A 144,179-nucleotide genomic window follows, 5' to 3' on the forward strand; every position below is an offset into this window, starting at 1 on the left:
TTAGAGATTTGATTTGTAGATACCATTCGATCTTAGCCATTCATGTACTTGATCTGTACCGTTGGATTTGGAGAGGCTCTACTATAAATAGAGGCCTCTCCCCTCATTGTAAATCACTTGAGTTTTGAGGAATAATAAGAGTTCTTGAGAGTATTCACTCAAACATTATTCTCTCTTGTGTTCTTGATATTTCGTGGCTTGTTCTTATTCCGTTCTTCGTTCATCTTTGCTTGATCTTTGAGTGGCTTTCGTGTGTGTTGGTTTTTCAAAGGGGAATTCTATTGAATCCTCAAATCGTGGGAGTTAGGCTGACTTAGGCATTTTTGAAGCAAGAAACTGCCTAAGGCCGCACGGATTGTGAGGCAAAAATCCTAAGTCCGTGACAGTTGGTATCCGAGCCAAGTTTTTCGAAAGCACTTTTAAAGGATGTCGAGAGAAGTTGGTGAGAATGAGCCAATGGAGACCCGTGGGAGGGCTAGAAAGGCTAGTCGATCGAGGGACATGTTGTCGAGCTTGGAAAATCGAGTAGTCAATCTCGAGGAGTCTGTTGGTGACATGAGGGAGACACTCGAAGTGGTCCTGACCCGTATGGAGGAACTGAGGGAAGACAGCAAGGAATTCGTGCTGGAGACTCTTAGGTCCACTTCGGACAAGTTGACGGTAAGGGACGAAGCTCTTGAGGCCCTGGTGACTGCCATGAAAGAAGAGATTGCCGAGCTTAAGGGGAGCTCACAATCTATAAAGCCGCTCTGGGAAGTGGGATGTTGGCTTCAGGACCGAAGCAACGTCATGTTGATGTTCCAAAACCCGAGAAGTTCAAGGGGGCTAGGTCCGCGAGAGAAGTGGACAACTTCCTATGGGAATTGGAGCAATATTTTCGAGCAATGGGCATTGAGGACGATGCCACTAAGGTAAACACTACTTTGATTTACTTTACTGATGTTGCTCTCTTGTGGTGGCGACGTAGGTCCACGGATGAGAAACGTGGAGGAACGGCTATTGGGACTTGGGAGGAGTTCCAAGGAGAGTTAAAGAAGCAGTTTTATCCGCAGCATGCTGAAATGGAGGCTCGTGCTAAGTTGCGCCTGCTTACGCAACAAAGCACTGTTCGAGATTATGTGCGGGAGTTTAGTGAGCTGATGCTTCAGATCTCTGATTTGAATGAGAAGGAAGCATTTTATTGGTTTGAGGATGGGCTAAAAATGTGGGCTAAGCAAGAGTTGCGTCGCCTAGGTATTACTGATTTGACTGTAGCCATGGCTGAGGCAGAAAACTTTTACGAAGTTGGTGGGAGGAAGTTTGACAATAGTGACGCTTCCAAGCCCAAGCTAAGACCCAAAGGCAATGGTGGGGGAGACAAAGAGCAAACCGAAAGGAATGGCGAAGCCCCAAGGACTAATGATGGTAGACCATGGGATAAGAAAGGGCCAATGAGATGCTATCTTTGTCAAGGTCCACACAGGTTTAGTGCTTGTCCAAAGAGGGCTGCTTTCAAAGCTATGGAAGCACGCGAAGAGGGAGATCACGACACCAAAAGTCTTAGCGCAATATTGGGTGGTGTTGAAGACAAGGCAAGTAATAGACTGATGTTTGTGGATATCATCGTGGCAGACAAGAAATTGAATGCCCTTGTTGATACTGGCGCATCCGATTTGTTCATATCTAAAGAGTTGGCAAACGAACTCGGTCTGAAAGTGGAGGAAGATGCGGGTCGACTCAAAACGGTAAACTCAGAAAGTATTCCCATAACGGGTGTGGCTAAAGGGGTGAACTCAAACTTGGCGAGTGGACAGGCAATGCAACCATTAAGGTAATCCCACTTGATGATTATGATTTTGTGGTAGGATTGAGTTTGCTTGACCGACTTAATACGGATATTCACTCTTCCGAGAATTACATGACGATCTCTGATTCGAACCATCGATATATGGTGCGAATGAAAAGAAAGGGAAACATGGAAGGCAAAACATTGTCGGCAATCCAATTTACCAAAAGAGTACGTAGAAACGATGTCTCTTATTTAGCCACCTTAAGGGACAATGTGGAGGAGAAATTCGAGGGGGAAATTCCAAAGGAAGTGAAGCAGCTGTTGCAGTCTTTTCAAGATGTAATGCCCACGGAGTTGCCCAAGACATTGTCACCAAAGAGGGAGGTGGATCACAAGATTGAGTTGTTGCCTAATACTGAGCCGCCAGCAAGGGCACCATATCGAATGTCCCTGCCTGAGTTGGAGGAATTGCGGAAGCAGTTAAGGGAACTTCTAGATGCCGAGTTCATTAAACCTTCCAAAGCCCCATTTGGTACGCCAGTGTTATTCTAAAGGAAGCATGATGGGTCCTTAAGACAAGGCAAGTAATGGACTGATGTTTGTGGATATCATTGTGGCAGACAAGAAATTGAATGCCCTTGTTGATACTGGCGCATCCGATTTGGTCATATCTAAAGAGATGGCAAAGGAACTCGGTCTGAAAGTGGAAGAAGATGCGGGTCGACTCAAAACGGTGAACTCAGAAAGTATTCCCATAACGGGTGTGGCTAAAGGGGTGGAACTCAAACTTGACGAGTGGACAGGCAATGCAACCTTTAAGGTAATCCCACTTGATGATTATGATTTTGTGGTAGGATTGAGTTTGCTTGACCGACTTAATGCGGATATTCACTCTTCCGAGAATTACATGACGATCTCTGATTTGAACCATTGATATATGGTGCGAATGAAAAGAAAGGGAAACATGGAAGGCAAAACATTGTCGGCAATCCAATTTGCCAAAGGAGTACGTAGAAACGAAGTCTCCTATTTAGCCACCTTAAGGGACAATGTGGAGGAGAAATTCGAGGGGGAAATTCCAAAGGAAGTGAAGCAGCTGTTGCAGTCTTTTCAAGATGTAATGCCCACGGAGTTGCCCAAGACATTGCCACCAAAGAGGGAGGTGGATCACAAGATTGAGTTGTTGCCTAATACTGAGCCGCCAGCAAGGGCACTATATCGAATGTCCCCACCTGAGTTGGAGGAATTGCGGAAGCAGTTAAGGGAACTTCTAGATGCCGGGTTCATTAAACCTTCAAAAGCCCCATTTGGTGCGCCAGTGTTATTCCAAAGGAAGCATGATGGGTCCTTAAGATTGTGCATTGACTATAGGGCCTTAAACAAGATCACTGTGAAGAACAGGTATCCCATTCCTCTCATTGCAGATTTGTTCGATCAACTTGGTAGCGCGAGATGGTTTACTAAGTTGGATTTGCGATCGGGGTACTACCAAGTAAGAGTAGCCGAAGGGGATGAGCCCAAGACAACCTGTGCGACTCGGTATGGGTCTTTTGAATTCTTGGTGATGCCGTTCGGGTTGACAAATGCTCCGGCAACATTTTGCACCCTAATGAATAATGTATTACAACCTTTCTTAGATCTCTTTGTGGTTGTTTATCTTGACGACATTGTGGTGTATAGTAAGACGCTTGAGGAGCACGTTGGACATCTGAGTGAGGTGTTCCAAGTCCTACGGGAAAATAAGCTGTATGTCAAAGAGGAAAAATGCTCATTTGCCCAACGAGAGGTGCCTTTTCTTGGTCATATTGTGGGAGGTGGCATGATCCGAATGGATGCAACCAAAGTCCGAGCAATTTCTGATTGGGAGCCACCAACCAAGGTAACGGAATTACGGTCCTTTCTTGGTTTAGCAAACTACTATTGACGTTTCATTGAAGGCTACTCCAAGATCACTGCACCCTTGACAGACTTGTTGAAAAAGGGTAAAGTATGGGACTGGGACTCTCGGTGTGGGAAAGCTTTCGACCAAGTAAAGCAAGCAATGGTGAGTGAACCTGTACTTGCTCTACCGGACCTTTCAAAGGCGTATGAGGTACGTACGAATGCTTCAAACTATGCAATTGAGGGAGTATTGATGCAAGAGGGACATCCAATTGCTTTCGAGAGTCAAAAGTTGAATGAGACGGAACGGAGATACACGGTCCAAGAAAAAGAGATGACTGTTGTGGTGCACTGTTTGCGTACATAGAGGCACTATTTGCTGGGTTCCAGGTTCGTGGTATTCACTGATAATGTTGCAAATAGTTATTTCCTAACCCAGAAAAAGTTGTCCCCCAAACAGGCTCGTTGGCAGGTTTTCCCAGCGGAGTTTGATTTTAGCATGGAGTACAAGCCGGGGAGTGCCAACATTGTGGCTGATGCGCTTAGCCGAAAGATGGAATTTACAACGATAAGCCAACCCAATAGTCCCTTATTGGAGCGCATTCAAGAAGGGTTGTCCCACGATTCCACGGCCAAAAATTTGATTGAGCTTGCCAAGGAGGGAAAAACGAGGCGATTTTGGCTCGAGGGAGAATTACTATACACTCAAGGACAACGTATATATGTGCCCCAACATGGGAACTTACGAAAGGAAGTCATGAAGGAATGTCATGATTCAAGATGGGCTGGTCATTCGGGCATGCACCGCACTTTAGCTCTCTTGGGGGATCGATTTTATTAGCCTCACATGAATGACGATGTGGAGACTTACGTGAAAACTTGTTTGGTGTGCCAACAAGATAAAATCGAGTTGAAGGCTCTTGCTGGGTTGCTACAGCCTTTACCTATTCCGGAGCGCCCATGGGAGAGTTTATCCATGGACTTTATCATAGGTTTGCCTAAATCTGATGGATTTGCAAGCATTTTTGTTGTGGTGGACAAGTTTTCAAAGTATGCAACTTTTATCCCCGCAACCAAGGAGTGTCTTGCTAAGGAGGCTGCTCGCTTGTTTCTTAGACATGTGGTTAAGTATTGGGGAGTGCCACAATCTATCATCAGCGATCGAGATGGGCAATTCACAGGACGATTCTGGATGGAGTTGTCCAAGTTAATGGGCTCGAACTTGAACTTTTCAACCAGCATGCATCCACAAACCGATGGGCAAACTGAACGAGTGAATGCGTTGTTGGAGATATATCTTCGGCACTATGTGAGTGCCACACAAAGGGACTGGCCAAAGTTGCTGGATGTGGCTCAGTTTTCTTACAATTTGCAAAGAAGTGGGGCGACAAGCCAGAGTCCGTTCGAGATAGTGACAGGACAACAGCCACTTACACCCAATGCTGTTACGACTCGTTATGGGGGACTGAATCCAGCAGCTTATCGATTTGCGAGAGATTGGCAAGAGCAAAACGATTTGGCTAGAGTTTGTCTTCACAAGGCGAGTAAGCGCAATAAGAAGTGGGCGGATCAGAACCGACGGGATGTGCAATATCAGGTTGGTGACTCCGTCTTTGCTAAACTGCACTTGATTTTGCGGCATAATGGGTTACACAAAGGGCTTGTTCGACGTTATGAGGGGCCGTTCCGAGTTGTGAAGAAGGTAGGCAAGGTGGCCTACAAGCTTGAGTTGCCTGAAAAACTCAAACTCCATCCAGTGTTTCATGTGAGTATGCTTAAGCCATTCCATGAAGATGGAGAAGACCCAGAACGAAACAAGTCCAAACGAGCACCGATGGGGGTAAAAACCGCCTATGATAGAGAAGTTGAGAACATAGAGGGGGATCGTGTGATCAGACGGAAGTACTATCGACCGCGACTTGAATACCTAGTCCGATGGAAGGGATTCCCCGATAGCGAAACAAGTTGGGAACCCGCTGAAGCCTTGTGGCAATTTCAAGATAAGATAGATCGTTACCATGCAGAGGACACGACGAGGACGTCGCTAGATTCGGTGGGGGAGAATGTCATGGGTTGCGCATGGGAGCCCGCAACCATGACACATTCGTGTGATCCATCAAGTGGGAAGGAGGTCATTTGGCCCGATCGGACTGACCCATTGCTTGAAGAGATTGAAGGCCCATCTACAAGCTCGTCACATATGGAAACATAATCTTCGAGGATATACAATCGTAGATTTGATATGTAATCTTAGAAGATATGATTTTGTAATCTTAGAGATTTGATTTGTAGATACTATTCGATCTTAGCCATTCATGTACTTGATCTGTACCGTTAGATTTGGAGAGGCTCTACTATAAATAGAGGCCTCTCCCCTCATTGTAAATCACTTGAGTTTTGAGGAATAATAAGAGTTCTTGAGAGTATTCACTCAAACATTATTCTCTCTTGTGTTCTTGATATTTCGTGGCTTGTTCTTATTCCGTTCTTCGTTCATCTTTGCTTGATCTTTGAGTGGCTTTCGTGTGTGTTGGTTTTTCAAAGGGGAATTCTATTGAATCCTCAAATCGTGGGAGTTAGGCTGACTTAGGCGTTTTTGAAGCAAGAAACTGCCTAAGGCCGCACGGATTGTGAGGCAAAAATCCTAAGTCCGTGACATTAGTGTTTGGCACTCTAACCTCGTTCGAAGTTATATAGGTCAAATGTGTGCTTTTTTATGACAGTATTTTATTCAAAGAATAATGGGATGTTTATATTTTAGAGGGCCTCACAACGAATGAAGTTTTTTTGTTGAGAGGAGTTGGTTCCTTTGGCATGTTTTGGATATTTAATGAATATATTGTTCTGGTAGTGTTTAGGATTTGATTTTAGTCCTAAGTTTTATCTTCCTATTTCGAGAAGAGTTCAAAAAGATTCTCAGAATTGAACCGTAATAATACCCTCAACAAGTTTTGTCTACTCAATGGAGGTATTTAGCTTTCCTCGAAATAGGAAGATAAAATTTGAGACTAAAATTGAGTATGGACACCTTGAACACAATACCTCATTATTTGAGGGTCTAATTAGTTGCTCAAAGGATGACATTTCAAAAACTTCTCTTGACATAGAGTCGATCCCCTCAACACTTTTCAACCATCGTGATTTCCTTTTCAAGCATCGAAAGGCACTCCTAAGCACTCTTCAAAATTGGAGGACTAAACTTTGAGAGTATGCTATTCACGATAGCGCAGTATACTTAAAAAGAAAGATATTTTTGTTAATGTGCTAAAAATATCATACAAGCCTGATTCATTGAAAGATTGATTGCTAGAGTTAGTTCAAGTGGTAACATGATAGGGGTGAAGCCGTGAAGGCAAAAATAATATTTTAGGAAATTTATAAATTTTTAGGGAGTAAAAATGAATTTTGCCATTATGTTAATTTATAATTTTATAAAGGTTAAAACATGTCATGGTCCCTGCAATTTTCATAAATTTGAAATTTAGTCTTTGTATTTTTATTTCTAAGAACTTAATCCTTCTACTTTTTAGATTTTAAAATTCAGATTCATTTGTTAATATTGTTAAAATTAATTTGTTAAATGTAGTTTCATTACAATGTCACCTTTTTCATTTATTTCAAAATGTCATCAATAAATTTAATAGTGTTTACAATTGGACCTAAATTTTAAAATCTAAAATTTTAAAATCTAAAAAGTAGAGAGACAAAAGCACTGAAAATAAAAGTACCAAATTTATGAAGAATATAACCTTTTACAAATTTATAATTCGTTAGTTTATAATTTTATCATTATTATGCATTTTTTTTCTCAGTTTATGAGATAATATTACCATTCATTACTTCCAATATTAACAGAACATAGAGCACATAGGCTATTTGATGTTTGTAGTGGATAAAATATTAAAGCAATGAGAGGAGCTGCCTATCATGTTTGGTTCTGACATGGCTCCTGGTAATTTCCTTCACATTGGAACAACCAGAAAGGGCCATTGTGAGTTCAAGCTCCTCCTTCAGCATTTCAAGGACTCGTCTAACTCCATTTTCTCCCTTTGCAGCTAGTCCATACAGAACTGGCCTTCCGACCTACCAAGAACGTAACAAGCAAAATTATGAATCCCAAATTATGGCCATTTGCAGGACTGAAGTCATCAATGGAGATCTATATGCTTACTAGGACAGCTTGTGCTCCAAGAGCCATTGCCTTGAAAATATCTGTTCCTTGCCGCACTCCTCCGTCCAGGAAAACCGGAACTTTTCCACCAACAGCATGAACCACCTGCAACCTCATTGTGCATACAAAAATATGGACTGAATTGGTAGCCTGCTAAATTTCACAAGTAGAAAAATGAAATCCTATTGCAGGGCAAGGAGAACACCTCTTCAAGAACAGAAATGGTTGGAGGACAATAATCAAGTTGGCGACCTCCATGATTGGAGACAATAATCCCAGCAGCACCTACTTCCAGAGCTTTCAAGGCTTGTGAATGACAGCATGAGATTTCAAAAGTTAATCAAATGAAACTAAACTGAATAAAATGTAAGCTGAACTAAGAAAGGTAGTGCCTCAACCGTACCATCTTCATGAGTGAGTAACCCTTTGATCAGAATTGGCAATTTTGTGATGGATTTCAACCATCCGATGTCCTGTAGAAATGACAATGTACTAGTTATATCAGCAAGGGGAAAGTGGAGGAGGGTGAAACAAGCTTGAGAATGGAAGTTCTGTAATAAATAACATAAACATATTACAGAAATAACATGAATGATTTATTCATGTTTACCTCCCAACTGAATGAAGGGTCACGGGTCTGATTGGCCAGAGCATCTAAATTTGAACCTTTATCCTGCAAAATATATTACGCTTTATCTTTATTTCATGATAAAAAACATCAAAGAAGCATCAAATAACTCTGATGGAAGATGCAGGATTGGGAAAATTCTACTCACAGCGACAATCTTAGTTGACAATAAACCCTCCACATTCTTCAATTCTGGTATAATGATCCTGTAGAGATTCATCAAATTAATGTTTTCACATGAGAAGCATAAGTAATAGCTTCTTTAGTGCCCGGAAACTTAATGAACGTGAGAACATTGATACTTCACTTGTTCTTGATGTCAGCCTCCCTTCCACCATGTCTTGGAGAGTCACCGGTTAGGACAATGGCCTTATATCCATTATTTTCAGCTCTTTGCACCAGCTTAGCTGTTATATCCCGTCTCTTATACACCTATTGAGAGGGAAACCAAATTAGAGTCCATTTCCTAGCAATGATATTTCTGCTGCCAACCAAAGATAAAGTCTAAATTATAATATTAAAAAAGAGTTTAGGCAAGGCGGAATACGCATAATTGGAAGAAGCGAACGGCATTGCAGCAGGCAGCTACTTCCTCTAAAGTGCAAGTGGATGAGATAGATAAAACCTGGAATGAGAATCAACAATGAAACAAACATTAAATCTGCACCTAATAGAGTAACAGTTCATATATATTGTACCATTATTGTGTTACATGTAGATGCTGCTCTGGCCGTTGCAATCTCTCCTGGAAATAAAACAAACAATTGATGAATACAAGTTGGAACAAGTTGAAAGGAATTCTCTGTAGAAGACTTAGACCTGAAGGGTTTGCCAGCTTATGTCTAGAAGTTGGAGCTATCATGACTGGCATTGAGATACTGTAACCCAATACCATAGTTGATAAATCGATGCTGCTCGTGTCTACAAGAATTCTAGGCTGAATACTAAGAAGTTACAGATAATAATTAGTTATAATGATGGAACCTATTGGCTCAGTCTTGAATCGTTAGACAATTTAAGGGATTACGTGATTCTATGAAAAGCTTCTTCATTCTCCTTTAAGGTGTATTGATCTTCAGCTCCTCCAGTGAAGAAATCATAGTACATCTTTGGAAGGGTTTGCCTCGCTAGTTCTCGAAATCCATTGACATTAACAGGTTCTTCTGCCATTATCCTAGATACATATATAATGTTCTGCTACATCAATTGCAGTAATAAACCCAAGCATGAGTAATATACAGACCTTGGTTGCTGCAATTTCCTAAAACAGGCAAATCCCCTATCTTAGGCCTCTTAAGAATTTTGCTATTAATAATGAGGTAATACATGTTTATATCAAGTACACGGTTTCTCAAGCATATCATAAATGACAGATCAAAGTTTCTTCATTGACAGAGTTGGGATGGTGAGCTAGGGCAAGATTCAGGTATAGGCATGCTGACATTAGCTGGTATGCACAGAAGTGGGAGCTAACTATTCTTAGCAACCCTATTCTTGTTTAAATACAATACATAGCATGAAGTAATCTGATAACATGCATAAGAACAAATGAGAAGTGCTTGAATTGCGTCAAAAAGTAAAAAAAAAAAAACCAGTACATAGTGACCCTGACCCATCAGAGCTAGGGTTTAAAGTTCATACAAAAATAATGAAAGCAAGCAAGCTGATCTTGGGAAAACATACCTATGACAGCTGAAAGCTTCTCCAGAATTCTTTTAGTAAATGATAAGGTTATCCTACTAGTTTACTTGGTTATGCTAACTAATTACACTGAAAACAGGAATGTTTACAGGGAATAACTAAACTGATAAAAGAGAAGTTAGTACTGAATATGGCGTTTGCCTTCTCTGACTTTGCCACCTTGTCAACTGTGATTTTGGAGGTGATCTAATATGATAGAATTGGCTATATAATATTAGGGAATCTTACCCGTTCAGCAGTCTAGACCGTGATGACCTCTTGTCTCGACTTAAATTTCCCCTTTTTTTTAGGTTAATATACTATTTAGCACATGAGTTTAGCTTTAATGTTTAATATACTATTTAGTACATAAGTTTAGCTTTAATATTCGATTTGGTATTTGAGTTTAGCTTTCACTTTAGACTGAGTTTTTTTATATTTGATACTTGTGTTTTTAATTTTTTTCATTTAAGTACCCAAATTTGTCTTCACTTTTCAATTTGGTAAATGAGCTTTATTTTGTTTGTCCCAATTAAGTACATGCGTTTTTTTACTAGAATACAAATGTCAAACATTCATTATTAGATTTGAGTATCAAATTGACCATTGAAACCAAATTCAAATACCAAATAATATATTAACCTTTCCTTTTAATAAATACATCATAATCAAAGTTTTTTGCCACTAGACCAGTAGCTTAATATATCATTAGAATTTTACCTTGTTTGATTTCTTTCTTTTTGTAATTTGGAGGATGAATAGTGTTATAATTTTACCTTTTGGGTCATAGGACATTGGCTCCTAGGTTCACGACATGAATCCTGGAAGCAAGTTTTTGAGAAAAGTAGATAAATCATTATAATTTTTGTCACAGATAGAGAGAAATCTATCCCAATTTTAAGGTAAAAAATCAAATAAAAACATTTGCAAAGCTTAAGCAGGGATGGGGATGAGCCAAAAATAAATCATGATGAGGAAATTTGGCTATTTCATGCAGTAAAAACTAAATTGATATTATCTTAATCTTCAACATAAATCCTGCTCATGTTCGTGGCGGGCCAAGCATTAAAGAGAAAATAGACACTAGATGTGCTAGAATTTAAATTAATTACCACAAAAGGCTTTCTTTTAACTAGTTTACTATTAGTTGTTCTATTCTGGCTTTTGACATATTGAAAGAATAGTTTTGTCTTTGAACATATGCTCTTAAGGTAGGGTCTCTCCTTCACAATTCCACATTGCAAATCCGTCCCTATACTTTGCCGAATTGTATGATGAACAAAAAACCATAACTCACTCCAATGTTTGATCTCTGGGTGTGGACAACAAGCTACCCACAGCAGAACAGAGAAACCTAAGAAACTTGATGATGAGTTGTTAAAACCATGAAGCACGGCTGAAATCACCACAGCTTTGCTTTGACCCAAAAGAGGAGGAACACAACTCCTAACACGATGGCAACCGGAGCCCACTTCCGAATTAAAGCCTACAGGCAAGAGTTTCCAAACTTCAGAATTGCTAACAATAATGATCTTTAGAACGAATCAAGAACAGTTTCAAAAATAATCCAGCCACAAATGCATGGAAAACCACTTAAGCTCTAGCTAAAGAGACTTACATTAAAAAATTATGTAGTTTGAATTGAAGGAATTAGACAACAAAATTAATAACCCATGGTACTTAAGGCAAACTTTAATCAAACAGTCCAACATAAATCATATCACATTTAAGTGCTAATCTTCTTCTTGATTTTTGTGGAGAGGGAGCAATCATACGTACGTAACTAGCCATGCTTGTCTTTATGTCTATATGCAGAGTCTAGAACTCAAACTAATTGATGCATTAATTGCCCAAAGCAGACATTGATTTTTTGTGGGGAGGGAGCAATCATACTTATGTAACTAGCCATGCTTGTCTTTATGCCTATAAGCAGAGCTTCGAACTCAACTAATTGATGCATTAATTGGCCAAAGCAGACATTGACCTTTTTTTCTTTTTCTTAACAGGATAGGCCAGTCCATGCTCAAGGAGCCATTTTGACATCAATCATGTAGATTATATCAATCGCCTATGTTTTCTACCAGAAAATAACTTTGCAGCATGCATTTGTCAACAAAAATGTCAAAAGGAAAAAGCTAAATGCCTCAACCTAATTCACTAATCAAGAAAACTAACCTGTCGATTTAAGTCTCTCGCCTTATCAGCATATATGCGAGATTCCGATATCAAACGACTGGAAATCTGACTGACCTCTGTATTGTCAGAAAAGGGAAATTAACGCTTAGATAGTGAAAAGCAATACAATCTATCCTCAGTCAGTGAAAAGGAGAGAGATCAAAGCAACAGTAAAGACAATCTGATTAGGTGACTTCAATCTGAAGGTAATACTTAGAAGTAAACTAAGCAGTGACAAGGTGCAACCATAAATGACTTTGCCCTTGTACTGCTAGTAGAGAATAAAAAGCTACAAGCCGGGTTCTTTTAAATTGGCATAATGCGAACTGGTGAAAAGTTCCAGAAAAACTCAACAACAAAAAGACCAGAACAGCTAAATCTGACTATTAAAGGAACCAAAGCTACAAAACCAACCCATGACCTCACACTAGAAAAATGCTTTTTCTTTTAAATACGAATATATAATTACAAGGAACTAAAATCATCCAGTTATCAGTTATGTTCCAGCTTGGATTATGACTTGAGGGTAATTTATAAAAGTTAAATTGGGACAGAATCAAATATAGAGTAACAGGCTGGTCTCACCTAAACGATTTTTTTTTTCACATCTTTAACCAGTACATGCAATGCAGATGCATTAAAATTGTAAAAGCAAAGTTTACCTAGCACATGATTGTAAATTTTAGCATTCCTCATGGTGCATTGATTCAAACAAAGTTCAACGAATTTTCAAACTAAATCTTATAAAAATGTCCTAAAGTAATTCAGAAAAGAAAAAGGAATCTCTTACGGTCCAACTTTTCACCAACACCAAGAACTTCTTGCACATTGCGAGTCATTATTTGGTGAACTTCATAGAGTTCATCATTCAACTTTGAAATATTCCGTTGAGTACGGGTGTCCTGGTATAATTTTTTTGTCTTCTGTATGAATGTATCTGAAAGACAAAGAAAAAAGTACAATCAAGCCTAGGAAGAGAAAGAACACAAAGAAAAGGAGGAAGAAATACTAATTCCAAACAACAGAAAAGGAACCTACCAAATTTAATAAATGCATAAGGCCTGGCAGCAGTTTCAATTTGAGCTCCATTAACACGTTCAAATTCATTCTTGAGGTCTTCCAGATATTGAAAAGCAAGTTTCTTAGGATAAGAACGGTCACACATTGTCAAGTAACAAACACGACCTTCAATGATATAGCTATGAACTTAGGTCAAGGTAACACCATAATGGTATAATTCAGATGCACCTGCAAATCGTACTGAGAAAAACATACAACAGAAACTTATTTCTTTCCCTCAATAGAACATAAAGTATAAACCTATTTCATAATTCAAAAAATATGGCATCCAAAAAATAGACACCAGGACAAGGATACTGGAATACATAAGGACCAGTCTCGACAGACATCCTTGAAGCTTCATTATGGCCTTTAGAGAGATTCTTAAACAAAGCCTTAACTTGTTGTTTGTACATTTCGGCATCTGTCAGATCCCGACCATCATCTAGTCCCTCCGCCAGAGGAAGACCATCAGTAACACGAGCAATCATAGTCAGTTTCACCATCTTTACTCCCCTTTTTCTCAGCTTTCACAAAATCCCTTCAAACTAATAGAAACGCAAAATTAACACCTTAAAGTAAAAATTAACAAGCCAAATTCCATACATGATATTAAAAAAAGGCACAGCGGATTTCAATTGACTATAATTCGATAATTTCATTCTCAATCTTAATGGTACAACCACCCACCACAAAGCTGAAAATAAATATTATTTTCCACTTGAACAATTAACATTGCAAACAATTAAAATTATCGGAAAAAAAACATAAATTGATTCCATAATTCTGATATTCACTAAACCCTCATCATTGGTCAAAAGCAAGATCGACCCAACACTTCTTTTTCCAATCGAAAGGTCATTAATGTAATCCAAAGACAACCAATCAAGTCAATGTCATCACGATCTGACAAGGAAATATATATTTTTTCAAGGATTCCAACAAAACCCAGAAATTCAGTAGAAGAAAAAAAAAATCTCATATAAGAATTTCCACAACGAACGATTTTTTTCTTGAAATAATTATATGCATGCACATTTAAAAATCGATAAATAAAAGCTATTAGTTTTTAATGGAATACCTGATTAGAGCATGTAGGTCTTCGGATTTCTCCTTGATTTCAACGATCTGAGGAAGGGGAAACGACCGGTGGTCCGACAAGTCTTAATGAGATGGAAATAAATGGAAAGTGAGGGCGTTAAGAATAGGATTTTTATTTATAAAATCAAATAAAAATAGGAAATTAAATGATGGCTTTTTGAGGGTGTCGTGTTATCAGCGATTGTACCTTTGAGATTGCCGTGCGAACTCCGAAGTTTCAAAGGTACAATGCCGTCTGGGAGTTTTTTAAATTAGACTATTTTCAAATTTTCTTTAAAGATTATATTTATAGATATAATAAGTATAAATAATATAATATTTTTTTATTAGATATTAAAATCTTAAAATTTATCAAATTTTTTATTTTAATATATAGTTATTTTGTAATTCAAATTTTATATATAGATATAATAAATATAAATAATATAAATTTTTGGTTTTTTGTCCTAAATAAAATTCTATTTTTATTTGATATCAGAATCCTAAATTATATCAAATTTCTTATTTCAATATACATTTGTTTTACAATAATGGAAAAAAAACTATTGACGAAAGAAAAGAAGTGTTAATATATTTCAGTGAGAACAAAATCACAATTAAAAGAGGAAGTATAACAAATATTTACTTAACATCATATAATATTTTAAAATAATTTTTAATTTAATTAATTTTTTAAAATGTTTTAACACTTTCTCAATAATATTTCACTTAATATTTAATCCAAATTTAGGAAAAATAATTGCTTAATTTGATTAAATACGATAGTAAATCAAATAAAAACATTAAGTTGAATTCGTGCAAATCAAAATAAAAATATTCCAATTTTTGGAATAATTCACTTTTAAAATAAATAAATCTTAAAATTAGACAATAATTTTAATATGACTAGTATGGAACGATATATTTCAAGTGTTCTTTGTATATTTAAAATTTAAAATTTTTATTTTTAGAATGTTGGTACTTTCATTTTTTAAATTTAAAAATTTAAATCAATTTGTTAACACCATTAAATTCTTCTATCAAATTTGCTGATGTAACATTTTGAAATTAAAAAAAATACTCACTTAATAGTTACATAACAAAAAAAAATTGGCATTGCAATGGACTTGAATTTAACAAATAATTTTAATAGTACTAATAAATCTTAAGGGTGCGTTTGGTTCGCTGTTTTGGATTAGAGGTGTATTGGATTAGAGGTGTAATAGCAAATCAACTGTTTGGTTGAATGTAATGGAATAGAGGCGTAATAGTAATCTTGTGTTTGGTTGAATGAAATAGAGGTGTAATAACATAGTGGAAAAAACTAAAATGACTAGAATACCCTTAGCATAAATTTGTTTTGGTAAATGATTATTGTTATTGTTATTTAAATTTTAATAAGATTATTATTATCAATAATAAATATTTTAATCATATTTAAACATAATTATTATTAAATATATTTTAATTAAAATATATAATTTAATAAAATTCTTAATAATTACCAGAAATTTGTTTTGGTAAATTATTATTGTTATTGTTATTTAAATTTTAATAAAATTATTAATATCAATAATAAATAATTTAATCATATTTAAACATAATTATTATTAAATATATTATAATTAAAATATATAATTTAATAAAATTCTTAATAATTAATATTCTTATATGAATTTATTCAAATCATAATATATGATACTATAAAAGATAATTTGAAATAATTAATATTAAATATATTTTAATTAAAATATATGATATAATAAAATTTAAAACAATTATAACTAATAAAATTTAATAAGTGAGTAAGAATTGAACTCTAAAAAATAAAAAAAACATAACCATATCGAATTATCATCAAGAACTCGATTGAATTTACAACAATTCTGAATTAAACGGAAGTACTGCCTCAATATCTCACTTCAACTAAAAATATAAAGCAAGCATTCAATAGAACAAATTCAAGCCAATACAATATCTCTTTCACCCTGCTCTCAACTCCAATTGGCCTTCCATGAAACCAATTCTTCACTTCAAACAAAATAGCTCACCAAACTAAACAATGAAGCTGAATGATGTCCATCACTGATCCTATGAATTAAAACAATCAATGCAATCAGCTAAATTCAGAAAAACAATTACATGACAATGAAACATGAAATAGTATAAGAACAATTTTATTACCATAATCCAAGTTTTGGTTAGTTCCCATTGCAACGGTAACTCTTTTTCCAGGCCCAAGTGCTTGATCAACCACAACATTCTGCATAAAGAACCATGAAATAGCCCAAACCAGTTCATAAGTAATATATCAGTATCACACTCCTTAGTATACAAATTTAATCTGAACAAGAGAATATATATATAAGTTTTAAGTCATGTTTGAGCTTTCTGAATGCAAAATAGGAAACTACAACTTTGTACAAGAAAATAATTCATCAAAAATATGATCCTTCCCATTGCCAGCTTTATATAAAAATCTTTTTAGTGCTTGATACTATAAAAAAAATTATGGCAATGCCAATAATTGAACAGCATGAAATTAGCAACTAAGAATTAAATGTTCATCAACAGACTTAATTTCTTTCCATTTATAACTTCTATGCTCAAAAAGAAGTTTGAGCCAAAAGTACGAAAGAAAAAAGACAATAACCGTAAGCCATTAACAACTTCAAGGGGCAAACAAGAAGATTTTCAGGATAATATAGCCATTAAGGACCAGTATGTGGTCAAATAAGTTGATAGCTATCATTAAAATTTGCCTATTAAGGTTAAAATTTGCCGCTTGATTAAAAAGGCCAGCCATGAATACTTCAGGAAAAGAAATAAAAGTTGCAAGTCCAGAATTCCAAGCAACTACTGTTCTAGATGAAAAGGGCATATCAAAGCTCCTTTTCAAAAGCATAGGCAATTTTCCAACTGATGACAGCAAACTAATTCTAGAATAAGAGTTAAACTATAAACATATATAACTCAAATATATGAATTTATAAATAAAAAACAATCGGCTTCATCACCTTTCTCAACATGGTCTACTGTGTTATTAATTTTATGATTTTAAGCAATGAGAAATGCTACCAGAGACACCGATCACCTCTCCTTAGGTAATGCCAATTTTTTATCTTTAGGTGCTGATCTTTTGCTGTTCATAAAAAAAGATTAAAAATTCAGTAATTGTGATTTGGAACACAACAACACACATTTCGGCATTGTTTTATTTATCACCTTAAGTTCTTGAACCTCGGCAATTTCTTTCTCCAATCGCTCAGACTCTTTCAAGGATTTCTCCTCTGCCTCTTTCAATTCTACAAGCTATAACCACAAATAAATAGCACATCATTCGAGGAAAAAACTTGGAGACAGGGTAAAAGAGAGTCAATTATCCTGTTGATTCTCACCAATGCATCAAATTTTGGTTTGTATTGAGGAGTGACGGTGTCAACAAACTTGGGGATCTCTACACCTGCAATGGAAGAGTATATAACATTTGTAACGGTGAATCCCTCAAAACTCCATCCAAACCTTATAACAAGCATGATAAATATGATTACTTCGACTGCTAGAAATTGCAGACAAGTGAGAATTGAGTAGCTAGATGTCTATATTTTCTTCATTCTACTTTGAACATAAGTATAGGAGTATCTCAAGTTTTGGTCTCCAGAAGAATCTGATCACATAATAGCATTATTGAAATGAAACATCTACGGCATTAATCTGAAATTGTTAAATGCTAATAGCATTCAACAAGTGAACTGCACACAAATAAGAATTGTATTTGCAAACAAAATAGCAGCCAATTTAAACAATGTCCTCATTGGCAATTGATTTCCATTTAACTTTCAGTGAAGTATGGGGCATGGAACTGATCTAGGAAAGATCAAGGAGATCTGGAGCTGGAAAATGATTGATAACTGTGTTACGCAAACTTGAGTGCAAGTGTCAGATCAGGCTAAATGTCCAAAATGGGTATGTTCGACTTTTTTCCAAGAATTTGTAGGGTCCTTGAAGGGTCATATCCCCATATCTATGGTCCAGATATAGGTCAGGCATTGATATTTCCGTAAAAAACAGTCAGAGAAATATAAAACAATAGCAATAAAATCCATACTTTACTAATACCCTTTCTAAAACCCCAAAAACTGAGAGTGAAGAAAGGAAAGAGCTAGCTACTTAAGGTGACCATATCAGTATCCAACTAAGTAATAGTTCCCTTGTACCATAGAGATGATCTTCAAAGTAACAAATTCAGGAAGTGGCACCGCATGAGGAACACAAACATGTGGAAGCCAAACAATTTATGATTTTACAGACCTGCAACTGATCTAAGCATAGCCATATATAGGATGACTGGAAAATTGGATAGAGAGTAGGCCAAATATGATAACTATCAAATTAACTTACTCTCATATGCCTCTTTGTACATATCTATCAGGCGAGAGCCAATTCCTTTTCTATAGTACTCCCAGTCAATGGGTTCAGGTTCCTGCTTAAGAAATCGGATTATTAACAAGATAGGACTGAAACCTTGAACAAAACTAAAATTTCCTTAAAAATGAAAAAAAAAGTTCCAAAATCAAACCTTGAACAAAAAAATTCAACCTTATTGAAAATTTATTTCAATATAAAATATTAAAATCATCATTAAAAAACTAAAACCCTAAGATCTAATCAACGGATTAACCCAACAAATCTATGAAAAAAATCAATAAAAATGCTAAAAAGGAGCTAGGGATTAGAGAGAATATAAGAAAAAGACCTGGCTGAATTTGGTTTGTAAAGTAGAGTTAACTTCATCAAAAGTGCGACGAAGAGTAGCGAACTCTTTGCGAGCCTCATCGGAGACCAAAAGCTTAGCCATCCCTTCCCAATCAATGTTCTTTGATGCTTTGAACGCGACATCGAGACTTTCTTCCCCGGTCCGCTCATTTTTCTCGCACTTTCTCGCTTCCCAAACGCGAGACGGTGGAGATTTGGTTCGAAGAAAACTGCTGTTGACGTTGGGAGGGAGAGGGTGGGGTGGAGCAGCAGATTTTGGCTGGGGAGGGTAAAACAGAAACGATTAGCTAATCCTTACTTTTGAAACGGATTGGCTAATCGTTGTTCAAGCAGAGAAAATGAGTATTACATCCGTGTTGTAATAGGCCTGTAATAGGCAATACATCAAACCAAACACGGGATTAAGTGGGGATTAGTGGGGCCCACGGATTAGGGGTGTATTGGTTAATTCAATACACCCAACCAAACATGCTCTTAAAAGTTACATCAATATTTTAATAAAAAAAGTATTAGAGCTAACCAGTGACGTTGTAAAAAATTGAAGTACCTAGTTATGTTTGGAGTATAAAGATTGAATCCTAAATTTAAGTGTAACACAGGGATCAAAATTAAAATTTGACCATTATTATATAATTTAAAATTTGAGTGTAGGATAAAAACTAAAATTGAAATTTTTCTCTCTCTTTTTTTTTCTATAAAATGAAAAAGAAAAAAGAAGAGGGACTATTCCATAAGGAAGGTCTTGTTATATATAGTTATATAGATATGTAACTAGTTTATATTCTCGTGCATCATACACGGATCAGTTATGTACATTAATATTAATCTTTTTTTATAATATTACTTTTTATTTACAATCATCAATGAATTTCCTCAAAAAATAATGAACGAATTGAGAAAGTAACATAATTACAAAATATTTTAAAAATAAATAAATAAATTTAGAATTGATTATATTAAGGTTATTTAATCTTAAAAATATTTTATATTAAATCATCATGGTTTGAATATTTAAATATAAAAAGTAGGGTAAACTATTAAAATGGTCATTTTTGTTTACTTCATGTTATATTTTAGTCATTTACGTTATCATGTTGTAACATTTTAGATATTGAACTGTTAATTGCATTTAACGATGTAACAGTAAATTGACGTGGCATGTTAAATTATCATTTCAAACAAAAAAAATTAGGTTAAATTATAAAATTGGTCCCCATATTTTTTATTTTGAGTAATTTAATTTTTTTCCTTTTATGATCTTTTAACTTTCCTTTTTTTTTCTTTATTTTTCTTCTCCCTTTATTCTCCTCCCTTCTCTATCTCTTTTAACATAGTTTTTTTTTCTATATTTTCTATTTGTTAAAACTAATCACTATACTTCATGAAGGTGGTTCCCACTATTTTCTTTCTGAAATCAAAAGAAAGTGGAAACATGTCATGAGAAGGGAGCAACAAAGAAACCCCATCGATGGTATTTCTGGAAGATTATCGAGTGACAAAGTTCAAGGAACAATGAAGGAGTTAAGGAACATATTGGGATGAGTTCTCCAACTAAAGATCACTTCTTTAACGAAAGAATCGCAAGGCCATCTTTCGGTGTCAACAAGGGAGAAGAGCCATGCAAGCTAAAAGGCTCCAAATTAGGCACAAAATCTGAGATTACTAACTTTCTCGGCATTATAACCTCTAGATCGAGGTGAAGAAACATCTATCCGATATAATAATAAATGGGGATGAAAATGTGGATTTTTCATGCGAAAAGGTTTCTAAATTCTCAAAGAGGATTCTCTCTCCCAGAGTAACTTGTCCCCTTTTGGTAGCCCTAGGAGGAACTCAGAATTTAGTTTTATAACTACACGGACGAGATTTACTAGCTGTGACAAATTCCAGAATGTGAATGAAAACAATCAGTAAAACTATGTTAGCCATCAAAGTCAAGTAACAGCAGAGGAACCAGAGAGCTAACTTTGCTTTTCGGATGACAAAGCTAGTGATGAGGTGATAATGCAATTTTGAACAAACCCAATACTTGTCTAAATGATGACAAAGAAGATCAAACTTATTAGTCTACTAAAGATGAAATGAGTATTGAAGGTATTGTTTTGCGTTTGATTATTTTATGATCCAATTATGAATTTATATTTAACCTTTATGAAATGTATACAAGAGGGGTGAATATTGTTGAAAATGACAATATGGTTACGGGGGAAAGCAACCTTCACAACGTATGAGGACAAGTTTTAACAAATAAAAAATATAGAAAAACTATATTAAAAGAAATGACAAAGGAAAGAAAACAGAGGGAGAAGTAGAAGAGAATAAAAATTAGAATAAATCCAAAAACTACAAAAAATAATAATTAATAATTAAATATAAAAATTATAAAAATTCAATAAAAAGTATAAAAAATTTAAAAAAGATATAAATAATTATAAAAATGATAAAAATTATAAGAAATATAAAATACATAAAAAAATGAAAATTATAAAAAATAAATAAATTTCCCAACAAAAAAATAAAACAAAATTTTTATTCGATTTAATAATAACTTAATCGAATCAAACATAATGATTCAAAACAAAATAAAAACCAACGAACAACACATGAAGAGTTAAAAAAATTGAAAGAACGTATCACCCTGGATTAAGGGTGGGTTTGGATGGGCGGTGCGTTTACCTGCGGTTAGTGTAAAAATAGCGGTGACGGTGAGATTAGATACTATAGCGATACTGTAACGTGAGACAAAAAGTAAGCTGAACGCACCGCACCGTACCCAATCGCCCATTCAAACTCACCCTAAGTCTAGCAATTGCCAATTTGTTAGAATCACCACTCACCGTCCTACAAGCATGGGAAATAAACCGTGTTTTTTAATTCATCTAAACTTTTTTTAATGTCCAAGTGGTGAACAAAGCGGACTATTTTTTTTTTTTTGAACTCCTTTTTAGGTCATAGATAATTTTCTATATTGTTTTGTAGTTTTTATCATTTTATATATTTCTTTATTTTTTTGTAATTTTATATAATTTTTAATTTAATTTATATAATATTCTTAATATAAATTATATTTTATTTTTGTCAGGAAAATGAAAAAAATAATCATATTTTTATTTTTTTGTAAGTTTTTATATTTCTCTATAGTTCATAATTTTATCAAATCTATAATTATCGTTATTAATTTTATAATCTTTTTAAATAGTTTTACAATTTTTTTTATAGTATGTAATTTCTATAGTTATTTATTAACTTTAATTATCAATATTTTCTATAATTTTAAAAGTTTCCATTTTTATTAGTTTTTTTGGTTTTTTATATTTTAAACAAATTTAAAAAGAGAATATCAATTTTTTTTTCCATGTGGCACTACTGTGATGTTCAATGTTACAAACATAACGCACAATTTTTTGTTCGAAAATGAAACTATGCATTCCATAGGAATAGTAGAATTTTTTTTAAAAAAAATGGGTGACACATATACTACAAAATGTGAAAATAACCTATCGGATTTTTCTATTGGATTTTCCTGTGGAAATGCTATAATCCTAGTACTTCTCGAAGCAGGTTATAAACCAGGGCAGCCACATTCCCATGTAGTGGTGCATCGCAATCACATATAATTTCTTTATCAATTTTGAGCCCTGTTTGTTGGTTTATTTGTTTTTTTATAATTAGAGGAAAATGAAATTATTTGACATTAAACTCAAGCTTTTATACCTACAAAGATTATCCGCCCATTTGTTTGCATCTTGTATGTAAAAAGTTATTTCAATATAAGTAAATTTATTAATGTAAATTACCAATACTGTGTGCCAAATGATGGTGACCAAATGGTATGATATCTCACATTGGGACCATAAAAGTTGACGATGGTTGGGTTGGCCCTTTCGATCACAACTTTCATCTTCTTTCCCGAAGTAGTAAACATCCAACTATACACCTATGTTAAACTGGTTTACCCATTTTAACCAGTTTAATGTTTCTATATATTTTTTTTCTATTAAAAAAAATTATATGACAATTTCACAAAGAAGCTTAGCTAGCTGGCTTCCATATACAAACTGTCTTTATCATATTTGTACCTCTAAAGTACATGGGCTGGATCATCATCATCTTCAGTCTCTCCTAGGCAACTCCCAAATTAGCTTATACAGTTTGTTGGATATTTCCTCATTTGTGATCCCTTCAGCCTCTCCACATCTCCATCCTTCAATCGAAAAATGTGTCTAGTCTCTAGAACTCTGCATGAGCTCGAACCACTGCCAACAGAAAGAGTAAAACCGAATTTTACTCATGCTAATCAAATAAATGAAATAAGACATACATGCAAATAATCACCTAGAGCCAAATTACCTGTCTTAATAAATCAGCTAGGGTCTTTGGAAGTGCTTCAATATTCCTCAACACGACGTAGTATGGGAAGGGAAAAGAATCTAGATATTTCGAAACTGAGATTTTAAATTGATTGTTGTTGTCCTGACTAGTTATTACCTCCTGTAGACCAAACAAAGATATGTCAAAAGAAATCAAATCTTATATCTTCAGAGGCAATCTGATACAAGGCGTCAACAGACCTGAAGATCCATGATTGATTCCTGCAGGCTATCAAGAATAAGGAAAGCAACCATTCGCTTACTACTTAAGACATCCCTAACACAACGCTTCAAGTTCTCCTGCATACAGAGTGCATAAACACACAAGTAAATAAAACCATTTTAATCAATTTGGATTGGACAAAACTATCAGCACATGATTCCGTTCTCGTTTTTCTTTTCAGCAAGCACCTTCTCATGTAGCCGGCCATCCCCAATAATTAGAACAAGTTGCTGTAGAGGGTTTTGTCCAGAAGGAAGTCTTGCATTTGTAACTGCAGCATCCAGCTTCTTATTTAAAAACCTCAACAGATCAACAACTGGTTCATCCGTGATAGTATTCTCTTGTTTGAATGTCAGACTAGAAATCATCTGTCCCAGAAAATTATTTACAAAACGATCAGTCCTGTTGAAGACGAATAAACCTCTGCTAGATCCAGAAGAGGAAAAAAATTAAAAGAAACGCATATTCTCAGAAGCTTCAGAGTTCAGTGAGCAGTTAGACACACATGTAGTCTAAATGAAAGACACAGCAATAAGGCAAATAATCTCATTCTCTTTCAAGAAGGATAATTCAGAGTACTAACCTTAACACCTGATTCACCAGTGAAGGGTTGATCAAAATCATGCAACAACCTTATGTTTCCTTTCTTCCCGAAGCTGGCAACAGCCAAATTTCCAACTTCCAATTGAGACATGGCACGACAAACAGTCACTAAAGCTTTGACAGCAACCTCACTACAACCACTTTCTGCCATACTATGAGAGTCATCAACTGCAATAATAACTTGATAATCTCGCTTATTTGGCTTGGTTCGCCTTAGCCATATTTTATCTTTCTGGTAGTGACTAGCTATGTATGGAATGACCTATAATTTCCAAACACGTAGAAAAATAAGGTTTTGCAATAATAAAAAAAAAAGAAAAGAAGAAAGAGTAGGTATACACTCGACGTATCATACACTCTACCTTCTTCATGTTAATCCTTTTGCCAGTCTTATAATCCCCTTGGAGTTTGCTGGCAAGAGTGGGTTCCATAACAAGACGTAGCTGTTCAGCCAACTCATGGGATAGTCTTGTTGTAAGCAGCTCATATCTTTTCCAAAGAGCAGTTGCATTATTTTTTACATCACCTGCAGCTTCTTCAAGGTCCTGGACTTGCCCCATCTCCTCTTCACCTATTGAAAGTCTGTTGAGTTGATGTACATCCTCACTCAAGTAAGACTTCTTTACAGAGATCAAGCCCTCTGAAATGTTTCTTTGATCACCATCATCATGACTACAGTCTCCATGGGATAGATGATTTGCTTGCTCCTCTATCTCAGAAACCTGAACCTGTTCCTTCTCCCTATTTTTAATGACGGAGGAAGAGTGCTTAATAGGATGCTCTTCAGGATTTTTCTCATCTATTTCCATATCAATGATACCATCTTCCTTTTCCGAAACAGTATTTTCATCAGGCTTCTTGACATTGACATCAGCATCCATCTGCTCAGCTGTAGCAGGTCCCAGTGCCTGAGCCGTTCCTTTTTCAAACTCAGAGACAAAACCATATTCGTTAGCATTCTCATCCTCAATTTCTTCCTGTGACTCCTCATTACCATCCTGAAGATCAACAGAGATGTTGACTCTTTCTTTCCACTCCTGAAGGGCATCTCCAACATTTCTGTAAGGGTTTGATTGTTTTTTCTGAAATGGAGCATCATCTGGGCGAGGAAACTCTGATTTTGGATGATCATCACCAAACTTCCCACTATCTGATGAGTCAGCAACCATGATATTCAAGTCGGACTTGTTAGTGGAGGGAAGATTTCTCTGAGCAAGGTCATTGTAGACATCACTGCTATTAGCCCAGTTTGCTTCGGGTGCAACATTACTCACATCCAATGCCTCACTGTTTGGCTGAGTCGCAGCTCCCCCATCAGGAACAAGATCACTATTGAGATCAGAAATTTCCGATTCAGAAACATTTTTCTTTGCAGCCATTTGGTTCATCTCAGGATCCTCCTGATCGCCACCAAGATCATCCTTCTCAGAAGTAGCATCCACCATATCATCCTTTTCAGCAGCTCCATCATGTCTTTCACTCTCCATCTCTTCATTAGTTTCATCAACAGGATTTGAGTTACCTTCATCAGTGCCATCTTTAGCAGATTCTTCTTCCTCGTCAGCACCATCATCTTCCTTAACATCAGTTTCATCCATGTTGATATCTTCACTAGAATTTTGATTCAGCTCATCAAGTTCCAATCCAGTTGGATCAGTAAATGCCTCTTCTTTGTTTAAGTTCATGTCTTCAATGTTCTCATTCTCATCGACATCAGCCTGATTTTCACTCTCACCAGTTTCCTTCCCAAGTTCATTCATTTTATTTTCTTCAGGTTCATCAGCATTACCAGCAGAATCTTCCTTGCCTCTGAACTCCCTACTGCTCATGTCACTGTTCCTAACTGAAGGCCCAGATTCATACTTTTCATTGTTATTTGGATTCTCATCATCATCCTTGTCCTGAAGCTTCTCATCAACCACTTCACTCTTTTCTCCAGTTTCCCCCATAGCAGATTCCAATTGCTGATCCTCAGTATCTTCGTCATTATCCTCTCCAGAGTCATCCTCACTGACACTAAATGTATCAGCAGCAAAATCCTGCTCCATCTCAATTCCTTTTTCATTCTTACTTGGAACATCATTTGAGGCATCTTGTTCTTCACTTGGCTGCAGCAGCATGGAGTGAAAATTTATTATAATTTCTCACAATTAAATGTTATGAGTGAATAAGGAAACTCCAATTTAATACAGTAACATACCTTTTCAGATGCCCCAAGAAGCTGATCTTCATCATTTATCTGGTCGCTGACATCATTTACCCCAGCACCTTCCCCCATACCTGTCCCACTGGCATCTCTAGTCATATCATGACTGGTGTCATCTTCCTGGTCTTTCGGTGAAACACCAAATCCTTTGGCAAACAATGCAGCTAAAATATTTGCAAGTCCATGAGTAACTACAGAAACCTGCACAGAAGAACAAAAATCAAGTCCTAGAAATATCCAGCTGGGGAACCTTTTGCTGCTTTTTCTAATAGTTAAAAGATTGTACAAAAGAATACAATAAATTCTATAAACAGAATTGCATAAAAGTTTTGATGGCAAAACTACCAATCCAATTTCCTACACATTTTATTAGGGGATATACCAAAACAGAATGCATAAAGGTTTAGATGGGATGAAAATATAGTAACTGTGATAGCTCAATCGCTCTAGTTAAGTACTTTCAACATACAAGTTATGCCTCATTACAATGTGGACAGACAGGAAAAGCAACATAAAATAAATCGCAAGGATTCATAATGAACCAACTTACTGTTTTATGCATAACTAAGAAGTCTTCAAGGAAACTATCACTAAAGCTTGATATTAAGTCCAGCAAGGCATGTATGCACTTTAAGAGTGTTCCACAATGCAAAGAGAGACTGAAAACATTCTTGCCAGAATGATTTATCAGATATTCCTGCCACAGACAGAACTAAATCAGAAGGCAAAAACCAAACATATTGTCAGGAGTCACTTACAAACACAGAAATAATGAACTTACTGCGAACTGGATTGTTTCAAGAACCTTATCACATAGTTCATCCACTCTCAAATTTACAGATTTAAATAGGGACTCCCATGCTGTTATACTCGCTGATTGAGCTTCAGGTTGAGATACATGGTTATCCAGTGAACCTAACTTTTGCAATACCTCCATAACATGAGTAATTGTTCTTTTGAAGGCATCACCAAACTGAGCCTCAAGTTCAGGACACTTTTCACAAGGACCAGCTAGCTCATGAAGATTTTTGCATTCACTCTCCTTGTCAAAGGCTATCCTAAACCATTCGGCGATCAACTTCCCCTGCAAAAGGAACACTTGATTCACTAAAGCTCCCTCTAAACACACCAGCAATGCACAGAATACATTCAACTATTTCGAGACTCTATAATTGACACATGTATACTTCTAGAAATAGAAGATACCTTCTTGAATCTTTCACCAAAATGACTGAGCACGGACTCTATAATTGAATTTTTTTCAAAATCTCCCTTGACAGAAACAGAAAGCTTCTGCTCAAACTCCTGAAGCACTTGGAAGTTATGAAGCACCAATTGTTCCATCTGTTCCGAAATCACACAAGGATGAATGGTACCAGCCAAAGTGACTATAGATCCATCACAACCAACAAAATAGTTGTCCAATAATTCCTGTGACAGAATTCTAATTAGTAACAACACCCTTGTGAAAAGGCCAATACCGCTTAGAAGAAAGTTTTTGCACCTTAGATTTCTTTAAAGTTGGAACAAATTCTTCAATGACACCAAGGACCCTATTTGCTACAGCTTTGACATTTTGACAAGAGTTCAAATGGGTAGATTCTACAGTTCTGAGCAACAGAGACTCTTCAATCAACATTGCGTCCAGATTATCAAACAGTTGCTGCAATATTACCAACATAACTTAGCAGAAGCTTTACAGAAAATAGAACAAGCAAAAACAAAACATTTACCTTCTGTTGCCACAAGCTGTTAAAGGTCGCATGTTGACTTTTAGCAAAAACACAACCTCCATTTGTCTTTCCAAAAGAATCCGTGCAAAGCGAAAATGAACTTTCCAGAGCAGTGGCATATTTGTGCAAAGTGTTTAATTGTCTGGCAAAATCATAGGCAGCTTCTCTTTGCATTTGTAGTATAATTAAAAGATGGCTAAGATAAGAAACCGACCGGCTAACCTGCATAAATTATTAAAACAAAGAAAATTTTATCGTAAGCTATTTTTAATCCCCCTTTCCTTATTGCTTAAAGCTTAACCTTCCAGGCAAGAAGGAAATAATTAAAATGGCTGCACAATTGCAGCAAATGAAGCAGATAAATAAGATGTGATTTATCCTTAATATTCAAAAGTAGAGGTATAAACAAGCATGCAAAGAACCAGGTTTCTACCGTGCGGCATTAATAGCCACAAATTCTACCTGCTCAGATGTAAAATCTTGATGATGTTTCAGGCGAATCTGTTGAAGAACCTGCACTGCAGCCAAGCTTTTGAAGTAAAACTCATTAACTCTTTTCCATTCAGACTCCAGATTTTCCTTCGGCAAACATTTTTCCACATTAGAAGCAACATCAGCAACTCCATTAGGTAGCCTAGTTCGTGCCATCAACAAATGCTTTGCATCATACGAGGGCTGAAGGAATAACCAGCTTGAAGGATTTGATATCTACCAAATGCCAGTACAACCAATTTAGGATGAATCATAAAATTTAAACAGCAATGCACAAAAACTACAAAAGTGAAATCAAGCATCAGTTACCTCCATAATTTCAAACTTGTGTCTATGTAGCCCAGTGCTTTCTAAAAGCTTTAGAAGCTCAGACAACGCCCTCTTCTTCCCTTGACTTCTGTTAACATCCATCCAAAGGTCACCACAATCCATAGTCGTTCTACCTATTTTTTCAAGTGTGTGCCACAAACCATTCCACTCATCCTGGAAAGATAAACATGCATTTTGGGAGAAGGAGAACTGCCTGGTGACACCTGCAATGTCTTCAAAAATTAATTTCTTAAGAATTTCATCCGATAATGTCTCCTGAACATTTTATTTAAATGAAACTGTAAAGGAAAGAAGTAGGAGCAAAAAGAAGAAAACCTTCAGAATTAATAAAATGTAATTCAGTTATCTTCTCAAGGTGCAAGTTTTGAAGGGTGTCATTTACTTTCTTGCCCCAGTTGGTATACCACAGAGACCTAGACCAGAGAAATGACCTCAATGTTAAGGAAGTTTTCTTGATGAAGAAATAGATGAATACAAAGAGCCCAAATGGAAAACAGTAAAAGCAAATGAACCTGTATTCATCATTAAACTGTGTCAGATTTAAAACAGAATTTAACATCCTAATGCTCTCAGAGGTATTGTTGAGTGGCTTTGGGCTTTGCATTGGAACAATTTTCAATCCTTTCTGCCCCGCCTCTTCATTAAGAATAAGCATAATAGGGTGCTGCAACATATCCTGTCCAACACATTAAAAGCAACTGAAAATGTTTGTCTCCAAAAATAGTTATATAAGCCTGAACCAAGAACACTGAATGAAAATCCTCTATAACTGCCAAGGGGTTGCAACTTACACTATACTTCTGTATTAGTTTCTGGATCTTCTGCCGAGGCTTTCTCAAGTGATCAAAGGACAACTGACTCTCAAAACGATCCCACCGACACAACTTCAGAAGATCTTTCAGTTCAGTCTCTATTTTTTTTCTATTAGCTTCTATCAACTCCATTACACTGAGGAAGGTACAGATATGATAAGCAACAAAACAAGTATACAAATTCTCAGACCAGGGTTTGGGTATTATGGATGGCAATAATAGAAAGTAACTCACAGCGGTAAAAACTGCACATAGAATCCAAATATGTTGTACAAAATTTTGATATTTTCCTCTTGCCAAGGGCTGCATTAAAATTTTGAAACAAAATGCTTACAATGAGAACATATCAGAGAAAATTGGACAGCTAAAATTGCAACATGGCCTAATTATGATGAAAATGCCAAGCCACTAAAAGAAGCAAAATAATGAAATTATATGCAGTGCAAATGTAAATAATTCTCCAAAAAATTGTTATTAATAGTAACTAATATGAAATGTATCATAACAGATGCAAAAACAGTAAAGGTGTCCAATCTCCAGCATGACTGACCTTGAATATATTCCAAGACTTCTACCACTAATTATTTGTCCCAGGAATGCAAAAAGAAGTTGAAGGCGCTTCCTGAATTCACCTATGCTTGATGTTTGAATGAACTCCTCCAAACTGCAAATGGTATTTGTGTTAGACACCAGCTCTTGCAAAATGAAAATATACAAATAATAGAAGTCAAAACATGCCTTGCAATTGTAGACTGATCATGTCCGGCAGAATCAGAGGAATTCCTTGGATGAAGAACAGAGTAAATCGGAAACCATAACTGCAATGAAAATAGTCACAAACAAATATTAAATAAAAATCTTTAAAAAATTTTAGTGATTTAAAAATAAAAAGATTTCTGAAGTTTTGCTTTTTTAGTTTTTCCCATTTTTTCTGAATTTATTACATATAAGAAAATATTTTGTGCAGTGTGGCGCTTTCCCAACAGATATGACAATTTGCAACTTTAGGGGCCAAACTAAAAAGGAAAAAAAAAATTCTTTAGGTACCAAAGTAACAATAGGGCACAACTTTGCGGACTAAATCAACCTTTAACACAAAATTATGTTGTGGAAATGGGATTCAGCTAAAAGATAAAACAGCTTCTTAAATATGGCCAATTAGTATGAATATAACTCTAATGAGTTTAAATACCCTTCAATGTTCTGAGCATAATAAATAAGGCTGATTATACACTATAGGAATAATTGGCTTCAACTTTTCATGAGGGAATGATCAGAGCATCCAGAAGAACGGACACCAGATTTTCTTTTTCTATTTTTTTTTTTTGGGGGGGGGGGGGAGGAAGAGGGACGAGAACAAAGAGGGAGGGAACGGGGTCTACTAGAGCGAGTGTGACTGCACATATGTGTGTATGTGCACATCTCTAAATATCTAGCTCAATATCTCAAATTTTTTTCTCATTCAAATTTATTTGTAGTCCACACATCAAACATATATCCACTTCATACCTTCGCAGCATTTACATCACATTGGTCGTGAACCTCATCAAGCAACACAGGCCAAGAGTCAAACTCCATCTTTTGCCACGAGCACACCAAAGAAATAAGGGGTTCAAGTTGTTCTACCAAGTAAAAAACAACAGAAAATGAATAAATAAATCACAAATCCAAGAAATGATTTCTAAGACTTAGAGCATTAAATACATACCAGAGAGAGAAAACTTTGATCCATTTTCCAGTAAAATCCGGGTCCTGTTAAGCAGAAACTGCAATCCTGATAGAGCCTTCACAAACAAGATGAATTCAGCCATCAAAAGGAGATACTAAGGTCTACAAGCAACATGTCTATCACATTTATATACATTTCCCTCCACCAACCCCCCCCCCACTCACCCCACCACCTCATTTTCATAATAAATGCCACAAACATGCAATTGGGAACATATTTAGAAGATCAAAGAAAGCTTTTTAACAAGGCTGGGTAGGGGATATGAAAACCTTCTTTTCACCTTTGGACAAAATCATAAGTATTTTACTCCAAGCTTAACCTTTACATAAAAAATAAACAACCAGCACAAATAGCTCAACAAGCAGCATTGTTATTTATCCTACCTTAGCTAAAGGGGTGCACAGAGGAATAGCCAAAAGCATTTCTATCACATCCAGGACTTTTTGTAGACCAGGGTGATCTTCCCATTCACTTAAAAGAGTGAGAACTCGCTTCTTAAGAGTAATGAGTAACTCCACCATTTTGGCCATTACGTTAGTATTTGAATCCTATGCGAAGGGAAAAGGAAACAAAATAAATACAGTTGAAAATGCTTTAAGCTGAAAATAGGAATACAGAACTGGTGTAATAATAGTAAGATGCACTGGTTTATAAAACCTTGTAAAAATTGTATTTGCAAGCTGCTTTATGAGATGAAGGAAACTTCTCCTCATACTCCCACCAGAGTCGAAGTAAATGCTCCGGCACAAGTTTGGCATCCAAAGTGGAAGAAAATAGACCTCCAAAACCTGCAAATAAGAAACAAGATAAGTTCAGTGTTTCTCCGAACAACAAAATACAAAATATTAACTGTAAACCACACCTTTGATCATTCCAACTCCCAAAGTGTAAGAGCCACTGAAGGAATGCAATCTGTCCACATCAGTGATTTGAAAAGATCCAGGCTGAAAAGAAGAAAATAGAGGTACATGGCATAAAGTTCACTTGAGAAAACTCAAAAATCAACATAAAGCCAAAAACGCACTAATACAAAGAGAAGAAAGAAAATCATGATGGACATCCATCTTATGGGAGCAAAAAATTAGAATTACAACTACAAGATTATACATAGATCAAACTTTAAGAGGAATGAAAAGAAACCAAAGTAATAGCTTATGGGGAGAGGGGAGCAGAGAGAACACGTTCTACATAACAAAATTAACGACATTTTTACCATAACTCTTAAAGGAGTTAAATCAATTTGGAACATTGAATATGAACTAAAAAGTCATTTCCGACATTCTATTAATGTATTTCAGTACACTCTCAGGAGAACTTACAGTAAGGACAAGATCACTGGACCCAAACAATTGATTGTGTATATGGATCATGTTAATCAGAATAGATTCTTCCATTAGGCTCCATTCATCCTGTAAATTTTCATTTCTCTCTCCCTCTTCCATCTGAATCAACAGGCCATTAACATTATTATAAGATAAAAGATGGAAGGGAAAAAAAAAACAAATAGATGGTCATAACGGCATAGGAGCCTTACTATTTCAGTGGATTCTTCATCAGACAGCAATTGTTGCCATTCAGTGAAGTTGTCACTTGAAAGCAACTTGCCCAAAGCTGATATATCCACTTCCATCACATTTTCAATTCTAAATGCCCGAGGTCTGAACTTAAAAGATTGACCATTAAGGTCTTCTTGATTCTTCCCCTCAATTTTCATACGCATCCAAATGGTTGCAAATCCAGAGAAGATTTTGTCCAATAGCTGATTGACAATACATAATGAAGCATCAGCAAGACATCATGTACTGGTGCAAATGATCAACCAAAGGGCTTACCATAAAAGATGCATCATCCATCAACTTTGCAGTAGCCACCAAATGTGCAATACGAATAAGAACGTTATTATAAAGAGCAGCTTTCAGTTGCAAAACAGATCCCTATTTCAGATATGAAACCATGTCAGGCATGATGCAGATTTGACAATGGAAAAATACAATTAAAGTGTCAACAGGAAGCGCAAGTACTTTTTCAGTTTTGACATCACTGGAAATGGTAACCAACTTTTCCAACAAGCTCAACTCCCTTTCGGAGAATTTTGTAATACAAGGCATGTCAAGGGAAGAAAACATAGGCAGCCTCCTGTCATTGACAGAAACTAACTCAGATGGGCAACCCCTTGGGAACCTCATAAACGAGTGGATCGACTCCTGCAAGGAACTTCAAGTCAGCCAAGAAAGCTAATAAACAAGATTGACAAACAAAGAACCCAAAGAATAAACAAATGGATACATCACCATTACTCTATCCATATTGTCCTCCTGAATTCTGTCAAGATATTTTTTCTGCAACACACTCGACAGAACAAGTGATAAGCCCAGCTTCATTTCATATACAGCCACTTGAATTGGCTGGGCTACATCAATATACTCGGAATATTCAATTGACAAACGATCAATGAAACAGCTGGCTGTCTCCTGAAAAAATCAATCAGACAATAACAAATAAGTATGGTAAAGCTACCTACTGCATTCAATGGGAATATCGTCAAACTATGTCTAAAGATTTTTACCTGCCAGTTGCACACTTTGTCAACAATCTGTTGCAACTCCATGCCTTCAGTATTTTTGACCAAACTCGTAGAAGAATCAACAAGTACAAGAAACTCATCACATTCTTTTCTCAGTGCTTTGAATTTTGCAGGATCAGGGCGGAAAACAATCTGAATAAAAAACAACTCCACAAATGAATATATGGAAAAGAGCACAATAAATATAAAGATCCAAAAAAAGAAGTAAAAAAAATTCAGACCTTCCTTAGCAGCTTCCTACGTTCAATTTCAAGCTTTTCTAATGCTTGGGACATCCTGCTATCAGTTTCTTTAGATGAAGACCATCCGGCCAAATAATTGCATTCTTGCCGCACCTATAAAAGAATAAGAGTTAAGCCCCAGACTAACAACATTAAGTAAATGTTAATAGCTGCTCATTTCTGATAAAACTTATTTTATAAGACAAGTGATTAGGAATTTTTCACCAAATTCAAAAAATACTTTGAAAACAAAGACGTTTAAAAGTTTCTAATGGTAGTAGCTTACAAGGGAAAAAAAAACTAAAAGAAATCAACAAGGAATATCAAAGTTGAGAGTTTTAGGTATCCAGAAAGAAAATATCATTAGGTTTGGCTTTTGGGACATTCTTAAATGAAAATGTAGGCATCCAACCTAGGACAAAGATGGTATTTAAAATGTTTCTTTGCTTTATGATGCCTAAACTGATCAATAGACGTGTTTACACATAAATAAGTCTTTATCTGGATACCATAGTTCATATTTGAACATGTTATTGTCATCCAACATCACAGTAAGATTTGTGAGAACTAACAAGTTGAGACAGAACTAAATACCGCATAACCTTTCAAAGATAGATCAAGATACCTACCTTCATCTCAAGTTTAGAAGAAACAATCTTTTCTTCTAAATGGGACAATTTCCATGAATATTTTTTGGCAGGATCCATACTATCACATCCAAGCAAGAGTTGAAAACGTAATCCTCCAATATGCATCCAAGCAATACCAAGATCCAAGTACGATTCTATAAGAAAGGATGTCAATGTTAATCCAAAATTACTACTTTCAGAATTGAACTCGAAAGACAACAATGAATAGTCACCAGGAGATGAGCCATTAAGATATAGTCCTTTGAGTAGTGGATCAATGTGTAAACGGATCAACGACTTCAGACATTGATGACTTGATGATGCAATAAGCAAGCTCACAAGCTCTATACTTTTGTCCTGTCAATAAAAGAAGATGCGGCGCTCAGAAATGGAAAATTATGATACATTTAATGAATAGGAAGTGCCTAAGTAAAAAAGTCAAAATCAGTATCATGCTTAAAATTTTTCAAAACAGCACAGAAGATTCCCATATCTGTAACATGCCTAAGTAAATCATACCGTCACACTGTTAGAAGATGAACAGAGAATAGACTTGATGGCAGCAAACTTCTCAGCATCAAATGATTTTTTATGTGAATAAATAATCTGGAACATTATGACATCAAGATTTGAGCATCCATGTTGAGATCAAAGGAAATGAAAAATTAAACAAAAGTAAGCTACCTGTTGGAAAAGAGAGCGAGCAGCAGAAAAAAGAAAGTTACATATATCCGTCCTTGGGGAAGAAATTTGAGAGAGAACACATGAAGAAATCTTAAGCTTCATAGAAAGCACAGAAAAGTCCTTGATATCATGTGTACTTTGCCTAAAATAAAATGGAAAAAACGTGAGAATGGAAGTCAAAATAACATAATCTTCGAGATTACTTTTGAATCTAAACTTATGAAAAGTAAGCTGATAGTAATTTGCTGACAAATGGAATCCTACTTGCCAGATTAGTTTAAAAAGGAAGTTTAGCTACGCAAAATACCACAATAACAGTCAAAAGCATCTAAACACAGAATATAGCCTCAAATCATAATGGAAATCACAAACAATGAGAGGACAGGAGCAAACAGTTAAGAGAAGAGAGAATTTCCCATCCACTTTATATTTTACACTGAAATGTTGGAAGTTGAATGAAATCTCAACAACAGAATTCAATTTTCCAGGCACCATTCTATGCATATTATAAAGATTCTAAACAGGTTGAGAGTGAAATTAGTTATCTTACAATATTTTGGCAACGCTAGCTGTTCTCACAGGCTGAAAAAGTGCATTTGGTAGCGGAACATCATAACCGTCAATTACTGAGAAATTCTGGAATAAGAAGAAGCAAATCATGAATTTTGAAAGGCATCCATGAAATAAAAGCACAGAGCTTTCTGATAAACATACCTTGACAGGATCAGTGAACTGGCTCCACAGAAATGAATGCCACCAAAACCACATCTCTAATACAAAACTAGAAACTTTTGCATGCACTATAATACAAGGATAGAGAGCATTAAGCTTCCTGATAAGAAACAAAGACAAAGATGTAGACAAAACCATACTGACCTGCATCCACTGATGTCCATGCATCAATTAACCATAACAGCTTTTGATGTGGTACAAAAGATTGCGGAGGCCTCGTTGAATAAGTCAGGGAATGTTTCAGGTTAGAATCCAGAAGGCTAGACAGATCAACTAAACCCTTCTGCCATTAAGGAAGACCAGAAGTTAGGTGTGCCTCTTCATGCTCTTTAAATAAAATGGTAAAGCAGAAAAAAATTACCATTCAAGGAACAAAATGTAGTATGAAGAAAAAAGTTGTCCACTTACTCGTTGTAGGTCCACACTATCAACAAACATGAGCAATGATAACTCTTGAAGTAGCTCCATATCTAGGAAACAACTAGCACAGTCAACTATCGGATGTATATCCAGCCAACTGTCAAAACCAGACCTTGAACACAACATTTCAGAACCAAAATCACATGCAGTAGAGTTTGCCCCAAAAATAGCTTCACCAGTCCCATATTTGCTCAACAATTTGCATTTCTCATGTTCAAACCGTTTCAAAAGCATCTGGATACAGTAAGTTCAAATCCACAAGTGTCAGATAGTAATGCCAAATGATTAAAAAAAAAGGCCTGAATAATAAAGAAACAAAAATAATACGTGAACAGGAAACAACCTGATACACCTCCCCCATTTGATGAGAAACATGGATTTCATCTTCATCACGTTTACCCATAATAAAGGATGACATGCAAATGCCTAAAGAAAGAAGACAAAAGGAGAAATTGAGATGGATAAAGATATAAACTTTTAAGTGCTGAAGGAGCAAGACAAAACACAAAAATTCCACATTGACACCATATGCCGATTACACATGCAAAGTAACAGAGGACACAATTGGCAAGTATGCCTATGTAGGGAAATTGAGATGGATAAAGATATAAACTTTTAAGTGCTGAAGGAGCAAGACAAAACACAAAAATTCCACATTGACACCATATGCCGATTACACATGCAAAGTTACAGAGGACACAATTGGGCAAGTATGCCTATGTAGGGCTCATAGTCACTACGACAGCACACAACTAAATTAGAGAAATAAGGATTTATGTCTTGTGGTAGAATTTTGGGAAAGATTTATCAATCAGGTATGGTTTGTTTCAACTGACTAGAAAAATGAAATCAACACTGCATCTTACTAACCTATTTTAGATAAGATTCATAGCAAGAGTCATCAGTGAACAAGTAATTGAAGTTTGACTCGAAGAAAATGCAGAAGCTAAACCCTAAGATAAAGGGATTGCATAACTAGAATGCTATGAAGTATCCAACATTAATAGTATAAGATCCTAAGTAAAACAACAAAGAGAAAACTTTAGGTCATTAATGGACGCACCACAAACAACATAAAAATACTATCTTAAGCATACTGAAGTTCTTATTTAGAAAATAAGAAAAGCACGATGTTAGCAGGTACAGCTTTAGCAATATTAGACAACTCAAAATCCTATCTCGATGCAACAAGCAACAACAAAAGGAATATTAAACCGATGGAAAACTGTGTGTGCTGAAAAGTTTTCCAACTCTACCTTCCAATGCAATGAAGCGAAGTTCAGGATCAACAGAAACAGGAATCTCAATAGGAATCTCGTTTGCTGCAATATCAGATAAGTCCAACAAATCACAAACCCAAGTCATGATAAAGCAAGAAAAAGAGTTTCCACAAAGATACCAGCATAGGAAACAATACCCTTCGTGCATAATTTTCCCTTTGTTGGCCAAACTAACTCACAAAACTGTAAAAGCTGACGCTGTTGATAATACAATTTGGGAGATGGAGGCAGTATTGGGTGACCCCCATGAACCCATAGCAGTGATCTCTCCCAATCGAAACGCAACCATAAAGGTTCAGCAAGATTCTTAGTTTCCTATGCAGCATGTTGCCAAAATGATTTACCCCTCAATTACATCAAAGATAATAAAGTAGCAAATTCTATAATTAAAGAATGAAATAATAAATATGAGAAAAGTTGCAAGATAGACTGTTCAGGAGGCTAACCAGCATATTCTTAACTGCAGTAGGGCAAAATTCCTTCAGCTTTTCAGCATCTTTTAATAATGAACGCCCAGATAACAGCAAGCCCTCAAGCTGCCATGAGATAAGAGCTTCCCAGAACAGTATATGATCTTCAAGGAGATTGGTGTAAAAATCATATAACAAATCAAAAGAAGTAGACCCAACAAGCATTCTTAAGACTTCCTCCTCCAAACTACGAAGAGCTTCCAGAAAAGGTATGAAACAATGTGACTCATCTGTGTATTTATGCCTACTTTCAGTGTTCCATTGTTGATAACTAAGTCTGAGTAGGCTCACACAGCGAACAGCATCATACAGGAGCTTACTTGATGAATTTGACAAATGATCTGATGAAGTTAAATTAAATAATTCCAGAGAAAGCATAGTGGTTGGATGCAAGTTTGTATTTACTTGATTAAGTGATATAAGCTCTTGACGACAGTGAATTATATAGGTCCAAATCGGATGCCTCCTTTCCTGTTCAAGTGAAGTTAAAAAAGATTCGAAAAACTGACCATATGGCTCCAATTGAAAACTAAACCAGCTAAACCACTTAAGATACAGCTGAAAATCATCTTCTGTTGCCTGTTCAATTACCCAGTTTGCAGCAAACAACAACATCTTATCTACAACATTTAAGTTAAATTCCTTTTTGTCATCAGAATCTGAAGTCAATCTTTTAGAAACATGAGGATAGAGAGTCCTATGTAACATCTTAGAGTTCAATAGATATGTTCGCTTGCATCCAAACCTATGTAACATGTCCTCAACAGGACAGATACCAATAGCAAGTTCATGTGATGCATAGTGTGCTCCCAAGAACTCCAAATATGAGCAATTCTGCTTGACCAAGGCCCCTTTTGAATACCATGTAAAATCTCTCAAAGTTAACGGTATTGGCCACCCTCCAGGTAAACAAAGAGAAGACTCCAGTGATGAATTGGATGCATGCAATTCAGTCACCGACAAATAAGCATTCTTCGCATGATTGACAATGTTAATCCCTTCAGCCTCGCCAAAAGATGAAAGATAGGTATGCTCCCAACTTATTTGGAGGCTCCATAGCGGCTGATTACCATTCATGAGAAGGTGCTGAAATAATTGAACCCACCGTGCAAGCTCAAGATAAGTGATGCATACATTAAGACATAAACCTTCATTCCTAGCATAGGCATGTGCTTTGGCCATTGAGTCAACCAACTTAACGCCAGGAATGCCTGCAAGAACAAGAAATCTCTGCACATCTTTCATCTCTAGCTCCTCAGAATTATATCCACTTCCTTCCTCAAAAATCCAATACGGATCCATCATGAATATTTCAACACCTCTGTTTCGCATCGCTCGAGATACTTCACCGAAGCTTGGGTTTACAGTGAGAAACATTCGAAAATTAGAGTGTGGGCGGAGAACAACAGGTTTTCCATCAACAAACCCGCACTCATTTACAGTAATTGTTCCATCCGGTTCCACCAAAGAGTTTATTCTATCAAGAACCTGACAGAAAAAACCCAGAAAACCTATTAGTTAATGAACAAGACAGTAACAAAAATATTACAAGATTTTAGATCATATGACAAAATCTGCATACCGTAGGATTACAAAGATTTGCATTCTCAAGAACAATCCATTCTCCATTCTCTATAGCCTTTATCAATAATCCCGTAACCCATTCGAACTTAACAGAAGACGGCCTTTTCATGTGCTCTTGCAATTTCAATATGGTTTTCATGGTTCTTTCCAGGTCCTCTCTTGCCCATGAAATAGGCAAAACATTTTTTCCTAAATCGGACTTCAGCTGTTCAATAATTTCAATCAATGAAGAAAGAGACTTGTAAAAGCCATCCGAAATCTCAGAGCACATAAAAGAACTTGGCACTAAGTCAGAATTAACATCAGATAAAAAAGCAAGCCATCTGGCAATTAAATCCTTTCTGTCATGTAAGAATGTCTTCATTGAGGTCTCCAATACCATACTGCTATACTCATTAACAAAACGACCAACTTGAGCAACAACCAAGCGAAAATCACGAAGGGCATTATATTGCTCAAAACATCCAAGCAGTTCAGAAATGTCAGTTGCTGATGACAGATTTAATTCATGTAGTACATTGCCAGTAAGCTCAGCCAGCAACCTTATCAATGAAGTTTTTCCAAATGATGGTGGGCCTATCAAGATACACAACCATCCTCGTTGTACACAATGTGCAGCAGCTTCTAAATTGCAACGAACACTGGGCAGAACTTTCAGCTGACTAGAATCACTCAATGGCTGTGAAAATTTTCTTTTAATAGCAGCACTCCCAACAATCAAGTAATCAGGATTGAGCTGCACTCTTGGGAAAGGATTTATAGATGGTTTAACCCCAAAAACCTGTTCATACAGCTGCATAACTTGTCTGCGATCAGCTGCAGTACGCATTCTTTGAACATAGATAAGATTGATGAAGCTACCAACTGGTGTACCTAAAATAATTTATCTTAAGACCTCAGTAAGCGCCTTTTTATTAAAAACAAAAACCCTCAGTAAACATCAAGTTGAAAATTAGCTATTAAAAGAAAACATAATACAAATTACACCTTGTAGGATTTGGCAAGACCGAAGCACATCACGCAGATTAAACTCCCAAGGTGATCCATTCTGAGCAAACTTGTGATGCAACATGGTATCCTCATGTAACCGTCTATTAAATGAGATCAAATTTGAAAGTACAGGACATGGAATTGATGGATAAAGTGAGCTGCAGATGAAAAGGTAGTCCTCCTCAACTAACTCATCAATATATACCTGAAATGGCAGAATGTTACATGGTCAGTTCATCATTCATCAACCAGATATATCTTACGTGTACTTTAAGATCAGTGGAAGCAGATCAACAAACCTTAGTGAAACGATTAAGAAAAGACCTCGGTAGCCCCTTCCTCCCACCGCCTTGAGAAGAAGGATTCTGACAAGCGAAAACTCGGAAAGATGCCGGGCAACTAAAAGTACGACCAAGTTCTGGAATAAAAACCTCAGCTCGATGATCCAATATTGCATTTAAACCCTAATGAACAACAACAGTGCGCTTAATTGACATACTTTTACTGTTTATTTTAATTAATTTTGGACATGAAATATAAAATTAACAGCTTTCTTTTGCCTGAAAGGACTTGCAGGAGCTGGCTATTTAAATAAACAACTCTACTGTAACAAAGCTTGGCAACCATACCTCTAAGACAGATTGTGGAGCAAGATTAAGTTCATCCAGCAAAACCCAACAACCCTCCTTCAAAGCCTACACAGACAGAGAGATATTGTGTACTTCCACGTATAATAAAAATAAAAAAGCTTTAAATCTAAAAGTTGTATTACCTGCAATAAAATTCCATCAGACCAAGCAAACTTCATTCCTTCATCACTCTCGACAGGCAAGTCAGACCCCAGCAAATCCATCATGTCAGTCTGCACCAGATGCCCAATTAGATCCACTCAAATACATCATAAGAGTAAGAATTAAAAACATTTAAAGTAACAATAGAAAAATTACCAACCTGCTCAGATAAGTTTATACGAACAACTTTATGCCCCGAAAATTTTCCTAATGCAACTATCAAACTTGTCTTCCCAACACCTGGACTACCTTCCAATAGAACTGAGAAGTATAGGAACAATTTTAACAGATAAGTACAAAGATATCATTGAAATCAAAATAACAACAGCCCACGTAATGTGTCGAATAGGGGTGTGTCTGAATATGTATCAGACATAGGTGTTGATGCAGGTACTTTAGAGAAGAAAAATCTAGGAAACGTAGCATGCAACTTATAGAGACATACCTGGCTTTGAAAGTTGCATGGCCCTCAACATTCGTAACGCATTTTTCCGTGTAGTAGGTGCCAAAAACTCAAATCCATGTGCTTCAATCTTTTCAGAACCTAGACACAAAAAGTTGTTTAAGCCGTTGACACTAGGGTAAGGATAAAAGGCCAAACAGTTTTGTGTAATACAACTGCATATTGAAAATGAGTCCAAGATTATTCTTTTTTCCAGTCCCCAATATGTAGCTTCAGTACTCAAATCATGGAAAAAAAGAGTCTGACAAAACTCTAACTTGACTAGATTATTCTGGTCTAGTATACTGAAGTTCTATCTCCAACCTAAGCCATTGTTTTGTTGCTAACCTCAATTTCCTTAACTGAGTTTAGAACAAGCACAATTACAAAAGCCATAATGTCACAGAACCCATTCTAAATGTGAACTTCCAGAATTAAATAAAAGCGTCCGGTACAAGTACAATATTTTCGATTAACTTGAAAGAAGAGAGAAAAAGAAACAACAAATAATAACTAAAATGCTGCACTATTTAGATTGAATAAGTAATCACCTTTTTCAATATAAAAGGGATCAATACCAAAGACATCATTGTGTAGCATGCTATCTGTGTTAACTTCTGTAGGTGCTCCTATATCACCCCAACCATAGTTCTCCATTTTTGACAGTTTTGAGTACAAAAAATTCTTATTGTCCAGCTGCAGAACAAAAAGTCCAAGCACCATTAATCACTAGGAAACTAGGACTACAGACAGAAAAAAGTTAAAACCAAACATTAAACAACAGCTTTTGAGCAACCAATGAATATCAGAAAGCAAAGCAAGAAATATAACAACATAAAATATGAAATGTATGATTCCTTCTGAACATACAGACTATTGGGAAAAAGTAACATAATAAATTATGGAATGTATAATTCAACAAACTATCGGGAAAAACAATTGGCATCAATTTGACATGAAAAGAGAGAAAAACACAATTCCATCATTTTCCTTACCATTCAGACACATTTCCTATTATAGATGCAATACTTCTACTAAACTTGCTTGTATTTTACAATATAACTAGAGAAAGTATTTCTTCTCTTCTTCAGAAGAGTTAACTTTTAATGAAGGCTTGACATGTAGAGAATTTTTGCAGAATTTGTGATTCAATTTTTGATCCTTTTTTCTTTATCATGTACATGTTTTCTCTCATTACCCAAGTGCACTTCCAGATACTTCATAGAAAAGGAACGCACAGATGGCAAGCTTTATACTTCTGTTGATACATGCACCCTTTTCCATTAATTGCAATTCTCAATACAATCAACCCACATTCTAACATAGCCATAATCCCCTCAATCTCTCTAACTTCAAGCCTTAACCCACCATAAAACCTTAGTAGACAAGCTTTATTATAGTTCAGCTGATACACGTACCCCTTTACATTAATTGGAAATATGAATCCAATCAAACACATATCCTACATAACCAAAAACCCTCAAACTCAAATTTCAAATGATAAGAAGCTTTCCTGCACCAGTAATTTAAGTCATGACATATGCACCGGTTATTATAAGGGAATACATGTAAACTTGTTTCTCTTGCAATGATTCAAGGTAACAGCTTTAAGAAATAAACAAAGGGACAGACTAGTAAAATCCAATAAACACTGGTATTAACTACTTATGAAAAGTTAAGAAGAAAAGATGCCCGAGTTTCAGTTCATTTAATGAACTTTAATGCCAAGCTAACTGAATTTGGTAGTGCTAAGGCCAGCCACTACCATTGTTAGTTGTGGTTGAGAACCATAAAAGCTTACAAACTAACCATAAATCAATGGTACGCTTCTTTAACAACAAAACACAATAAGAAGAAGAAGGCCACATTACCTGTAACAGCTCTAAAAGAAAAGACAAGCATCTTTCCCTCAATTTACAACAATCCTTTTTAGAAAGACCAGTCCCTGAAAATAAAAATTAAGAACAATAAGAGGCAAAAATAATGACAAGGATCATTGGTAACATAGAAGACAATATAACAGGATTAACAAAGTGTCACAACAACTAACAAAATACAGGGAAATAAATGCTAAGAGTAGGTCAATATTAACCACGAAGGCTAGTCATAATACTAAATAGAAAAAGCATTTTGTGTGAAGTTGTCTGTCTCAGTACTATCAAGAAATTCATGTCACATTCTACGCATCAAGCAGAAGGAGGAATTACAATAACTAATTGTTACTGGAAGAGTATACCTAAACTTAATCCATCAAGCAAACCAAGGAAGGCACCATGAATAAACGCATGCTCTGGTCCCAATTTAGACACATTAACAAATGCTACCCAAGATAGAAGATCTCTGACAGTGAGGAACCTCCCAATTTGCAATTGATTAAACCACTGCAAGGTACAAGAAATTAATTAGATCAGTGAATTACATTGATTCAGCACAAATCAAACACAATGAAAATTATTATTTTTTGGTCCACCGCCAGCCAAGATGATTAAAAATTGAAATAAGGAAAAACTAAATTCCATAGGACAAAGAAATACTACAATCATATCCAGTGGCAGTCTCAAAAGGAAAAATAAAAGGAGTCAGCATAAAAGAAGAGAACAAGGAAAAGAGCAACTTAAAAAGAACATATTCTAATATCATAATTATTAGATACTTTAAAATGCATGATAAGGGTAAGCCAGCCCCAACACACAGAATAGATGAACAGTAAGGCAAAGTATATCATATACATTATAAGTTAGAAAGTGTGCAAATAGGAAGGGGATTTCTGAGTATCATAATTAATCAGAGAGATAATTCTCCAAGCTTTATGATGAAAAAACATGGGAAAGATACTTCAACCTTGCGAAGTTAATTGCGTTATAGTTATCTATAGGCATGGTCAGAAGCCACAAATAAGGAATTATATCAGAGCATACCTCGTAGAAGTTGACCATAGGGCTTACAATATAAGACAGTTCAAAGCGGGATAATCTGCAATATAAATAAAATATTATTACAACATTTCAATGACCTTAGTCGACAACATCTTTTCTTGAAAGCTTCCATACCTATTCAAAGCAATACTCTTAAGCTCGATCAAATCGTTGACAGATGGAACCCATATCTCAGTAAATCGATTACGAAGAGCAGGAGATAATTCCTTTTTACCATAGTCACTACCAGGATTCATAGTTGCAAGAACTAAGAAGTTTTCATGAGCTGTAATATTCTCTAGAACGTTTCCTCCTTTCTCAGCCAAAGACTGCACAGAAAATACAAAACAAGGTGTAAGGGTGGCAGTTGCAACTAAAGAACAATATACTCCCAGCAAATAGCTAAAAGAAAATATCATATAATCAGATATTCAGAAACACCCTGCCTAAACTATTCTATGAAATGGAAATTACAGGTGAAAGAACAGTTCAACTCAACATACAGAAGTATAAAAGCACCAGGATATCTAATATTTTTTAACTAGCTAACTTGAAATACACTGCAAAGCCCAAAATCTTCAAACAAGAATAGTTTACCAGTTTCCTTTCGGGCTCCAACACACTATTCAACCTTTCCAGCACACTATCGTCAGCCAAAGAAATTTCATCAACAAGAAATAAGTCACCAGACTTCATAGACTGGACAAGAGGCCCATCTTGCCACATAAAAATTGTCTTCCATTTACGATTAAGCTGATCAAGCTCCTGTTTAACCTCCTCTAAATTACCAATATCTTGCAAAGTAACACCAGAATTTGAAAGAAGCCCTTGTCTGTATTTGCTGCTAATTACATTCAGCTGATTAAGAGTTGATGAAGCACGATTAATATCTGAAGAAATATCCTGCAGCCGAACATATTTGAGAAGCTCATCATTATCTTACAGGAAATAAAAATAAGCTAAGAAACCCACAGACTATTTCCAACCAAAACAAACTAACCAACTCTTCAGGAAAATTAATAAGGGCCTTCAATGGCTTCAATCGTTCAATCACAAGTTCGTATTCCGAGGACAACCTAGATCTATCTCGAATTGGATAGAAACCCTGTTAAACATTGCATTAGAATCTCAAAGAGAATTTAAATTTCCAACTATAACAATAGCTTGTGAGAAAGAAAGCAAACAAACCCCAAGAAAATCAGACGTTTCAGTATACTGGTGACAATTCAAAATGTGTAAATTTAACCCCAAGGCAATACTCAGTAACTGGCACACTGTAGTCTTCCCACCACCAGTTTCACCAACAAGGAGCACTGGCTCACGGAACTTATAGCAACGTCTAACAAGAAAGTATAATCTTCTCATGCTTTTAGTTAAGATAACACTGCAATGAATGAGATCCTTTAGAATTAAAATGAAATTGAACAGAAATTAGCAAAACCAAGATCAAATAAAACAGGTTATCAGTCCTTACTTCCCAAGACTCTCCGGAACAGGCTCCTCACCAAGCAACTCCTAGAAGAAAAAAGGATAGCAAAATGTGTATTAGATGCTAGAACCTTTTAAACAGCAAGCAGAGAACTATTGACCCAATCAAGATATTATTCCCATTCTGCAAATAAAACAGAGATGGAGACACAGAAACCCATAAAGAAATTCTCAGGTGCAAATGCTTGAAAGAAAAATGCTTTGTCAGGTATGATAATCTTTATACAAGTTAGCAAGCACTAACCTTGCAAACCCATGAAGCTAGTGATTATAGCCAGACTAAATGCATTAAAAAAATACTACATTTTACCAGTGCATACTGATCAATAATTAACCAGATTTACTGGATCAAGCTGAAATGATTCATGGTGGATATTCAAAACGAAAGATAAGCAGTAACTTCCAGCATAAATAAACAAATTAAAGAGAAAAAAAAAACTATGAACAGTAGTAACAATAAGAGGTAATATTCAGCCATCAAGAATTTCAAGAGTTGCATATAGAAAATGTCAAACGTGTATTGGCCAAGCACATTTTAAATAAAATTGGGAATGTAATGCACACGTCAACTGCATGCAAAACACACAAAACTAACAAACAATAAATCTCCCTCAAAATGCTTGATAGGTCACACATATAATGTAACTGCATGTCTGTACCCATTATGCATCAACATGAAATCCCAAACTAGCATGTAGTCCATAAATGGTAAATCCATGAAAAGAGCATGCAAACAGCAATGTAAAACAAATAAATAAATAAAATAATATCAAACTTTATGCAAATGATCTAGATCAAGAAGACTAGATACCGATTTGTATAAGTCATCTTTGACAAGTTTGACACGTAGATGTCTCTCCAAAACTTCTTGGACTACGCGTTTCTCATCCTCAACCCGTAGCCTCTCACCCAAAAGGTGATATCCATCCCTGGCCAAATCTTCATAAGATATCCCAGAAATTCTGAAGCGATCAGCCCAACGGAACAAGTCCCTTGGAGTTATAAATCCATGTTTTCCAGCAAATACTTTGCTGCTTTGGCGATGCAGCTGCAACTCCTTCATAACCTCAACCATTTTCTTGGCATAGCTTTCGGGTATCTGACACCTTTGCTTCAAAATTGTGCTCAATTCATCTTCTGGTATTTCATCAACATGAATCTCCACAAACCGATTGCGAAATGCTCGAGAAAGCATTTTACGCCCACCATAGAAAGTAGGTGGATTTGAGTTGCAAAAAGCATGAAATTTGGATGTGCTCGAATTGTTTCACGCAGTTCAGGCACAAAGAGCTCCCTGTTATCATCAAGCAACCGGTTTAGTGCCTCTAGAACATCAGTTGGAGCCAAATTTAACTCATCCAAAACAATCCAGTAACCATTTCGAACTGCTTTAACCAACACACCCTCCTGAAATACAAGCTTCCCATGGGCATCGGTTATGTAAGTACCTAAATACTCCTGCAGATCAGTGTGTTCATGATTATTTATCCTAACAAATTCATGACCAGTGATGGTAGCAAGATACTGAACAAGGCTAGTCTTCCCACTAGAAGTTGGACCTTGTAAAAGAACAGGATATCTTTTAATAAAAACAGCGCGTGACAAGTTCCTTAGATGCTTCTTAATAGTCTCAGTCAGCACATAGTTCTTCAAGAATTCATTAGAACTGGAGTTTTCTTTAATCATTATGTACTGATGAAATGGTACATAAGAAGGTTTACTTCCTCTTAACAGATAGTGCAAAATCCTTTCCTTCATTTTCTTCGCACTTGGCCTATCCAATAAACTAACAAAAAACATATAGAAACCATCATAAATTGCATTCTGAAACCCAAATTTTCTCTCTGCTTTCCTTGTAAATTCTAGTGCCCTGTACAGAGACCTTAAACTGTATTGTGGCTTTTGATTGGCCCCATCTTGCAGCCTTTCCTCAGAATCCTTCTTGGCAACTTTATAAAGACACCTAATTCTTTCTACTAGATCACTACCTGATCCACTGTCACCCAAAAATTTTTGAATAAATATGTCCAAATCTTGGTCCTCCAATATATCATCAACAAAGTATTCTGTAAATCTACTCCGTAAAGCATATGGCAAATCCCGCTTCCCAGCATCAGTTGCAGGATTCATGCAAGCAAATACACGAAAATTAGGATGCCGGTTAATATTACTGACATCACCTCTTTCAGCTAAACAAAGTGACCCATTCTCGCCTTCAAGAACGCCAATAACTCTCTGCAAAATCTCAGGAGGAGCCAAATTCACCTCATCAAGCAAAACCCACTGACCATTTCTAAGCGCAGTCACAAAGACACCTTCTACAAAGGAGAACACCATCCCAGAAGAAGCAATCTGCCTGTGAGCAGTTTCAAGTCTAGCAGAAAAATCCTCCCAAGCTTTTACCTTCTTTTCCACATCTAAAGGTTTTTTCCGCTTTCTTGCTGAACCAGACCTCTCTTCTTCGATTAACTTTTTGAATAAATTAACACCATTCTTAAGTTTACGAAGTAACTTCTCCCAATTCTTACTGCACAAAAGCTCTTGCAAACGAGCAAAATATTCATCGTTTCCCTACATATTCAAAGCAAACAGGGGTAGAAGTTACATCCCAACATAAGTTAGAACAGAAGGAAACAAAATACTAAAACTAAGAATACCTTCAAAGAAAATGCCCTTGAAAAAAGAAATTTAAATTCATTGTATAGGGGAATGCAAATAGACCGAGCATCCATAGGCTTGAATCCTCCTAATAGATCAGCAACATCACTTTGCTGACTTAAGTTCTGGGGGGGAAAAAGAAAAAAAAAACAAAGCATAATGATGTAAGTGCCAATCAATCATTCACAGCCCCGTGTATGTGAATCTGCCTGTGCAATAGATAGAGAGATGATCAACCAGCATACCAGAACAGTAAGTTTCTGCCCTAGCCTCATAGCTAGATTCTGCACAAGTGTAGTCTTCCCTGTGCCAGTTTCACCAACCAATAGAACAGGCTCATTGTACTTAACAGAGCAAGCTATTCTCTCAAGTATATGCAAAGAACTACGAATCTTGACAAAAGGTCTCTTCTCATCATATAACTGCACGAATCACAACATCAAAAAGAAGCAAAAGGTAATCAAAGTCAAAATAACACAATCCAAAAAGCTTGCTACTCACAGTTGCTTCAGTTCGTTGAAGAGTGACTCGTCCAATCCTAAGTTCAGATAGCAAATCCTGCAATTAAACTCTCAGTATGAGAACCAAATTGTCATCTAATACTCATATGACGTATCTCACAACAACCTAAGATAATAGCCACCTTAATTATAGGTTCATCGTGAGGATACAACGTTTCTGCCTGATAAGTTGAAACCGCCCACTTCTTTGAAACCTCTTTCATTATAGCCAGCCTGTTTCCAACTGATGTAGAAAAGCTAGCAAAAATTGCCACAGCCTATAAGAATGAAAAAATAACTCACTAAGAACAACATGTAAACTATACCAATAACAAAAATCAGAAGCATATATATAAAATACTAAGCAAAAACCATACCTCCTGATAAATACAAGAGCGTTCAGAAGCTGGCAGAACATCAGACGTAAAACTATAACCCAATCCAGCAATTCTCTTGCACCACTTGAGTAGATCCCTGTCATCAAGTGCCAGGAAAGTTTAATCTAGCTGCTGCCATCACAATACAGAATCATTAGTGACCTCTTACCTCAATGAGAACTTGCTGAGTGAACTTAAGGAAACAGATTTTCCAGGATTGAAGTCCACAGATTGGTGTAGATAGACGGAGTTAACCCCTTCAAAAGTTTCTGAAGCAAAAGCATAATTAGTAGCCAACAAACAACATAGCCCAACAACAGAGTTTCTTGAGGCATAGTTGGACCTACCTACAAGCTTTTTAGCAAGAGGCTCCAAATTTGGATACCATGCTGCTACTATCTTTTCTAAGTCAAGATTACTTGGTGGCTCAATCATCACTTTCCTCCACAGGACTCCATTTAAATTCCCACCTGCCACCAAAAATTGCAATGGAAACCATAACTAAAAGTACATGAAGCCTAACAGTCTGCAAAAGATACAGCAAAGAAAATTTCATTATACAATACACCAAACTCATCGCAAATGCTTATATTTCTAGGATTGTCAAGTTATTTCTAACATAAATTATTATGAGAGAGTCACTATTATAATCACTTGAATTCGATTTTTTCTTTACAGGCTTTATATTGAGATCGTGACCTCCAGATTTGTTTTTAACAACTGACTGCCAGACAGGATGAAAGAGTTTGTTTCAGAAGGCTTGTACACCAATGGACCCTTTAACTATGACCAAGAAACTTATGGAATTGAGCCTTTACCAAGGATAAGAATTACAGATGTCTCTCCAGCAGCATATTGTAACAAGAAAAGGAGAAAAAGAAACCATGAAAACACAAAAAACACAATGAAGCACCTGGTTTTAGAAGATTGAATACTGGCAGTATTCTTTCAACTTAAACCAAGATCAAACTACAAAGATCTCCCCAGAGATAAGGTCAGGTACCCTAAGAAAACTAGCAAAAGTAACCAAGGAGCAACACTCCAACAGAACACAGAACTCAACACATAAACAACTGAGAAATTGAAGTTCACTCAGAAAAATATACAGTAAACAGGAAAAAAACGAAAAAAACAACCAGCAAGTTTTACAATGGAGAATAAGAAAGCATTAACAGACCTTCTATTCCGTGAGAGATATCACTTTTGGAAGTAGAAATAGTTGAAAATAAACGGAAGCTCTCGGCCACCCTAATTTCCTGCACAAGAAGCTCTGTTGGTTTCTAAAAACATTAACTGAGGGATTAAGCCATTTTCTCTATTTGTTCTGTCTGTCACAAGAGTTGCTATTGATGTAGAACAAGATGAAATAAGTTATAAGAAATATGATCATCCTCAAAATTAGACATGAAAAAATTACACTAACTGGTAACAAGGAGAGTGATTTAAGAAAAGAAAAGCAAGACTTTTTCAATCAAGTAGAAGCTGCATAGAAACAGGACTTCATTTGGACTCATGTTCAGCTTCAACAAAGAAAAAATCAAAATAGCAAACAGCCTGTCAAGGCCTGATTAACATTCATACAATTAACCAGGTTAATCCAATTAAAATGCTATAACAGTTCAAAGAGAACTTTTCATCCCTGGAGCTACAAGGTCAAACGAGAACAACACTAATTTCATCATGAAATTTTAGAACAGAGTCACATACCTCCCCGAAACCAGTTATAAATAAGCTTGAACCTTCTAACAACGGTAATATAATAGATAGTACATCTGATGGTGCTTTGTCAATATCCTCAAATACAACCCAAAATCCATTCAGAACAGCCTGAGGGAAAGTGGAATTTGAAAAATAAGCCAGACCCCAGAAGATCGGGAGCAAAAGTAAGGAAAACAATAAAACTCATTACAAACCTGAGTAAGTGATCCAGGCTGCCATCTAAATTCACCAGGTTGCTCAGTACAAACATAACTCCCAACCAATGTTTTTCCATCAATTTGATCATCCATGTGAATAGAAAGAACTACAGACAGAAACATACCATGAACACGAAACAAACATAAATGAGCAAGCAGACAAGAGAGAAAGAACAGACTGTATACGAACTTAAGCATCAAGTTGTGTAAGGACATCCACGGGATATTTGACCCGTTTAGGACCACCCATATTAAGAGTTATTATTATTAGTTTCCAAATTATTGAAGTTAGTAACTGGCACCTGTATTTAAGTTATATGCAATTTAAAGGCTAAAGATAATTTAGAAAATCAGGATCTCCAAATTTTCTTGAAATCTCTAGAGGCAGGTCCTTAACATTATTATTGTTTTATTTACGGCTTATGAGTTTTTAGGATTTATTTTTTATAATTGCCTATGTTTAGTAGAAAACAAACATAAGCACAAAAGCCATAGTGAAGAACAACTTCATGAGAGTTCCAGAAATAGTTATAATTCTATTCTATGAAGCCATACTAAACTAGGGTTTGGCCATAGTACAATTAGGCAGCAAATATAATTGGGTAAGACCTGCCTTAAGGCCCTTATAAGAACCCTTAGCTTTCTGTGTAACCAATAAAATCAGAGCACCTGTTTAAATAAACTGATGAAATATTACCTAAGTTCTATCAAGGTACTGAATACTCCTACAGAATAACATTTTATCCAAGATAATTAATACTCCAATATAATAAGAAGCGAAAAATGCAATTTTGACCATTACTCCTCCATGTTACTAGCCTTGTTGACAACATAATGGAAATAGGTAAGTACGTATCTTTAAAAGTGACTAAATGGTAGGTATTATCTGAGCTGCTATCAGACAGTAGTATGGTTATAAATATGCATAAAGATAAAAACAATAATAAAGAAATATATTAAAAATAGAATACCATGGTTCCCACTATCAGAGGCCATCTTGCTAATAAGGGCAGATTTCCCAGCACCTGCAGGGCCATACAGAAGAACAGGCCATTTTTGGCTGACGGCCAAGAGCACCATCTCAAAACTTCGCTTTGATCTAGAAGTCATGACAAAAGGTATTCCAGCTGACTTATCATCCCTGAATCACAAAATGAAGTCAGCAAAACACTAAAGCCACAAACAACCGTGAGTCCACAAGTTCAATATAACAGCAAAAGAAAACAACAGTTTCAGGCCAATTTCACATACCACTCCACCAGCCTCCGATTTCTTAAAGGTGGCTCACTTTCATGAAATTGTGATGATGTAAAAGAACAAAGGCCACAAGATTGCTGGTAGTTTTCTTGGCTGAAACTAAGTTCTATATTTTCAGAATCCAACTTATTGTGTTCAAAGGTTCCAAAATATGCACCAGCTTTCTCAATAGCTATATCTTGGCAGAATTCCTCCCATCTGAAAGGAGTCAAGACAAGATTCAACAAAAACGCAAAATATGAAAGCTCTGTCCGTTATAAAACAGAAACTGTATAAGCTCTGTCTATTATAAGCAATTTGTTATGAAGAAAAACATACCGCAGAAAACAAGAATGTGCTTCTTCGGCCCCAACACCAAACTTTGAGACTGCCTTGTCATTCATATTTAAGATTACAGATAGAATCCTTATGCCACACCATCTTATGTCAGAGATATCCTTTTGAAAGCTGATATCACTGCCTTGATCAAGATTTACAACCTCCCTTACGAAGTCCAAAAAACATGACCAATCCCAATATTTAGAGAAAACATTGGTTTCCACAACCAGAAGGCGATAAGATGTCCGCACGACATGCAAGTAATGAGTAATAACCTGATTTAAGTAAAAAAGACAAAGCAAGTAGTGAATGGGAAGCAGAACAAAATAGTTAACTTCTAATCTTCTAGCATGATATAAGAAAGACAGGAAAAAAAAGAGTATTATTGAGTAGGACGTCATAACTAAAGATTTATTTACTAGATACTGAATTAACTTAAAGAACACCTCCACCCTTAAGCCAATTCACCACGTAAAATGGATGTAAATATAATGTTGTCAAAAATATTGATCAAAGCATAACCCCTGACCACAACTTATCTCCACATCCAACAATTTGGTCATGCCTTATAATCAACACAAAGTTGCCAGACATCTGACCATGAATGTTGTACGATATCTTAGCTGGATATGTTGAACAAAAGAAAACTTGTTCTAGTTCTGACTATGAGAAATAAATTAAGGTCAAATATACCTCTGCAGATAGCTCTAAATCACTCCCCTTCATCAAAATGCGCTCAAAAGGAGGAGGAGCAAATTTGAAGTAATTTAATGCAGACCTGGTCCAGAGAAAAAGAAAAGACCAACTTACTTTCAAATGTTGCTACAAATAAATCCTGTAATGATGTATATAGCATAAAAAATTAATTTATATCCATGTGAAAACTCAGACAGCAACCATTTAAAGCACGAATGAAGGAAAATCAAATTCAGCTGTCCTAGCAGAGATTCTAAAATGAAATACAGCCAAATGATTCAAACAATCACCTATTAAACAACTCAAGGCATAACAGCCAATTTCTAACATAAAGCTTAATTAAGATGTTTGCTTTCAAATTATTGCATTTACACCAAGCAAAAATGCAAGAAAAGACAAACAACCATCTCATAATTTGGCATGCTCACCTATAAGAAGTATAAAGGTGAAAAAGTTTATTCATCATCAGTGGCAATCAGGGATTTACAAGGTGAGGTGGTATAAAATAGGCCTTCCTCTTCAGAATTAACTAAACTTAAAATTAAAAAAGAAAAATTGTCTTCGGGATATGTAGAAATATACAGCTAGATTAGATTTAGATACAAATGTAACCTGCCTAAAGTTATTTTCTGAACAGGCTTAGAACAGAGAAAAATGATGCAATAACATAAATTTACCCCAACAAAAAAGGAGCCAAATCAAGGGCACGGCAGAAAGCTAGGCAAGCAAGCTCATGAAGATTCAAACCCCTCCCATGTTGAATATGGAACTCAATAACATTAATAACTTCTTCATCATCAAGATATCCTGATTCAGCAACACTAGCACCTAAATTTGACCTCAAACTAGGCACAAGCCTTAGCAAAGTCACAGCTTTGTCCACCACTCTTCGTGCTATTGGGCGAAAGCACCCAATCAATGGAATTGTGTATTTAGGGTGGAGAAGTAACTCTGCCAGAGAACTCACTACTTCTTCTTCAGTCACCAGGCATCCCTGTCCCAAGTTCCAACCAAATTAAAAATAGACAATTGTTTAAATTTAAACCAACTATTCAAAATAGCAATAAAAATCGTGCAATGCACTCAATAGTTTTCATCTTCCCTCGTTTATCGATATGAAAAAATCGTCCCCACCACAAAAACCGAGCAAAAAGAATGAAATCAATTTGGGAAAAGTAGAAGTGAAAAGAAAAATGATTCATGATGAAACGCTGGACTCAACATTAGCATTCAACAACCTACGCTCTTAAAAGGCTAAATAATTTTCTTTTGCCGTTCTTTGCCTTCCTTTCCTATTCTCCACAAATTGATCATCTCCCAACAAAATAAAACAAACAAGGAAAAGGCCAAACAAAACCTGTAGGAAGAATAAATACCTTTTCCACAAGGGACTGGAAGCGCCGAACACGCCCAACCTTAGGACAGCGAGCAAAAAACCTCTGAAGTGACAATTCAAGACTAAAACTCCCGTCCATAGACATTTCTCCCTCAAGACAAAAAAAAATAAACAAACAAACTATATATTAATTACAAAAACAAAACGTAGCTTTTTAATCCAGAAAAAGAGATGCACGGCTCGGAAGCAACGCCGCTTTTCTTTGCGTTTTAACCTGCAAAATCACTTTAAAAGAAAAAAAAATTAAGAGTAAAAGGAAAAGAAAAATCAAATGTATTTTTAGTTCATTTCTTCCTTGCTGTGCTACCTCTTTCTTGAGCTACTTGAAGTTCTGTCCTTTCTTTCAGGGTTTAGGGTTTTTCAAAACGAAGCGCTTTTCTATTTATATATTTGAGAAGAAGCGCCGTTTCTACGTAACTTTTAATATTTGTTTCTTTTGGCTTATATAAGGTCTTAAGTTCGGCGGTAGATTTTTCGGAGGTTCTACTCCTACATAAAAAGCTTAGGAAAAGATCATAAGTGGGTTGAAAACAATTGCAAACGGGTTAGTTTTAAAATTTTTGATAAAATGTATAAATTGTCAGATTTTTTTGATAAAATGCTATATATTTTAAAAAATTCATATAAATATTGATAATTTAATAGATATATGGGTAAAGTCTAAGATGTTTTGGTAAATCTAAAAGGTTAGATATTTTAAGAAATCTATAAAATATTGATAAATTGATAGAAATATATTGATAAAGTCTTAAATATTTTGGTAAATTTAAAATTTTAGTTATTTTGTTAAAATATTAGATATTTTGGTAAATCTATATAAATATTAGTAAATCGATATATATATATTGGTAAAATATTATATATTTTGGTTAATCCAAAGTGTTTGGTAAAATATTAGATATTTTGATAAATTGTTAGATATTTTGATAAATCTTTAGCAATTTGGGTAAACCGTTAGATGTTTGAATAAATCTTTAGAAATATTGATATATCGCTAGAAATATTAGTAAATAAAATTTCAGTAATTATTAAGACTTGATATATGGTTTGAGAAAAGGTAAACTATCAAAATAGTCACTTTCAAATTATATTTTAGTCACTTATATTTGAAATGTTACGTTTTAGTCACTTATGTTAACGTGTTGTAACATTTTAGTCACTAAACCGTTAATTGTCGTTAATAGTGTAACAATAAGCTGACGTAACACATTAAATTATCATTTTAAACAAATTTTTTATGTTAAATTATACAATTGGTCCCTATATTTTTTCGTTTTGAACAATTTTTTTTTATATTCTTCTAACTTTCCTTTTTTTCTTTATTATTCATTCTCTTTTGTTTCTCCCCATGTTTTCCTCCCTTTTCCATATTTTTTAAATTAGTTTTTCTATGTTTTTCATTTGTTAAAACTTTTTTATGTTTATGAAAAAAGAAAAAGGCAAAAGTTGAAACCAAAATAAAACTTACTTTGCATATTTTTACCACACAATTACAAACCATCGCCTACCGTCGCATTACTTAACCAATTTGGATCTCTCAATAACCTAGTCCACAAGCTTGCCTCACTCGAAGACCTTGACAGTCATGACTTATAGCAGTCCACCCCTAACAAAGTTCCCCGAGCCCATTCCCTTAACCTCCTAACCATCCCCCACGACCACCTTATATATCTTACCTACAACATTCTCACTCTCTCGAAACTACATTGTTTCACAAATTCTTCAAACGAGCTCTACACTCTCAATAACTAAAACGACCACCATACGAAACTTACCATCAAATTTACCTAAACCTAAACCAGTTTAGTTCCATGCTTCCTTTCTCTCTTCAATTCATCCATGCTCGGCTTCCAATCAAACTTGCTTGGGAATATCCAAAAAGGTTTAGATCAATTTTATCGTTTGCTTAATTTTATTCGTCAGAAAATAAAAGAAATAATCTACACGATTCTGTAAAAATTTAGAAACAGAAAAAATTTGTTTTGAATATAAAGAATTCAATTTATGTTTATATTTGATTAAGGACATGACTTTTTATATTAATTAACTAGATCCAATTTAAGTTTCAAAATTAGGTTATATTCAAATCAAGATTCGATTAAGAATTATTGATATTCGGTTTTGAGTGAAATTCAATATAGAAACCATGTGAAAGAAACAATGACTTGGTTTATTTGGTGGACAAAAATTATATTTTTGCAGTGAAGAATATGATAAGAGAGAAAATTAAAAGGGAAGAAGAAAAGGAAAATAAAGAAATAAAAAAATTTAAATTGTTCAAAAAAAAATATAGGGACTAGTTTTAACAAATAAAAAATATAGAAAAACTACGTTACAAGAAATGGAGAAGGGAGGAAAATAGAGGGAGAAGGAAAAGAGAATAGAAAATAAAGAAAAAAAAAAGTTCAGAGAATATGGGTACATAATATCCTTTCATTAGCATTGCATGGTTGATGAAAAGTAAACTTGGCCATGGGTCATCCATCTTTGTGATGGATGGCTTGATCACTATTTGATAGCGATTGACTTTTCATGAAGGAATATGTAATGGTTATCATGAGATAAAATAGGATTATATTGGAAACCGAATATTATCCCAAAGAGATCAAGGATATCATATGAGGGTAACACACTTATAACAAGGTCATTGGGCAAGTATTAATTAGTTGCTTTCGTAATAGTATGTCGTTGGGGAGAGGTCAGTCACGATACTATAGTTGAATGACTTCGTGATTAAATGAGTTCATAATTAATAGGCGAAAAGTTGAAACTTAATTATAAATCATTTGAGTCTTAACTTCATATGTCTAATCGATCCCTCCGCTAGCTCGTTGAAACCAAAATTGAATTACGTGTTTAAATAAAAATGAATGGAATTAATAGAATTAGAGAAATGGGAAATATTTAAGAATGCTTATGATTTTCTTCAAATTGGAGAAATGAAATCATTGAAAATGAACGTAGGTTTCCAAAAATCGAAATGGAAATAAAAATAGAAATGAAAATTTGCAATCCTATATAGGATTACTTAAAAAAATGATGGAAGAATGAGTTTATATTTTTGGACTGTTTTGTAGCCCAAAAATGAAAACACCATTCAATCATAGTGAACATGCTGAGTTGTGATATATTGAACGAGTTTTCTCAAAATTTTACTGGGGGGTAAAATCATCAAAATTTTACCAGAAGATAAAATTGTCAAAATTTTACTGGAGTAAAATTGAGATGAGAAATTTATTTAATATGCAAATATTAAAATTTATTTTGAGAAATAGAAAAACTTAATCGAGTTGAATCACATTACAGAGAATTGAGTCAAAAAGGCTCAGGAATATCTCGTAATTGGACCCAATGTAAGAGAGACCCAAAACCCCTCATATAACATGAAGGGGGAGACAAACCTAGTAGAATATAATGGTGAGCCGTTCAACCCTCTCTTACTCCAAGCAGGACGTTGGTTTTTTTATTTAAAATAAACCTCTACAACTCTATAAGGGTTCTACCTTCTATTCCTATAAATAGATGACACCGATAGAGCTATTAACACAACTATTAAGAGATTATTATTCTGCCGAAAAATAGAAAGAATTTATTCTCAAATTTTAAATGTATTTTTACAGAATAACAATTTTACCGGTTAAAGAATAGAGAATTTCTTTTTCACCCCCAAAAAGAAAATTTTTTCTAATTCCGTGTTTTGGTTCATTTGGTTCGAGCCCACACTCGAAACAGTTCGTGGTACGAGGATAGCGGAGAAGATCATTTGGTTGAAAGTCAGAAAATATTAAGGATCCACTTATCAGAAAACACAGGTGAGTATTCGATTAAGATTTATTGCTATAAATATCACAAATCAGGAGGAATTTTCAGAATTTTAATTTTTCACTGTGCAAGAAAATCGTTTTCAAACCGAATTTGTTTCCAACAGTTAGGATAGTAAACATTGTATTGAATTTAGTCGTAGTTGTAAGCTATTTTTATAGTAATCCAAAATAGTTTTAACTTAGTGAGATTTTAGTCTGTAATCCAGTTCTGTTGCGATGCGCGTACCCGAATCCGACAAATGGGTCAAGTAAAGGCATGAATAGTACAATCCCTACCAATAGTATTACCAGTACCCCCATCACGATACTAAATTATTATCCTCATAGCCACACTAAAAACTCCCTCGCCTGATTAGATTTCCTAAAATCCCCAATTAGGATCTCAGCAATTTACAAAAATGGAAGAAAAAAATGAAGGCGCTCAAGGAACAATTATCTTCCAATCAGATAAGGTATGAATAGCAACAAATATTTCTCTGAGAATAGTTAGAAAAACAAAGACATATGAATTTAAGGGACGAAAGAAATGAGAAGATTATTGAAGAGTTGAGAGCGATCGAAAAAGCCTAGAGGCAAGCCCTCCAGGAGAATGAAGATGAGACGACTCACTCTACTCACATACAACAGATGGCACTAGGAGTACAAGTGATCCTACAAACAATAGCATTAGCCAGAGCTAATGGTTGAATAAAGATGTGTTCAATGAGTGTTTTATTTTGGTTAGCAAAATTTTGAAATCCTAGACCACCAATATTCAATGATTGGCATCATGTATCCCAGCTAACCAATGCCAACTTCCTTCTATTGTTAGCACTCCTACAAACAAAGTTGTGTACCATTTTTTTTCAAATTTCTTGTAAGAATCACCATTGTTTGCATGAAAAAGTTTGATATTGTCATGACTACGAACTTGACTAGTGTAACACACCCTACTATGGATAGGAGGCTTGCACTCCATCCTCTAAGTCGACTTCAAACTTTGTCAAGCACACACTAGTACTTATTCTTAGTGATACGTTTATGGAAGAGTAGAATAATTGCTAATATGATCAACAGTCATATCATTTGTGTTTAAACAGAAATGGATCAATCTTTCGAGTACTAATCTTGTGACCCAAGTGAAGACTAAAAAAGTCGTAATATATGTTTGACCATTGTGGCTTGTCCCACATCTGTTTTATAGAAAATCACCAAGTCCTCTTCAAAAAATAGATGTGATAAAGGTGTCCCATTTTTTCTAAGTTTAATAGGCTCCCATTCTTTACGCTTAATTGCATCATGAATGCTTTGGCCAAGACATTACATCCCAAAGCACAAACATATATGGAAATAGGGGATTCTTTCATCGGATTCCTCTTGCCCTGAAATCTTCGGTTAAGGACCCATTAAAATCTTTGTAAAAGATAAAGAAACAGAATGCATAATAACATGGGCAAAATTTTGTGGAATGCATCCATCTATGATTGAATCATTTAAAAATATCGTCTCACTCTATCCTTTTTCCAATCTACTTTAATTACTATTCACCCCATTTTCCCTTTATCAATCCTCCATCAATTGGAGAACCTTTTTAGGCAATTAAAATATTATCAGCAATACATCTCTTGGGTATGAAGCTCACTTGATTTTAGTCAATCCATAATGGAATAATTGGCTTTAAACTATTGATAGTTGTTGGTCACCACCTTATAAAGCACCGATGACAAACTAATTAGCCTGAAATGTGAAAAATTCTTAGGATCACTATTTTTAAAAATAAAGACTATTAAGTTTTGGTTTAACTCCAAATTGACGATGCTTTTGCCAATGACATGTCGCACCAAGTTATAAATATCATTTCCCAAAACCTACCATCGGCGTTGGAAAAATTGTGTGTGCAAGCCATAAAACCAGTGGTTTTTGGAGGAACCATGTCAAAAAGCATATTTTTGACTTCTTCATTCGAAACCTTCTTTTGAAGTGAATTCAAGATGTTTGAATCAATAATGAGAAATCTACCACTTATATAAATTATAAAACTAAGAAATAATCGCTCTTTTCAAAGTGACATCATTGTATCACTAGTCACTGCATAGATCTTCTTTTCTCGTAAAAGTTCTATTATAAAAGTATTTCGTATTTTAGTCCCCCTTGTGGAATTCACTCACATCTAGCCTTCCAGTTCCACGGGACTTCCTCTAATTCAAGGATTTTCTCAAATTTAGTTCTAAGGTCATTGTCAAAATACGAGAGTTTTTGGACTCATTTTTCTCTAATACCATTTGGATTCCCTTGAGCATGCCATAATAATCTTTTTCCTAGTCCTAATATTATCAAACAGTTTTTATTCCATTTTTTAACAATCGTGACAAATCGTAATGAAATATTATTGAATTATTGCCTCATTGATTTAACAAGCTCTCCAAATAGCTTATGTGTTGGCCAACCTAAAAATAATTGAAATAGTTTTTTATAGCTTGTCGATTCACCGACTCCGGCCTTTATAAAAAAAGGTTGAAAAAGCCTCGATTTGCAACCATTCAAAACAATTTCGTTCTACCTTTTGTTGAAACAGAAGTTGGACAAACTAGAGAGATTACATAACAAATCCAAATTGTAAATGAATCAAAGAGATAAAAAGAGAACTGACACGCGATATTTATTAACGCAATTCGGATTCACGAATCCTACTATACGAAACCTCACTTAGAGAATGGTTTTGCTCAACAATTTATTCAGTACAACTATTGGCAAAAGCCTAATTTACACTTCCCCAATGAATAATTGCAACCCCAAAATTGAACCTAAATTGTTACAAATTACTACCTCTAAATACAAAATAAATCGACAACCTAGCTATTTATAGCTTTTCCCCAACATTGATGAATAGCCAAGAGATAAGAAACTATCACTAATTTAAACACTGATTTTATCTAAATATTTATCCTGACAAATAATCCCATAAACAACATCATAATCATATATCCCATGGTTGCTAGAAATGCCCTTATCCGAGAAGATAAGGATAAACTCTAACAAATCAAATAGTTTAAACTTTTCATGCTACTTCAAAATATGCGTGATGGTGCTGATAGCTCTGAAGTATTGGGCACAAAAGTCACATATTGTGTTGTTCTATCCCTTATTCTAACAGGTTATGGAACAATAGAACAGTCATAACTCCGATAGAGATCTATGGTCTAACTTATCTCTTTCTAGGTGATAGATCACAGTTCCGGGGTTAAGCGACTCCCAATCCAAATTGCTCTAACCTTTCAAAGATTATACCCTACTCCAAGTAAACTTCAAACCTATGAACCCCGAATCCCTGATATTATCCACAAACATGAAATTTCGAAACCGGTCATAGCCTCCTGAAAAAATTGACCCCGTCATCAATCAAGAACGAACTAAAGATCCAAAATATATAAAAGTAAAAAAAAAAAAACAATTTATGAAAACTTATTTGATAACATATTAATTATAAAAGTTCAAAAATTATATAAAAGTTAACTTTTTAATTTATCAAATATTATTATAATTTATAAATTCTATAAAATAAAAAATTATATACAATTACATAGAATATAATTAATTAAAAAGTATATAAAATTTTTGAAAACTTAAAAGAGTTTATAATAAAAGATAAACAAAGACTGTCGAATTAATGTCGGTATATGACTGAGCCTAATCCAGTGTCAGAAATACAGTGAACAAAAATAATTTATCACTTTTCACAAGACATGCACATTTTTTCTCTAATAAATATTGAAAATACTTTACATGCAAGAAGTCAAATAGTCTAAAAGAGTGTTTGTTCATCATATAAAATTACAGAAAAGACTGTTATTACATATTTCATTGGCCTATAAAAAGTGGCACTCTTTTTTCTTTTTTCGAGTTACAATAAAACACTAACAATGACCAAAGAATAAAAGATTACAATACTTGAATAAGATTCAATTTAAAAAATAAAAATAAAATAAGAAAAAGAAACCCCTGAGAACCCCAACTATTAAGCTTTGACCCTACAGCAAAAACCTCCAATCTACTATATGAAAAGAAAAGTCTATTATAATTACAGAGTATGCACATATTTAGGCAGCACATAAATCCTGGGGTGTGCAAATATTGCAACAGAGTGAAGGGGGGGCAAAGGGATGGCTTCACTCATTCCGTATGCTGTAACAAGAACGAGAAACCAGAGTGTCCACGAAGCAGAGGTGGTGGATCGATTTCAGCCACCTCTGTTTGTTGCATTGACTTGGAGATATCATCCATAGAGAATGGAATGCTACAAGAGAAAAGACCTAAATGTTACAGCAACGGGAGAAGAGCAATACTACCAATAAAAAGGTTATGTATGTGATGATAACTGGTACCTTGAATCATCATCCAGTAAAAATGAACTGCTGACAGCATTGTTGGAGTCCTCAGTCATCTTAACTCTCATACTCGCAATTACCTGCAGCGAGAACATTTTTGGGCAGAAGTAGCCGTTATATCAAAAGATAATGTTTGAGGTATTTTGTAACAGATAAAGGGTAAAGGACAGTTCTATATGTAGACACAAAAGCAGGAACTGGTGATGCAATCGAAATCGTGAATTATATGGTAAGGCAAAGACCATAACAAAACTATTAAGAATTTGTAGGACAAAGCAAGGTTCCAGGTAATTCAATAAGAATCCAGAAATGCATGCACACATATCCAACTGTGAGAATCATGTTGTGCTAGCTCTGCACTATCAGAAAGATTTGAAAGGTGAGGAATAAAATGACCAGCATTTTTAACTTACATCTGAAGATACACTGTGTGTACCATATTTGTCATCCCAGTACATTGTACTTATCCTGTACAGCTGCTGTATGCTAAGCACCTGGTATTTGAAAAAACCAAAAGGAAAAATCAGAGAAATGAAGTGAGAAAAGGAGGATTTAGGAGGTGCAAAAGGTGTGTAAGCAACTCACAGGGCAAAGATCATTGGTTATCTCTTTCAAGGTCTTTTTGGGCTTCTGGTGTATGACCTATTTTGGAAGAAAAATTCAAATGAAAACAAAGTTTAATGAGAGATTAAAAAAAAGAAAAGAGCAAAAGTTTAAATGCCATGGTAACAGTGTAGCACTAAAGACAAACCAGGAAGCCAACTGCTTGTCTAATATGCCTCAGCTCATCCCAAGCTGAGCCTGCAAACTGAAAGTAAAGCAAGCATTCAACATTTCTTCTATTAAAAAATCAGTAAAAAATTGAGGTGATGATTGCTTGTTAGAGTACGGTGTTGCTACCTCCTCAGTTGCATCATGGCACCATTGTTCCAGCTCAGCTAGCCCAGCTTTAACGTACTCCCCATTGCTGAATGAGCAACATTCACGCCGCAAAAGAAGGCTGCAAAAACATATTTAAAATGTAAATAAAAATAGTTTGATATATGATAAGCAATCAAGAACAAGAAGATAGAACCTCAAAGTTTTGGTACTTTTTTAGTGCATTTACCTATTAAACAATTGAACATTAATGAATGAAAATGTCTGAGTGAACACTTTGCAAATTAAGAATGAAGGAACCTGCAGGGACAAGAGAGCAAAGAGAATTATGTTGCCATAATGGAAAGCAATTCACTTTTGGTCAAGGCATAACTGGCCCTCACTCACATAATTGGCCCTCATTGTCTTCAAGTAATTGTTTAAAGTTTTCACTATGCTTTGCCAGTGCGCAATAAGAGCTTGTTGAGCCACAGCATTAGCTTGAGAACGTCCCTTACCTAGGCTAGCCCGGGAAGTTCTGGGTGCCTGCATTGTAATCGTAATGGACATGAATAGGGAGCAAAAATGATTTCGTTATTGCAAAAAATAAGAGTACTTAACAACACAAACCATTAACATGGCTGCAAACAAAGCAACAGTGTTGGGTCAAAAACCATTTATTTGAACTGTTGGCTGTCAGTTTTACCTTAAACCACAAAATTCAAACATATCTACAATCTATCCTAGTTCTTAATAAATATGCTAATTAGAAGAAATATAGAATGTGCAGTGACAAATAAATCATAAGGGTGAGCAAAAGTGTAGTTTAGGTTACAAGAAATCCACAAAAGAGCTGGTTACAGAATAGAAAAAGCAGAAATCGATGGAAAAAAAAGAGTAGCTCAGGTTTGATTGCATATAAAAGACCTCAAGTCTCAATTTTGAAACTTGAAAAATGAAGCAAATTATAGTATTTTCTCCTATTATTGTAACTGCTAAAAATGTCAGGCAGAATTGCTTTATATACCTGAATACATGATGCAAGCACTGGAGATATCTCCTTTTTCAAATTGTCCCTTATCATTCCATATATCTTCTCAAGGAAGGCTGTCAGTTGCTGTTTGAAAAGCAAAGCTGGATATTTTGCTTCGACTTGTCGTAGGTCATCAAGACCACCAAGCAGCCGGCCATTAAGAAATGAGAAACCAGCAGTTTGTGGAGAACCTCGAAGTCCCTAAGAGGTTAAGTCAGAAGACAAAAAGGAAAAGAACTAAAAAACTCAATCAAGCTGCAGGTTGAGGTAAATGTATGACAGCAAATATACTTTAAAGGTTATCCCTACTTGAGACATCCTTCCAAATAGAGAAGCTGAAGTTGATCTTCGCCTTTGAGGAGTTAGGCTTGCTGCACCACTTGCTTTGAGCGTGCGTTGCAGCAGCAATAGTAGAGTGGATGAATTTGATAACCAATAGGATAACAAGTCATTATTATCCGCCACCTAGAGTAAGGCAATATTTTAAACATGAGTATTTATACAGCAATAAAAGAAACAAAAGAAAATTACTGCTTTATAAATTATCCCATTGAAAAATTTCCATGCAATCTGTCTTGAATCAAATTGATCAGCCACAAAATAATGGTTGATTTGTTAATACCTCTATTGATGCCCCTATGGTTTGAATTATTCGATCAAAAATACTTGTTCTTTCAACTTCAAATGATCTCCAATGGAGCAGGCATTTATATATTAGGCAAGCAGCAACTGGCTTGCCCCCGGAGAATCCTAAATCTTGAGAAATACACTTTATTAGAAGCTCCTGATTCTCCTGCACCAATCAGAATAAGGCCATTAATTGTAGTTCATCAAAGCCTTCCAGAAAACCAAAACAAAAAATCTAAACCTCTTGATAAAGATCATTTTCATGTTAATAAGTAAGCATCTTTCTAATGGCCAAAGGAAAGAGGTATGCATCTTTTTCAAATTTCAGAACTGACCTGTTGCTTTTCATTAAGAGACTTTTGGGGCTTCTCCTCAGTCTCAGTTAACTGTGGATTTGGTAGCGCTTTCTTTATTTCTTCATTCACAACATTACCATTCTCAGGAGTTCTCTGAAATTTCAGAAAATAAAATACATAACATAAACCTCCATAATATACAAGGTATTTAAAAAAAAAAAGACTTCTAAGCAACCAGTACCTGAAAAATTGTCGTCTTGGGTCTCGCTGCCAAAGCTCTGCCTGTTGGTGACATAGAGAGTGCTTGTTGACGGAGTACCTGATTCTCTGATTCTAAATTAGAGAGCTTCTCTTCTAGCCTGAACCATGGGAAGAATAAAAAGTTGACAAAGGCTTAAGCTGTAAATCATGTCCAATCCTAGTCATACAATAGACCATTATATACACAAACTGTTGGTGTGAGAGCTAGCAGCCAAAGATATTTAGTCAACCTAATCAACAATGTAACACATGCGCAGATTACAGTAACTCCAAATATAGTTGACAAAACTATGGCAAAAGGACCACCATAAGATCGAATGTCTTTGCTGCAAATTATCCAAATAGGTAATAGCAAGAAAAGAAATGGAGACACCATAAACAAGCAATGTAATCATAACTGATCCTACTGAAACAGTAGTGATCAACCAATGAATTTATTTTCAATATCATGGTATTAGTGACAAACCTCTGCACTGAATCTTGAAGCTGATCTACTTTCTTCCCATCATCTTCAAGCTTCTTAGTCAGATCCACATTTTTGGCCTGCTCAGTGGCATGAGCTTGCTTTGCCTCCTTAGCTGTTTGCTTTTCAGCCAGTAGCAAAGCCTGTACGGATTTAGAAATTCGTTCATCAGAGTCAAGAGATGCATATTTGACACCAAAGGCCAGGAAGCCTCCTCTAATCACCAAAGGTTAAGGCAGCAATGTTTTTGAGCAAGCATCTGGTCAAAGGATAAGCTCCTTCAAACTTAGATCACTTGGACTTCGTTCCTCTTGTCCAGATAAATTTGTGCATATACAAATCAAGAGAATCCAGAAATTGTCTAAAGAAAAAGTAAAACACCTACAGATTTACATTGGAGCTAAAGCATTTGAGCAGTACAAACCATGCAAACTCCATACAAGTAGAAAATATGATGCAACGTATGAATATAGGGCTCTCTCAAATGCTTTCTGATATACCATCCTTGAATACTAGCATAACCAATTTTTTTCTTCAAATTACGAAATAGAAAATTAAAATAATCTTTCAGACACAGCATAATCAAACAGCCACACTCTACTTAAGGAAAAATTATATACCATCTCAGACAAGAATGGATGAATACCTTCAACTTCTCAACTTCAGATGTCAACGAATTTATCTTTTCTGTATCTTGAACAATAACAGGAGTTTCTTTGACAACAGGAGGTGCTTCCTCAATGGCTTTTCGTGCTGCCTCTCTTTCCTTGATAACCATAGATTTAGCTTCTTCCACTTGTGATTGCATTTCATGCAGTGCATCTTGCAATTTTGCAATTTCTTGAGCTTTTGCCTCCTCAAGATCAGTCTGCAATTAAGTTCAAATAAGAATAGCATAGACTAGTAAACTATAAGAATACCACCTACAGCATTAAACTATTCAAGTAAAAAGATAAAAGGCTTTGGTAAGCAATAATATAACTACGCTACCCTCAATCGCTTTTCAAGTTGCAAACGCCATGTAAGTTCCTCCACCCGCTTCTCTAGCTTGTCCTTTGCCGCCTTCAAAGCTCCAGTTTCTCTTGCAGCCTAAATAAATTTAGAAAAATCGGGTTTAGCTTGGATAAGCAACCAAATATGTATTAACATTTTGACATGTATAAATTAAGCAGCAAAAGACAAACCATTTTGAGCTTTCTGAGCTCTCTTCTAGCAACTCTGCACCTCCAGCCACACTGTGAAACTAATACAGCCTTCTGAAGACTCTTATAATAAGAATAAGCTTGGTGGCAACGCCAGTGAGCCTGCAGACCACCAGGAGTTAAGAACCAATAACATTTATCATAACTAAAGAGTTAAAGCCCTTTTAAGCACTGATATGTTAATAGTAGAACTTCCCATATGGTAAATACAGTATCCTTCTATGTTTTCAATAAAGATGTCAAGTTACTCTACCTGTATGATAATGGCAGCTTTAGTCTGCTTCCTGAACCTAAACTCATTACGAGCAGTCATCGACCTTAATCCCGTCTGCAATATAATTGCAGATTTCCTCATTGTCAAATAGGATTTTCTGTCAATGTGTCGGCGCAAATTCTTCTGAATATTCAAAGCTCCAGCTTCTCTCCTCAGCTCATCATATATTTTGCGTGCCATATTACCTACAAATTGTGGAAGGAGATTAAATCAGAACTCCAAGCCAGGTCCATAAGGAAAAAAAAAAAAGAAGGAATGAACCTAATAACTGAATAATTGAAAGGGAAATGTTATACTTTCCAAAAGCAGAGACAAAGAGCTATTCTCCTAGCACAATTTTGAAACTTGGATTTGTTTTTTACCTCATTTATTAACAATTTTCAACACCCAATGCATCAGGATGATTAATTTTGTCACTATCACAAAGCGAAAAGAAAATTACAACAAAAACTCCCAAAAGTTCTAAACATACATCTCAGTCAGAATAACTGTCACTGTTTTCACCTCTAAAATTCTTAAACACAGCTTACACACATCTAGACATTGAAAAAGCCAGTACCATGGAGACATGACCATTTCTAGCGGGAAACTATAGAAGGTAGGCTTTAACAGAGTTCAAAAAAACACCTCTCAAATAAGACTGCAGACTGATAGCAGCCCCACGTAATGAGATGAATTCCTTGCGAGCAATATATGTACGAATCTGTCGCTGAATGGTCCTGGCTGCATTTCCAAGCACCTCTGCTCTCCTAGCATCCAACTCTGCCATCTGACCTGCTCTAAGGAAAATCTTTGTCTTCCCCACCTGCAAATACACATCATCCAGGAAAAAAAAGGAGACAAAAAACACTGTTATACAAGGCCGCAAAGAAATGACATTTCTTGAAAGTGAGCAAAAGACATTAAGAACTTAAAAGATGTCAGCAAGCCCATGTTAACCAAAAGCACTTGATACTTCTGCAAGAGCTTTCACAATTGCAGCCATCCTTTTCATTTCACAGGGTGAAGGAGGGAGCATACCGCATTTCCTTCCCTTGGAAAAGTTGGTGACAATATTTTATCCCATTTACATTCTTTTTCTATAATATATAACTGGAGAGAGTGCAGCAAAGATACACTTCAATTGGGTATATCATTTTCTGAAGCTAAACCAACTTCTAAGAACCCTACAGATTATGTACTTTCAATGTATTGGCCAAAAAGAAAATTACTAAAACTCCAATAAAGAATAAAAATATTATTTTCAGCAATGAAATAGAAGGAATTCAAGAGAATTTAACTGCTTATTAGGTAAATTTACAAGGATCGAAGCTCAAGTTGCAGATGAATAAAGTTAGGAAGAAAGGTGACTTTCTCTGTAGGTTGATAACATTTTCCAAGAATAAGCAAGCAATTTAAGGATCCTATTAAAAAAATTCCAGTTAAGTATGGTAACCAAAAGAATAACTATCACCAATCACAATATTATTTTGCCAGATTTATTAAATAACAATGGATACACAATAAAATGAAAATGATAAAAAGAGATTACCTGATATCCTTTCAGTCCCTTCTTATCAAGTATCAGTTGACAAGCAACCTTATCATCGTAACTGAAGAAAAGAGAGAATACCAGATGAAACTCTATTAGTTAGTTGTTGTTCAATCAAAGAAAATCATAGCAGATCTTCTAAAATGTATACAAGCATGAAACACCTAGAACCATTACTCAAACTTACTTTCCTTCCAAAACATCTGGAGCAAGTAGACCAAAACGATTGAGAAAATCGTAAAATGTACGTCTGGTAGGATATCCAGCACAGCTGATCCTAATTGCTTCAAGAACACCCTAGAAGAGAAACAAATACAAATTTTAGTCAAGACCAGGTATGAAAACCAAAATATAATGAACCAAGAGAATCTTGACAGGTAACACTAAGATTCAACAATGGCATTAATAGCATATAAATACTCACACCACAGCGTAATTGTTGAATGACATTGAAATTCTCAAAAATAGCAGGCTTCAGGACATTATTTGGTTTCACACATCTAATGTAGTGAGGTTCTGTAGCACTCAAGGTCTCCATCAGAGATTGAAGTTGTAGCTGCAATTTAGACAAATTGTTAACAATTTCTCATTATCAGAGCATAAAAAAAATAACAAAGTTGTGATGCATGGCAAGTCTTTCAAAACCATTCAAGCTTAGTGAACAGCCAATATGCTATCCAAAGTAGAGCAACCAACATAATGAAAAATGTTATAAGCAGGTGGAAGCACTAAGCATATAAACCATGACCCAACTGGAGAAATAGAAGATCATAAAAGCATAAGTTGACTGCTAATGCACTGGAAGTAGTAAATGCTTGCCATGTCTTAGCCAACTCGCTGTCATGATTTAAGCCAAAAGATAGTCAACCAGGAAATTCATATTTTTAATCAGTTTTCATATACCAGTTTCCACGAGTTTACCATATTTCAAGCTCTGGAATCAAAGTAAAACAGAGCACCATTAGCAGTTAACTAAATAAAACCCTACAGTAAAAGAAGTCGTATATAAGCTGGCCCCAAATTTAACAAGATAGGAAGGATGAGCAAACTTGTTGGGCAAAGGAGTAAAATATGTTACAGCCAGGGCATTAGCAATATAAGCAAGAAGTCTATCATATCTATATGCTACAAGCAAACTTACAGATAAGGAGAAAGGACAAGCAAATCTCCGTGAAAGAAAGTTAAACCAACAATAGGGCAGCTATAAATGGAATGTTGTAATCACATAACTCTGCAACTGAACAAGAGAGATTGACTGATAAAATACCTTGAAGCGCGATCCAATGGAAGAAAATTTTGATGACTTTGATGATTCTTCTGGAAGTGGAGGAAAAAGACTTCTCACAAAAGAACACTCTGATGCAGTCAACAGAGCTTGATGCTCAGCCACAACATAATCTTTGTTTTTGTCCAGAAACTGATTTGCTTGATAGGTCACCTAGTCAGTGGATAAAGACATCAAAAATTGTGAACAATCTACAGCCAACAAGGATAAGGTTCATATGCTAGGAAAAAAAAGTTTACCTCCCCTGCATAGTGTGAGATAGTAAAATCAGTACGGGAAAGCTTTGGTTTGATAAAACGCTTATTATTTTTGAAAGTCTGGTACAACTTCTGTGCAAAAGTCTCATGAGTAGACTTGGGGAACATGCTGCATTGATGAAAATAAGCACAAGAACATTGGCCAAAGGGAAGAATAAGAGAAAGTATAGAACTAAATAAATTAACCTATCATAGATTAAAATCATTTTGAACCAAGAATTATTAACCAAAGCAGCATACCAGGCTTCATCTAAAAGCGCAATTATTCCTCCAGGCTTCTGTTATATATTGGATTACACAAAATAACATATTAGAATAAGGGGGAAATGAATACGACAGAACAAGAAAGATGCAAAATCTATTTGCTGATACAAAAGTATCTTGCAATGAAATAAAAAATTGAAAAACTATATGAAAACAAACTATAAACCTTTTCAATTAGGTCCAAGACATCTTGATTATCAACAAACTCGATGTAGCTCCAATTAATTTCTTCTTTTGTATATTCTTCCTGCTCCATCTTGAATACATGCTGCAAACATATATTACAATGGATGATAATCAGTCTTACTAAATCTCCAACCCATGGCCAGGCCTATTTATGAAGAAATCTAACCTGATTGAAATGTTGCTGCAGCTTTTCATTCGTGAAGTTGATGCAAAACTGTTCAAAGCTGTTTTAAGCATCACAAGTCAAGCTTGTATTGGAGTAATATTACTATTACAAAAGCAACTTCCAAGTCTGCAAAGTTAAGGTGTTACCTATTACACTTAAAACTTTCAAAACCATAAATATCAAGAACTCCAATTATTGACTTTGAGTTTGGATCCTGTCCAATCGACACATTAATTTTATCCACAAGCCTGGAAACAAGAATGTAGATAGAACAATTAATATTTAACATATACAAAAAAATAAGACAATTTTAGTTCAAATCATTAAGCAGGAAAACAGAAAAGGGCACCAGTTTAATTAGTACTATACCAGTCAAATAACCGAGAATATACTGTTTTGGCCAAAGCATCCCTGCTGGCAACTGCATTCTCAGGGTCAAGGCTTCTTGTGATAATTTCTTCTGGAGTTACCATGACACGTTTGATGAGGGCATCTTCCAAGCTCTGGGCATCACACCTATTAATGATTTTGATTGATGAGTAGGAAAATATAACTGTTTAACAACCATTAAGAGAATGCAACATACACGCTGAGAATATGGAAATGTTAAAGATAAATACCTAAGAAGTTCGGCGGTCATATTAAGGTGGAATCTAGACTTTTCATCCTTGACGACTGAGGAATCTATTTCCTTTCCCTTGGCAAAATTAATGTTCCCAAGGTGAAGAATCGCAGCAACTACTCTAAAAATTGACTCCTGAAATTTAAGGTGTATCATTTGTATTAATAAAACATCACAAAAACACAAATGGCCTGAACTCTAAAAAGTGATATAGTATCACCTGTTCTTCGTCATTGATTCCAACAATATCCATAGCCCTTCTGGTTGCAAGATACTCGTGAGCATCATTTACACCATCCAACTCATAGCAACTTGATTGATTTAGATAATGGAAAGTTTTTGGGCTGCCCAACTTATATCTTTCAATATCCTGCAGAATTTCGAAAATAAAAATATATATATATTTTACAAATACAAGGATCTATGTTGCTCAGACTTGATTACGAGTATCAGGTGTTGGTACATGTCTAGCTGTTGACTCATCAATTTCCTTGAACTTAGGATAACATGGGAAAAGGGTCCAAGAGGAGGATAAGGCTGCAGGGACTAGTTTTTGGCATACAAACATATATATAAATAAGGTTACACGATTTATTTGTTTGAACATGAGAGTTAATTTCAAGTTATGTGATAATTGTAAGGGATGGTGAACATATCAATATGTTTTCTTGCATATATGATAAACGTAAAGTCAACTTATTGAAGGGGAACTATGAAATTCAACGGTTGCATATTTTAAGGAGATTTGGAGGTCTACTTGTGCAGAACTGGGCTCAAAAGGCTTAATTCGTATTATCTCAAGGCCCAAAATCCAACCTCATTGAAAACTATACTTTTGTTTACTTCCTAACACAGCAACAGGTAAGTACAAAAAAATAAATAAATAAAAATAATGCAGAGACCGGTTTTTTCAAAAAAAATAAATAAATAAAAATAATGCAGAGACCGGTTTTTTCTCTTTTATATGTGAAACCAAGAAGAAGACATGACCAACCACATATTTTCCTTCTTTCTTTTCTCTCTATTTTACTCTCTTATTCTTTTTTCTTTACTAATTGATTTCTTGTTTTTCTCACTTTGAAAGTTCCCAATGATTTTCACCTCTCTCTCCTCTTACCCATGATGTTAACAGTAAACTAGAGATCTCTATTGGCTTTGGGGTTCAGATCAAAACACGAAGACGAGTTCAAAGGTTTTACCAACATCAAACACAGATATCAAATCATATCAAGGTCATTTTGTGTCAACACCCATCAATCTCACTTTTTACCGAGTCCAAGCAACAAAGCAGGGGATCACTAGCAATATTAGAACTGCTTGATGAAAAGAACATAAACATCAAATCAAAACCAAAACATGGCAACACACCTCAGGTGGTGCAGCACACAGAAGGTAAAAGCAGTGGTAGTTCCTCTCAGGATCAGAGATTTGGCAAACACGAGATCTTTCAAGCAAATAGGTTCTGATTGCTGCCCCAGATATCCTTCCATTCTTGTCAAATTGGATTTCAACAAATTTACCAAAACGACTGCATTGGGAAGTCTCAAATAAAATTAAGGAAACAATGCCAAGAAGAATACTAAATATGCATAATCTGTTGTAATCGAAATCAACAAATACTCTAGCAACACTATAAACTCATAAGTTATCATATTTCTATAACGCTACAATAACAAGTGCACACCTTGAATTGTTGTTCCTAACCGTCTTAGCATTGCCAAATGCTTCAAGAACTGGATTGGACTGCAATATTCAGTAGCAGAACAAGAAATAAGATGAAGAAAATTGCGATCAATTTTGTTCTCCAAAAAGAAAATGTACAGGTTACCTCCAAAACTTGCTGTTCAACTGTGCGCCCTTCTACTCCAGATCGCCCACCCAAGAATGCAAGATATCTCATGAGCATTTTTGTGGTCTCAGTTTTACCAGCACCACTTTCTCCACTAACCAGAATAGAATTGCTTTTGCCTTCATTAATCATTGCCCTAATTTTTTTTATGAAACAGCACAAAGTAAGAATTCAAACAAAAATAGAAAGCAAATGTCTACCATGGGATGAAAGAGATTGATAACTAATCACCTATATGCAGCATCACCAACTGCAAAAACATGGGGACTTAGTTCTCCAAAAGTAGCTCCTTTATATTGTTCCATCATATGAGTATCATAGAGATGAGGTAATCTTTGAAATGGATTTACTGCGATCAGGATATTGCCGGTGTACGTCTAAGACAGTAAATGTATTAACATGGTAAGAATATGCTTCAAGTTCTTCCTTTAGTATCTAAGTACCTCTAGCTGTTGGTACATTTATATACACACACATATAAAACGAAATACAAGTATTGACTCACATAGATCTCATTAAGTTCATATCTTGTAGCCAAGTTTTGCAAAACTCCAGGTTCGTGCAAATATGAAAGCTTCGTCATGTCATCTACTCCACCAGGTGGTGCTTCTGTATCTTTTGGAAAAGCTTTTGATATATTTGTGACAACCTGCACAAAGCAATCCAATTGATTATATCTACATATATGCACCACAACCATCAACTTAGCTAACAGAAAAACATAGAGAATTTCCTCAGTTATGACCCAACATAATCAGGAAATAAACATATTGTGCCAATGTTCATTCTCATGTTTTTCCTCTTTCTTTTCTTTTATTTTTATTCACAAGGGAAGGCATGAGTGATCTTGTTTACTCCAGACTCAATATGCACTTTGGCCACCTTTATCGTTACAATAATAATTTATCATTACGAATTCGGGGGGAAAACATGTGTAGACTCAGACTTAAAACCCTCTCTTATTTTTATATCTTTTATATTCTTCAGCATTGCGGGCAAACTCTGACCAAATCATTCTTCTTTACTAAAGAAACTACATTTTGTTCCTATACTTCTAGATAGAGCATCATCTACAATAATAGTATTTCATCAGTTTCTTTTTTCCATTTTTTCATCTAAATTATGAGCATCAGTAGCTTCAAAGCAATAAGTAAGCACTCCATTGCTCGAATTTCCACTTACAATTACTTACCATGCAAAAACAAAACAGCTCCATTAATACTAATTAAGAAAGAAAAGATAAGGGAGCACTTACAGTTTTTCCATGTGGGGTTTTAACATGAATCTCATTTCCATTGATACGAATAACTTCTCCATCAATCCATGCTAAGCCAGGATCTTCAACCCATACATGAGAACCTATAATTATGTTATCTGGGCCAGCCTGAAAATTGAATTTTCCAAAATAGGAAGTCAGATAGAGAAACTTGAACAACATGGAAGCATAGGAGATATATATCAAATGTATAGCCTAAAAGTCACAATGATCAAGAAAAAGAAAAATCTAAGCTCAGGATAGTTAGAATTCAGAAGAACCTAAAGCTAGAATGGATAAGAAGGAAAAATCTAAGTTGAGTTAGGGATATTCAGAGAAGATAATAATTCGTTAGTAACATTCTTTCAGAAATAACACATAGTTAACCAGAAGTCAAATGTTATATAGAAGTAAAAAAGCAGCAAAAACCATTCATGGAGAAACTATAACTTTTAAAAATAAATTATTCTTCGAATTTTACAAGTACTTTTAACTTGGAACATAAGGCAGTAATCCAAAAGACATCACTTCCTTACACAGATAAGTGCTCTCTGAAACATAAGGTACCTTCTGAACACGAATACTAAATGATAAACTAAGGTCATTGAAACATCAATGTTTGCTTCTAAGCACATTAAGCTAACTCGCCTATGACTACAATTGGCTGAAACAACTGCAACATAAACTGAAAAATGCAACCATCCAACCTAAAAAATTGAACATAAAATAACTGGCAGCTAATTCAAGCTAATCCCTCATTTATTTGCCTATTCAAACCAATTCAATCACCAAATGAATCGAAATACCCATTCAAATACCTTGACTACACTGCAAATAAATCATTGACATACAAGTTTCAAATGCTATTTGAGATACATTCATCCCAGAAAACTGCCTCCTCCTATGCTCTGTTAACAAACCCCACTTCCCTTCGAGCTTACAGAATTATCAAATAGACAAATTACCCACTTCCTCAAATTAGAATTGCATGCAAAGTCAAGTCAAGCAGGGAAAACAAAGTCCAATTTCAAATTTCACAAATAGCACACGCCACAATCTTGTATACTCAAAACATACAAGCAAAAGACTAGATTTTGCTAAAAGCAAAAGTAAGAGGCAAAAGAAAAACAGAAATATATTGAAGTGAGCCAGTCCTTACCATTGAAAACAGCAAATAAAAGCCCTGATGTTTCAACTCATTCAAGTACGAACTCTCTTAGAAAGCCAAAAAACCCCCCAAATAAACTTTCAAACCCAGAAATCCTCTGTTTTTCTTCTCTTCCTTGTTCAAACCCAAAGCTTGAAAGACCTTGTATATTCAAAATATCACCCCCTCTCTAAACTCTGGGTTTCCTTTTATTTCTTGTTTCTTCCTCCTTCCAAACTCTGGACAGTCTGTTTTTGAAAAAAAGATATAGGTTTTTTGAAGTTTCAAAAAAAGATCGAATTTTTTGAGTTTCAGTTGTTCTTTTTTTAAATTCCTCTCTCTCACTTCTCTGAATCAAAGCTATTTGGCGTTTGTGTGGTCAGCTGAGGATAGCAAGGTGTGGGGACAAAGGGTGGGTCCTACAGACCAACCTCTACCTCTCTCTCCTCTCTGCACCGTGCTTTGAGGACCTGTCTGTGTCTTTTTTTTTTCCTTCTCTTTCTTTTCTTTTCTTTTCCCCCAAACAGTCTTCAAAAATGAGACGCCAGCTTCAATATTTTGGCTAAATTTAAATCCAGGACGGTCACTGTTTACTAGTGTTTTTTTAAATTGCCTTTGTTACGAGATTTGCCCATACTTTTTGCCTTTTATAACTTTATTGCCATTTCCTACAACAAATATAAATCATTTAATATTCAATAAAATAAGATTCTGTTTAGTTGATTTTTATTATTAAATTCAATAATTAAAAAATAATGGATAAATTGTAAAAGGAATACCGAACAAACACAATCTCAATAAATAAATCATTTTGAATTATTGTGAAACTAGTTTCTATTCATTTTATAATATTTTAAATTTATAACATTATTTTTTATTTGAAGCCATTGATGAATTTTTTTTCAAAAATAATTAAAGAATTGAAAAAATTAATATAAGTAAAAAAATATTTTTTTAAAATATTTAACTAATTTAGAATAAATTATATTAATATTATTTGATCTTAAAAATACTTGATATTAAAACAATGCAAAAATGTATGTGTAGTTAAATTTAAAAAAAAAAACTATTTTAGAGTTCTCAAATTAATTTTGTTTTTATTAAATAAATCAAATATATGTGAAATAACAATTAATGAAATATAAAGTACATGTAATTTGAGTATTAAAAATAAATTGGTAAAAAATTGAAGAATTTATATAGTATAAATTAAAACACAGAAGGATGTTTCTATAATTTAACCATTGCTTAAATATAATGAAAAATGTAAGTGGAAGCCCTCAATAGTTAGAACCAGAAACAAGAAATATCTTTCCGTTAATTAATCCAGTTTATAAAGAATATATAAGTTAAACTCTTTTTAGTTCGATTGGTATGAATAATATTATCATTATAGAAAAATATAGATTCGAATACATTGAAATGTAACTTTCTTCTATTTATAGGTTAGAAAATAACTAAAATGTTTACTAAAAAAAGTTTTTGTGTACAAAAAAAAAAACCCCGTTGAATGCCTTTGCTTTTAGTTTATTGGGTTTTTTACACAAATAAGGTGAAAAAAAAACAAATCTACTGAAATAGTGTGTCAGAAAAAGTATTTACCAAAATAGGTTATTTTTTTATTGGAGCCTATTAGATAGGCGCCAATGAATAAAAAATTAATAAAATTTTTTTTTATATTTTTTTAATAATTTTTTTAAAAAATACAGGTCAAAATACGGTCATCGGGTCGGGTCGGGTCGGGTGGCGCCTATCAGGTAAGCGCCAATGAAGGTGCCTCATAGAGAGGCGCCAATGAATATTGTAATTTTGTATGAATATTGTAATTATTTTATAATTAAATTTGTATTTATAGTTTTGGATTAGTATTTTGTATAAATATTGTAATTTTGTATGAACATTGTAATATTATAATTTTGTATGAATATTGTAATATTGTAATTTGTATGAATATTGTAATGTCGAGATATATTGATATATTTTAATTTTTTGTATGAATAATGTAATTATTTTATAATTAATTTGTTAGTAATTTAGGATTATGTTATAAATTTTTGTGTTTGTAATTTTGTAATTAAAAAAATGAATTCAGTTAATTTGTTTCAAAAAATCAATAAATACTGTTAAATAAATACAAAATCAAATAAAATTTAATTATATAAAAGTTACATTATATAAAAATTAAATTAGTTAACAACAACTATATGATTAAAAAAGTCAGTTATAATTAAACTTTTAATAAAATGATTTTTAATTTTTTTATAATTAAACTTTTAATAAAATGATTTTTAATTTTTTTATAAACTTTATATGTAAACTCACCAAATATTAAACTAAACACAACAACTTATAGCTTAATCCTAAATTACTAATAAATTAAATTTTAAATAATTACAAACACACAAATTTATAACATAATCCTAAATTACTAACAAATTAATTATAAAATAACTACAATATTCATACAAAATTACAATATTCATACAAAATACTATTCCAAAACTATAAATATAAATTTAATTATAAAATAATTACAATATTCATACAAAATTACAATATTCATTGGCGCCTCTCTATGAGGCACCTTCATTGGCGCCTCTCTGTGAGACACCTTCATTGGCGCCTACCTGATAGGCGCTACCCGACCCGACCCGTTGACCGTATTTTGACCCGTGTTTTTTTAAAATTTTATTAAAAAATATAAAAATATATTTTATTCAAAAAAATTATTATTTTTTTATTCATTGGCGCCTATCTAATAGGCTCCAATGAAAAAAGTAACCCATTTTGGTAAATATTTTTTCTAACACCCTATTTCAATAGATTTTTTTTCACCCTATATGTGTAAAAAACCCTAGTTTATTCTTTAACCGGTTAAATTTTTCGCATGATAATACACATTTTTCTGGTGGCGGATATATATATGAAAGCCAGAACATGATAGGTTTTCAAAATATATATATTTCTTTTTAATATTTACTTTGCAGATTTACTTGTATTTGTTTTGATATTTTGTATAAATTATTTAGGGTAAACTATAATGTTCATTAAGTTATTGTTATTGTTTTATTTTGATACTCAACTATTAATTTTTTAGATTTAGACACTAAATTTTTTTTGAATCAAATTGAATTCTAGTAAATTCAATAAATTGATTTTTGGTCTTTTACAAAAATTATTAATTTAAGCTTCTTAACCCAAAAATCTTAGCTTTAGGTTTCAAAATTTTATCCTACTTCAATATAAAATTTCTAACATCGTCTTTGGCATAGATTAGTTTTTATACACCTTGTTTACCAACCCAACACGTGAAAATTGGAAGAAAGAAAATGAATGAAAAGAACACCGTATAGTAGTAATATTTAAAACATTACAATTGATGAAGCAAAGTTGATTACAAATATCTGACAACGGCTGTAGTAGCAAACTAACTAGCTTATAATAAAAAAAAATCACCAAACAACAGATAAAATTAAGGGAAATGGATTGTTTAGTTATAGATAAAATTATGTGAATTTTTTAGAATTCAAACTAAAATGACTTTTTTTATAAACATCGAGGGCTAAATTTGTTAAATATTTTATGTTTAAAATCAAATTGATATAATGTGCAAACATTAGAAGGTTAAATTTGTTATTAGTAACAAAAGCCCAAATCAAGTGACCAAAATATTTTATTTTAAAAAATTTAATGACAAAATAAAAAAATTTTAATAGTTTCTCAATTATTTACTAATACAAATATGAGAATTTAAGGTGGATAGTATTTTTACACAATGATTTGTCTATAAAATGAAACCATAATTTCCACCAATTCTATCTTATGTGTTGTGTTTTTTTAAACTAAACATTTACAGTGTATAATTAATATTGCATAGAATAAATTATGAAATTCTGTAAATTGTAACAAGAAATTACTGAACAATACCTTTATGCATGGAAGGTAATAGAAATGTCTTTAATAACATAAATTATAGGAATATCTTTTGTATAATTAAAAGTTTTATGCATGGGAAGATGCACATAATTGATAAACACAATATCAATTTAATAAATTTATTATGTTAACAATTTATTTAATATTATAATTCAATAATGGACTATTTTTAGCATATATTTTAATTTGGTAAGAAATAAATATAATAAGTAATTAATATTTTAAAATAAAATATTGCATATTAATTCATTGACCATGGAAGGCAATGTCAATGCCTTTCATAATAGGAAATATTGAAAACTTTTGTATAAATTTCATTGTTAGTTTTAAGGAAATATCAATGCATTAATTATGTAAGTAATGCAATTTACTGTAATAAAGGTAATTAACCATATTAAATGTCATAATATTTGTATATATTTTTATTTAAGATACACAATTTCTTTAAAAAAAATTAAGATACATAGTCAAGCTGTTTTCTTATTATATATATTTTTGTTAGAAAAATCAATATAATAAAATAAATTGGTTCGAATTATCAATAATTATGTTTTTATTTTTGAAATTAATATACAATTAAAAGGTTAGTACTACTCATATACTCGTGGTAAAAACACACCCGCATCATATATAGACATTACATCTAAAGGGGCTTATATAAAAGTCTACCACTACTTCTTCAGAAATTCGAACTCGAGTAAATTTTATTAGTGAACAATCCTTAATTACCAAGCCAATAATTATGTTCAACATATAACACTATGTCATTGATTTTAATAAATACAAATATATAATTTTCACTCGATAATGGATATAAATCAAAGTTTAATTATTGTTGAGGTGTATTTTTTTCGTCACATTAGATCGTCAAGTTAAAATATTGTAAATATTTGTTTAATGTATTAAAATATTAAAAACATGACTACATATCAGGAAATGAAAATAAATTTTCTTCAATAATATTTATATAATATTGGGACAACTGTAAAATGAAAATATAAAGTTAGTAAACAACAAAAATATTACAATAGAAAATTTAAAAGTGAGATTAAATTTTATAAGGAATAAAAATTAATTCCTTGTATTGTCTCATTATTTTACACTACTTACAATTTAGTTTTCTCAACAAATTTATATATAAATTTTGGTTTAACCTGTAATTTAATACATGGATTTTAATTTAGAATAATTATACACGTGAAACTTGAATTGTGGTTCATATGTATAAATGAAACTTTGATTTTGATTCAATTGTATACATTTAAAAAAATAAATACATACATTTATTTTCGTATTAAATTGATAAGATTGTTTGTGCATACAATAAATCAACGTAAAATTGTGCTAATTCAACAATATTGTTATGATTTATTAAAATTGAATCAAATTATAATTTCAAGTATAAAAGCTCACAAAATCAAAATTCATGTCTAACTTTACACATTAAATCAAAATTATTTATCTCTTTCTCAGAAAATACAAACTCTTATTAGATATTTAATTTTCCTTTTTAGTATCTTCATCTAATTATAATCCATGTGATAGTTAGATAATAAGTCTTACGAATATTTAGAAACCGCAAAAATAAAGAAAAAAATTACTGAAGAATTAAATTGAAAAAAAAATAACTAAAAATTATTTATGGATTAAATTGAGATCAAAAAATGGATAAACTACATATAGTACTAACTTAACTATACAAAATTTTCATTTTAGACACCCAAAATAAAATGTTTATAATTTAAGCACCCGCGTTACATAATTCAGTCATTTTGATCGCTCTCGTTACAATTACAAACGACAAGCTGATGTGATAATTAAAAAAATCAATATAATAACAAGTTTACACCTCAATTTTTACATATTATACTAATTTAGTCATAATTTAAAAAAATTAACTATCAAAATTTACATATATTCTCAATTTGATTTTAATTCTAAAAAATCAAATAAATATATAAAAATAAATATTTTCTAAGAATATAATAATAAATTTAATTTTTATATTGATATTAATATTAAATAAAAAACTTCCCCATCCCGTCGCTCCCCTGAAAAATGATAAAATTACATTTTAACTTTCATAAAATTATAAAACTTAATCCTGGCCCCCCAAATTTTTAGCTTCGCCCTAACTATAAACAACTTACAAACTATTTTATTTGAAACATTCAATGCTTCAAAATATGGTTGAGAGAACATATGTTATTTTAAAAAAATATTTCCCATGATAACCACATCACCTTAGTATATAATAAAAAAAGGTGGGTAGTACTGACATGTTACATATTTTATAACTCAATCATAGGTAGAATTGAGATGATTCATATACTTTGAAGAGTACATAAAAAATGAGATATTTATAATTTTAATGATGCAAGTTCAAATTCAGATGATGATGAACTCGGTCAATGACTAATGGATGATGATAATAAGCATAAGTTAAATATTAAAGATAAAATAACCAAACAAATATGCACTAAAACAATTAGATAAAATTGTATATGATGTTTATTTTTGTTTTTTAGACTAATAAATTTTTATAGTAATTAATATTTTTTTTAAATAAAATATATAGTTGTGTAATTACAAATTTAATCGCCAAATATGATGTAGGGAATCACGATGTAATTATATTCTGTCAATTAAACACATTTAAAATATTACAAATTTTCGTAATTATAAAAAATTATAAATATTACCTTAATAATTATAATTTTATTTAATTTCTCTGTGCTATTTAAACACACTCTTAAATAAAATTAGATTGATTTTTCATGGGTTAAATCTATTGATGTAAAATAATTGCATGGTTGGGGGTGTTCATGAATTTCATCATTGAGAAAAAAGAAGAAGCTTTAGACAGGGACGATTCTAATTAAAAGGCAAAAATATCTTGACCTTTTTAATAAAAGACAAATAAATTCATCTTAAAAGTTAGCGGACCGATTCTCTCATTCCAAATAATAAATATACAAATAAAAATTTATTCCCCTCTATTTATTTAGCAACATCGATCGCATAAAAACAAAAAGAAAGTAGCATTTTTTAATGCTAATCCTTGTAATATTCAAAGTTTAAAGTTATAGAGAATTTTTACCTCTTAATTGAATTCGAGTTACATTAATCATATTTGTTGTTCGACTTTTATCTTATTATTGTATTTTATTAAAGAAAATTTAAAAATTATTTAAATGTTAGATTTAAGTGTTAAAGAAATTCGATAATTTTTCAGTTGAGTCTTAAATTCGAGTATTTTGAATGAAAAAGTTAATTATTCATTTAAGGTATTCGACCTAATTCGGGTTTAAAGTTAATTTGAGTATAATGTAGTTATCGAATGTTAGAAATTTTTTTTAAAAATGATTAGGATTAAATTTTTTATGAATTAGTCGTGTAAGGATTAAACTTTTTAAAATATCAAACAAAAGTCAAATTTTTCGAGTTATGATTTACATTTTCATTTCAAGTAATATTTTATTTTATTTCAAATATTTTTAACATTCACTTAATTTTATACGAGACGAAATATAAAAAGCCCTAAATAAATATCTTCGAATAAACTTAAACCTTATATAAATATTTTTAAAAACTTAACCTTTATATAAATAACTTCTAAAATATTCCCCCATTCGAGTATTTCACCTAAATTAACTTGAATATTTAGAAAATATTATATAAATTGAATTTGATGTTAAAATTATAAAGGGCAGTCTCGTGATTATGTCAAAGACAAGGGTCGTTAAAATTGGTTCCGAAACGTAATCTTTCCCGACAAGACAAGACAAAGGGAAACCCGCCCAGATTTTGTGAATATTTTATGGGTTAGTCCTTTAGTAGTGTACAAAGTAAATTTTCATATTTTTATAAATATTTTATTTTAAAATATTAAATACGGTGAGGAATATTATAATTGGACGAAATCATTATGCCATTGCTCAAATGCTGTGGCAGCCACTGTTGCTGCCCGAATATCAATCGGTCTTTAATTTGAAATGACCAAAGAACCCTTAAACCTATACTTGTTCGACTAAATTAGAGAAGCTAAGAAGGCTATAATCGTCCTTTCAATAAACGTTATCTTACTCCATTGGAAAAGCAACGTAGGATTGCAAAGAAGTTTCATTTTAGTACATTTAGAGAAATTATATTTAAATTCAAAAATTTAAAATTTAAAAATTTCGAAACATTTATAATATATAAATTGATACGCAATTAAAGAATTAAATGATTGTTTTTAAAGCAAATGTAGTTATTAATTTTAAAATATTAAAAGTAAAATAGATTAATATTCTTATTTTTTAAATTACAATTATATCAAAATTAATATTAAAATGAATTTTTATAAGCATTGAATTAAATTATTATGGAGAAAAACAATATATTTACCTAAGTTAAAATTCGAATATAAAATTTCAAAGTTTTTAATATTTTAATAATTTTTTATCGTGGAATCTTAAAAATTTTGAGATGTTTTTAGCAAAATACATTAATTGACGAAGCATAAATTAAATATGCAAAATATTTAACAAATTGAGTAATTAATCGTATTCATTATATATTATCATATTTTTGCTTTGTATTGTGATTTAATTATTTTTCATTCATCGTTTGACTAGAATTGTTTCGATAATTACAATGCAAGTAAACTAATATTTAAATGATAGAACATGGCAAAACTAGTTCATAACAGTTGGGAATCTATAGTGGCAAATTACACGTTATTGAGAAACTTATGCACATAGTTTTAGTTTGTACGCTAAATGTTTTTGGTTTCGGCGAAGACATAACTATGCAACTTTATTAGTTGCTTAATTTTAAAAGATAACACGTGTATATTAATTAAATTCAACCCATAAAATATAACATAATTTACAATTCAACCAAGGTATTTCTTCCACAGTGTAATATTTTAAAAATTTTAATAAAAATTTTTAAAAAATCAATTCAACCCTTAAAAAAATATCCTATTAAGTCTTTAATGACTAAAGAGATAATTAATTAGACCATTCCGTTAATAAAAATTATTAATTGATTGATTTAACTGTTAAACATATTGATGTGACAGGATATAGTCGCAAAAAAATTATACGTGACATCCCATATAGAAGGATGCTGACTTGGCATACCATCCATCATAATTTTAACTAATAATGAAAATAAATTTGAAGTTGAGATTAGAAAATTAAGCTAATATTTTTATTAGATAAACGAGTAACTTTAAATAACTTAAATTTTCTATTTTTTTTAGAGTAACATCTTATCATTAAAATCAGATACGTACAAGCTCACCTAAGCCAAGGATCGAAACTATCTCGGATCAACTGGTCCACTCTTTACACCCAACCTATGGTCCAATCTAGGTGAGAAGCCCAGAGCAACAACAAGCCCGTACCAAAAAAGAGAACAGAAAAGATTAAGGTATAATGGGAAACATATGGAAAGTGGAAACCATAAAAATAAATGAACCGAAGCCAGCTTCAAACCGTCTCGAGCGGATTAAAGAAATTGGTGCCTGTTTGCAAAACCAGTTGCGAAACCCATACTCTGGTTGACTGATCGTTTATTTTCCTGACACCAAGCCCTGTGCATCTGTTTGCAACACTTCCAAAAGCCCCTCCCCGACTTGAGCAGCGTAGCCTTGCTGCCTTTCCTTTGTCGTCATGTTCTGCGAAAATGGGGGTAATCCTCAACCCAGTAAGCATCCTCATCAGAACGGAGACCCTGCGCACCGAGAAGATGAGATGCTTCATTCTCCGATCGGTGCGTGTGCACGAATAGACATTCCTAAAAGCCCATCGCTACGACCTTAACTTCTTCAATCAAAGGGCAACCACAGACATGTCCAACTCAGTGGAGTCGAGCTTGCGAATAATCGAAAGAGCGTCTCCCTCCACCAAGATACGCTTTAGACTAAGATCTGCCGCAAAGCGAAATGCAGCTACGCCCGCAACAGCCTTTGCCATAAAGGAATCCATAAGGTAAGGGGCCCTCACCATGCAAGCACCTATTACATACCCCTCCGAGTCTCTAATAATGACACCAATACTACCTCTGCCTTGCGAACTTAGGAAAGCCACATCAAAGTTTACCTTGTAAAACGAGCCAAGAGGAGGAAGCCAGCGAGCCGCCGACACCATCGTGCTAATAGAGCTCACGAACATTAAGGGCACGTTTGGTTCGCTATAATGGAATAGAGGCGTAATACTAATTCAATTGTTTGGTTGAATGGAATGAAATAGAACTGTAATAGTATTTTTGTGTTATGTTGAATAGAATGATGTTGTAATAGCATAATGAAAAAAATTAAATGAAAAAAATTAAAATGACTAGAATACCCTTAGCAGAATTTTTTTTAGGTAAATGATTGTTGTTATTGTTATTAAATTTTAATAAAATTATTAATATAAATAATAAATAATTTAATCATATTTTAACATAATTATTATTAAATATAATTTAATAAAAATATATAATTTAATAAAATTCTTAATATTAAATATTCTTATATGAATTTACTAAAATCATAATATATAATATTATAAAATATAATTTAAAATAATTATTATTAAATATAATTTAATAAAAATATATAATTTAATAAAATTTTTAATATTAAATATTCTTATATGAATTTACTAAAATCATAATATATAATACTGTAAAATATAATTTAAAATAATAATTATTAAATATAATTTAATAAAAATATATAATTTAATAAAATTCTTAATATAATTATTCTTATATGAATTTAGTAAAATCATAATATATAATACTATAAAAATAATATATAATCTACTTTATTATTTTTAAACTACAATACATATTTAATGTGTTAAAATATCATTAGTGAAACAAATAATTTAATTATTCTACAATAAAAAAAATATTAACAGTAATAAATAACTTGAGAATTACATTTTGCATAAACATAATATTCATATATTAACAAAAAGTTACATGAAATTCATGAAATTCTATGTCATAATACATATGTTATACAGTTTTACAACATAAAAAAGTTAGAACATTCGAATCTGCAATGTTGTCCTGTCCCGTGAATCCCACTGTGACATTCGAATCTGCAAAACCACTGCTATTAGATATAAGGACGTCAACATCATTTGAGATTCAAAAGGGAAAAAATTGCGTTTAATATCAATATAGGAGAACATGTATTTAAACAAAATAAACACCTTCTCACATTCTTCCCAATGATATAAACCATTACACCCCTAAGCATGAGCAAGGATTATGGGTGTAATGATAGGTTCTACACTTCTACTCATGAATCATGAACTGAATACTGATGAACACAAAGTCAATTGGCATTGGTCCAAACTATGATAAAGAGGAGCAATTCTTAGCAACTAGGAAAAATATGACATAAAAAGACATCAACTTAATATTTTTCCCATGAAGCAAAAAAAGAACATCTTAACACCATACATCAATGGCAAGCAAGACCAAGTCATTTTGCCTCTATATTAATGGATTTTCCAGCAGCAATCTGAAACACAACTCCATAAGTTAAGCTATCATAAAGATACAATTATGGCTATAATAGTGCTACAGAGCTTTATAAACTTTAAAATACAGCAGCCAAGTACATTGAATAATAAACTTGAGCAAAAGGCTACAGAAGAAAAAAAGCAAACTGATTTCTATGATAGAGAAATCAATGCCCGTATTGATAAAAAGAAGGCCAACAACCACAATAATGAAGAGACATTTAAGCCATCTAAGAACAAACATAGGCATCCATGTTAATCAGGTTCACCAATCTGACCATGCAACAACTTATAGAAAGATATAGAAAAAAAACGCTTATGAAAACAACTAAACAGGAAAAAAATACCTGCATATATCGCACAACAGTACTAGTATAATCAACAGCTCTCATTTGGGTCAGCTTTCTCATTCTTTTCGCAGTAAAATTGTCACCATGAGCTGAAAGAAGTATTTAATAGAAAAAATAAAATAATTTTGTCAGAACTAAAATTTAGATAGCCTAACTTCTCTGAATTGTAACTCATCTAAACAGGCAGTTGAGAGTAGCCATAGACCTAGAAGGGTTACCAAAAGATAAAGCTCATGGTAGAAAATGAACATCAGAGTGAAAATACATAAGGCTTAGAGCCAATAGAAGCAAACTACAATAAAAGCATGTAGTATAAGAACATCAAATATCCCCATTATTAACTAAGCAGACAAAGTTATACAAAAGCAAAAATTAATTGAAGCCTAAAGAACTTGTTTGTTAGAATTCCAGCAGCAAATATACCTTCCAGAAGAATCTATAAACCAACCATAAACCTAGGCGCGAAGCCTCTCAACCTTAAGCGCAGTCCCCCCGGGTGTTCTACTAATATCTAGAAGTGCCTTAGTATGAACCAACTTGAACATTGAATTTTAAGAACCAAGTAACTATTTTTCGATAGAATTATTACAATACTCACCAATTCGAACCAAAAGAAACAGAGATAATTACCCTACCGTCATAAGGCGGCATCTGAGGAGGAGGAGCACCAGGGTGGTGGTACTCCGAGTTAAGAGTAGTGGAAGAAGCAGATGGCTGCCGCATCATTTGCGGAGGTAGAAGACCTCTCTGAAACTCCCCAGCTTGCGGGTGCGGCTGGTTCTGCTACTGCTGTTGCTGTTGCGGATCACCGTACATTATTGTGAAAACCCCAGAGATCCTAAACACTTTTTCATGCAGTGGGTTAGGATCAAGGATGCACAAAACCAAACCACAATAAAGTAAAAAGATTACTTCTGCAATCAATGGAAGGGAAACGACGGAGAGGATGAAGCTTGATGACTAAAAAAAAAGATTACCTCCATTCCCTCTATTGTTTGTCAGTCGCTGCAAGAAGCGGAAGAAGAAGAAATTGTAAAAACCCTAAACAAAACTGAACTAGTCTTACCCGAGAACTGCAAGAATTTTGAAAACTGACCTTTGGAAGATGAAGGTGAATCGATGCTTGATTTGGGGATATGAAATCTAGAGCAAACTTTTTGGGGAGAATAAAGCAGGATATTTTGGTCTCAAAACTTTGGGGAAAAGAAATCAGTAAACGGTGAATACCAATTCGTTGCCCCCACCCCTGAATACCTATTACAGCTGCTGAGGGAATAAACAAGTAACAGCAAAACGGTGGAATAGTAAATGGTGAACCAAACAGTAGAATAAGCGTGTAATCACTGTAGCGCGCGGAATAGGCAAAGAGACTCCTATTCTCGAATGTGAGTATTGATAAGCAATCTGGGTTGTTGTAGAAGTCACATGTTCATGCACTGATTTATTTCGAACACGACACAAGGAAAGAGATTTGCTCCCAATGAGTTGCCCGCATTGCATAACTCACTAGTGAAATTGTGATGCAAGGTGTGCCCTCTTGCAATGAGATACCAGTGTACTGCCAGAAGGGAGAAATTTCAGCAGTCCAAAAAATTATGAGCAAAGTCCTCAACACCCGAAGTAGAGCATCTGGGATGTATTGGTGATGCTGAGAGATGCCTGTAGTGTAAATTGCTTTAGGTGGGAATGAATTTATTGCAGATCCACCAATCAGTCAACTTCATCTTAATATCACGGCGGCCAATAAAACCAATGAAAATTACGCAATGGTCTCATTTGTGAAATATGTGAAAAAATCCATATATTTAATTCTTAGTGGTCAAATGAAGCAGATGGAATTTAGAACAACCACGATGAATAGGAAAACTAATATTAGAATATATCTAATCTAATAATATTTGATTTTGTAATTTTAAAGTTTTGAGTGAATCTTTTAATCATTTCAGTTGTATATAGACTTCAATCTCAATTGTTGATGTAATTCAATCTCAATCGTTAGTTTCAAGGAAACTTAACTATAAATAGAAGTTTTATAGAAATACATTAAGAGTATTTTAAATAAAAACATATTAAATTCAAAATATTCTTCATATAGCACCTTATCATTTTTCACACTTAAAATTTTACCAGATAAGTTTTATCATGAATTATTAAATGTGTATAAAAATTAAATCATCGAACAATTAATATGTAGTTGATATAAATTTTCAACAAGTTATCAAATATGGCCTAATTCATTTCAAATAAAAAACTATTTATGTTAAATATTTAACTAAATATAAATTAAAAGATAAAAGAATATATCAAAATAAATATAAAAAATGAGTAATTGTTTTTAACGCATAAATCCTAGACAAATCAATATCTTTTAATTAGTTTTTACAAATATAATTATAAGTCAAATTTAAACACAAATAATACATATTTTAGAAAAAAATATAATTAAATGAAATCAATGCCAACTACAACATTCTTTTTGTTATTTTAACTTTTCTTTTAAAATAATAATAATAATAATAATAATGGGCAATTTACCAATATAAGCCTTTTTTTGAAAAATTACCGAAATGGGCCCATTATTTAATTATTTACCGGAATGGTCCATTTTTCGGTAAATCGCATCCACGTCAGCGCGATGTCAGGGGACGCGCCAGCAAATCGCGGCCACGTCAGTGTGCTTTGCTAACGTGGCAGCAAATCTTGTCCGCGATTTGTCCCATGCAAGAACAGTACTGCAACGGTAAAAAATTTGACCGTTGCCCCCCAACGGTAAAAAAAAAACTATAAATACCTCTCACCCTTTTTTTTCACAAACTAATCATCTCTCAAAATTCCTCTCAATTTCCTTCAAAATTTCTCTCAAATCCATATTTAATTTCAATTTGCTCTCAAATTCTTCTTAAATTTCTCTTAAATTTCTATTTTTAAATAATTTAAAAAAATATTTTTTTAAAATTTTTTATACAGTAAAATTTTGTATGATTTCAGCAATGGCCGAAGAATTGACTCGTCCTGATAATCATCACATATCGGTGGAACAAATGAAAATGGTAAGTGTTAAATATAATTTTTAAATATTATTTAAGAATTTTTATTTATACATTTTTAGATAATTATTAACTTATTATTTGTTATAAAAGTCTGTAGATCGGGTATTGGAATGCAATATCCGGAATATGCATGTTCCTCTATCACCGTTGGTAGAGAACTACCTGTGGGAAGCGAGTTTTTGGCACGTGGCGACGGTATACCGGGGATGCAAAATGGACCCGAAACTAATTAGTGCGTTGATCGAGAGGTGGAGACCCGAGACGCACACATTCCATCTTTCATGTGGAGAGTGCACTATCACTCTAGAAGATGTGAGTCTGCAATTGGGATTATCGGTGGACGGGTACCTAATCACCGGGTCTGCCCAATCTAGCAATTGAGGGGCAGTGTGCTACGAGCTTTTGGGCGCTATTTCGGAGAAAATTGAGGGAGGTAAGATCGAGATGGGCTAGTTACGTGACACATTCCCTGATTCGGATGAAGATTCAACCGAAATTGAAAGAATCTGATATGCTCGGGCATACATTCTTTAATTAATTAGAGGTTATCTGATCCTTGACACGTTACGGAGCTACGTACATCTAAGATGACTGCTGAAACTCGTTGATTTTAGAGCAGCCGGTGAATTGAGTTGGGGGTCTGCCGTCTTGGCAACGTTATATCGGGAGATGTGCGAGGCGACGCGACCGATGAGAGCAAAAATCAGAGGTTGCCTGTCACTACTGCAGTCATGGGCACGGTTTCGCTTTCCATTTTTACGTCCTCGAGTGGACCACCCATATACATTCACACTCATAACGAGGTAAATTTTATATTAGATTTTACAATTATTATATAGATTTTTAAAAATAAAAGTATGCTAAAAATTTATTTAATTAATTGGAACCATCCGGCAAGTAATGCTCGATTACCTACCTCTCTTAAAGATATACGACTTCTATTGGACCAACAGTCGGAAGCACTAGTAAGTATTAAATAAAATAGATATTTTCATACATGCGCTAGTCGATTGGTATTTAGTATTATGTATATAACTAATATTTCTATCATGTTCATATAGTTTCAATGGAAACCATACGAGGATCCGGTAATTCGGGCAATAATTCCGGAACAATTCTTACAAAATCCACAAGCTTGGCACATGAAAGTCATGTTGATCAACTACGCAACCGTGGAGCTGCACCAGTCAGACAGAGTGCTATGACAGTTTGGATGTAGACAACCAATTTTCGTGGATCCTGAGGTGTTTGACGATCAACACAAAGTCGAACTTCGACAATTGAATACTAATTTACTGAGATACTGGTCTGAGTACATAGAAATGTGGGAAGATCGGTATGAATATATACCTACTCGGGAACCAACCATCGTTCCGGAGTTAGCGTGCATTCCAGAATACATGCCATGGTTTAGAACCCATGGCAAGCCGTATTTACTGACGCCAGAGGAGAGACAGCGGCAAATACGTGTTGAAAGGGAAAGGCACGGGCCTCTAAATCCAAGACGACAATACGACGAATGCAGCCCCTCAACGAGGCCCAGACATTCATCCGGCTCATCATTAGCAGCCATGAAGTCACCAGGCCCAACGAGAGCACCGACACTGTCACCCAACACAGCAGTTCAGCTGATGATACCCACGCAATCGCCTATTCAGATGATGCCAGGTGCATTTCTTAGTCTTTATATGTATCCTAACCCTTATATGTATCCTTTTTTGAGTCTTATGGCAGGTTGGAGCCAAATGCCCAGTTCAACTTCATTTCCTGTTATGCCGAGTGGACCGCCGATGTATAGGCCAGCGGCGCACGAGAGATCGCAAGAGGGGCTATCGGGGAGCTCTCCTTTTTACCAATCCCCACCAACGTATGGGTTTCAAACACCGTCGCCGTTCGTGATGCAAACACCTTAACATACACTATTTTTTGAAGATGGATCATTATCTCAAGTCCGAAAACCATCCGCCGTACCGAAAGAACCAGAATCCTCGCCGAAAGAACAACAATCGCCGCCAGAAGCTAGAGAAATGAGGAATCCAGCGCATAACCGTCGACGGCGGCCATGTGGCACTGAATCCCCCGAGCATAGACATTGATTGCCGTATTTAAATTTATTTGTAAAAATATTTTAAATATTTTGATATTATTTTATGTACTAAAATAGAAGTTTATTTGATGTAATAAAATAAAATTTTTTTGAGTTATTTTGATATTATTTGATGTAATAAAATAGAAGTTTATTTGATGTAATAAAATAGAAATTTTTTTGAGTTATTTTGATATTATTTGATATAATAAAATAGAAGTTTATTTGATGTAATAACATGAGCTTAATTAATTTGTACAAATAATTGAAAAAAATATAATTTATTTACAATTACATTCAACTATTCCGATTAGGGCATGATCGACTTGTATGGCCTGGATTCCTACACCATCTGCACAACTTCTGTTGACTGACTGTTTCTCAGATATCCATATTATTATGTATTCTAGTAGAGCAAGGTCGACCCTTTGGTTTACGATGTAATTCTCTATCCGGTAACAACTTAAAAGGAGCAAGAGATACGGGTTGCCACTTACGTTCATCTTGGACCGGTGGGAAAACGTGTCTCCAGACGCTGTACGTGTTTTCTAATTTGTACACTTCGTCCACATAGCTCATCGGATCCAAACAAAGATTCTGACAAGCTGTAATAACATGAACGCATGGATAACGAAGTGCATCAAACATCCCACAGTCACAAGTCATATTTCACAAGTGTACACGATATTGTCCACCAACAACACATTGGTGCAGTCTGTCAAACTCTGTCACGCAAAACCATAAATTGTCTCGATCGTGACACACTGTGTGCATGGTGTTTGCCCTCGCATTGGCCTTTTTAATTTATTGAACTACCTTACTGCATCATACATGGCCTTCCTGCATCTAGCCTGCATAACTTGCTACTCGCTTTGGAAATAACACCGTAAACGAAAATATGTCTCTCGTACAACCGATGTTATTGGTAGATGGCACATTCCTTTAAGAACAGAATTTATGCATTCAGCCAGGTTCGACGTCATATGGTCATATCGTAGGCCGCCGTCGTATGCTTGTGCCCACTGTTCGAAACGTATGTTACAAAGGTAGTCTGCCCCTTCTCCATTAATTGAACGTAAAATTGCCAACATCTTGTGAAAACGGTCTTTATTTATTTCATACCCTACAAATATAAGATCATAACGAATAATTTATACCACTTCTACCAATAAAACTAATTCAAATTGACAAACGAAATAACACAGATATAAACTAAATACCCATGTTGGTCACTTTTCGTCATTTGCTCTTAGATGGATATTGCCTGTAGTAGTTTGAAGCAACGTGTCTTAGGCAATATCTATGGTGTGCGCGCTGCCATAAGCTTCCCTGATGATCAAATGCAGCTAGTATACTGGCGCCCGATCTGAAATAACACATATATCAGGTTGGAGGCACACATGCCTCCTTAACCTAGAGAGAAAGAAATCTCAATCATCAGACGACTCCCCCAGTGTTATTGCAAATGCAATTGGTTCTCCCACTGTCATCCTGTGACATTGCAAGCAATAGCCGATGAGTATACTTACCGAATATAAAGGTACCGTCAATTTGTACCAACGGCTTGCAGTATGGAAATACGTCTCGACATTGTTTAAAGGTCCAAAACAAATGTTTACGGTAAGAGGGCGTGTACCCCATTTGGCTACGAATATTGGCAATTAACACCAACACTGAAGTCTTGGGATCTGCTTTAACCGTGGGCAGTATCAAGCTAGCTAACATAGCTGAATCCATCTTGGGATGATCTTGTGAAACACCTATAAACCGAGTACATTAAATAATGTAAAATTGCATAATAAAAGTATTATTCAGAAACCGTCAATATTGTACCTGCAGCACATGTATGTGGACCTTTTTACTTTTTAATCTCCTATAACCCTGTCCTTTTCCTTAACGAGGCGTAGATTTTCCATGAACGTGTGCCTTCTTTGACCGCACACTTCGCCTCAAACTTATCAGATTTGGATTTAACGACGTGGTAGTTAACACCGTTTTTGATGCTATGTTGTTTCAAAGCACCAATAAAACTATCATTGTTGGTAAACTGATTACCAACTTCAAATTCACCGAAATCTACCCCCGAACTTGTACGATCACACAACCGGTGTGGTAGATATAGAAACTCTAACGCATTATCTACAGACAGATCAACATTATGCATGTGGGCTGGAGGTGAGTATGCTCTGAATCGTGGATTTTCTTCTTCATCTGAACTCCTTTCAGCATATTCAAGTTTTATTGGAATAGGCTCCGGTTCAGAAAATAAGTCAACTTCTGCACCATCTAGCTCGGGCTCTCGAGGTGGATCCACATTGGAGTCATCTTCTAATCCACAATCATCTGCAGCGTATGAGGTCCCCTCACCGGTTGACGTCGTAGGGAGTACATCATCCCTTTTTCTGGGCATTTGATAAAGTCCCCAATTGGATTTAGATTGCCACCCACTAGAACTTGATGCCGTTCCCCAGTACATATTTCCAGCATCAAACATCGAGCCACCGACATATATGTCCCATCTATAGACAGAGTGTCTTGCAGGGGATGTGCATTCGACACCGCTACCAAACATGGGTTGTTCTGTATTTTGTAACCCGTTAACCGAGTGTCGGCCAGGGGTCGTGTATACATCTCGAACACCGGTCGCAAGTACATCATTTGGCGATGTAAATTGTACATATAACTCAATATAAGGTGCTCAACTAGCAAGATGAGTCTGCACCATTGCCTCCAAGTTACGAGCACCTTTTATGTCGAACGAGTCATAAGTCACCGGATCAGCAGAAGAACAAAATCGGTATGTAATAGACAGAACTTTCGTTGGCGTCGTTCCGAAAATTTTACGCCTAATTCTTTTACAAAGTTTTGTTAAATCTATGTTCTGGTTAAAAACCAGTCGCACCGTATTCTCTGAAAAAAATAACACCATTCTCGGTGTGACAAACCTCACCATCGTAGTAAATAACAACACTAATACGTTCACTCATATTTGAAACTCTAACCTTCTTAGCCTCTCTAAATTGTTTCTGCTGTGACTTATGCATTCTGAGAATATTTTCTGCCTAATTTATAGCCTCAGCCCAAACATGCTACTGTAGCAAAAGCGCGTCCACGAGGGCGCGATTTCACAAATTCTTCTCAAATAGCGTCCTACTAGAAGCGATTTATACTATTTGCTCAGAAACGTTAAAAAAAATTATTTCTTCCATGACCAACAGTAGCAAAATCGTGACCACGAGGGCGCGATTTCACAAATTCTTCCCAAATAGCATCCAGCTAGATGCGATTTTATACTATTTCCTCAGAAACGTCAAAAAAAATTATTTCTTCCATGACCTACTGTAGCAAAAGCGTGTCCACGAGGGCGTGATTTCACAAATTCTTCTCAAATAGCATCCAGCTAGAAGCGATTTTATACTATTTGATCAGAAACGTTAACTCGAAATTATTTCTTCCAGGACTTAAAAACCCTAAAAAACCTGAACCCTAAACCTTAAAAGCCAAAAAAACCTAACGTGAGAAAAACGGAAAAATTGCGTCCCCCGGAACGCGCTACGTGGCATGAAACGTGGACGCGATTTGACGGAAAATAGACTATTCCGGTAAATAATTAAATAATGGGCCCATTTCGGTAATTTTTCAAAAAAGGGTCTTTTTGTGTAAATTGCCCAATGATAATATAATATAATAAATGAATAATCCGCCGTAAGCCTCAACTTTTCGTTGTTTAAAAGACGGAGTTGTGAAAAGCCCCTCACTCACTTAGATCTCGCGAGACTCCCCACCAACCATTTCCTCCCCGATGGCGGCTTTTTCGTTTTTGCCCTCCGCCCATATTGCGCCTAAACCCACGCTTCATTTCATCAAAGCCTCCACTTCCGATCTCCCCAAAACCTCTCCATCACCACCGTCGACAAAGCCTCAACTCCCATCCCACAGGCCCCATCACAACATCCGCGAAGAAGCTCGTCTCCACAACGCCGCCACCGTCACCACCAACCACCCTCGCTTCTCCGCTAAATATGTCCCGTTCACCTCCATCACCGATCCTGCCTCCTCCGATGAATCCTACTCTCTCGACGAGATCGTTTACCGATCTCAATCTGGCTCCCTCCTTGACGTCCAGCACGACATGTCCGCCCTCAAACACTTCGACGGCGCTTACTGGCGAAACCTCTTCGACTCACGTGTCGGAAAGACTACTTGGCCGTTCGGTTCCGGTGTCTGGTCGAAAAAAGAATGGGTATTACCTGAAATCGACGATGATGATATCATCTCTGCTTTTGAAGGTAACTCTAACCTCTTCTGGGCTGAAAGGTATGGCAAAGACTTCTTAGGAATGAATGATTTATGGGTGAAACATTGTGGGATTAGCCATACGGGTAGCTTTAAAGATTTGGGCATGACTGTTTTAGTTAGTCAAGTTAATAGGTTGAGGAAAATGAATAAACCAGTAGTTGGAGTTGGCTGTGCTTCTACAGGGGATACATCAGCAGCATTATCTGCTTATTGTGCTGCTGCTGGGATTCCTTCTCTTGTATTTTTACCTGCTAATAGGATTTCCATGGCTCAGCTTGTTCAACCCATTGCAAATGGTGCATTTGTTTTGAGTATCGATACTGATTTCGATGGATGTATGCAGTTGATTAGGGAAGTAACGGCTGAATTGCCGATTTATTTGGCGAACTCCCTGAATAGTTTGCGGCTTGAAGGACAAAAAACGGCTGCTATTGAGATTTTACAGCAATTTGATTGGGAAGTTCCAGATTGGGTCATTGTTCCCGGTGGAAATCTTGGGAATATTTATGCTTTTTACAAAGGATTTTCAATGTGCAAAGAGTTGGGACTTGTTGATAAGATTCCAAGGTTGGTCTGCGCCCAAGCTGCGAATGCGAATCCGTTGTATTTGTATTTCAAGTCTGGTTGGAAAGACTTTCAGCCTGTGAAAGCGAAAACAACATTTGCCTCTGCCATCCAGATTGGTGATCCAGTTTCCATTGATAGAGCAGTATATGCCTTGAAGAATTCAAATGGGATTGTTGAGGAAGCGAAAGAGGAAGAGTTAATGGATGCCATGGCACAAGCTGATTCCACTGGGATGTTTACTTGCCCACATACAGGGGTGGCATTGACTGCACTGAATAAGCTTAGGAGAAGTGGGGTTATTGGTCCTACTGATAGGACAGTGGTGGTGAGTACAGCCCATGGGTTGAAATTTACACACAGTAAGATTGATTATCACTCTAAGAATATCAAGGACATGGCTTGCAGATTGGCAAACCCTCCTGTGCAAGTCACTGCAGATTTCGGGTCGGTAATGGATGTTTTGAAGAAGTATTTATTAAGTAAATCTCATTAACTTGATTGGCAAACCCGAATTTCGGGTCGGTAATGGATGTTTTGAACAAGTATTTATCAAGTAAAGCTCATTAAGCCGATTAATATGAGCATGATTAGACTTGCTCATGTTGTGCCTTTATATTGCTGTGTTTAGGCTTTATTGTTGTTGTTATTTCAATGTATTTTTGTTTTCATTAGGATTGTAGCTTTGAGGAGAGAAAACAATAACATCTTAGCAAAGCTTACCAATTTTGAAGGGATCTCTACCATTTGAATTTAATGGCATTTTAAATCTTTATATTGCTTGGTTTAGGCATTTTGATTTGTTTTTTTCCGTGGCCTATTAACACGGTCCGTTGATTCCTCGATTATTGTTCTTCAGCAAAAGTTCAAACGACATCCAAAATCCAAACAAAGAAAAGACATTATATGATTGATTGCCTTTTATTTCACACCAAAAAGAATCCCAAATTTACAATAATATCTAATACATGAAACAACAAAAAATCACCTACAACAATTTGAATAAATACATACATTGTAATCGTACTTAATGAAAAAATGACAAAAAAGAAAAAGAATCCTGTGATTTAGCTTCTTCTGTGTATGTAAGGGTGAGAATGAATAACTCAAATCAACAAATTTTCAGGAAAAAAAATACTAAATGACTCATAGGTTCTGCTTCTTACACAGAGCTTGGGCCTGGATCAAGGCCGAGATTAGACCTCCCTTTGACAGAGTTTATCTTCTCCAGCTTCAAACCAGCCCTGAACCTTGCAATGAAATGATCAGCTTTGGTATTCACATCTGGGCTTGGACAAAACAATGGGCCTGCCATCGATTCTCCGCCGTCGACACGTCCGGTTTTATTTCCATCCGCAGGGCTCGATTCACCGCTTAATGGATCATCCAAATCCGGTGACCCACTCCTTGAACTGTTGATGCTTTTTAATCTGACGAAATCACCATGTACTTCGAACTTCCACGCCGGCATTTTAAACGGTGGAGGGGTGGCGGCGGAGGGATTGTATTGAACGGCGATTCGTTACCACTTTCGACGTTCTCTTCGACATTGTTGACGTTTCTTATCTTGACTGGCAAAGGAGGTTTCTGGATCGTCGTTACAGGTGGTTTATTGGGTTCTCTTTTCGATGCACGCGCTTCCATTGACGGTGGCAGCGTTGGAGGTGGAGAGGTTGAATGATGCTTTCTGGCTTTGTTTTTCTTGGAAGAGAATATGTTATAGAACGACGGTAGTGGTGGAGGTGGCGGCGGCGGCGGCGGCGGCGGCGATGGGGGTGGATATAAAGTAAGTGTTGCAAGGTTGAAGAATTCATCAAGGTTTTCCACGCTTCTTTGCCTTTGCTTCTTCTTTTTTCTTCTTAACGAAGTTAAGAATTCTTTAGTCACTCCACCTCTCTTTTTCTCACTCTTCTTACTTCTCTTTTCCGACCCAGATATTGGAGGCGGCGGCGGAGGTGGAGGCGGTGGATGAGGTGGAGGTGGAGGTGGTGAAGCTGGTGGCTTAGTTGGCGGCGGTGATGATGGTGATGGAAGAGAATACTTGTTTGTTACCTCACTGTACGCGTCTTCCTTACGTTCACTTCTCTCCCTAAGTCGAACATCTTCATAAGCCCGCTTAGGTTTCCTTCTAACAGCCTTAGGAGGCTGCGGTGGAGGCGACTGAGGCGGCGTTGGAGGCGATGCTGCGGCTGCTGCAGGTGGTGGAACTGACACTAGCTGCGGAGACGTACGATGAACAGTATCGACAGCTATATCCTTTAAGTTATTTAAGTAAACTTGTTCTTCATCATGCTCCCGCCTCGACCTACTCCGGTAATTATACAACCCAGTATCATCATAAAACCTCCACCGATCATCGCCGTTCATTGTCCAAGTAGATTCCTGACGTAGATCTGGATATGAACTGCTGCTTCTCATCCTCCGCAGCGAGTTATACGCCGTCCGATCTGATGACAATGCGTGATCGTAACTCCATTGACCTGGAGTTGAGCTTCGAACATGATGGTCGACATGTCTCGGTGTCGAAGAAAACTTGTAATCTTGGTAAGAAGAAGTTGGGGTCTCATTGGCATCATTGTCGCCGTTGCTTTTGCTAAGAAAAGCACAGATAATGGCGAAAAGTACGAGGACTAGGTTGAGGGAATCCCATGATTTTTTAACGAGTTGTGGCTTGAATATTTTGGAAGTGAAAGACAAGAAGGAAGGGATGATGATGAAGATAAAAGCGAATGCGACGGCTAATAAGAGGATAATAATAATACCGGTATTGAACAAGAGATGGCGGCGGCGGAGGCGGCTGTTGTCGGTGGTTCGGAGCCAAAATGGGGTCATGTCTTCATCGAATTCCTCCATTTTTTTTTTGTGAGATAAGGGAAGTTTTGGCTAAACTTTTTTAAGCTTTTTGCTTTATCGTTGCTTGCTTTGCTCGATTTGCCTTTCGGGTTTGGTTTTGGGTAATGCCTTTTGTTTTTTGAGTATGCTTTGCTTTCTTGCTTATATAAACCAATGATTAAGTGTAGTAGAGAAGACATGTAAATTAATTATTTTTATTATTTTTATTTTATGTTGAAAAAATTGAAAGTCTTATTATTTTTATATTGGAACATGAGAGAGAGTCTTATTTTAATGTAATAATGTTGGCTATTTTGAAATTAAAAAATTACTTCAAAGGAGAAGAAGAGAAATTAATAAAATAAATATTATTACAATATCTAGTCTAGGATAGAGAGAGATGATGCCTTCACATGAAACACTGGCCTGTCCTTGTAAGAATGACACCCCAAAAGCAAAGAATAAAGTGTATTCCCCCTTGCAATAACAAAAGATACGTAACTAGGTAAATTATCTTATTTATTAAAAAAATTAATCTATACACAGAGTAAAATGATTATTTTGTTAAAAATTCTTTCATTTTATTTTTAAAAATTAGTTATTGTATGTTAGCATAAGATGCACGTAACACATCAAATGTAATTATTCGGTTATTCTATCTGCTACATTATAATTTCAATAATAAAAATGAATGAAATTTTTAATAAATAAGACTAATTTGATATTTTTTTAAACAAATGAGATAAAATGCATCGTAACTCTTAATATATAGGTCTCCATGATACTTTTACGATCTTTTCTCACACTTGTTCTTTTAGTAAAAATTTTCGAGTTTACAATTTTGATTTGATTTATAATTTTTAAAAAAATATTTTATTAATTAAATGAGATTTACATATCATTTTATAAATTAATAGCGAAATTTTGTGTATATATACATATTCTCATTGTCTTAAATATAGTTAATGCAACAAATTTATACTTGCATGTAGCAAAATGGTTTTAGTTTAGAGATGCAACCCACTAGATGGTCCAAGGTTACTACTCCCATGTAATCTAATTTGTCATAAGAAAATAAAGATGTGGATGATTATAAAAGTTTCACGTTTTAAATTTAGTGGGACAAAAATGAAAATGTGAAATAGAGTGAAAAGTCATAAAATCCGCGTATGACAACTAAGGTTTACTAAGGGGAAATTAATTAATAAATGAAGATTTGGAGTGACGTGTTAGCATAAGCATTTTGCAAGGAAAAAGACAATGGACAAACAGCAAGGAAAGCAGCCAGCCGCTTGTATCAATCTAAACAAAAGCGCGTTCTCTATTTTTTCTCTTTTGGGCCAAGTCTTTTTACTTTCTTTTCTCTGTGTTTGTTTCTTTTATCTCGCAAGTAGAAAGGCCACAGATGAGCAACACAATCCTCCAACGCTGGGTAAGTTGCCAACCAAAATAGGTAAAACCATATGCACAGAAATTGGGGTAGAAAATATAGCTGGATACACTCCGACTATAACGCATGAGCCATCAGCCAAACATTGGAAACTAACAACATGAGAAGATGAGAGAAAGAGAGGATTGATTATGAGAGGCTTCAATTAAAAAAAAATAGTAATGCTATAAGAAGGTTCACCATAACCTCATTACATCAATTTAATTTCATCAAATTTTCTAACTTTCCAAGCACATTAATCTCGAAAATGTCACATTGAGATACATTTAGGCCATACATTAATCTGAATCTAAGTTAAGACTCTACTAAAAAGACCATCATTTTACGAGAGACCCACTCAAAAACTCTTTTATTTTTCTATAAATATACTCTCTTCCAAGATCAACTATTAATTATCACTATACTAAAACATTATCCAAAATATTTAACGTCTTTTCACATCACTTATAGTGTGAACTGATACAACAAACCACCTTAACATTTTGTTTAACTTATTATAACAATTAATAATACATCAAAATTTATATAAAAATGAAATATTTTAGAAATAATTAAAATGTGATATAATATAGAAACACAATATAAATATATAATTTTCCAAATTTTACAAAAGTAATATTATTTTTTCCTTTGACATGTATGTAATTTAGACGGCTGTTTGTTGCTTTTTCTGCAAGAAATTACAGCTTCAAAGTTATGGCAGCATGCATGTTTTGTTTGGGGTTGGGAATTCTTAAGGCATAAATGATGGGCGGGCATTGGATTTATGTGCAATTTTTGCTAAAAAGTTGTGAATGTTTCTGGGAAATGATATTCCGTTGTACTTGACTTGGCAAATTGGTTTGAATTTTTGCAATTTGCTGCCAAAAGTTATTGGTCTATTTCTTATACCAAAACCTAAATGAATGCTGGTTGCGACACAGCTTATTCTTATTATTATTGTTTTAGAGTGGATCGATTCAAAGAATGGATTTTCAATTAAATTACACAATTTATCTTATTTAGCTTAATTTATTATTTAATTTTAAATATTTCTATATACATACACGAAACACACTTGAATAGCGTAGTTGAAAATTTTTAGTCCACATATTAACGTAGGGACAAATCAAGTTTCTAGATTTTAGATAACGTATGTGTCAGAATTAATAGAATAGAGATAGCTAATATTCAGAATGTTTGTGTGTACGTATTCCTTTAAGGTTAATACAGTGTTTTAATATTTATGTATTCAAATAAGGAAGATGAGTTCGATTGATATTGTTCTTCTCACAAAAATTACAGTAGGATAAATCAGCATAGTGTTTAAGAAAATTAAAAAGGAAACGGAAGAAAGAGTTTTTCAAAGAGTATTGTGTTTTCTTTCGGTGTGAAAAATGAGAAAATCAACTCTTTATTCATACTAAAAATAGAAGGGCAAAATGGTAAAAAGTGTAGGAACGGTTTTATTTCCACCCAAGCCAAATTTTAGATTTTCAAAAACAAAAAAACTATCTTTTGAAAAATAAATATTTTAACACTGATCAGAACGGGCGAGTGACGACAATGAATGCATGTGATAAACCTATGGCCCAATTACTTAAAAAAATAAGAAGTAAAATTATATAAAAAACTCTCTTAATAGCTTGTTTTTAACCAATGTAGGATATACCTACTAACACCAACTATTTGTATTACAAACAATTAATGCCTTCTCAAGTTTCACTTACAATTTCAATGGGGGAGTGATTTATAAATATCAATTTAAATCTTATATAAAACTAATGGTAGGCAAGAAGAAGCATGTAATGACTTAGCTCCCAAAAATGATAAATTTAAACCCTTCAATTTTTATAAAATTACAAATTGATATAACAATCACTTGTTATTCATTTTTTAACCTTTGAAGTAAATTTCTAACTTCTTTCATCTAATATTTTTCTTGACAAAAAAAAAAGTATTGATTAGAAATGTGGAAAAATAAAAATGGAGGAGATCAAAAGGTGGATTCTGTAAATATTTGCCATTAAAATTAGTAAAGGGGGAAAGCACAAAGTGAAGGATAAATTTCCTAAAAATGTGGCTTTTTAGAAAAATTATTGGATTAGGTTGATTTTTTAAAAATTTATGGGATTAAGCTAAATAAATGAAAACACGTCCAGGTAGATTGGTAGGAAAATGCTTCTAGCTAGAAGCATTTCCCTTCTGCTAGGGTTATTTTATTTTAGGGTTAGAATTTAGATTTTTGTTAAGGTGGAGTTAGAGTTAAGGTTTTATAGGTTTTAGTGTTTAGGGTTTATCGGTTTAGGATTTTTTATACTTTTAATTTTTTTATATATTCTTTAGACTTTTTTTATAATTTTTTGAGTTATAAAGTTAAAAATTATTTTTAAAAATTTAAAATTATTTAGAGTCCAATTTGGTATAATTTTAAAAAATGACAAGTACCATAAAGGTATTTACAATAATCATATCTACACCAATCCAATATTTGAATTGTAAAATTTATTTCGATTCAAAATCGAAATTTAAACTACTCGATTCGATTTAGTTTGTATTTTTTTCCGAATGGAACTGAGTTTGGATCACCTGTAGTTTATGGCAGATTGAGGTTGATGATCATAAGGCGACCCCCTTAAATGGACAAGATTTCGTGATTTATCGGGCATTAGGCTCAATGATCATAAGGATGTACACTCGAGTGAGTTCTTCTCTTTCAACTTCACTCGATTCTGCATTGAGCCCACCAAAATTTATTTTGAACCAATTAATATCTATGGGCCACGTGCAAAAATTCAACATCTATCAAGTATGGTTCGATTAAAGACAATGGAGGAGTGAGTATATTAGAAAGATACGTCTCTAAAATCCGATCTTCCAACTATATATAAAAAATATATAAAATATTAAATTTCAATATAACAAGAAAATATTTAAATTAAATTAGATTAAATATAAAAAAAATCTTACTATTTCCAATTGATCGATCGAAACGTGCTTGTCATCCAAATGAATTAGAGATTTTTCCATCACTAATTTTAATAAATACAAAATAAATTGTAATACAAAAATTAATTTTAAAAAAACCTTAATACAATTTTAACAAAGAAAGTTGAGGAATAAAAATTGAGTGAGAAATTTTATAATGTGAGAGAGAGATGAGTTGAGATTGAATTGAAAATGAATAGAATTAGGGGTTTAAATAGGAAAAAAAAATATTCGATGGGTGTGGGGGGGTTGAACTGCTATTGAAATAGTGGCCGAGGTGGGAGAGCTATTAGGGTGGAGTAGTCGTTGTGAAAAATGCTCCTAACTAGAAGCGTTTTCAGTGGATGTGGCAGAAAGTATGTTTAGTTGGAAGCATTTTCTTGTTAATCAGCTAACTGAATGCATTTTCGATTTTTAGTCTAATCCCATAAATTTTTTAAAAATCGGCCTAATCTGATTTTTTATTATAAAAACGACATGTTTAGATAATTTATCCCAAAGTGAAAGGTTAAAAGAGAAGTTAAAAGAAAAGTGGGTGGGGGAATGTATGCCCGAGGGGCAACCTAAGTCTATTGAGCTATGGGGTTTGGTAAGACTTTTGAGTGCTCTCATCGGTGGTTAAATTAATAGTTAAAATATTTCCATGTCTCTTTACTTTTTTAAGTTTAGAATTTAATCTTTCTACATTTACTGTAAGGAATTTAATTACTTTTTTATTCGAATTTAAAAATGTAAATTAATTTTAATATTATTAGAATTATTTTATTAAGTTTAAATTTATCAAAATAAAAAATTTAATTTCTAAAAATTAAAATAAAACGTTTAAATTCCAAATATCGGGTAAGTATAGTCTCTTCTCACTTTACTCCTCTACTATAAAATACAAGCTTTATATTTTAATTTTAGCCTTAGGTCATCTCTTTCCATTTTCGTAGCCTCTTTATTCTCGTTTAAGAAAGTAAGAATGTGACTCGAAATACGTTGAATTCAAACCAGAGGCGGTCCCCAAACTTTAATAAAATATTAGTAAATTGCTAAATTGACCCTCCGAAAATAATAGAAATTTAATTTAGTATTTTAAAAAATTAAAAAAATATAAGTTAATACAAAGTTGAAATTAATTTTAGTCATCATAAAAATGCATAACTTAATTCCAAATCCCCAATCTTATTTTGCCCTAATTCCGTTTTTACTTTTAAAGTTAAATATTATTCAAATTAGATTTGGTTGCTCGGTAATTTTCAACTGATTCTCATATTAACTTCAAGTCGAATCATGTTTACTAGTGTTCAAAGTTGAAATTTTTTGATACTACAAAAGCGAAAAATACAAAATTTATTTATACACGTAGTTTGTAAACTATTAGAATCATAATCCTCTTTATAATAACCCCATTTATCTATTAAAATTTTGAATTTCATTTTTGGTGGTTGTTATATGCTCGTAACAACATTTTTTTTTTAAAACTTCAATTTAAAAAATTATAATGTACTAATATTAATATTAATTTGTGAGATTTAAATAACAATTTTACTAAATTTTACTAGTGCAATTTAAATTATTATTATTTTTCATTTAATAAAAATATCTTAATTAAAATTTATTATTTGAATTTAAGTGAAAAATTGGTTATAAATAACATACTTTATACTTTATGATGATTGTGATAGATAAAATGATATTATAAAAAGTATAAAATAAAACATTAAAAATCAAAATTATAATGAGAGTGGTGCAATGCTAATAGAACTTTTAAACTCCATAAGAAAATCGCTAAATTAACAATTGTTCTATAAAAGTCTAGTAAATATTAGAAAAATAAATATCTTGTAAAATAAAAATATATAAATATTAATCTTTACTGTACTGGAATACTATTGTAGTGTATAGAGGGTGAATTTTACAGAGAGAATCGATAATTAAATCATTTGAAAACGTGAACCGATCAAAATTGACCTAATTCGAATAAGTTAGGCTTACGGTTGTGTCATTTACATCGACACTTGTATATAAATATAAGCTCAAAATATTCCTTTCACTGATTTGGTGGGAAAATGGTAATGAATGGGAATATTTGGGGAAATGCGAATGTGCTAAAAAGAATCCCCAAGCATTCAAGTTTCCCAAGCCCCTACTAAATATATATATTGATGGCAAAAAAAAAAAAAAATCTTTGATTGATGAAAATATCAAGCTTACCCACATTCTCAATCATCATTACAGTTAATAACATCAACACTATGTCTATGGCCTTTTTCCCACTATCATAATCCACCGAACAATGGCCCCAAAAAACACCCACAATAATGGAGTATTAATGAGCTTTCCCAAAACACCATCATCATTTTTCTTATCCCAAACACTACTTAAACCAACTTTCTGATTGATAAATGCAGATAGAATTTCATTGTGATTGTAACTACTTCACCATTGATATTATAACACGGTTCCTTTCATGAAAGTTGCAATATAGACTTCCTGTTTCTTTACAAGCCTAAATCGAGCTACAACGCAGACAACTGAAACTTTATATGATTCATGAGGTTCCTAATATGTTCTTTGTTTCTTACCTCCTTTTTTCGGCCCCATAACAGGTTTAGTACTCTTGTCTCACCATATGTTTGAGGAAGCACTATATGCAGTGGTAAATATACAGACTGCAGTGGCAAGAACTAGAAGATAAGAACTACTATTGTGATTATTACAGCAATTGTACATATCATTGCCTGCAAAAAATAATGATGTGGAATTAAATATCAAAGATAAATGGCCTATAAAGGGGACGCATATTCTTCGTTACCTTATATCATTGCAAGTTCAACTAAATAATATTTTGCAGTTTCTTCAATTACTTTCAGATTTGGTCCTTTCACCCAAGTTTCAGAAGTTGACAATAATAAGGGTCCTATATAGTTTTAGAAGAGTATCTTGCACACCAAACGCAATTCAACAGCGGGGAACATAAGGAAATTTGTAATTGTGATAATCACTTCTACCAGATTACATTAACGTGTTTTAGTCAAAGTAAACGCGCACTAGAAAACTGTTAAGGACCTTGTATGCAACTAAAATAACCACAAAACTAAAGAAAACACCAATCTCTAAATTAGCACTTACAGCTATTGCAGAGGCAGCAAGTCCAGCTCTCTCCCTAGGATCTCTGTGGTAGTAGCTTCTAAAGTAGAGAATGGTAGCATAATACCACATGAAAGGGAAAACAAATCCTAAGAGAAGTCTGTAAAAGAAAAGCAGACATGCTCAGGAGTCCAAAACAAGAAGATGAGTTGAAGGAGGATGGTGGGGAGCAAGGGAACTCACGAAAACCATCCTATTCCACAGCCAAAGCAAGGAAGAGGTTTATCGTACATTCCCAGGAGCGGGTCTTCTGCATCTCTTATAAGTGTATATTCATCGTTTCTGCCTTCTACTGGTTCTGTTGAGTGCTCTGTATTCACCAAAATTCTTACCACATCAATGAAAGTAATCAAAATGAACATATTACACATAAATTTTACTCAAAGAGGCTCAATTGAACACATTCATTGGTGTATTGGAGATGTTACCATGAAACATAGCAGATATCATGGTTTAAATTTCAGGTTCGAGTGAAATGTTGAACTGAAACTATTTTGAACCAGAACAGGCATCCAAAACTCCAAATTTTAACGAAACCTCCAACAATGGCTAATCATAAGAGCTCCTACCATCCATTCATATGCATGCAATTAACAGGTTCATAATATTGCATGAGCAGGATAGTAACTTTTATGATGCATGACCAGTGATTCAATTCTTTAATCTTAAGAAATCATGACATATTTGTGCTCCTTTGACAATCGAGAACCAAAAAATACTTTAGTTTAAGTGAGCTGATTATATTCATGCAGTGGGTTTCATATTGGTTGAATTTGACAATTTGCTGATACAAGAGCAGCTACTGCCGGTATATTCATCGGACAGAGAACTCCCAGCAAGTAAAATCAAATCTCATTAAAGCCCATATAGGCACTTTTAATCGCATGTTCTAGTAGTTATCATAGATTTGTCAATGTAATGACTTCATGGATTGCTCAAGGCTTTCCTTAAACTGTCGATGATAACAGTTATTAGCACAAATAAAGGAGACTACTGACATTTTTAACCTCAAGTAGCACATTAAATACGCTTCTGATTTAAAAACTCAAAGAAGATCCGCAGCACTTAACTTAAATGGTCCTAACTAGTAAATACTATAGCTGATTAATCTGTAAATGACCACGTATAAAACTGAATACAGGAGACAAAATTCCATAAAGCTTTGTGAACAATACAATTTCACAGCCAATAAGCAATTTTTGAGCAAGCAGTGAACTATTATACGCAGAACTAAAAGATGTAGAAGGAAGAAGATCAGTACTCCAATCCATGTATTTGGAATATCCAAGTCTAACACTTAGTCGATGGGCTCAGCTCTTCACGCTGCCCTTTAAGGACCTGCTTAAAATATTCAGAAGTATATATAATAGAAGTAAAAAACTTGATTAGGCTCATAAATCAACTTTCTGAATAATAAATGGAGCCACAATGATTTTGAAAGCAGGAACCAATAGTTCATATTCCTCAAGGATTTAAAGTTTATTAAGTTATATATCAATATTTTCATTGTGATTGTTACTAGTTGATGTGTCCTTTGAAGGACCAGCTCTGTCGTGAACAGGGAAGAATGCCATATTAGCAGCTACAATAGCCATTAGAAAGGTTTCATTAAAAGAAAAAGAAAACGCTAATATCCCGATACTGGATACTGATTTTGACCTATGAAACTGCTATCTGGTCCTATCCCCCCAAAAGAAGAATATTACAAAACCAAATTTCAAGAAAACCAACCAACCATCACCCGTTTAAATAGCTGAAACATATTAGGACCATTTAAGAATCATTTTAATTATGCTTAAAAGCAAGAGGTAGCAAAAAGTTTTACTCGAAGAGGCTAAATTTAACACATTCAATGGCCTAATGGAGATGTCAGTCAGAAACATAGCAGAGTTTCATGGTTTAAACTTCTGAGTGAAATGCAGAACTGAAACTATTTTGAACCAGAACAGACATTAATGAAATGCCAGTATTGGTTACCCATTAATGTTCCTAAATTGGCTAACCCCTCATATGCATGCAAAAGAAATTAACAGATTCATCAAATTGCATGAGCACGACAGTAACTGTTTGATCTCTAGAAATCATGATATGACAATTATTTTTAGTCCTTTAACAATTGGGAACCAAAAAGGCTTGACTACAAGTAAGCTGCTTATTCATGCAGTAGATTTCATATTTAGTTCAATTTAACAAATTACAGACACCTCAAGGCTTTCCTTCAACAGTCACTAATGACAGTTATTAGTACGAATAAAGGAGACTACTGAGATTTTTATCCTTCAAGTAACAAAGTAAATATGCTTCTGATTTAATCACCCAATGAAGAGACAAAGTACTTAGGATATGATCCTAATTAGCAAATATTATAGCTGACTAATTTGTAAATGAACATGAATAACATCAAAATACAGAAAAGATAGCATTCCAGAAAGCTTTGTGAACCATACGATATCACAGCTAATAAGCGATTTGTGTGAAGCACTGAACGGTTATATGCAGAAAAAAGGAAAAGATGTTGAAGGAATGCGACCAGTACTCTAATCCATGTATTCGGAATATGAATATCCAGGTCTAAAAGTCAGTTGGTGGTCTCGGAACCTCTCTCTGCCTTTGGAGGACCTACTCTGTCAAGAACAACGGAAGAATGTACCACCATATTAGCAGCTACACAATAGCCATTAGAAAGGTTTCCTAAAAAAAAAGCAAATATCTCAATGCTGAGTACAGATTTTAACCTATGGAACAGGAAATACATGGTTCTATCCCCTAAAAGAAGAGTATTACAAAAACCAATTTTCAAGAAAAACTCGACAACCCATCACCCTTCACTTGAAGGATTGCCGGAACAACTAAGAATTAATTTAATTATGCATAAAGACAAATCAACAAAGCTCTCCTTGCTTAAAAGCAAAGAAATAAAGAGGAAGCAATTCTGTTAAAATCAATTTTATTTAATCAACACTGACCAAAGAAAAGAACCTTGAAATCCATCAAAATAACGCCCCATAATAAACAATTATCCCACTAAAACTCAGACCTTGATTTCTAGAGAAACTAATTCCAAAACCCTAAAAAAACCCAAACAAGATACAAAGCACAACAATCACACTACAATATCAAAAATAGTAATTTAGCAATTAAAAAAAAACAGAGCAATTGATTATGAAACAGTAAAATGTAGCAGCAAAAAGAAAGGAAGGGGTGAAAGTTGCTTGCCTGTCTGTCAAAGTGAGAGAGTGAAAGAAAAGAAAAGGAATTTGACAGAAGAGAAAAGCAGAGCAAATCAAATTTTAGTTGAGAAGCGATTTTCTTTCTTTGCTTTTTCATTTAGTGGGTTTTTATTGATGTCAGCGTTACCTTATTCATCTTCCCCATTAAATAATCAAACCAATAAGACATTGGTTTATGGGGAAAAGAGGGAAAAAAAAACTTAAAAAGACACTTTTTATGTACTGGTTTTGATGTGTTTGGACTTTGGATCGATCAAATACCCACTTTGTATGGGTGTGCATCCATATATCAGATATAAACCTTAAATCAAACATGGAATATACAAAAAAAAAAATTATTCAATTTTTATTTTTTCTAAACTAAACTAAAATATAATCATTTAATTAAATTACTTAATTATTTTATATTTGCATATAAATATATATTTTGAGAGACTTAAGGTGTCATAAGGCAAAAACAAATAAAAATTAAACAACCAAGCAAATATATTAGATCGATTTATCGACAAAAAATTAGACTTGAAAAATAGGTTTGGACAAAACAAATTAACCTAGTTTTAAATATTGGTCGGGCTCGGGCTTAAACATTCAATGTCTGAACTTGGCTCGGCCCAACCCACTTTTTAAATTCATAATGATTTATATTATGTAATTAATAATACATAAAAATTAAATTTATAGTAATATATGATACTACTATAATGTAAACAAAAAAAATAAGATGATTATATAAAAAAATATAAAATTATTAAATATTAAAAATAAAATAATTACAAATATAAATGTATATATTTTTTAAAAATTAAAAAAATATCTAGCTTATGAACACCTTTAAGATACACCAAAGCATTTATCTCTCTCAAAAACCAATTCCACCCCAAGGAAATTTCTATAAAAATTCATAACTTGTCTGGTTGTTGTGGCTTCAACTTCGAAATTAAGTCATCTACCATATTAACTTCACAAAATACATATTTCACCATAACATACCAGTTTTGATAAGGCAATGGATAGGATCGATTTAAGTAGTGATATGAAAACAAGATAAATCCAAAGATTAATAATAATATGGAGATAGCTACACTAATTAAAACAAAAGAGATATAGATAAGAGAGAGAACTAAATAAAAAAGATGTGAAACATTGTTCCTCTTTGAAATCAGATGTTTCCCAAAAGACAATCAAGTTTAGTTGGTTAGGTTACAAATGATAAGGTATTAGTCTAGTTTAGTAAAGGTGTGAATATGTTGGAATGTGGCGTTTAACTTAATTTATGTGAATTAGATGTATGATTTGGTAAATGACTTAGAATTGTATGATTTGGTATTTGCAATGCCTGATTGAATGGTATTTTGAAGTATCTTTGAATGGCTGAAATGGTAATGTTGGAATAAGTTATAAAAATGTGTAATTTACCAAAATAGAAATCTATTGGATTGTCCTTGGTATCGCGATACCAATCTTGATCTATTTTTTTAAAATTTTACAATTTGATCCTCAGGTTGGGAAACTTGGCTACTATCTTCGATATCTCGATACCAAACTTGAGATATTGCAATACCCACCTAATGAGAATTGAAGTATGGCTATTGCCTTTAGTATTGCGCCCAATTGTTATATTTGGAAAAATTTTCAATTTAGTCTTAATTTGATCTCGGGTTATTATTGAGCTTTCATAAACTCGTATAACACCCAAAAATGATTGAGTATAGTGTTGAATGTGTGTTTTGTTTGAATAAATACAATAAATTGTATAAATTAACTACAACTGATCGTAATTGCTCTGACAACGAATGTGACACGCTATAACTCGGATCCGACAATCAGGTCGGTTAAGGGTGTTACACAAGTAGTCCACTTCCACTGCAACTTGTTTGTATCCTTTGTTCCAAGCATTCTCAGTCCCATCTGCAATAGCCCGTAACTCAGTATGAACTATGAAGCATATTAGACACACCAACATTTCGATAAAAACCAAGGCAACAGTTCCTCTTATTGTCTCGAAGCACACCTCCTGCTGAACTCGTGTTTCTGTTAGTGTTAACTACCCCGCCTATGTTAAGTTAACCCAACCAACATCAAGTGCTTCCCACTTGATTAGGCTCACTGTACCATTCACTTGTCTATGAAGCTCAAACTGGTTGCCGCAATGCCCAGGCCATTTGACTAATAACCATGTCCTTATTTTTATACTTAGCATAAAAAACTAAGCAGTTACGATTCCTCCAAGCATATTAACAGACCATGGAAAAAAAACACATCCTAGGTGGTTCGGTCATAACTACAACCATGCTTCTTTTGGAGATTGCTATAAATCCACTAAGTAAAATTGCAGTTGAAAAACCAATGCTTTAAGCTAGCAGGAACCAACTGCTCCCAAATGCTTCTAATAGCAGAACACTCACGTAAGACATGACTAGCCAATTCACGTGTACACCCACAAATTGAACATGAAAGGCCTGTCTTTGATTGATGACGACATCTCTCGGCATTAGTAAAGATCCTCTTCCGCAAAGCAAGCCACGAGATTACTTAATATGTTCCGGCACCACTGCTTCCCATATCATATTACAAGCATTATCCCTCAGTTCCCAAGCATTTTCCATCAAGTTTCTATAAGCATCTCAAACTGTGAAACTATGCGAGCACCCTCATCTCCAAATGCACCAATAACACCATCATCCTTGTTTGGAGGCAACACATTAGCAATATAAGCCAATATATTTTATGGAAGCCAAGCAAACAAAATGTTCCATTCCCATTGTCCATCAAAATTGACCATATCCTTTTCGGTCCTACCCCGATATAATGATTATGAAGAGGGCCAAGATCTGCAATCCAAATATCAGTCTAGAAACGGAAACGGACTGATTCCGCACCACCCAACGAACATACAGTCAGTTCTCGAAACTTGCCCTATTCTCTTTTCGTAAAGCTGATCTATTATTCCGATTGATTACCTTCAGACAAACACATACCATCCTATATTTCTGATAAATTTGTTAAATCATGATCAAATTGATAGAATGTATAAATGTTGCAGGCTAAATTTGTTAAATAAAAAATAAATTGACAGAATATGTAAAATTTGAGAGAAAAATTTATTATTATACAAATAAAAATTATATGCAATTGCAAAAAAATATTAATATTATGATTAATTGTCCTTAGTTGCTTACTTTAGAGATGAATTAATTTTTCAATATCAAAATTGAGAGGAATTAGATAGAAATTTTTTTTTTACCAAGATTATCCTTTAAACAAAATTATTAGGCAAGACTGGTAATTTCCGAACTTTCTTCTTAACGTTAGAATAAATAATATTGTTAAGTGCATGTCATCACATTAAACTATGCAAAATTAAAGAGAAACAAATAGGTGTTTTAGTCATGTGATTAGCTTTTGAGTATTATTTTTTATTCATACAAATTTTAAATATATTTTTATTAATTAAAAATTCAAATCAGACATAAATTATTTTGTGAGTCTTTCTTTTTTATATTAAATATATAATACATCGATATCGTGAAAAGAATTACATAATAAATATATTTATTAAAAATTAATTGATGTTTTGACTAAAATTAATTATTTATTATTTTTTAGATTTAAATATCATTATGATTAATTTTGTATTGACTTATTATATAAAAATACAAAAACACCCACATAAAAATATAGTTTAACGGAACATATTTTAATAATTTCAATTTCAAATCTCTTGATAAATTTTTTATTGACTTATTATATAAAAAGACAAAAACACTTAAATAATTTCACTCTTTTTTAAAAGGTCGATAGCTATTGGTCCCTATAATAATTAGGATGCAATCTGAAGAGTAAGAGGAAACCTAAAAAGGGCAGAGCGATAGTCGATTACCAAAAGTTGGAGCAGCTAGTAATCAAGAAGGTGAAGCAGATGTGATCATGGAAGCTGTTTCAGTCCCAAACAGGCCTCGGTCTTGGAAATATCGTCTCATGGGTACAGGTCTGCGAATCGACGATAAAACAGAAGCATCAACTAAAGAAGAAGACGACGATGACTTAGATTTACTTGATGAAGATATTGTGAGATCTTCGGTAAACGACATATCGGCAATCAACTTCTCTAATCGGGTTAATCAATTACTCATAAAAGATGTGGAACATAAGGTGGTAATTAAACTATTAGGAAGGAACATTGGATACAAAACTCTACAAAACAAGATTCGTTCTTTATGGCGTCCGAGTCAACCGTTCCGATTAATGGATATCAAAAACGGTTACTACCTGGCCAAGTTCCAAAACCCAGGAGATTTTGAAAGGGTTTTAAGTTAGGGGCCCTGGATAGTCTATCGTCAGTACTTAACTGTTCAACCCTGGAGCATTGAATCCAACCCTTCGCATCCCTACCCGAATATGGTCATGGCTTGGATACGGTTACCAGGATTGCCTAGACACATGTACAAAAGAAAAATAATCTGGGAAATAGGGGGAATGATAGGAAGGGTTTCAAAATTGGATTTGAATACCGATAATGGAGTTCGGGGAAGATTTGCAAGAATGGTGGTTTATGTCAATCTTGGAAAGGCCCTGTTACGGAACGAAATTAAGAGTAAATGAAGAAGAAAAAGAATTTGAAGAAGAGAGGAGAATTTAGGAGAATTCAGAGATTAGGAAAAATTATCATGTATATTCAGCATAACCGTATAAACATGCAATGCATTCAATATAAAGAAAAACAAACAAACAGAATGACGTGGACCATTCTGTTAAAAACAAAACGCCAAAACGCCCCGTTTCACTTAATCTTCGCAAATGTCTCCTGCTAACTTTTCTGCTCATAACAATATTCCTTTCCCAGAAAACAGCCTTGTCCTCAAGGCTGAAAATGAGGAAATTTGGCTTGGAATGTATGTTTCTGCCATGGTAGCCGGCCTCGATGTAAAAAATATGAACGTTCAAGCAAGTCAAGATCATCTCTTCTGCTAGCAGTTCTTCCCAAATGTGCATGGACACTTGCATATCGAACAGTTCCTCTAAACATATCAGGTCGTTGATCATAATCAACATGCAGTCCACTGCTGCTATCTTTCCATTTTGTTGCTAATCCAAGGTCAACAAGAAACAACTTCTTCTCTTGTGGTGTGGATGGTTGACCAAGTAAAAAGTTCTCAGGTTTAACATCCCCATGCACATAACCTTTGGAGTGCATCTTCTCTAGTATAGATAGGGACTCAACAGCTATACAAGCTACCATTTCTGCAGACATCGTTTGCCCTGAAGAATTCCAAACATCCCATAAACTGGGCCCTAATATGTCTATAACCATCACATAATAGTCTCCTTGCTTTCCTTTGTAGTGCACTTTTGGAACTCCGTGACTACCACCTAGAACATTGTAAACTTGCCATTCGTAAGGAGGACCATAACTACAACCTTTGTTGTTTCTATGCTCAAATATTAGAGCTACCTCCATGGCTGCAGAACCAGTTGCACGTTCATTTCCACCACTAACACGTCTTCCAACAAAGACCTGACCAAGTCCACCTTTACCAAGCTTTCTTTCTATCCTGTACATAGGAGATCCCCCAACTTGGACCCTTTCCGGAAAATGTGCAGTATTTCCCAACGGGGCACCGAATGTTACGCCCTTCTGGTACATGAACTGCCCTGTATCTAAACACCCCGTTCCACTTGAAACTATCGCTGTTGCACCAATGCTCGTGTTCAAGGCGCGTGCGCCCTTCTGGTACATGAACTGCCCTTCCAGGTTCAGCATTACCAGTCGGATCTTGTTAGCATCTAGAGTACCATCGGCCTCAGAGAACTGTTCCAATTTGGTCCACCATCCCTTGAAATCAGTGCCATCAAACCTGGGGCATTCCAGTCTGTTACCTTTCCTCGAAGCTCCCAAAGCAATTGGTTGCTCTCTCAAATGCACACTGCCTCCTGCAGCAATGGACGGATCCGTCTGCATCTGATGTGGATCAGAATCTTTTGGTAGGAACCTAGGAGGAGCCCCCAAAACCCTCTTATCCTTATCAGCTGCAGCAGTTGCCGGTAACCCAGTTGGCGGTGGCCCAAAATACTGAACGAACAACGACTGTAAATCACCTCGTAACTCCGTTCGAAGCTCCTTTAGTCGGGATTCCATCTTGACCTCCAGATGCACGAGTTTCTCTTGGAATTTGGAGATTTCCTGCTGCATATTGCTCACCTCTTTTTGCAACCTCGTCGATACGTCTTCGCCAGCCATCGAAAGGGATCGTCATAGCTTTGATACCTTTGTTACGGAACGAAATTAAGAGTAAAGGAAGAAGAAAAAGAATTTAAAAAAGAGAGGAGAATTTAGGAGAATTCAGATATTAGGAAAAATTATCATGTATATTCAGCATAACCGTATAAACATGCAATGCATTCAATATAAAGAAAAACAAACAAATAGAATGACGTGGACCATTCTGTTAAAAACAAAACGCCAAAACGCTCCGTTTCACTTAATCTTCGCAAATGTCTCCTGCTAACTTTTCTTCTCATAACAGGCCCTTACATCTCAAGTTCTAATCAATGGAGTACTGCAAAGAATCGAATATGAGTACCTCCCACCGGTATGCTTTTCTCGCGGTCATTATGGACACACACAGGATATCTACCCAAAATCGATGACTGAACAACAAATGATGGAAAAAAGCAGTACTAAACGAGAAAGAATTCAGGAAACCATACCTGAACTAGGGAAAAGCAAATTCACAACTAGCTCCGGCGCCTATGAACCATGGATGATTGTTGAAAAACGAAATCGGTGATGGTCAAAAGAGAAGAAGACCATCAACGGCGTAGCCAGAGAAAAGATGCAAGAAAATATTCGGTTACAATTGCTAGAAACCTTAAATGATAAAATGGGCTCGCATGAAAATAGGCCCACTAAAGAAATCAACATGACACAAAAGGAGTTAGGGTCTGCCGAGGAATCTATAGCTGCACAAACAAGAACCCCCCACTGGTAAAGAGATTATAACTACTCCAGGCTTAAACAAACAGAATTAGATCAGGAAAAAAAGGCCTAACGCACCCTCTAAAGGAGACCAGAATGGGCTCTCAACCTAGAGAAACAAAGCCAACAAGGCCTGATGCAATTTGAACTTAGAATAAGAAAAGAAAAAGAAACAGATGTTGGCGCTTGGGAAGAAACACAAACCGTGATCACCTTGCAAACTCGACCTTCAGAAGAAAAATCAGGGATGAGTGCGACGGAGGTCAAAACAAACGGTGCGATGGAAGGGAGACAGATCATAGGGGAAACCCATGGTACACAACCAGCAGCAATTTTGGACTCACACCCTCGCCATCACTTTAATGCCGAAAGTCTATTGGAAGTTGCGGTAACCTCGTCTAATGGAGTATTAGACTCAATTAAACAATCAGTGGTGATCGTAAAGCCCAATTTATACCCGGGCCCGCACCAAAGGAACCAAATAATTTACAAAAAAAATTTAACCCAGGCAAACCAAAACACCAGCCCAATTTCCCACGGCCCAAATGGCCCAAAACAAAAAAAATCTAGAAACCCTAGCCCTAGGTGCGCCGCACCTAGGGTCTTCTGACTGCCTAGCACCGCACGTCCCATCACCCACCACCATGCCCACTTGCCACCACCAAGTACCTACAAAGTAGACCTGTCCATCCGACGGCCCGCCCGAAATATGGGAGGGTTCCGGTAAAAATATAGGCTCGAAATATGGGCTTGGGCAAAAAAACGAGGCTCGGGCACCACTTTTTTGGCCCGGGCCAGGCCGGGCCCGGCTCGAATATAATAAATATATATTTTTTATTTTTATTTTTATTTTTTATTTTTAAAATACTTTTAAAATATTTTTTATTTTTTATTTTTAAAATAATTTTTTAATGTTTATAAAAATGGGCCGGGCCGGCCTGGGCTCGGGCTTATGATATTTTTCCTGGGCCAGGCCTGGGTAAAATTTCAGGCCCATATTTCGGGTCGGGCCGGGCCCGGGCCTAGGAGGATGGCCGAAAATTTTTTCGGGCCCGGCCCGGCCCATGGACAGGTCTACTGCAAAGCAACCAAAGTAATGACAGAAATAGTAGAAAGAAATAAAAAAATGAATACTTTTTGTATTTTAGGGGGGAATCGGTTTAAAAACCGATCTTTACATCTGTAAAATGGGGGGACGGGCATTAGAAAAAAAAAGAAAAAAGAGATCTAAAAGGTTATTTTTTTCGATTTCATTTTGAGAACTATCTCACTTTGTTATTTATCTTTTTCATTTTTCTTTTAAATCTGTTTTAAAAACACCTAATAACAATAAGTAAAAGAGAAAGTTTTACCTGAATCTGTTTGCACCGTCAGAGACCTCTCGTCGGTGTCGGATCCGGGTTCGGAGGAAGATTCGAGGCGCCCCCTTCTTGCGGCCTCTTGGCTTAAAAAGGCTCCGCCTTTATACGTGCCGAAAGCCAGGGTCTAAAAAACCCATCTCGCGCGACTTCGGCCACTGGTCACAGAGGCGGCGCGACGGAGGCTTGAAAGCCCGACGGTCGAAAAAGGGGAGGGGTTTTTGAGAAGAAAAAACTCATTTTTTTTTCTGAAAGGCTAAGAAATGAAATTTAAAAAAAAAAAAGATTTATATATGCCTACTAAACGACGTTTTTTAGGGCTGGCCACGATAGCCCTAAAACAACGTCGTTTTATCCATAACCGGCATGAGCGATCCGATCCGCCAAAGGATCCGCGTGTTTTTGTTTGTGGGGATATTTGCGCAATTGGTCCCTTCACTTTTGCAGTAAAATGCAATCGGGTCTTCCTATTTTTTATATTTTGACCCCAAAAATTTTGTACTTGTTTCAATTCGATCCCGCGAAACGCTGTGCACAAGGGGTCTGGAACATTTGCTCGTTCGCCCCCTAATGTTTCCAGCGCATTACAAATTGGTCCTTTATCCCATATTTTTATTTTTCGAATGCTTACCTTGAAATTTTATTTAGTTTCCAATTTAATACATATATCCCCTATGTTTCATAATCCATATATATATATTTATATTTTATAATTTTAAAATATAAAAATACATGCATACATTTTTATAATATGTGTATATACGAACTTTTTTTTATTGTCATAAATACATATATATAAACATATTTTTATATTTTTTTATATTTCGTAATTCTTATATTCATCTATATACATATATACATATTTTAATTTACATACACATATATGTTTATATACATACTTACATATATTTTTATATTGCATAATTTTAAAATATATATACATACATATATTCTCCATATTTTTATAATTTTATGTATATATACATACACATATATATTATATTTTTATAATTTTTATTTATTGTCTTTATTGTTTCGTTGTTGCGCGTGATGTTTACTTTTTACTTATGTGCCCGTTTTATTTCAAAAAAAAAACATTTTGATTCAACTCGTTTATTTACTTATTATCGTACATAGTTGATTCGCCTCTTTATTTATCTTTTATTTACTGTAGCTCGTGCTATTCATGTTTGCATCATCATATTTATCATTGTTTTGTCATGCATACCAACGATATAATCTATTTCGCATTTTTTACGACTTCGTGCTTTATTTCACTCGATATATCAAATATTTGTTTTAAATAAATAGCATTTTGTATTTTGAGATTCGCAAAAAGTCGTATCCTAACTTACAGGGTTTCGATTTTCACAATAAATCTAAATACGCGAATCTTTTCAAACTCAAGTTTTAAACGATCTCGGGAATTAAGAAAAGATCGTGTCCTAACTTACTGGGCATGATCCATTTTTTAAATCTGAGATAGCTAAATATCTTTTAAAGAAATAAATTTTTGGCATTCATTCACGCATCGAGAATTCAAGACATTGTGTCCTAACTTACTGGATATAATTCTCTTTCTCGATTAACGTGAAATATGCCCATTTCCAAAAATTTTCAACATTTCAATAAAGGATCGTATTTTAAATATCTTTAAAGTTTTCAATCTTCGGCACTAAGACATTAATTAATAAACTAGGTACCAATTTTGGGCGTTACGAGCGTGCTAATCCTTCCTCGTACGTAACTGATTCTCGAACCCGTTTTTCTGAATTTCGTGGATCAAAATCGTTGTTTTAATAAAATCAAATCGTTTATTAAAAACAACCACTTTTCAAGGTGATTCGCCATCAAAAAGGATTGGTGGCGACTCCCGTTTTCGTTTTCGTTTTCAAAATTCAAGTTGATCCCGTTTTCACAAAAAAAATGGTGTCAACGGTGATGTTTAAAGAATCTGGTACCCTCGGTGAAAAATATGATGAGCGTTTAACACATAAAAATGCTATGAGGCGACGGAAGAATACCCCTACAGTGTGTACTAGTGGGGGGAAAATGAATGGAAACTCAAAGGGCCAAAAACTCAAGAGAATTATTCGAGATAAAGGAAGCCCATTCAAAGTCACATCTCCCAAAGTCCCATTGGCAGAGTTGATCACAAACATGGTGGAACTGTTACAGGAACAAGTCAAGCAATGATTTTTCAACAAAGTAAATTAGGAAGGAACCAGATATGAAAACAGCAAAAGCGTCACACAGTAGCAAAACTAGTTTGGGTATGATCTTTCTAAATTGTTTATGATGAATTCTAATTTTAATTTATCACTTTTCGTTTGGAATTGTCAAGGATGCTCAAGTGCTAAATTTCTACGCATCTTTAGAGAGTATAATATGGATTTTAGACCATACATTGTAGGCCTTTTAGAACCAAATGTGAGTGGTAGCAAGGCGGACGACATAATTGCTAAATTAGACTTTCACCACTCTCATCGAATTGAAGCAATAGGCTTTTCCGGTGGAATTTGGGTTGGTTGGAGGGATACAATCCAACTTGAAATAATCCAAAATCATCCTCAATTTGTCCTTGTAAAAATTCATAATGGGGGAATAATACAACCCATCATAACTGCTATTGTTTACGAAATCCCCAACCCCATTAAGAGGAATAGTTTATGGGAAGCTTTAAAAGCAACCATACCATATGATAATGCCCCTTGGATTGCTTTAGGGGATTTTAACGCGATACTCTCTGAAGAAGATAAAAAAAGTGGCAATACCATAGGGAAAAGGTGCCCACACTTCGGAGAATTCATTGAATCCAAGAACCTCTAAGACCTGGGTTTTCAAGGACCCTCATTTACTTGGCAACGAGGAGGAGTCTTCGAAAGATTGGATCAAGCGATAAGTAATGAAGCTTGGTCTCAACCGTTTCCTCAGTGCTTAATAACACATTTCACTGGAATTAAATCTGATCATAGGTTGTTGTTTGTTAACATTAACCCGAACTTTAAACTCCCTAGAGGAAGGCCTTTTAGGTTTCTCGTTGGATGGGTACAACACTAAGACTTCCCAAACATAGTTAAAAATGCATGGAACTATATTGGAGACATGTACAGTTCCTTAAATTAGCTCACTGCAAGTCTTAAAGTCTGGAACAAAAATGTATATGGGTACATTGAATTTCACAAACAGAAATTAATGAAATCTTCAAGTTCGATACAAATGAAACCTTAAAGATCATATTCGTACTCGCTAGCTCAGAAAGAAATGAACATTGGAGAATGACTCGAGAATATTCTTAGTCATGAGAAATTATTGTGGAAGCAAAAGTCTAGGTGCGATTGGCTCAAGCTAGGGGATAGAAATACAAAATTCTTCCATAGCCGTACAATGCAGAAAAGGAAAATTAATCGCATTAATGCACTCCGTAACATAAACGGAGACTGGCTGTATGACCCAGAGGACATAGAAGAAGAAGCAGTTAATTATTTTTAAAAATTATATGGTGAGAAACTGAGCAGATTGAGAGAGCTACCCGGCATCACTTTTTGATATGGCTCCCCTAAAAGCTTATGGAAGTGATGGATACCACGTTTTTTTCTTTCAAAACCAATGGGATAACATAGAAGGAGCAGTATGTGCTTGGGTCAAAGAAGTATTCAATGGACGACACATAGATCCAGAACTTAACAACACATTAATCGTTCTTATCCTAAAGATTGCTGAACCCGAAGAAATATCTCAATTTAGACCAATAAGCCTTTGTAACGTCCTTTACAAACTAGTCATGAAAATAATAGCCAATAGATTCAAAATTGTTTTCTCTAAAATTATCTTACAAGATCAAGCTGGATTCATCGCCGGGAGGAACATCACTGAAAATATTATCATAGCGCAAGAGATCATCGACTTGGAAAAAGCTTACGACAAAGTCCGATAAGGCTTCATTGATAAATCTATCCAAGTTGTCGGAATTCTAGACTATCTACGGAAAGTTATTATGTCAGCCATCACAACGGCTACTATGCAGGTCTTATGGAATGGGGTACCCACTGAAAAATTTAAACCTGCAAGAGGAATAAGATAATGTTGCCCTTTATTCCCTTATTTATTCGTTCTATGCATGGAATGGCTAAGGCATAGCTTTCAATCCTCTATCTCTTTAAGAGACTGGCTCCCGATTAAATTATCCAGAACTAGACCCAACTTGTCGCATTTATTCTTCGCGGATGATTTGGTAATTTTCTCAAAAGTAGATATAAAACATGGCATACTACTAAAGAATATTCTTTATCAATTCTGTAGTTTTTCAGGAAACTGTGTCAACACAAGGAAAACTAACATATTTTTTTCAAAAGGAGTAGCGGAAGACTTAAGCGAAAGACTTAGTGGGATTTTGGGATACCAAAAAGTACAAGAATTAGGAAAATATTTAGGTATCCCTTTATTCCACAAAAGAATCACTAAATCTACAATACAATTTGTGGTCGAAAAGGTCCGGTCAAAATTATGCAATTGGGATGCAAAACAACTATCAATGGCAGGACGCTTTACCCTTGTGCAATTGGCCATTTTAATTATTCCTAATTATTTCATGCAATCCATGAAAATTCTAAAAGGGGTGTGCGATGAAATTGAACGTCTAGCAAGACAATTCATTTGGGAAGCCAACACGGGAGGTAGGAAGCTAGCACTTGTTGATTGGGGGACAATATGCTAACCTCTTACATGTGGTGGTTTAGGCCTAAGACGTTTACAAGAGCAAAATAATTCATTTTTGTTAAAATTAGGAATTAATCTCAACTCCAATCAAAATGCCTTATGGACACGTGTATTACGTTCAAAACATAGAATGAAATAGGTAATTCCAGAGAATATAGGAAAAAGGAATAGTTTTGCACTATGGAAATCAATTGAGAAGGTTTGGCCTATATTTAAAGAAAATCTGTGCTGGTTGATTGAAGCAGGAACGAAAATTCGCTATTAGAAAGATCACTGGATTCCTACAGTTGGGCCACTGATCAACCATGTTCAAAATTCAAATAGACCAATAAATGGTTGTTTACTCAAAGACATGATAACAACAGAAGAGGTCTGGAACCTAGAAGTATTCAAAGAAAATTTAGCAGATGAAATAGTACAAAAAATTATAGACATACCTCCCCCACACCATTTAGCAGGGCACGATGAGATTAAATAGACGCTTGCCTCCACTGGAAAATTTTTTATCAAAAATGCATACCAAATGATAACAAAAAATTCATGGCATACTCGAGATACTAGGTGGAGGGAAATATGGAAATATCCAGGTCCTCAACGTATCCGGTTCTTCCTATGGTTAGCTTGCAAACAACGGTTGCTCACCAATTTAGAAAGAGCACGAATAGGGCTCAACCACAACACCTCTTGCCTGATATGTCAACTTAACACAGAAGACGTTCTACACATTCTCAGAGATTTCCCGACAACTAAAGAAGTTTGGTTAAACATTGTCCCTCTAAACTGGCAAACCCAATTATTTTCAAGTAATATTTTTGAATGGGTGGAGGAAAATTTAAGGCATCATGAGTGGCTGACATGGGCCAAAACTTCTTGGCCCACCTTTGGGCTAGTTGCATGGCGTATATGGAAAAATAGGAACCTATTTGTTTTCCAAGGTTTAACATGGAGTCTAGCAGAGACCATCAAGATTTCTGTTTGTTGGGTAAGATTCAAATAAAGAAATAGAGTAGAACTTAGGAACAGTTGTCGAATGAAGATGTAGATTTAGGCTTTGTTTTTCTTGAATTTAGTTTGTTTTTACACAAAAAAAAAGTAAACAAAAACACTTTCATAAAAATATAAGTTAACTTGTATATGAGAAGATATTTAATAATTTCAAAATTAAATTGATGTCCGATTAATTTATAATATCAATTGAATGAAACACTTAAAATAAGTATAAATTATTTATACTTATTTTTACTTATTAGTGGAGTTGTCCATGAGTCAGGCTCAGACAAAATAGTAGGCATGATTGATAGGTCTGACCCAAAAAGTGAGTTTAAAATTTTGCCAAAACTTGGCACAAATTATATATGCTAAACTCGAGCTTAGCTCGACCCGACACATATTAAGGTCTATAGTATCGATACAATAGGGAATGTATTGATACTTGCTATGAGGTATCAATACTATAGGGAGGGTATCAATACTTTGTTAAGGATATTGATACTTTCGGGTCGAATCGGGCCGAGCCAAATCCGAATTAAAAAACTCTTATCCGAAGCTCAACCCTTTCAAAAAATGAACCTTATTTTTTATCTATATCTATTTTTAAACTTATATTTTTATCCAAATACTCCGATCTTTCGGACCACAGAGAACTCTACCTATAAGCATGCTTGAACTGCAACACAATAAGGCTAGATCTATCCTTACGAAACCATTTTTAAAAAGGTAGCTGAACCGGGTAGCCGGTCCAACCGACCAATATAAAGAATCAAGCACATGACCTACGTAGAGAATCATCGTTCTGTTACAACCTCGAAAGTTCCTCTCCGCTCTCTCCCATAAAACCAAACCCTAACTCGAATTCAGAGCCACCAAACTCACCTTAACAATGGCTCATCATGGCGGCTCCGACCCAGAATCCGAACCAAACACCCGACTTTACAATCCATACCAAGACCTTAACCTCCAGGTTCCCATCAACAACCTTTACAAGCTCCCTACCTCCCCGGAGTTCCTCTTCGCTGAGGAATCCCTCCACCAGCGCCGTTCCTGGGGCGAAAACCTAACGTTTTATACCGGTTCCGCTTATTTAGGCGGCTCTGTATCGGGCGCAGCCGTCGGGTTCTTCTCCGCTCTCAGGAATTTCGAGCAAGGCGATACTTTGAAACTCAAAATTAATCGGATCTTGAATAGTTCGGGTCACACGGGTCGATCATGGGGGAACAGGATCGGTGTGGTGGGCTTGATTTATGCGGGGATGGAGAGCGGGGTCGTGGCTGTAACTGACCGTGATGATGTCTGGAGTAGCGTGGCGGCGGGTCTTGCGACCGGAGCTCTTTGTCGGGCCGCGAGAGGGGTAAGGTCTGCTGCAGTTGCTGGTGCGCTTGGTGGGTTGGCAGCTGGAACCGTGGTTGCTGGGAAGCAAGTCTTGAAGAGATACGTGCCAATTTAAAGCTGGAATTTTCAGTGAGTTGATATTTCGTTGAATCGAAAATTTTGATGGTGCTAGGTCGAATCTTTGGGGGAAAAATTGATAATAGGTTTCTAAGAAATTTAATTCATGTAATATGTGAAGGTAATGTGATGAATAATCGTGTGCCTAACGATTAATGATTTTCGAAGTTTCTTTGTTCTATATTAATGATCGGTATTCGATCAACCATGCTTTTCTCTTTGTTTATTATCTACTTAATTGTGATAAATGGTAATTAGAAATTTCTTTGTTGTTAGTTAATTTTATGCTTTGTTACTGCACTCTTCATTTTCTGAAGTACTATTTGGGAATCATCTCCAAACATATGAAAAAACTTAGATTTGAGACATATACTAGTATTTGACATTCATCCCCTACTCGGGGTAATTTTATATTGTTAGTAATTCGTTTGTTATGGCTGGGAAAAAAGATGCATGTTATTTGCTTCTGTTTGATGTCTTTGTATGCATGGAAACCCTGTTTAGACATATTTCAAGGTAGTAACTTTGTAGAAATTAAGTTGTCTTGTTTTGTGAAAGAAAGAGCTGAAATGTGAGTGGAACAAGTTGAGGAATACCGAGTTGTTGTTTGATATTCAGCAATCAGCTGAACTGAGTTTGAGATTCTTATTGCATATTTCTATATTGTAACTTCATAGCCAGGTATGTGATGTTGTAGTGTTTGTATTACAATTGTCCTATTATTTGCCGGTATGTAATGGTCGAAAGTGATGATCCCATGCTTGGTGTCAGGTGTCCTGTAGGCGTTGGGCTTAGGTTCAGATAATAATAAGTTTCCTAAACCTCATCTGGCCATGCGCATTTGATCATGCATACACTTTGTGCCCCTAGTATAAAAAGCTTGCTCAATTGAAATCTTTATTTTATTTTCTTATAAGTTTCTTCATTAGATGTACTGTTACCAGTGAGAAAGGGGATAACATCAAAGTCTCTACTTTGAGTATTCGACAACATACATGGACTATAAGGAAAGCATACATGGCCAATAGAATTGAAATAAGTTTGCATTTTTTGTTGAAACCCTGGACCAATCCTTAGAGTTCATTATCGTAATTATATATCTTAAGATTATTACATAAATTTATAGATGTGCATGCAAAATATACATATATTCATCGGGTGTCTTGGATACTGCTAAGGTTAGGTACTGAGGTACCAGCATTTCCAAGTTTGTGGAACTGAGATTACCCAGGAACTGCCCAAGTTTAGCCTGTTTTAGGTTTTAAAGTCATGGTAATTAGAAATATATATGATTTGGAATGAAACTCCCTTAAGTTATTTGTATGTGCTTTGATGATACATTCTCCCTTAAGTGTTTCATTATTTGCAGCAAACGCAAGCAACAAATTTAGGACCTAAGGGTTATGTTACCCGGATTCATGGTGTGTTGAAAATGAGTTTACGTCAAACTTTGTTTTCTCTGCTACAAGTATGGTAAAGCAACAAATTATTGTGAATCTATGGATTCTTCTTGAGCCTTGAATTCTTAGAACGTGGGAAAAATCCGAATTACTTAAAGCAATTTTTGTTTTTTCTCATTAATGACATGATTCTCTTGTTGTTTTCCTTTTATGTTTTGGAGAAAAATAATGTTATTAATGGAATTCCATAAAAAATTTCCCACCTAATGCAATTATTTTGGTAATCTTTTCATCTTTTATTCATACCCTCCTTAAAATACGAGAGTAAATATAGAAAGTAGTTATATATTTATGCTCAACATGATGTAAATTAGTTGTATTTGTTTATAAGAATATTTAATTTTTTATGTTTTCTTAGTAATGTAATGCTATTGACTGGCCTCGTATACAAATTTTATTGATTGAAACTAATCATTAATGCAAAACTGAAATAACTTAGGTCATAGTAATTTTGAAAGGATTTAAATTAGAATAAATTTAAACATAATTAATAACGTAGGTAATCTTGTTATAGAAAAAATGTTAGGTGTGACATTCAAGGTAATCTCGCTATAGAGAAAATGCTTGCGTACATAAATTATATTGGACTGTAATTTGCAATGTACCCCCAAAAATTACTTTGCAATTCTTGTTATGTCTAAGTCATGGAATCTTTTTAATCAAGTTGTGGTATATAAAGCCCACTCGAAGTGTTTATTGTCATTTGTAAACTCCACCATATTTTATTTTGATTAAAGTTGTTTATGTATAATAATATTATATCACTTGCATTAAAGAAAACACAAAGTATAACTATTATAGCTAAGCAATATAAATATAAATGTAAATATATATATATATTATTTGATCAAGTAAAAGCTGTCAAAATTACTCATTGAATGTAGTAGACAAAAGGTGAACATCCCAAACTTAGTAAGGAGTACACTCAAAACCCAAATTAAAAGTGTTTAATTCTGCCTAACAAATACTCAACATTAGTAAGGATACTCTTCCGCAACGCAAGCCACAGGATTACTTAATATGTTCTGGCACCATTGCTTTCCATATCATATTCCCAGCTTTATCCCTCGGTTCTCAAGCATTTTCCACCAAGTTTCTATAAGCATCTCAAATTCTGTACCTATGCAACCTCTCCACATCTAAATGCACCAACACCACCATCATTGTAACACTCCTAACCTGTATCCGTCACCGGAATAAGGTTACGGAAATGTTCCAGCAAGTTAACAAAAAAAATAAACAAGTAAATCATAATCATTTCATATATAATTTTGCAAATATCACAGAGTAATTGAATTACAATAATATCTTATATCTACGAGGCTTAAATTGAACTTTAGGGACTAAACAATTAGTTTTAAAACCCTCAGGGACTATTTTGAAACAAATCAGAACATTTCAAAAAAATATGAAATTTTTCAAAAGAACAGGTGACACATGCCTGTGTGGTCAAGCCGTGTAACTTTCGAAATTAGGACATACGGTCGTGTCCCAGCCCGTATAACTCATGAAGTTGGGCCACACGCCCATGTTGTAGGTCATGTGCCAGACTGTGTAACTCTCTGACTTGTGACACATGGTCGTGTCGTAGGCCGTGTGCTAGGCCGTGTAACACACTGATTTAATACACACTTTGAGTCGCAGCGTGTCCTAGACCGTGTGCACCTAAATGAACCTTAAATGTCAAGTTTACCATTTCAAGATTTCTTGGACATTAAGTAACCAATTTACTAACCATTAGACCTATTCAAAATGACATTAAGCAAACTTAAATCATGCCATTTCAACCATCTTAAGTGCCTAACCAATGTACCCTCATTGGTACGACAAGTATACACACTTATACAATATTATAAATCATCAACCAAAACATGTCAATTCACACAACTTAAATTCTAACCAATATGCCTATCATAGGCACCTCAAATCACAACAATTCAAATAGACCTTTTAGTCACACATATACTACAAGTTTATATATAAAAAAAAACATCTTCCATCATTCATAATCCATAACAAGTCATTATCTAAACATTTGCCAAATAAACTTCAAGATCATGTAGTGATGCTCAAGTTACTAACTTGCACTTAGGCTCACTCTTTACATATATACATACCAAAACAAAAATAATGACAAAGCAAACCTATTACATGCCATATAATCTAAAGTAAACGTTCATGGTCTACTAAAATTAGATGAATAATGTGACTTGAGTGCTAATCCGATCGTCCAACCTTTAAAAGTATCTACAAGAAACATAAATTTACATAAGTAAGCTCATTAAAGCTTGACGTACAAAAATAATAAATCTTACCAAAGTAAATATAATAATTCAATAAAAAACAATTCAACAAAAAGTGTTTTCTGTCATCCATAATATTAAACCGGTGAATTGCATAATTCAATTCAAAGCTCAAATAAGAATCTCCGGGAAAACATTTATGTCCACAATGGGTTAATTCATGATGTCAAATAGATGTCATGTCTTTCAAATTCATTAAATAAGTTATAATATAACAATTTACGACATGATGAACGACTTACAGATACGAGTACACAAGTAATCCAACTGAAACACGACAATTGCTCATAAGAGCTAATCCAACCGATAATACGCCACGACACTAAGTGCCTAGCCCACAGGCTATACATCCACCCTCATAACACGCCAGATCAGGATAATATAACACGAAAGTTCATAACAAATGCTGAACCTCAGTATACTTAGCAAAATATATATCACACCGCATCAATTTCCACTCCAACCCCACGTAATACACCATCATTCAATTGTACTCTATCTCGCATTCATCTAGCCCAAGTACCGAAATCCAATAACATTTTCCCCAACAACATTATAACATCAATTAAACAATTAAAATCAACTATTTCACATTATATCATCGTACAATTCATATAAATATCAAATTATAAATCGAACGAACTTACCTGGACTGGATTGTAATAGTTGCAGAAGTTCAAGGACTATTCATCATTTTTTCCTTTTTCACGTAAATCAATAGGGTCTTGATCTAAAATGTAAAATTTTTCCAATATTAACTTTCATTTCATAATCCAATTTATTCTACATTTTATACCCTTTTTATTTTTTGAAATTATACAATTGTCCTAAACTTTTACAATTTATGCAATTTATTCTTTTAACCCGAAAATCATCAAATTGACCATTTTCTATAGATTAGATTACAACCGAATATTCTAGGCCCTTAAAAAGTTCACAAAACACCTCTTATTCACCAATAAACCATGTAATTACAACATTTTAACAATTTAATCATTTAATAAAAAACTAACTAAAATCACTTTACAAAACAACCAAAAATCACAATTAAAACTTCAAACACATAATTATCATCACAAACAATCAAGATTCATCAATCGTAATTTCCAAAATATTTAACAGATTCAAAAACGAAGGTACGAGTTAGTTGAACCTACTTGCGATGATCTTAATAACATAAAAATTACAAGAAATAGGTGAGAATTGAGCTCACATGCACAAGGAAAATGAAACCGAAACTTGGAGCCCCCTTCAATGGTGTTTCGGCATCAATTTAAAGAAATGAAGAAGAAAATACTATCCTTCCTAATTATTTTGTTTTAATTTTAACGTTAATTACTATTATGCCATTAAAATACATGTTATGTTTTCATTCATATTGCCGTCCAATAATAATAATAAGGGTCTAATTGCTACATAGGTCCTTCCTCATTTAATAATTAAGCTATTTGATAATCTAAATGTAATAATAAACAAGTTTTTCACTTTTTACAATTTAGTTCTTTTATCTTAATTAGTTATCTAAACGTTAAAATTTCTTAAATTTTAACACAACTCAAATGACTCCGTAAATATTCTATAAATAATATTTACGTGTTGACACAACAGAAATTTATGATTCCAAAACCACTATTCCATCATTATTGAAAAATAGGCTGTTATAATCATCATTGTTTGAACACAGCACATTAATAATATAAGCCAATATATTAGATGGAAGCCAAGTAAACAAAATGCTCCAATTCCACTTTCCATCAAAATTTACCATATCTTTCAAATGGACCCACCCCTGTACAATGAATATGAAGAGGGCCAATATCTGCAATCCAAATATCAGTCCAGAAACGGACTGATTCTCCATCACCAAACGACCATACAATCAGTTCTCCAAACTTCCCCAAACTCTCTCCATAAAGCTTAACTATTATTCCAACCGATTTTATTTGGACAAACAAATATTATCTTATATAAATTTGTTAAATCATGGCCAATTAATAGAATATGTAAATATTGTAAATTAAATTTATTAGATCAATAACAAAATGACAAAATGTGTAAAATTTGAAAGCTAAATTTAGTATTATACCAATAAAAATTATTTGTAATTGAAAAAATATTAATGTTGTCATTAGTTGCTCAATTTCAAAATCGACAAAAATTAAATTATTCTAATTTTTAAAAGATGGACTAATTTATTCAATATCAAAATTAAGAGAGACTAGATAAATTTTTTTTACCAAGATTGTCCCTTAGACAGAATGACTAGACAAGACTAATAATTTCTGAACTTTCATCTTAATGTTAGGCTCAATAATCTTGTTAAGTACATGTCATGTCATTAAACTATGCAAAATTAAAGAGAAACAAATAGGTTTTTAGTCATGTGATTAGCTTATTTTAGTATTATTTTTTCACTTAATACAAAATTTAAATATTTTTTTATTAATTAAAAAACTCAAATTACACTGAAATTATTTTGTGGGTTTTTCTTATAATCTTTTATATTAAATTTATAATCGGGAGAAAAATTATGTAACAAATATATTTATTAAAAATTAATTAATTTTTTAATTACAATGATAAATTTAATTATTTATCATTGATGGTGTTTTGTGTTCAAATATCAAAATGATCATTTTTTATTGACTTATTATATAAAAAGATAAAAGCATTCTCATAAAAACATAACTTAATTTATATATGAGAATGTATTTTAATAATTTCAATTTCAAATCTCTTCAAATAAATATTTTTATTGATTTCTTATATAAAAGGATAAAAACACCCTCATAAAAATATAATTTAATTTATATATGAAAAATATTTTAATAATTCTAAAATTGAATTAATGTTTGGTTAATATTTGATATTAACTCAATAAAATACTTAAAATAAATATAGATAAATAATATTTACTTCTACCTATAAACTAGATCTATCCAAGGACTGGTCTATTCAATCAAGCTCGAAGGCTCGCCAAAAAATGAGAAAGTTTGAACAAAAACATAGACCCGCAAAATGGGCTTTAGAAAAAGGCCCGTTTTCTCTTTAATTTAAACCGGCCCGAAGAACATGCCTGTAGTATAGGCCGTATGCTTCCTTTTTCTCTCTGTCCAATCTGTCGTTCCTTCTTGAAAACCAAAAACCAAGTTCTAAATCCCTAATTTCTAACAGCCCTCTGTTCCTCCATTTGCCTTCGCCACTCCAATCTCCACCTACACCCACCGGCCGACCACCACCATCATCGTTCACCAGTCACCACCACTGACCTCACGGTTCACACCCACTGTCGCTTCCCTCAGGCCTCAACACACATTGCCTCCATCGAGTTATTTTTAAAGGTATGAACATTAGAGTTTTGTTTTAAAGCTGTGAGCATTTTTTTATCCTGATTTTGTTGAAAAACACAAATAAGAAATACTATCCCTAACTTCTAATTGCAGTTGTATTGGTTATGCTTTTACTTTTACTTCTTTTATTTTATTTTTTTTGGGGGGTGATAGATAATTTAGATAATTTGTTATTTCATGAATTATTATTGTTTACCATGTTCGTCTTGTGTCTGCATATGTTAGTTTTGTGTGCTTTATATTTGTTGTGGTGAGTTCTCTGTTACTTTGGTTATCTTTGGTCCTTAACAAGACTTTTATGTTGTGGTGTTAGATATCTATGCATATGCATGTATGCATGTGTGTCTGTGTGTATATAATATGCATATATTTTGTAAACTACATAACTTCTGTCTTGCGTTTGGCTTAGAAACCTTTTAACGTGCATGTATGGATACACACTCACATACACAAACCTGAGCATGTTTCTGATCTGAACATTTGGACCAACTGTTTGTCAACTGCTTTAGTTATTCAAATTTTTTGTTCAGCAATCAAAATTTTGTAAAAGTAGCCAAACTGGAAGCGAACTATGTCTGGATCAGTGTGCTTTTTTAAAACTGAATGCATATGTTTTTCTAGTGTACAACTTCTTCCAGGTTAACTAATGAATTGGACCAATCTGTGATAATCTGTTGGATGACCAATTATGCTGAGTATTGTATGGCATGCATAAGATTTTGAATTGTATTTAATGATAAGGTTGGATATTAGCTAAATTACTCTTCTTATTGGTTGCGGATATAAGGACATGAGATATCTCTAACTGCAGAAATTGAGTCAGCATGTGATTGGATTGGAAGCTAAACACATTGATGTTTGTGCCATCACACAATAAGGAGTTGAACTGAAAACTGAATGGTAATAAAGGGCATAATTTGGACTGATAACTTGAATGGTCCTGCTAGTAGTCCCTGTTGAATAAACATTTGCCTGGAGGCTTGAGTTTAAATTCCCTTTGTTTTGGGAATTATTTTCTTTTGCTGTGCACCTTTGGAAGGAAACAAAAGCATGGATAATAACCTTTAGAAAAGAAAAGATAAATTACTTGGAAAATATATTTTTTAGATGTAAGGTTTTTATTTTAATTTATTTATAATATATCATTTTCATTTTCATTTTAATTTCAATGGTTTTGCGCCAACAATGAGTGGAAAAAATGTTGACACGTAGTCACTAAGTAGACATGTGGAAAGCTGACATGGATAAATAAAGACGTGGATGTTTCCATTAGGCCAATTTTTTTTTACAGTTAAACATTCGAGATAAAATTTACAATATAAGAATTATTTTTGAAGTAAACAATATATTATATTTTTAAAATTTGTTTTATATAATAAAATATTTTAAAAAAAAATTAATACAGACCGGGCTTGACCTACCAATCGGACCTAAATTTTATTATGGCCCGACCCAAACCTGGCCCATGGAGTGATCTACTATAAACCTTAATCCTTAAATTGGTAGAAAATAACCTTAAGCATATTTTTTAACTGTATGGGATCTGGGTTTAATCTGTTTTCTTTTTATGTTTCTGGGTTTCTGGTTTTGAGATTTATCAGTTCATTTAGTTTTTTTAATCTTTTGAGATTTGAGATGTTAATAAGTTTGGAGCTCAGCTAGACTAGCCTTGCTATACATGTTTATCAAAAGTTAAAAAAATTTGTTGGATTTTGAATAGCGATAGAAGAAATAAAAGGGGTTGTATTTTATTAGGTTCCAAATGGTAGGAGTTTGGAAAGTTTATAGTAACCTGAGCTTCTGTTATTTAAGAAAAAAAAGTATGACTTGTTTTTCTTTTCCTTTTTAGTTGGGAATAGATCATAACTGTTATATTAGGAATTTCCAGCTTTGGGGTTGAAATCACTATAAAATTAATGCAATTTGGTAAAGGAAAAAACATTCTTGGTGGAAGTGTTTGATTATGGTTTAGTTTAGGGCTGAGACTTAGCAAGTATGATATTTTGTTGGAGCTGAAATCTGGATTTATTGCCACTGTTTTGAGTTTATTACAGTAAGTTGCCTGGGATCAAGATTATTAACATCAGAATGGATGTATAATTAACTGATGAGTACTGATTATGTGTTCCCTAGAATTCTTCAGTTCAGCATGTATCATGTGCTGTAATGTTTAAAGATTTGGTGATAAGAGTTTGTTAAACGGTTTTTTTTTAAGTGCCTGGCCCCGAGTGGAATATTGGAGTAGTGGGCAATGTGGTGTCTGATGGAGGATTGCGATCCAGATATCAAATAGCCATCTGCCTCTTTGTATCTTCTCCAGATATTAAATCAGAAGTTAATGCTTGCGCTCTGCTTCACATGGAGTGCAAGTTTGGCTCTTCTTTTACATTTTTGTTAATATTGAAAGGCATCGACCTTAATTGCGATTAAAAAGTTTTAACTTTTGGTGTTTATATGGTTGGCAGCATCTTGATCTATTTATCAGTATCCTGTTATATTCTTAAACTGAAGGCTGTAATTTCCTTTTTGGTTGCGAATAGATCATAACTGTTATATTAGAATTTTCCTGCTTTGGGGTTGAAATCACTAGAAAAGTAACTAGACTTAGAGAGAAAAAATGCATTGTGTGATTTTTTTTGTGTTGTCATTTGATTCACTAAAGCATATTAAATTATAAACTTATCAGTACATGAAATTTTAACTCATAAAAAAAAAATTCTCTCATTTGAATTAAAATGAGTTAATACTTTTTTGAGATGTTTAAAAAATGTATATTTTACGCTCGTTATAACATCAACAATCATTGAATTTAATAGGGAAGTATTGAAAAATTAAGTGTTGAATTTAACTTATATAATTTGTTCAATATATTATTTATTTCCTTTATTTATTTTATTTTATTTTGTGATTTTTGGCACAGTGTTCGAGCGACTTCCGTTGACTATGAGCAGCGGTACCAGAGCCAGGAACTTCCGTCGCCGTGGTGATGATGTTGACGACGATGACAACGGCAACGATAATAAAAACAACCCCACCTCTGCCACTGCCACCACAAACCCGTCATCTTCAAAACCCGCCACGAAGAAAATTCCGAAACTCCTCAGTTTCGCTGACGATGAAAATGAAGAAGAAACAACCAAATCATCCTCAAATAGAAACAGAGATAGAGAAAGAGAAAAACCCCTTTCCTCTCGGTTTCCCAAACCCTCATCTGCCCACAAGATTACCTCCATGAAAGACCGCAAAAGCTCTTCTTCTTTACCTTCCAATGTACAACCCCAAGCTGGTACTTATACAAAAGAAGCTTTACTTGAGCTCCAAAAGAACACACGCACCCTCGCTGCCCCTTCTTCACGGGCTTCCCCCATGTCATCTGAGCCTAAGATTGTTCTCAAAGGCCTTCTCAAACCCCAATCCCAAAATTTGAACACCCAGCAAGAGAATGTCCCACAACATAAACTTGATAAAGACGAAGTAGAGTCTAGGTTGACAACGATGGCGATTGGTAAAGAAGTAGATATGGATTCTTCGGCCTTTCCTGACCAAGCAACTATTGAGGCTATCAAGGCAAAGAAGGACCGGGCTCGTAAGTCTTTTGCAAGGCCTGCTCCTGATTATATATCACTGGATAGTGGGAGTAATCGTGGTGGTATAGAGGAAGAGTTGAGTGATGAGGAGGAAGCAGAGTTCCGAGGGCGGTTGTTGGGTGAAAGTGGGAAAAAGGGTGTGTTTGAGGTTGTTGAGGAGAGAGCAATTGGTGTAGTTTTGAGGAAAGATGAGATTCATGATGAGGATAATGATGATGAGGAGGAGAAGTTGTGGGAAGAAGAGCAGTTCCGGAAAGGACTGGGGAAGAGGTTGGATGACACTTCTAATGGAGTTGTAATTAGTAGTAATACCACTGCTGGAGTTGCTATGGTTCATAATATGCCTCAGCAACACCAGAAAAGGTTTGGGTATTCGACAATGGCTTCATATGGTTCAATGATGCCAAGTGTGCCACCTGCTCCATCTTCAAGCATTGTTGGAGCAGCTGGGGCTTCTCAAGGTTTAGATGTTGCGTCGATATCTCAACAAGCTGAGATTGCTAAAAAGGCTTTACAAGAGAATTTGAGGAGGCTTAAGGTATCCCTATGTTCTCTACATTTCTTTAAAGAGTATGAAATAGAAACCAAAGTGATTTAACTTTGATTACCTGGTAGTGGGTATGAGTTGATAGGTTTTAGTTTTGTTGTTGCCAATAGTTTATATGAGAAGTATGCTTTAAATTGAATCCAAAGGGTAACCTAACATGAAACTGGAAGAACATGATAACTGTAGTCACACTTGTAAGGAGTCAATTCTAGGCATACCATTTTACATAAATACAGTATCATTTTTTTTATAAAACAGACCAATTGTTTTGATATTTTTCAAGCTTTCTAAAGTGGAAGGATGCTAGAAACTATTACTTCTGTGGTTTTGGTTTGTTTTCCAATTTTTAGTCAGTTATAGGCTTCGGTGGTGGGGCATTGCAATGAAATGGCTGCACTGTGATTTAGGCTTCCTTGATAGATTTGCATCAAAAGTTCTGCTAGATGTCTAATATTATCTCTGAAGCTCTTGCCATAGAGTTTTTTCGAGGATTTAAATGACTTTTGATAACTGATTGATTGCAGGAATTGTTTGACTAATTGATGATGTTGCGTTTCTTAGTGATGCATCGAGTAAATGTGTTTTTGATAACTTCCAATTCAAATGAGATTGCAAGATTAGATAGTAGTACTTGAGTTCCAAACAAGTTGCCTAAGTAGTGTTGTTGTGGTGTTTACGTGGAGCCTTCCATTGCTTATGACTGATAGCTTCTTTTTAGTAGATTTATTGTTTTCCATGAAACAATGTGGGATTTGGTCGATATTAAGATGTGTAGAACTTGTCAATAGCTCTTTGATACCCAAATGAGATTTGAATGGAAGGGCTCCATGGGTCAACTATTGTATCAACTTCTTGATGGATTTTCTAAAATCACATAATTACTTAACGGGTTAATCATACCTATTAAAGCTCAGGTTTTAACTTCGAATCTGCAACGCATGTAATGAGTGTGACATGACCATTGTGCTACTAAGTACAGGAGGGATGTCCAATATGCAGGAAAGTCCATTGTTGCAATCAGTCCTTTTGGTGCTTATTTGTGTCATTGTCCAAGCTTTATTAATTCATTTCGTTAAGAGATATGCTACAAATGTTTTATAAATATGCTACAATTTTTTTGCATAGGTACTCTTCACTTCCAAATATTCTTTACCTGAGTTTTGATGTGCATTAAGAGATGTTTGAATTATTTGGTACCTAATCAGTTTTTATGTCCTTACCAGGAATCTCATGCCAGAACCATTTCATCATTGAGTAAGGCTGATGAGAATTTGTCAGCCTCTCTTTTCAATATCACAGCTCTTGAGAAGTCTCTATCTGCTGCTGGTGAGAAGTTCATCTTTATGCAAAAGCTTCGTGATTATGTTTCTGTTATATGTGAATTTTTGCAGGTATGGCTTTATCTGATTCTATATCCTGTTTTCATGTGTGCCCGTTTCCTCCTTAATTAGATGTCTGTTTTGATCTCTCTCTGTCTCTTTTGGAGAGTACATATCTTAAATTTTAGAACTTTTTACTTTTAAAAATTATAAGTGATTTAAGTATTGAATAATAAATCTGATCAGCAAAAAATATTTAATAATAACAAAAGTAGGAAATACATATACTGGATGAAATATAATAAATGGTAATTTCATTTTTAATTGAATTGAATTCATATCAATCTCAATTACTATCTGGATATTAATTCTTTGTATCATTTTTTTATTAAGGATAATTTAAATATGTAAAAGCAAAAGTTAGTGTCCTTTTACATCCAAAAATGTTTGAAGCACACTTTTACTCATGGGCATGCAAACACACTTTTACACAGGATTTGTTCATGTAGTACCAGTGATCTCAAAAATAAATACTGAATAAGTAATTTGAAATTTCATTTGTGAAAAGCGTATTTCTAACATAAAATTCGAGTCACAAATATCAAGTTCTGAATCATTGATAGCTATGAGAAACTGAATTTGCAAAAAGTACTTGTAAGCTATGAATGCACAATCTGAAAATAAGCTAAATATTTGAAATTACATTAGCACGTACAAGCATAATATATTATTAAAAAGCCCTTTGGATGGCATTTAGATGGTATGTTTAATACCACTTGATTTTTGTATGTAAACATGGTCTTAAGAATTTTATTTGTTTGGAGTGACTTCTTGTTAGATATTCAGTTTTCTTGAGGCTTCTTTTTCATGCATGCATGTAACTAGACCTGCTTGTATACTGATGCTTATCTTTTTTACTATGACTTTCTACTCAGCATAAAGCTCCCCTTATAGAGGAACTTGAAGAGCACATGCAGAAACTTAATGAAGAACGGGCATTAGCTGTCTTGGAAAGAAGATCTGAAAACAATGATGATGAAATGCTGGAGGTTGAAGCAGCTGTGAAAGCAGCAATGTTGGTTTTCAGTGAACGTGGAAGCAGTGCCGCAATGATTGAAGTTGCTGCAAATGCAGCCCAGGCTGCATCCGTTGCCATTAGAGAACAAGTAAATTTACCGGTTAAGTTAGATGAATTTGGTAGAGATGTGAACCGGCAGAAACGTTTGGATATGGAACGAAGGGCCGAGGCTCGTCAACGCAGGAAAGCTCGATTTGATTCTAAGAGATTATCATCCATGGAGACAGACCGTTCCTACCAGAAAATAGAAGGAGAATCAAGCACTGATGAGAGTGATAGTGAGAGTACAGCATATCGGTCAAACCGTGACATGTTGCTTCAAACAGCAAATGAAATTTTCAGTGATGCATCCGAGGAATATTCCCAACTTTCTGCTGTTAAACAGAAGTTTGAAAAATTGAAGAAAGATTATTCTTCAAGCTATCGGGATGCTTACATGTCATTAAGTATTCCTTCTATCTTCTCTCCATATGTAAGACTTGAGCTGCTTAGGTGGGATCCACTCCATGGTGATGAAGACTTTTCTGATATGAAATGGTAATGGTGCTTTACTAAAGAACTTCAGTTATATTGCTAATTGAACTTAAATAGCCTGTTTTGAATCTTTTGATATGGGCTTGCTGGCTTTGTTATCTTAGTTTATGGTGATTGGTGCTAACAGAGGTGCATGCTTCAATGAACAAACACATTATAAAGGTTTATAGTTGTATCTGTTTCAATTAGAATTTATGCTAAGAAGTACCCTGTTTTGAATATTTTGATATGGGCTTGATTATCTCGGGTTGATTGGTAGAAATGAAGGTGCATGCTTGAATGAACAGACACATGTTAAAGGTTTATATTTGCATCTGTTTCAATTATTATTTGTACTAAGAATATCTTTCACGTTTGCAGGCATAATTTGCTATTCAATTATGGTTTTTGTGAAGATGGAAGTTCTGCACTTGATGATTCTGATGCTAACCTCGTTCCTGCACTAGTGGAAAAGATTGCGCTTCCAGTATTGCATCATGAAATTTCCCATTGTTGGGACATGCTTAGCACACAAGAAACAAAGAATGTCGTTTCTGCAACAAGTTTGATTATAGATTATGTTCCTCCTTCTAGTGAGGTGTTAGCAGAATTATTAGTTACTATCCGCTCTCGTCTAAGGGATGCCGTTACTGATATTGTGGTATTTACTTTCTCTCTCTTCCTCTGTATATATATATTTATATCTCAATCTATCTTTCTTTATCTCTATGTGTGCACATCTGCAGAATGGCATCTGTGCTTCTATGTGTCTTTTCTTTGACCATGGACATGTTAACTCATAACTGTTCTTATTATTGTGATTCTTTGATATTTTTACTTCGCAGGTCCCAACATGGACCCCACTTGTGATGAAGGCTGTGCCAAATGCTGCACGAGTTGCTGCATATCGGTTTGGGATGTCTGTTCGTTTGATGAGAAATATCTGCTTGTGGAAGGATATCCTGGCATTGCCAGTTTTAGAGAGGCTTGCTCTAGATGACCTTTTGTGTGGGAAAATTTTACCTCATATTCGGTGCATTGCTTCAGATGTTCATGATGCTGTCACAAGAACAGAACGTATTGTAGCTTCTTTATCTGGGGTGTGGGCAGGCACAAGTGTCTCACGAGATTCCAGGTACTAATAGTCTGTTTATACCATATAGAAAAAGGTTAATAAGGTGCATTAAATTTCCATAATTGCTCTCCACCTGCTGTGATCAAATTGGTCATCTGTGTGCCTATTGAACCGAGTAATTTTGCGCAACCATGGTTCAATTATGCTT

At 34.4% G+C, this 144,179-nt stretch overlaps 10 protein-coding genes, 2 long non-coding RNA genes, 1 other non-coding gene and 1 pseudogene across 29 annotated transcripts in view; 4 read left to right on the top strand and 10 right to left on the bottom strand.

The window, feature by feature from the left end:
* Positions 1–7,362: 7,362 nt before the first annotated feature.
* Positions 7,363–10,471, bottom strand: LOC107916409 (peroxisomal (S)-2-hydroxy-acid oxidase GLO4). Of its 6 annotated transcripts, none has more exons than XM_016845690.2 (12): positions 10,378–10,471; positions 9,476–9,622; positions 9,268–9,392; positions 9,147–9,193; positions 8,996–9,073; positions 8,756–8,880; positions 8,597–8,654; positions 8,431–8,493; positions 8,224–8,293; positions 8,026–8,126; positions 7,821–7,925; positions 7,363–7,732 (listed from the first exon to the last, which is right to left on the bottom strand). In XM_016845690.2, the coding sequence occupies exons 2-12, from the start codon at positions 9,616–9,618 to the stop codon at positions 7,550–7,552; spliced, it is 1,098 nt and encodes a 365-aa protein (XP_016701179.2). In that variant the 5' UTR covers positions 9,619–9,622; positions 10,378–10,471; the 3' UTR covers positions 7,363–7,549. The 6 variants fall into 6 exon arrangements, with proteins under 6 accessions (XP_016701179.2, XP_016701177.2, XP_016701181.2 ...); XM_016845688.2 differs by having other exon boundaries at positions 10,132–10,410; XM_016845692.2 differs by lacking the exon at positions 10,378–10,471 and adding an exon at positions 10,275–10,370.
* Positions 10,472–11,120: 649 nt separating this feature from the next.
* LOC107916408 (25.3 kDa vesicle transport protein) lies at positions 11,121–14,721 on the bottom strand. Its single transcript, XM_016845687.2, has 7 exons — positions 14,651–14,721; positions 14,444–14,525; positions 13,681–13,910; positions 13,342–13,502; positions 13,094–13,240; positions 12,304–12,380; positions 11,121–11,614 (listed from the first exon to the last, which is right to left on the bottom strand). Exons 3-7 carry the CDS (start codon positions 13,866–13,868, stop codon positions 11,531–11,533), a joined length of 657 nt encoding a protein of 218 aa, XP_016701176.1. The 5' UTR covers positions 13,869–13,910; positions 14,444–14,525; positions 14,651–14,721; the 3' UTR covers positions 11,121–11,530.
* A 1,548-nt stretch (positions 14,722–16,269) lies between these two features.
* On the bottom strand, positions 16,270–16,823 carry LOC121222347 (uncharacterized). Its single transcript, XR_005919578.1, has 2 exons — positions 16,627–16,823; positions 16,270–16,533 (listed from the first exon to the last, which is right to left on the bottom strand). It is a non-coding gene; the product is annotated as an uncharacterized lncRNA (long non-coding RNA).
* A 674-nt stretch (positions 16,824–17,497) lies between these two features.
* LOC107928103 (ATP synthase subunit d, mitochondrial-like) lies at positions 17,498–19,383 on the bottom strand (annotated as a pseudogene).
* A 3,595-nt stretch (positions 19,384–22,978) lies between these two features.
* On the bottom strand, positions 22,979–56,478 carry LOC107916406 (midasin). Its single transcript, XM_041102939.1, is given in 78 exon segments — positions 22,979–23,474; positions 23,569–23,709; positions 23,790–23,888; positions 24,000–24,179; positions 24,395–24,676; positions 24,777–26,522; positions 26,615–26,821; positions 27,171–27,317; positions 27,402–27,704; positions 27,827–28,051; positions 28,125–28,283; positions 28,354–28,575; positions 28,816–29,061; positions 29,155–29,378; positions 29,491–29,588; positions 29,688–29,851; positions 29,967–30,123; positions 30,222–30,290; positions 30,538–30,651; positions 30,726–30,805; positions 31,497–31,609; positions 31,696–31,771; positions 32,100–32,264; positions 32,374–32,504; positions 32,579–32,660; positions 33,036–33,158; positions 33,251–33,475; positions 33,549–33,650; positions 33,738–33,920; positions 34,008–34,187; positions 34,283–34,432; positions 34,522–34,635; positions 35,151–35,305; positions 35,384–35,507; positions 35,670–35,756; positions 35,835–35,976; positions 36,385–36,470; positions 36,549–36,634; positions 36,711–36,849; positions 36,975–37,220; positions 37,330–37,412; positions 38,243–38,308; positions 38,404–38,581; positions 38,713–40,224; positions 40,319–41,193; positions 41,308–41,515; positions 41,610–41,774; positions 41,940–42,005; positions 42,083–42,172; positions 42,262–42,362; positions 42,547–42,645; positions 43,095–43,239; positions 44,415–44,488; positions 44,780–44,924; positions 45,462–45,516; positions 45,594–45,787; positions 46,056–46,361; positions 46,459–46,563; positions 46,647–46,842; positions 46,933–46,973; positions 47,758–48,173; positions 48,176–49,517; positions 49,604–49,729; positions 49,850–50,026; positions 50,106–50,162; positions 50,248–50,382; positions 50,482–50,578; positions 50,651–50,750; positions 50,829–50,951; positions 51,659–51,737; positions 52,189–52,308; positions 52,395–52,504; positions 53,369–53,538; positions 53,649–53,852; positions 53,973–54,247; positions 54,666–54,750; positions 55,346–55,662; positions 56,045–56,478. Coding segments are annotated over 78 exon segments (16,347 nt in total). The 5' UTR covers positions 56,150–56,478; the 3' UTR covers positions 22,979–23,441.
* A 7,187-nt stretch (positions 56,479–63,665) lies between these two features.
* On the bottom strand, positions 63,666–78,406 carry LOC107916405 (myosin-17). Its single transcript, XM_016845685.2, has 38 exons — positions 77,841–78,406; positions 76,682–76,810; positions 75,932–76,075; positions 75,658–75,803; positions 75,406–75,562; positions 75,262–75,320; positions 74,946–75,105; positions 73,798–73,947; positions 73,576–73,712; positions 73,325–73,471; positions 73,102–73,203; positions 72,956–73,013; positions 72,770–72,871; positions 72,580–72,617; positions 72,322–72,448; positions 72,065–72,235; positions 71,222–71,353; positions 70,985–71,094; positions 70,798–70,858; positions 69,894–70,071; positions 69,246–69,451; positions 68,975–69,094; positions 68,781–68,879; positions 68,437–68,658; positions 67,794–67,933; positions 67,308–67,425; positions 67,106–67,219; positions 66,766–66,936; positions 66,453–66,608; positions 66,138–66,344; positions 65,519–65,656; positions 65,361–65,431; positions 65,153–65,252; positions 65,004–65,060; positions 64,838–64,894; positions 64,666–64,746; positions 64,250–64,332; positions 63,666–64,161 (listed from the first exon to the last, which is right to left on the bottom strand). The coding sequence occupies exons 1-38, from the start codon at positions 77,841–77,843 to the stop codon at positions 64,038–64,040; spliced, it is 4,575 nt and encodes a 1,524-aa protein (XP_016701174.2). The 5' UTR covers positions 77,844–78,406; the 3' UTR covers positions 63,666–64,037.
* Positions 78,407–88,686: 10,280 nt separating this feature from the next.
* On the bottom strand, positions 88,687–91,403 carry LOC107916404 (uncharacterized). Of its 2 annotated transcripts, none has more exons than XR_001689483.2 (5): positions 90,725–91,403; positions 90,606–90,633; positions 90,264–90,466; positions 89,626–89,717; positions 88,687–88,849 (listed from the first exon to the last, which is right to left on the bottom strand). It is a non-coding gene; the product is annotated as an uncharacterized lncRNA (long non-coding RNA). The 2 variants fall into 2 exon arrangements; XR_001689482.2 differs by having other exon boundaries at positions 90,264–90,473; positions 90,725–91,335.
* Positions 91,404–98,476: 7,073 nt separating this feature from the next.
* Positions 98,477–100,402, top strand: LOC107916403 (threonine synthase, chloroplastic). The gene has a single exon (XM_016845684.2). The coding sequence runs from the start codon at positions 98,567–98,569 to the stop codon at positions 100,121–100,123; it is 1,557 nt and encodes a 518-aa protein (XP_016701173.2). The 5' UTR covers positions 98,477–98,566; the 3' UTR covers positions 100,124–100,402.
* A 123-nt stretch (positions 100,403–100,525) lies between these two features.
* On the bottom strand, positions 100,526–102,687 carry LOC107916402 (serine/arginine repetitive matrix protein 1-like). The gene has a single exon (XM_016845683.2). It carries the CDS (start codon positions 102,478–102,480, stop codon positions 101,053–101,055), a length of 1,428 nt encoding a protein of 475 aa, XP_016701172.2. The 5' UTR covers positions 102,481–102,687; the 3' UTR covers positions 100,526–101,052.
* Positions 102,688–109,278: 6,591 nt separating this feature from the next.
* Positions 109,279–113,479, bottom strand: LOC107916401 (60S ribosomal protein L18a-like protein). 6 transcript variants are annotated; one of them, XM_041102940.1, is made up of 6 exons: positions 113,228–113,479; positions 112,548–112,635; positions 111,273–111,352; positions 110,195–110,321; positions 109,994–110,111; positions 109,279–109,602 (listed from the first exon to the last, which is right to left on the bottom strand). In XM_041102940.1, exons 3-6 carry the CDS (start codon positions 111,280–111,282, stop codon positions 109,549–109,551), a joined length of 309 nt encoding a protein of 102 aa, XP_040958874.1. In that variant the 5' UTR covers positions 111,283–111,352; positions 112,548–112,635; positions 113,228–113,479; the 3' UTR covers positions 109,279–109,548. The 6 variants fall into 6 exon arrangements, with proteins under 6 accessions (XP_040958874.1, XP_040958875.1, XP_016701163.1 ...); XM_041102941.1 differs by having other exon boundaries at positions 111,273–111,349; positions 112,499–112,635; XM_016845674.2 differs by having other exon boundaries at positions 111,273–111,349; positions 112,459–112,635.
* A 4,414-nt stretch (positions 113,480–117,893) lies between these two features.
* On the bottom strand, positions 117,894–120,635 carry LOC107916400 (casein kinase 1-like protein HD16). Of its 5 annotated transcripts, none has more exons than XM_016845671.2 (3): positions 120,431–120,620; positions 119,950–119,989; positions 117,894–119,506 (listed from the first exon to the last, which is right to left on the bottom strand). In XM_016845671.2, exon 3 carries the CDS (start codon positions 119,477–119,479, stop codon positions 118,100–118,102), a length of 1,380 nt encoding a protein of 459 aa, XP_016701160.1. In that variant the 5' UTR covers positions 119,480–119,506; positions 119,950–119,989; positions 120,431–120,620; the 3' UTR covers positions 117,894–118,099. The 5 variants fall into 5 exon arrangements, with proteins under 5 accessions (XP_016701160.1, XP_016701159.1, XP_016701161.1 ...); XM_016845670.2 differs by having other exon boundaries at positions 120,422–120,620; XM_016845672.2 differs by lacking the exon at positions 119,950–119,989 and having other exon boundaries at positions 120,422–120,635.
* A 7,354-nt stretch (positions 120,636–127,989) lies between these two features.
* On the top strand, positions 127,990–128,944 carry LOC107916399 (mitochondrial import inner membrane translocase subunit TIM23-2). Its single transcript, XM_016845668.2, has one exon. It carries the CDS (start codon positions 128,174–128,176, stop codon positions 128,735–128,737), a length of 564 nt encoding a protein of 187 aa, XP_016701157.2. The 5' UTR covers positions 127,990–128,173; the 3' UTR covers positions 128,738–128,944.
* Positions 128,945–135,455: 6,511 nt separating this feature from the next.
* Positions 135,456–144,179, top strand: part of LOC107916398 (transcriptional repressor ILP1) — a 9,417-nt gene continuing 693 nt past the window's right edge. Inside the window, exons 1-7 of one of the 2 annotated variants that reach the window (XM_016845667.2) lie at positions 135,582–135,843; positions 136,664–136,752; positions 138,773–139,977; positions 141,210–141,377; positions 142,241–142,920; positions 143,278–143,557; positions 143,742–144,031. In XM_016845667.2, coding sequence (XP_016701156.2) covers positions 138,796–139,977; positions 141,210–141,377; positions 142,241–142,920; positions 143,278–143,557; positions 143,742–144,031 — 2,600 coding nt within the window. In that variant the 5' untranslated portion in view covers positions 135,582–135,843; positions 136,664–136,752; positions 138,773–138,795. Of the gene's footprint in view, positions 135,844–136,663; positions 136,753–138,772; positions 139,978–141,209; positions 141,378–142,240; positions 142,921–143,277; positions 143,558–143,741; positions 144,032–144,179 lie in introns of both variants that reach the window. The other variant, XM_016845666.2, reaches the window with a different exon arrangement.
* LOC121222929 (small nucleolar RNA snoR98) lies at positions 138,134–138,243 on the top strand. Its single transcript, XR_005920299.1, has one exon. It is a non-coding gene; the product is annotated as a small nucleolar RNA snoR98 (small nucleolar RNA).

This window comes from Gossypium hirsutum, chromosome D10 (genome assembly GCF_007990345.1).
Source record: "Gossypium hirsutum isolate 1008001.06 chromosome D10, Gossypium_hirsutum_v2.1, whole genome shotgun sequence".
In the NCBI taxonomy this organism is placed as follows: domain Eukaryota; kingdom Viridiplantae; phylum Streptophyta; class Magnoliopsida; order Malvales; family Malvaceae; genus Gossypium; species Gossypium hirsutum.

Coding starts and splice junctions, on each gene's coding strand:
- LOC107916409 (XM_016845690.2), bottom strand. CDS start 9,618: ATGGCAGAAGAACCTGTTAATGTCAATGGATTTCGAGAACTAGCGAGG. Junction 8,655..8,755: donor GAGGCTGACATCAAGAACAA/GTGAAGTATCAA, acceptor GAATCTCTACAG/GATCATTATACCAGAATTGA. Junction 8,294..8,430: donor ACCCTTCATTCAGTTGGGAG/GTAAACATGAAT, acceptor TCATTTCTACAG/GACATCGGATGGTTGAAATC.
- LOC107916408 (XM_016845687.2), bottom strand. CDS start 13,868: ATGGTGAAACTGACTATGATTGCTCGTGTTACTGATGGTCTTCCTCTG. Junction 13,503..13,680: donor ACTGGTCCTTATGTATTCCA/GTATCCTTGTCC, acceptor CTAAGTTCATAG/CTATATCATTGAAGGTCGTG. Junction 13,241..13,341: donor TTATGCATTTATTAAATTTG/GTAGGTTCCTTT, acceptor TTTGTCTTTCAG/ATACATTCATACAGAAGACA.
- LOC107916405 (XM_016845685.2), bottom strand. Junction 73,014..73,101: donor GAAAGTTTTAAGTGTAATAG/GTAACACCTTAA, acceptor TGCTTAAAACAG/CTTTGAACAGTTTTGCATCA. Junction 68,880..68,974: donor AGCTCAGAAAGCTCAAAATG/GTTTGTCTTTTG, acceptor AAATTTATTTAG/GCTGCAAGAGAAACTGGAGC.
- LOC107916403 (XM_016845684.2), top strand. CDS start 98,567: ATGGCGGCTTTTTCGTTTTTGCCCTCCGCCCATATTGCGCCTAAACCC.
- LOC107916402 (XM_016845683.2), bottom strand. CDS start 102,480: ATGGAGGAATTCGATGAAGACATGACCCCATTTTGGCTCCGAACCACC.
- LOC107916401 (XM_041102940.1), bottom strand. Junction 110,112..110,194: donor TGTGGAATAGGATGGTTTTC/GTGAGTTCCCTT, acceptor TTTCTTTTACAG/ACTTCTCTTAGGATTTGTTT. Junction 109,603..109,993: donor TTGCTGCCTCTGCAATAGCT/GTAAGTGCTAAT, acceptor TATTTTTTGCAG/GCAATGATATGTACAATTGC.
- LOC107916400 (XM_016845672.2), bottom strand. CDS start 119,479: ATGGCTGGCGAAGACGTATCGACGAGGTTGCAAAAAGAGGTGAGCAAT.
- LOC107916399 (XM_016845668.2), top strand. CDS start 128,174: ATGGCTCATCATGGCGGCTCCGACCCAGAATCCGAACCAAACACCCGA.